This window comes from Cebidichthys violaceus, unplaced genomic scaffold, assembly GCF_023349555.1.
Source record: "Cebidichthys violaceus isolate CVI_PGR_0920_01 unplaced genomic scaffold, fCebVio1.0.p SCAF_6, whole genome shotgun sequence".
Taxonomy (NCBI): Eukaryota; Metazoa; Chordata; class Actinopteri; order Perciformes; family Stichaeidae; genus Cebidichthys; species Cebidichthys violaceus.
In genome coordinates, this window is record NW_027176816.1 from 7,930,763 (window position 1) to 8,074,941 (window position 144,179).

Genomic DNA, 144,179 nt, shown 5'->3' on the forward strand with positions numbered 1-144,179 from the left:
CGACACATAAAAACACTTAATGCTTGAAGCATGCTCCAGCCCCGCCTTTCCCCTGAGTAGAACCTGTGGCAAAAGCATGCAGAACATTTCCTTATGTCCTTGTATGCTGCAGCGTCTTCACATTGAGAAGCAAATATAGCCGGGCATCCGTGTGAAAGTGAGAGCAGTGGAGCTCTCAAACAATCCTAGGGGCAGCAGGGTAGCGTATTTCCTAGATTCATGATCAGAGCAGAGGACAACTGTTCGCCGCAAAAGGACTCTTTGTGCTGGAGAGATATTGAGAATAATCATAAATGAAGCATGTAGCATCTCCTGACAAAAGTTATCTGCAAAATGGGGAGTTTTTAAAGTTTTCCACCATTGAGAAGGAATTAACACGGGAAATCACATGATTATATCTTTGGTTGCAATGGCACATGGTTGCCTACCACAGGTTTAAGGGTTACCAATGTAGGTTTTCTTAAGGACAGCTGTCTCATAAGGCTAATCCAGGAAACGCATCTCTATTGTCAATAACGTTTCTATTTTTTATGAACTGAGTAAAATACTTGTAGATTCAATACTTTTCTAAAAAAGTATTACAATAATTGCCATAGATCTGTCAGGCAAAATTAGAAAGAAAGACAATAATCCTTAATGGGACAAAACAAAACTTTGCTAAACTTTCCTTTTTTAATTCAGTTAAAATCGACAAAAGTCAGCCAATATATATATATATACATATATATATATATATATATATATATATATGTATGTATCTGTTGACATTTATTAATTTGATGAGCCTAGTTGATGTCCTGCCTGGTGCTTAATTAGATTAAAGAGGTGAGAGACATGTGCCTCCCCTTATGTGCGTGCTACAGTCCTGCATGAAAGATGGAACACTCACTGTATCTGGCTGTGCTAGAAGCTGCCTATACAAAAAGCATTAAGTGCTGCATAAACAAGGCCTGATGCAACAATAGCAATTGGGAATTTGGAGGGAGAACTGATGTTAAAAGTTTGGCGGCAACGTTGTGCGCGCGTTCCTCCATTCAGTCGCTAATGAGAATGATAATTTGTGGCTCCTCCGACGACCCCTACCCCCTTCAATAGCAACTTCTCCCAAGGGACCTGATGGCGCAGATCCCCGAGGGACATTCAGTCCTCTATAGGAATCCTTTTCATCGGCGAAGACGGATTCCCGCCTGTTTCTTTTTACAATACGAATTTCCTGACTATTTTTCTAAAGTCCTATATATTGTTGGCCCGGCACCGAAGTGGAGCAGCCAAAAACGCATGATTGAGGATCCAACCAGCCCACATTTGGATAAAGGCCTAAATAACACTACTAGCAGCTGACGTCTGCATAATGTTATAACACTTCAGCCTAAATACATTTTCTGCTATGTCATTATGTGTCATTATTTGTATTATTTTTTCCATTATTATTTCCAATGCTTTGTGTTGTTACATGTATCTTAGAATGACTCTCTCTATCTCTCTTCCTACACCTGTTTCTTTTTAACTTTTGTTAAATGTCTTATAGTCTTATACTGTTGTTGCTTGTTTACCAAATTCTGCGCAAACAGAATGAATATGTGATTTATTCATCTTCCTTTGTATTTCCCAACAACAGAGCAGAAGCCGAGGCTTTAACTTGGCTTGCTAACAGCATGCAACACGTTGCCATATAAAAATAGGATGGACTCAAGTCAACTTCCAACGATCCCTCGTGTTTACACCGGACCAGGCTCGCTTCTTGGCGGCCACGCGTGTGTTCGCCTCCTCACCTCCGCAGAGCGGCTGCACGACCCGGCCTGCCAGCGGGGATTTACTGACTGGCGCTGTGCCCGGCCGCAGGCAGACTAGTTCGCTCGGTTCTCACGACCTCAGCTCCACAAAGGCATCTCTGAACTATTAACTCAGACACGAAGGCAGTAGAAGCGACCGCAGAACCCACACACGCTGCCAACTGGTGTTTCAGTATGCCTCCTTGCAGGAGAAAGCTGCTTGAGCATCACTGGCGGTGGGTTTCAGTGTGACATTTACCGACGGTGTCATCTGCAGGGCACTGGCACTCAGTGGGGAAATGAGAACGCAAACTAATAACAAGACAGTTCAACTGTTAGAGGACGATGAATATCAGGAGGTGTGCAAGTTATCGGTGCCAAAACAACAATCACATGTCGCGTAGGCCAAGTTACAGGAAATATAGTGTATTTGTTTTTATTTTGTCAACAACTTCTTACTTTTTTGTAAGAGAGTGCCAACACCTTGCCATGTGTTCATGTATCCGTTATGTGCGTATTTCCAAAATAAACTTGTTCCCAACTCTTCCTTTAACCATATACTCGTTATACAAATGCATGTTGTCTGGCGGGACATATTGAAAGTAGTTTCTGCATAACTTAAAATGTGCACCCACTTATTTTGAAGGAATTATAATTGAAGGAAACACTGAGAATGTTTATCTTGTGTTTGCTGGCGGTCAGGGCTAAGAAACACTTTTAAACCGACTTAATTTTGGCTTGTGCCCGCAATGCGCACCCACGGCGCGCCGGTGGAGTATTAAATGTTGAGGGGTTTTGAGCGGCGGTCAACAGGCTGTAACCTAATCCCAAGTCAAGGGGCCCGCTGACTGCATGTGGCTGACACACGGATAGCGCCACGCCGCCCGGCCCAGAGACACGGCACTCAGTTCCGGACCCCACTCACCAGAGAAAGATAAGTTTACACCCGGGGATAAACAGAGAGGGGGCGTTGAAAGGGAGAACTTTAATACACTGGAAAAAGTGCTTGAAGCTGAGAGGAAAAAGCACCTGGCCACTGTGGCCACGGACTGTATATAAATAAAAGGTCAATTCAAATATCAATCAATCGGTCAATTCGAGAGAGAATGCGAGTGTTTTTGAGAGGAAGTCCTAATGCAGCTTAAAATATTCTTCAACCTGCAATAAGTTTCTTTATCTTCCCCGACCTCTTCAAGTTTCCCCGCCATCAAAACAAAGTCTAACCAAGTTCCTTCGTTTCTTTATTGAGGTGTAGGCCCACTGGGAGTGGAATTGAACAATTGATACACAAAAGGAAGCGAGGATCCTTCCATATTCTCCTCTCACTCAGGCAATCTGTTAGTGACATTAACCCCTGAGCACATTTCCCAGGCTCATGAATAGGGTTTAAGACTTCTTAAAGCTCCCGCTGCATACAGGATGAGACCCCTTTCAAACTTTTAATTACCTTTATAGCAATAGAAAAATACACCCCCATTGTCCGCTGGACTATTCTCCAGCGGGCCAGATGTAAGGAGCTCCCGCCAAACTGGTGACAAGGTGACCACTTATACCTTGGTAGATTAATTGATAGTAGTTCATATTGGGAACATAATCGATAGATTTCAGCTTCAATTTGGCCTTAGCTATAACCGCTGTGAGTATGTTTAAATGTTATATTCCCTAATTTCACCTGTGCCTTTTACGCATGAAATGTGCCTTTTACGCATGGCTTCACAAACTACTGAATGACCCACAATACTCTTAAATAGTATCATGAATATGGGGATGATAGAAACAGGCTGTAGACAATACATTAATTTCTGAAAAGTAATTTATTTAAACAATGGGCCATCACCCAACTTCAGTTTTTTCTTTTCAACACAAAACAGCAAAGAATATAAAACACAGCTTTGGTATAACAATCAATAACAAATCTGTACAAAACTAAAACCTTTTCATAAAAAGTACTTCATAATAAAAAAAATCCTATAAATCTTCCACAAGTACAGCATATGTATCACCGACACCCAAATGTTGGAATCAGATAACAAATTATATATATATATATATATATATATATATATATATATATATATATATATATATATATATATATATAAAATACTTGTGCCAAGTAAGGCAACCGTTGTTCCATAAAACGAAACAATGAGAACTACTGGAGGGCATTAAGTGGTTAGAGTTACCGTCCCGTAGCGAAAAAGTCACAGGTTCAACCCCCGCAACAGTTGTCTGTGCAGTCAGTTAAATGTCTAAACTGGAAAAGTAATGCAAACTGGTTTGACATGAGTCTCTTGTCCCTTGCGCTACCAAGGCCTCCACACAGGCTCGTTGCCCTCCGAGCCGGTGCTGACTCCGACCGGACTGACCGCCTGAGACCCCACGGAGAAGGACGTCATGCCGTGGACCGGAGAAGCTGCAGTTGATGCCGAGCCTCCGTGCACCGGACTGGCGTTGATCGTAACAGGCACTCCTGCGTTTGCGTAAAGGGGGATGACGGGGGCCGTGGTGGAGGCGAAGGCCGGGTTAGGGATCAAAAACGCAAACTGTCCATCGGTTGCGGGCACAAGCTGAAACCCACCAAAGACCTTGGGGGAGATGGCCTCGGCAGGACTGAGTTTGGAGCCCATAGCGTTGAGGGGCAGAGTCGATGGGAGCTGCACGTGGAGCGGTTGAGCCAGGTGCGCCTGTTGGGACGCGGCCTGCTGCGTGTAGTTCAGGGACATCATCTGGCCCATGCAGCTGGACAGGTGGTTGAGGAGCCTCGACCTCACCTCCGTGTTCACCCCCTCGGAGGTGGACAGGAAGCGGGTGACCTCGTTCATGCACTCGTTGAATCCGGCTCTGTATTTGCTCAGGACGGTGGCATCTGCTGAGAGTGCTGCTGGGGGAGAGAGAGAGAGAGAGAGAGAGAGAGAGAGAGAGAGAGAGCAGGATATTAGAGACGCATTTGTGACTCTTTCAACAGCTTCCTAAAGCTTTCATATGTTTTTTTTAATCCACTTATTTGATTGAACTTACCGCTCATCTGTACACGCTGCAGGTTCCTCAAGTGCTTCACTGTCATTTCCAGGATATCTGCTTTCTCCAACTTGGAGTGCCTGGAGCTCTGCATAGGACAAAACAGGAAAAGTTGAGTCTGTATTCAATTGAAAACGAAATTATCTTTGGAAACAGAATGGAAGTTAAACGCATCAAGATGATCTCAACTTACATCTTTTTTAAGTGCGTCCAGGATGAGAGTCTTGAGCTGCCCAAGGCTTTCGTTTATTCTCGCTCTCCGTCGTTTTTCCATGATGGGTTTGGATGACTGCAAAGAATAAACAATTCTACATTAATTTCTTGCTCTCCATTTACACACATCAACTTGCACACTGCACGTCATGTTATAACACACGTGTTAACTGAAATACTAAGAATACATATTGTAAAGTTGTCACTTGAGAATAAAACAAAAACTTACTTTTCTATGCTCGCTGGCATTTTTCGGTTTGTCCGGTGTGTGTGTTCCGTTTGCAGGGGCACCGGCAATAGGGGATGCCGTCTGCTTTTCCATAGTGTCAGCTGGCATTGTTGACCAAACCAAGGTAAAAGCGTAAAAGAAGTAAATCCTCTTTGGAAGCTCCGGGGAAAATAAAAACGTTGGACGTATAGGTTAAGTAGCTGCAGGACATATACGGGATGCCTGGCAGTCCCACCGGTTAGTTTGCGTCACGTCGCTTGTTATCACTGAGCTGTCATCTGAGTTCGGGAGCGTGCGTTGCACCGTACGTGGTGAGTCTCCGCTTCTGCAGCCGACACACGCCGCGGCAGTACTTATAGACGGCTCGCGTGCTCCCAGTTCGTGTGAAACCCTCTCTGCATTCTTTCCCACACTCGCCTCAGCCAATAGCAGAGAGGACTCACCCATTGGGCGCGGGGCAGACTGCTGATTGGACAACACCCCCGCGGGCCGTCAGTCACGCGCTGCTCAATCAGCCCTGCAGGGACAAACAACAAAGCGGAGCGAGCAGCAGCGGCCGGGCTGTGAAGTGATAAGGGAGGGGAATGCGCTGGATGTTTGCTTCCAACTTTGCTCCGTGCACGTCAAAAATGTTATAGGCTACAGCCTGGTGTGTGCGTGTTTATAGAAGAATGTAGAGTCTGTATTGACTAAGTCACAGTGAAGCCAGTAGCCTACTTGTGTTTGTAAAGCTTAATTATTTCACTGTTTTATGGCTGCAAATAGATTCATGATTCTGACAAAATAATCAGTTAAGTGAATAGATAGGTGCGAATCGTGTAATGTGTGTATGTGTTGCAGGTGCCAATACCCAGAGTAAATCCAACACATTCATTTTTTTCTCCTATAAACTTGTATGTTCTCTTTTCTAAGTTTGAAATGTCTGCTGCGACTAATAGCAACAACGTTTATTTATTTCAAGCATAAACATTTTCTTGGCCTTGCATTGAAACAACTACGCATTATCTATTTTTAAGACTCCTCGTGCGCCTCCAAGGAGAAGACCTCGGTAATGGCACGCGAGGCGGTTTGCAGTAGCACACCGCACCAAGCCAATGGCATGCGGCATCTCTATGCAAATAAAGCAGACCGCACTCCGATTGGCTGTGTGAACAGCTCTATGTCAATCATCCCGGCGCAGAAGCCGCTCAAAGGGGAAGAGGAGGAGGAGGAAGAGAAGGGGGCACATCTGTCCGCGTGCCATTCGCGCAAAGTCTTCTGCGCGGAGCACGTGCCGAAACTTGCAGATTACAGCCTGGAGACCTGGGAGCATGATGTCGAACCTGAGAATCTGGAAACATTATATTTAAGTAGAATACAGTGATGGTAACAGCAGACTTGAATACAGTAGAATATGCTCATGTGATTCACGACCCTGGATGACATTTGGGTTGTATTAGAAATATTTTTTGGGTCGCAGGATCTCGGTTTTCTATGAAGAGGCAGTTGTTCCGTAACCCTATTGAATAATAACATTTATGGAAAGGAAAATCATTGATAAATGTCTGTATATATATATATATATATATATATATATATATATATATATATATATATATATATATATATATATATATATATAAGTAAGATACAACTAAATAATAAAAACCCAACAGTGTCAATATCAAATGTAAGGCTTTTGTTACAGTGCGTTTCACATGATGCATATTTAAGAAAATATAGTAGTTGATGCATGTGTAATTATCAAAACATAAAGATATTTCCCCAAACATTTAAGTTAATTTTCATTAGAGTTATGTGCGAGTGTTTGAAACATGGCGTGAGTGACAATGTTTGAAGGAGAAGAGCACCATCTAGCGACTGTTTTGTAAAAAGTGATCAATTTAACGTGATGGATCTCATTTAACAAAGTACATCAATACAGACATTCAAGGTCTAAGCTTTAATTAAGTAGTTTTAGATGAAGTAGCCTAATGGAATAGATGTTTAAGAATGTTTTACATGGGATGTAATGATGATCTTGTCTGTGCTTTGCAAATCATTTCCCTATTCACAGCAGTTAAAGTCCTTACAATTTTTAAAACATTTTGTAATTTCTGTTTTTTGGGGTGTTTGCTGTGGCATATAAACAAGGAAAAACGTTTTTGGGAGGAGCAAAAATCTCGTATGAGCATTGTATTGAGATGACCACAAGGTGGCACATCTGTGTCCAAATAAATGTAGAAAATTAGTAATAAACAAAAAAAATTAGCAAAATGCAAAAGCAATTTTATATAGTAATAGTACATATTGCACCTAATGTTATCATAATCTGGTGAATTGATATTTCTTCTTATATCTGACTAATGGTTATTAAGTCAGACACAAATCGAAGATCGGTCAAATGTGTTAGTTTATCCAACAGTTAAAGTTAATATATGAGAAAAGAAAAGGTCATAAAAATGAAAAAGAAACCACAGAAGGAAACTTTCGTATACACAGTATATTATTTATATTACATAATGAATATGTGCTGTCAAATCAAAGGTTTTGCAAACAACAAATGCTGCAAATATACTTGTTTTATTTATATCTATCATGCATTTACTGCATATGTGTGCAAACATTCATACATACACATACATCCTGTACTCAAACAGCAGGGTCTGCATTTGCCTTCATGTGAAATTTATGTGAATGTACAAATACACATGCTTATAAAACTACATCATCAACTATTTTACAGACATACACGCCAATACTTGCATGCCCTTTCTATTCAAGTTATATATTAAATAAAGTTTATAATGTATGTACTATATAAGTATCATTTGTAATGCAGCAAACATCGATTCTGTTACGACCATAAAAGCAGACATGATGTTTATTGTTAAGTATTAACTAACTTAAGCCAGTTTTAGAGGGTTTTTTTTGTTGCATTTTGTAAAACAGAAACAAAAACAACAACAACTTTGAAGAAATCTAATATGAAGTCTGTGTTTTTCCCAGTAATATAAAAACACTTATATGGTTATTAAGTAAAAAGAAGATAAAGTAACACATGGAGTTGCTGATTTGCTTCTGAAAACACAATGGGCCAGTTTCCGGTGACCTTTCATAAATTTGCAACCATAACACAGATGAAGCCTGAAGCCTTTATGTGAGAGAGCAGCAGATTTCCATGTTAAATCAGTGGGTGTACTGCAACAATAGGAGCATTACAAAGTCTAAGGAGGCGTAGATGTCATAGTAATCTTAAAACTGATGACAAAGTCTGTGATCCTCTTTTGGTCAGCAGTCTATTGAAACAGGTCCAAATGTAATAAAATTTTGCTAAGCCCTGCTTCAGTCCAGTCTCTAGTAGAGTATCAGTCATTGTTCACCCCCCCCCCCCCCCCCCCCCCCCCCCCCCCCCCCCCCCATGGGTGAGCTGTGCTGAGGCATGCTGGACCCTTGTTTACCCAGGATCCTGAGTCTCAAGAGCCAGCTGTGTGTGCTTGGGCTCACATCGCTTTTATTTACTTTTGGATCGGCCCAAATGATGCAGATCTAATTCTACAGAGTTCTGCACAGATTACACAACTGCTCCCCGCAGCAGTGGAGTTAATGTGATTTTGATTTTGGTGAAGCGGCACCTGCTGAACCTGATCTGAAGTGAGAACAAGTCTGACAACTCTCGGTATTATTCATCAATAATTCCCCTCTCTTCATTCCTAAGTTTCAAAGATCTCGGGCTCAGACAACAAAGAGAGCAGGAATTCCCCTTCAACTGAAAGAAACTTTTTGAGTGACTCCATCATTAGAGCACCATTAAAGCTGATGCCGACATCGCTGGGAATGTAAAATCACCACTGTGGTATAAGAGACAATCAACATTCACCACAAGAGCCAAAAGTACTTGCTTTTTGACTTAGCTTTATGAGGTGGCGGTCTGCAGGAGGAGATGAAAGGGCCAATAAGGAGGGAGAAGCTGTGTTTGCAGAGTTCAGTAGTCTGTTGTCCAGATCCGGTGAATGCTGAGCAGCTCCTTTTGAATGCTGCCTTCTTAATTTGTTGTTGTACAATGAGCCTGTGCACTTCTCCAAATCCATGTGCAGAATGCAGAAGGAGAGTCAATTATATCTGTATTAGCTGGTGTCGGCTGGACAATCCCTTTATACACACTCCGCAATCAAGTGCTAGTAGATGTGTTTACCACGATGAATCCCAGACACCAAGCAGCCACAATGCCTGTTTGGGAGGCTTTTGCCTTGTTTCAGATACTGTGGCTATTTCAAAGAAGCGAAGCAGAAAAGTGACCAATCTGGATTCATGCTAAACCTGAGAAAACTGCACTTTGGTGCATACATCTTATTAAAAAAGCTGTCAAATGTGGGTGACACACAGTGGTGGAATGCATGTACATTTACTCAAGTACTGTACTTTACTTGCGTATTTTCATAGTTACTGGTTACTTTATACTTTACTTGACTATTTTCATAGTTACTGGTTACTTTGTGGATACAAAATAGTTCAATTACCTCCACCTCTAACTACAACTGTACAATACAACTTACATATTGACGCATCATTAATAGTATTCCAATACTATAATATATTGTATTTCTTTTTAGTTCAAATAACTTTTCTTACTCAACAGTAAGGTCTAAATGCCATTTCAAAGCTCAAAATCCAGGTGGAGCAATGCTTGATTATTTATTTATTTACTCACTGATCTAAAACTAGTCAACTTTAAATATGCTAATACCTATTTTGCCTAAGTTTCTAATTCTAATGGTATCTCGGAAAATATAGGACATAACCTCAGTGTCCTCACTGGTAGCTAATAACACATATGTACTTTTACTTAAGAAACTTTTCCATTGCAGAACTTGAACTCATAATGGAGTATAGAGTGATATTACAACTCTTTCTTCAGTAAAGAATTTGAATACTTTCTCCACCACTGATGACACAAAGTAAAATCCAGATGCATGATGGCGATCAGGACACATCCATGTGATGTTCTGTTTCCACATCAGACATGACAACAGGACTTCAAAGGTCCAGTTAGTACCAGTTAGTGCTGCGAGGTTTCTGAAACAAGTAAGGCCAGAAAGCCAACACCAGCAGATCTAAGCTTCTGAGTGAAAGGCCACCTGTGGCTGCTGTATTCACCTCTCACTTTAAGTAGAGGGATTTGCAGAATACCACAAATGCAGAGTTGATGGTTCATTATGGAAACTAATTAAACTAAATATTAACAAATATTTGGGTAAAGATGTGTACTCTTTTCCTAACAGACATTGGCAAACGATCTGAAGAGATTTCGCCCTGCCAGGACGAGATATTTCACGTGCATTGTTGCTAGGGATTTCTTAAATTTTGGGAGTGGCCAGATGTATTAAAAGTTTTTTTTTACACGCATCAATTGTGCTGGTATTAAAACAGCTATTTTCCTGTTCAACTATTCTGTGTTTGATGTATTACCAGGACTGCAGGGTGCTTTAAAAGAGGTCAGAATTTAAATAAATTAATATGAATTTGGAAATATTTCTCATGGCATTACAGGGGCGGGTGTGTTCAGTCAAAGGACTTCAAAGCTGCATGTTTGCACCACAAACGTGAGGGAGAGTGGTATTTTTCATGCACTTTCACTTTATTCTTCCTTAATCTCATTACTCCCTCGGCTGTTTTCATACCTGCAAAAAAAAACCCTGAGATCAATTATATTTGCCTCACTTTTCAAGCGGCTTGTTGTCATTTTGCCATCTGCAGACCAGCATGTCCAGTACAATGTGATGTATTCACGGAGCCTCTTTGGCTTTCTGAACAGAGAGGGACCCTTTTCTCTTGCTTCTCGCCCCAATTCAGGGCTTTCTTCTCCCTTTTAAGTGGGCTGTTGATGAGGTTAGTCTAATCAGATTAAGTCAACTCACATTGGTCTCTGCAGTTTGTTTTCCTTCTAAAGGCGTCCTGACATCTCCTATACTTTTTCTTTATCCTCCTCTTTGCACTTTTCATCCAGGCTTCCACCCAAAAAAACCCTTTCAGCAGAGGTCCCAATGGACTCCTTTATAAACCACAGTTCCCCAATGATATAGGTTATTTAGAATGGGTCACTAGACTGCTATGCATGGGAAAAGGCCTTTAAAGTTGTGCAGTGACGCATTTGGACATTTCCACTGGTGTCTGTGTGAATGCAAGAGATTAGGTAAACACAAAGCACTAAATCAATTTTTGGAAATTGCTGGAACCTTTAATTTGATTCCTAAATAAATGTTTTAGGGAGGTTTTGTAAACTACAACACTAATGCAATCTACACTTTTATCTAGAAACTTGGATGAGAGTAGAGTTTTCATGGCCAACATGTTAAATAGTTTTTAAGTGGAATAAATACACTTTTATTGTTTAGATTTAACAAGATGTAAGTGTTACACACAGTGGCTAAAAAACTGTAATTACCCGGTTAAATAATCAGATCCATTTAGTTGTTTTTCTTGAAAAAATCCTTAAAAAAAATCTCTACTGTCAACTGAAAAGATTACATGTTGTTGTGACCATATTTTCCATAGTGTTGGAGAGAATATTCCGAAACAGTGGCATTAAAATATGAAAATATATGTTATGTATTATGTGGGGAGAGACTAATGTGTGTAAAATTTTACAAGATGTGAATACATTTTTTTCTTTGAGTTCATTTTGTTGTTTTGAAAGATTCATGTCCTGAACTATTCCCACACGCTGAAAAAAGTCAGATCATTCAGATGATCAAAAACAACGTAGTGACACGGATTCAACTACATTTAATTATAACTGCGTACTTCTTCAAAAATAACTTGAAATAATTAACTTTTAAACAGATTTAATAATTGGAGGAAGTCATTAAAGGAGGAAAAGTTTGGAGAGTTCTTGACCGCGTGGTGAAATCAATTAGTTTTCTTTAAATTTGATTTGATTAATACGTACAGATGCCCAGTTAAGAATAAACCCCCCACCTGTAACTGTAAAATCTCTGAAGTTCTCATCAGTGGTGTGCCGTAACTTGATTCCCCAACTAATAACAGGCTTACAAAGACAATGAGCACAATGAGTACAGAGGAGGTCTTTTCAGATGACTTCAGAGCCCCCCTTGAGAAAAGACATGGCAGCCCACTGACTGAATGGGAGCTGTAGAACCATTTCAAGCTAATGGATCTGAGAGACTGTCCACATAATTACATTACAGCATTTCAGCAGCCCTTTGAGCTCCACACTTGCAGCCTGGGCACACCACAGCACTTCATTCATATCATAGCTCCACAGTGGAATGTGCTATGACAGATATGGCCCTCTTGGGCACTTTGGAACAAGGTTGCGCTCCATGGGACTGGCAACCCCCTCATCCCTGTGCATACAAGTTCTTGGGTTTAAAACAGAGGGTGGGCACTGCGAAGACAAAGGATCAAACGTGGAGGGCAATGAAAATCTAAAAATCGACTTAGTGTCAAAGAAGTGATGTTTGAGTGCAACAATATGCATATGTTCCTGTTAACCTTAATTTGTCCTGTTCATTTTAATTCCAGGCTCAATTTACACATGACATTCAACAGATTTTACAGTTTGTTTTATAAGGTGAACATGTTTATGTTTTGTAAATGATATCATGGAGCCATAGTTTTAATAAAGACAAATGCAAGCTAACTGATATCAGGGTACATACTGTGAGTGTTTTTCATGACTTTGAAAACTACATGTATAAATATTTTTTCTTCTTCTTATGCTTTTTGAAGTTTTTCACTTCATACCAATTGTCACTGTGGTGGAAAATAATCAATATACACACAGAAAATCAGGCAGAAAATCAGCTTTTTTTCTCCTTTGGTTTAAACTGAATTTGTGTCTAATCCATTCCAGCCAAACCAAACACATGTAAAAGGAGAACAAGACTTTTCACGGCTGTGGTGAATGCTGCTGAATAAGTCAAACAGATGAACACAGAGCAGAAAAAGGCACATTTGTCGCCACATTAACATACCAACTCCTCAATCAGTTTTGATTTATAAAGAATCTCTCCAAGCCTTCACAGGCCTAAGACGGATGTTTTCTCAATTTGTTGCCAAAAGCGTAAATTCAACACAAAAGTCACAGTCTATGCCTGTGGACCAAGTGGAAAATCTCTCAAGCTAATATAACACAAAGCACCAATTTTGAGAATTCCCTCCTTGATAGCCATATTAAAAGATACCATTGATCTTTTTGTTCAATATGTTGGTTGAAGAAATGCTTTGCTCTCTAGTTTTTCTGGACAAAAAATTACTCCTTTTGTGGAGGAGCAAAATCAATGCAAATTAATCCTTTATTCGTTTCCCTGTGAATAATTCAAGTCTTTGCACTTTTGTTTGGAGCCCATAAGCTAAACAAAATCATAAGAAAAGTGGAGAATGTGAACGTTTATTGGCCAGTGGAAGAGAGAGATGACCCCACTCATCGGTGACAAAGACTCCTTTATGGCGTTGGTGTGAACCCATGACGCAAGGCTATTCCACTCTGACTGACCAGCACCACAGGAGCTCCAACATGTGCAAAAATGGTGCCCCAATAAAACAAACTCTTTTTACACCCATAATGGAGTTTAGAGATCCGAAAAAATGCTGAGGAACGAGGTGACAGGCTGCAGGCTGTGTGGCAGTCTGTCAGTCACACACAGATTTATTATCAACTTTTTTATTATCAGCTGAGGGAATGTTTCAAAAAGTGGTTAAATTCTTCCATTTAACATTAAGCCATTATATCTTTGTACATCAATTATTATTATGTATGGCTAAATTGTCTTAATTAAGGGAACTCCTCTGATTGTACACATACAAATCTGTTTGCTGAACCTCGGGAGTTGTACTGAATATTGAAAAAGTTGTATGAAGCCATTTGTGGCTCCAACTCAAAGATACATTATTACTAGCATAACACCCCTGAATCTCCAACTGAACTGTAGGCGGTTGACTTGCTTTGTAGCTTATGTAGGCACCAGGTTTTGACCGTGCAGAACTACTGAAAACTTTTTTTAATAACTTTCTTAGATATTACTTTTTAAACCTTTTGCGCTGTTGAGAGAGTGTGGAGCCAAATCATTTCATTGTCAGCAGTGATTAAAGATGTCGATGTTGACGTCTGTCCTCAGAGGCCTGTTATAGTTCCAGACTTTAACTTAACTCCTGATCTCTGGCACAGCCCTCCACTTAGCATCAGGTTGATTTAAATCTAGTCTTATAACCCAGTTTCACCAAACAGTTAAACGCCTAATACAGTTTTCTTTAATGACATAAGAACAGATTTTACCATGAAAAAGGCAGCGCTCTGCAAGACGCTGGCGGAGTGGCGATCCCTGACTCTATCCTTTATGTCACGGTTTTCTTGCTGAGGCTGAGCTCAGCACATTCCAGGGGTAAAACAAACGGCACAGACTGGCAGGACAAGTTGCTGGGATTTCATCCAGAGTAAAATGGCAGAGAAAACTATTAAGTCCGTTGGTCATTATAGATTAACCTGAATGTAGCAATGACCATCATATACAATGGTTGAACCAAGGGCCAAGGGTTTCCGGGGTTTCCATGTTTATGGTCACCTCGAACATCATCCCATCATCAAAGTCCTCTCTGAACTCAAAACAACGCCGCCCTTCCTTTCCCCTCTGATGTGGAGATTCACACACTTCACAGCGCGTACCCTCCCTTTAACTGTTATTTAGGGCCAAACATTGCAGAGGAGACGATTTGTGTCTCTGAAAACATCATGTATCAATCACATCAAAAGCCCGGGAAACAAAAGCGGAGGCTGGCAGCATCAGACAAACACTCCCATTAGTCATTGCAGTCTCTTTCACGTGTATCACATCGCGGATGAAGGAGGGGTTGTTTACTAGAGTATCTCACACTGTAAAGGCAAAGAGAACCTACCGCCTGGCCCATTCAACAAGCACAGAAACAAGAGGACTACTGTGTAGTCAATTACAATAAACACAGATCAAAGAGCACAAAATGTACTTCTGTTCCATAATGCACCATGTGGCACAACCTTTTTCTGTACAAGGCCCTCACACTCAATCTTCCCACACTCATATACAAACTCACCATTAATACGGTCTGAAACGTGTGATTTTCAGCTCTCCCTCTTGTGTTTCTCTTCCTTGTCCCATCCCCAGCCCCCTGCCTGGTGCTGACCCAGCCAGCAGACCCCCTCTGCCCCCTCCGTGGCCCCTCCAACCCTGGGAAGAAGAGGCCCATTCTGGAGCTACGACTGGGGCTCATTAGCAGAGCCCACCTGGAGGCTGGCTGGGGGCTAACAGGGGACCACGGGGGCCGAGTCCTTGATCTGTTGGCTGTGAGCAGCAGTGTGACACACAGTGGGGACAGGGCTGCTGCAGCATAGTGCGCAGCGTAGTGCACCATCAGATATACAGTATATGCTCCAACAGTCCTGAGTTGATCAAGCTTAATTTGTTTAATTGTTCCCTTAGCAAAGGCACACCTCTCTCTGTTAACCCACCAGGAGAACCCTTTCACAGATCCCTTCTCGTAAAAGTCAGACAGAAAGTTGCGTATGTGTTTGTGTTGATGGTATCACCACAGTAGAAACAGTCTGTAAAACAATTATGGTAACGAGTATCTTTGGTTGTACGCTTTCTTTGAAGTCTAGCCATCTAATGCAAATTCAATACCACATCTTTATTTTGACTAACAAATCACACCCTTGTTAGGAGGCAGTTTGCTGTGAATCGGTATTTATTCATGGGGATGATGCTGAGGCATGCTGGTGTGTCTGCGTGCAATACTCTGATGGTCTGGAGCCCCTGAGGTCAGATGTCCTGGGTTTGCGGAGACACAAAGGGATTCCCATGAAGGAATAGTGAGTCTCCTGAGTCATGTGGCTCCAGTCAAGTCGACTGCATCCAGGGAATCACGTCGCTGTTTGACATCACAGTATCCAGAACGACACCCTCTCCATTGGAATTTAGCTTTGCACTAACATAGTGAATTTTTCAAATACTTTCACATCATGTTGTTGGGAAATTAAATTCTGCTGTCTGACTGAGGATCACCTGACCTGATTTGCTGAATACATGTGCTCCTTTTAAACAATATACATAGTTGACGTTACCAGTTAAATGAAAAGAAAACAATTGCACAAATGTGAGTAGTAAAACCCACCCAACCAAAGCATGTGACAGGCTTTCTACAATGATAATAGTGTTATTTATCAAATATATTAATATTTTAATGATGTTTACACAATATCCATAAGGAATGATCTTTCAGTCTTCATTCTGATCTATTATCAGGGCCACAGAGTTATATTTGTGAAGGTTATTGATTGGTAAATGATCAGTTCTGAGCTTTTGTCCAGTTTGTCTGGACTTACAAGACATTGAACAACCACCAACATAGACACAAAATAGTTCATGATTCCACAAATTGATTTCAGGGGATTCAATTTAAACGAGAGAAATGTCATATCATCAAGGATATTGATGATTGATGATAGTCTTTAATTCTTTCCAAAAAGAAACTTCCACAAAAAGTCCCTTCAACAACACTTTTGGACAATCAAAACACACTTGGACTCAAATAGCAGACACGGGAGAATTTGTCCTCAACGATGCTTAAGATCACAGAAAACACATTAACACAAATTTTTTGAGAATACCTTCAGAATATCTCTCTCAATTAATAGGAACAATAACCTAGTCATTCTAATTATACTGTATAATATATGATTCTGCAAATATGCCTGAGAGCAAGGTGATTTTGTCCATTCATTTACCATCCATTTGCTTTGCAAAATTATTTCCATTGAGGATCGCATGCACTGACATTTACGTTGAATGAAACAGTAGGGAGGACATCATGGTTTTATTCAGCTAGTAAAAACAGCAGCTGTGGCCCTTAGGCTCGCTCCTACTTCAGATCTTTGGTCCTGAGCATGCACCGTTACAGGTGAAAGAAACCCCAGAGGGTCATCACTGGGACCTAAAGCCTGCATTAAAATGAATACGTTATATCCCATACTAGAATAAATATATGCAGATTCAGGTCATCCTGGTTGCAGAGTTAGAATATGCTTTTAGATCTGTTTGTTTAATCTTCTCTGTAAGAAGTTTTCTGTTGAATGCAAACCTTCTGAAGTAGTGCCGGGTTATAATGAGCATTTGGTTTATCAGATCAAAGAGGAAGAGTGGAATATGGACAATGGATTTGTCATGATGACTGGTAAATCTCTGTCACAGGCCACCACATCAAGGACAATTAGCATTAGCTTGACTCTCCAGGCTCATCCCTTAAGCAGGATGAAAAAAGTGACCTGCTGACTAAGGACATTCCACCTGCAGCCTGCAGTTCAAAGGGCTCCCATGATGGTCACCCTCTGCACCTCACCGCTCCACCGCCATCCAGCCACCACCTGCCCTGAGGCGAAGCTCACCCTCCTCCACACCGTGGGTGCCCCGGTGCTCCATCATCAACATATCAGCCCATTCACAACACCAACACATGGAACTGCTCTGACTGCTAGCTGAGGTGCTACCTGCCAGCTAACAGCCTCAGGTGATATTTGAATTGGCTTCGCTTGAGAATTAGCCACGCCTCTCCCCCCTCAGAGAGAAGGCACAAGGGAGGCAACATATGGCTGGCTCGGATGAATTCCCCTACTGTTTCAAAAGACTCTCAGAGGCCTTCAGGGTGATCGGAACTTCACGCTCCTCTTTACTAGATTAAGTCCAATAATCTCCCAGTAACGAGACTTTAAATCCAGAGTGGTATAACTCTGGGCCTCAGGGTTCGCTTACACACAGTGAATGCTGTTTTCCCTTTAAAACTTTATTTTATGACTACAAGTAAGAGTTAATGCTCTTCATCAACTTTCCCCTCAAGTATGAGCAAAGAGGAAGATTTGTTGAAAGAGATTCCCCAAATGTGGTGACTTGAATCTGTGTGGCATGTTAGAGGACCAAACCACTGAAGACAGAAAAAATAGTCTACATTTATGAGTTTGTGAGATTGAAGTTCCATTCCAGTTTATTCCAACTCAAGTCTGACTTTAGTAGTTTCAGCTATCATTTCTAATGGTAGTGACGACATTGTGCTCACCAAAGTAATCACTGAGATCTGATAACCAAACAAACCAAAACAATCTTTGGTTGTAAACAGCCAACAGTAAACCACTGTCGTTGGGGATAAAACTGACTGAGGTAGTAATCCCTTGTTGCAAAGGAAAGCTATATGCAGGCACAACTATCACTAAAACAGACCGGATCAATCTAAAAGTAAAGAAAAACTGTTATTTCTCAGTAGGGTCCTTTCCATAATGTGACTAAATAAAAACACTTTTAGTGGACATAAATTGTCGGTAAAGAGTTGCCCTGAGCGATTGTATTGCAGCCTGCTTGTTCAATACTGGTCCAATTTAAAAAGTTGTTGTCCCCATTAGTCACTTTGATATAAAAACTTGTGAAATAGGGTCCAGGTTGAAAAAGACAAAAGTTAAGCTTAGGCAGAATATTAGCATGCTGATGTTATCACTTAGCCCAAAACACCGCTGTGCCTCAGTGCAGCCTCACAGACCCGCTAGCAAGGCTGTAGACTTTAAGTTTTGTTTGAACAATATGAAGAATGGCCAGAACTACAAATATAACACCCAATTGTAGTTAGTTAGTCAGATTTTTTTTAAATTAGCCTGCAAAAATGGTTGTTTTACTTTACACGGATGTCTTTGCGATGTTGATGACTGCAAGTAAGAAAGGAATGTTCCTCATCAACTTTGACAGAGAAGTTTGATTGAACAGCTTGCAAGCATTTGTCACCAAACACAGATAGTATCACATGCTCTCACTGTAACAGACTGCAGAGCTCCCCTTCTACAACAGCTGCTAGTGTTTGAATCAGTCACTAATATTTCAATACTGTTTTCTTTTATCACCGTCCCTGCCTGAGCAAGCAAGCAACTTGTTCCATGATCAAGATAGAGAAGAAATAACAAAATGCAATATCATTCATAGGCAGTAAGCTGAAAACAATAAGCTCCAGAAGAAGCTTTTATGTAAGTTGTGTGTTTTTCATAACTTTTGTATGACAAACGGTGACAAAAGCAACATCTTCTCTCTTTGAGTACCTCCCATTAAAAACCGCAAGGCAAAATGGCCCCATTGTGAAAGTTATCAATCCCCAACTCATACTGACACAAGGTTAAGAAAGCCCCTGGTTACCTCTCTTGGGAATTACTGTTGAGTTCATGATGAAGCAAGGACTCCCACTGGAGTGTTGATTAGGCAGATGCCTTCAATGGGCTACAGGACTGAATGTCAGGCCCGTCTCCTGCCCTCCAGGGACTCAATTCATTCATTGACTGCAATTCATGGCCAACCTCAACACTGCCTGCGATGCTGCATCCTTTCCCCTCTAGAGTCAAAAGCCTCTTGTGATCATCAAGGTCTTGCTGGAGCTGCTTCATCGGTAGTTTACTCGTATTTTGACTTAGAGCACTGGCCTCCAACCATTTAGTCCTCTTTAGACAAAGCAAGCTCCATGTATAAGCGACGTTTAATATGAGTCCTGAGGAATAGGAATTCAAAATTTAAAACATGTGCCTACCAGCACCTCTGAACTGTCAAGACATAACTCCTGAGTTTTAGAGGTGTTGGTAAACATATGTTTGAACTTTGGACCACTTTGTCATCTAGTCCAAATCTCACTTTGATAACTTATGTAATTATGCAATACGATATGGGAAATTAGCAAGGGTGCAGTTTTGCAATTTGCACAAACTGGTCCCCCAGAAATCCGGCATGACCGGTTAACAGTGCGTTACGTGGTGGTGCCACATAATTGTGTTAAAATGACACGTCTGCACCATGGAAACAATTTAACGTTGTTTAATTCAACACAACAAAACAAACGTGACATTCAGGCAACAAAACCACTTGGTAAGGTTTAGAAAGAGCATCACAAATGTAACGTCACAATAACTAAACAACGCTTTAGGACACATACACCGGGCTTGTGTTTTAATTAAAGTCCCGTGTTTGTTTTACGTGCCAACACCACGTAATGCGCTGTTTACAGGAAGTGGTCATTTCATATATTCTGTGAGACCTGATTGGATTTGCAAAGTCATTTTCATATTAAATTATTTCAATTTGAACACACCAAAAAATGCAAGCCTTATATTTTTGTGACTATTTAAGTAACCTATCACCCCCTTAATGTGATCCAAACAGCAGGCATCTGTGGGTACACTTAAGGCAATTTTAAAAATGGCAATAAAAAGTGCCACAAATAAGCAGGAGGTTATGCCAGACTTGTCTTTGTGGTTATATTGATAGTTGTTGTACTGAAGTACCTCAGAAGCTGGATGTGTCATTGGTTCTGTCTCTGCATCAGGTCAAAATGAGTATGCTTTGGTTCTGCACTGAAACCCTACTGAGGACAATGACATTCCACTCTGGAGACAACCAAAACCTCCTCACCAGGAAAAGGGACCAAAACAAGGTTTCTCTGCTTGACGGTGTCTCTTCCGACCTTATGCCAGACAGCCGACTGGAAATGCCAGGAATGCTAGACTGCTGCTCGATAGGAGACCATGTTCCACTTATTGGCTACTGGTGGGCAGAGCCACGGGGACAATGTCCAAGATGAGTTCCCACACAATAGGAACACAACATTTATGACTCTTCGGCAACAGGAAAAATTAAAGGTTCACACTCACGGCTCTCGTACTCCCACTGACACACTGGGAGAGATGCTCCTCTGTGCAGACACCCCTCACATTTTTGGGCTGTGTCTGAAAGGCGGAAGAAAAGGTCTCCCCTGAATCCAACCAGGCTGTCCCATTTGGGGTGATTTAAATGGCCTGTTATTACCTTTTTCAGCCATTGTCTCTCTACTGGTATGATGCATTTAATTATTAGTTTCACCAGCACTCATTAGACAGGAGCTAGCAGAATCCAGGCTTGGTATTTCACTGGCACGTTAAAATAACTAGTGATAACCCAGGCAACCAAAGTGAGAAATTCACTTACTTAAATCTCCTAAGTTGAAAGGAAAGATATAATAAGAGGGATCATCTGTGTTTTAGCCCTGCTATGCAGTAATTATAGTTTACCAAAAAAAATATTTCAATAATTGACAGCTAGAGATCAGAGTGAAACTCAGATATATGATAGCAAATAATTTGACTTAACTGAACAATAGTGGTAAAGGTGCACTCAAGTTACTTACCCAAACATATAGTCACGTGAAAAGTTATTTGCATTTGTTATTTGTTATTTGCATTTGTTTGTTAGGATGTAAATGTACATCAAGACTAAACAGTCATTAATAGTCTATTGTATGTAGTAATATGTATGCATCATTTCTGTAAGTTATCTAGTGTTTACCCACTTACTGAATGTTTCTTATGCAACATCTTATTTTGCAAAAACTGTAGTAACAGTAACAGTTGTTGACCCCCTTACAGTCCATTTGGGTTTTACTTTATCTTTAATTCCTCGCATGTTTTGAGGGTTCAAAACATTCATCTTTGTCTTGGGACTGATTAACATCACTCAGTTTACAGTTAAATGCAAATGAGTTGTAATGTAAATATACTGAGAATCATGCATCAACTATGCAAAAGTCTGGCACCTGAAATAAACAATATTTACAACACAAGCTAGAGACAATTTTAAACATCATATACAATATATTGTATGTAAATGCTATTGGATACGGTTTCATTATTTGATTATAGTTTATGTGGCATCATTCAACCTGCAGCTCTGTGTCGAGACTGTGGTTGAGACTAACGCACTCATGTGACCTTATAGCCTTCAGACCTGGAGTGCCACCTACTGGTTCCTCATCAGAAAAGCATGCAGGGAAAACTGAGTTGTTCAGATGCAGAGTTTAAAATACATTTTAAGCTATCAGGTATAAGAAACCAGGTTTCTTTTGTGTTTCGTTTTATCCTTTAGTTTCTGGTAAAGATATGCAATTTTACAATATGCATTTGTTTGTAATGTTGATTAAATATATTTGTATGCACACTATATCATTCTTTTAATTGAGAATTTCAGTTCTGAATGCTCCTTTTTTTGTTCAATAAGAAGGTGTGTAATTAGTTGCACCTATTAGTAGAAGCCTCTTTTGATGCTCATTACACATTCATACTGCCAATTAGGAGCATGGACATACCAAAACCTTTTCACGAGTCTCCCATTTCCTCCCTGATATCCATTGTACTCTTTAGCTGGTCCACTGCTATTTGAACCCTCATATCCAGACCTTTCCCAATTAGACCCACCTTCCTCTCTGAGGTTTACTTTCTCCAAGACGAGGAAGAAAACAGAGTCCTTTAACAAGTGGGCCCCACTCTCTTGTTCACATGGGGAAGTTTACCCACATCTGTCTCAGCACCTAACCTCTGGAAGAGAGGGGGTCAGTACCAAGGCCAGAGGTCAGCACTTGTCCCATTGTGAGCAAGAACCAACATGAACCCCAATCGAACACTGCGGTCAGCGGGAAACAGTGCCCGGTTGGTTTTTAGGGCCACGGATGTGTGAACTGAACAGGAGCTGCGCTTTGAGGCAGCTTGCCGCACGGAAGCGTTTGAAAGGGACTCTTACGGTTACTTAATTAAGTACAGAACAAATAGTTGTCCTGCTTTGTTGCTTCTTTTCTGCATCATCAATGGCATGGACATAAATAGAAAACAAAGCTGTGGTTTAAGAATTTGCAGGTGTGCATGGATGCGTGTGAAACTATTGGAGGGAGTACTTCCATGCAACAAAAAAAAAATGAAGTTTATGTGGCACTCAAGGGGGAGGTCTGTGTGAGAACAGATCTAGTTAGGAGCGTCACAACAGATCTGACAAAACAGGCGACCAGGTCAGGCCAGACTTGCTGCTGTGACCGCGCAGTATTCAACCAAACAATAAAAAAACAGCAGTCTTGCTCCCTCTCCCTGTTTCTCCCTCATTCTCTTGCTCCATTTCTTTCTCTCTTATCAGCAAGCTACCATCCATAATTGACCTGATTCCCAGATTTCTGTTCCTCTGACCACCCTTGCGGGAGCATAAAAGTGGGCAGCATAGGTGGCAGAGGACCGCCTGGCTGAAGAAAAAAGGATGTAAAAGAAAGTATTCATCTAACGTCTTGAAAGAAAAAGGAAAATCAGCATAAAGGCCGTGCTCCCCTACCACACATTCACTCTCTCACGCACACATACACACACACTCCATCTCCGTGCGGGCCCTTCTCCCACTCCCGTCTGCATCCAAATCTTGATTAACCTCCTCTCCCACTCCCCCTTTCCCACCCACTCACATTCACACATACACATGGACACAAAGTGCCTCGGAGGCCCCCTGACAGATGGGGAGAGGGGTTTCGGGGGGTTCCTCTGAACAAATGGCACCCTGGTTTAGTGTGGTGTTGTCAGGGTTTGAATTGATCCCCGGGACTACAGAGGTTTCTCTCTGCCAGTGTGTCACAATGGCAACAAGTGTGTAGAGCTGGGAGCAAGCTTGTACAGGCATGGGACCCATACCTCATGAATGATAGCTTAGCAAATGGCCCTCCTTTCACTGGCTTTCATTGTAGGGCCATCTCTCGTTTTCTTTCATACCCTACTCAAAAAACTTGCCCAGCTTTGTTAGTTTTATTGGGTTTGATTGGTTTGAGATTCTGAAACGTGTTGGTTTTTGTGTGATTTTGTATGTGTGCACTTTGGAGGTGGCCAAGGGAGTGTGTGTTTGTGTGTGAGTGTGTGTGTGGTGGTGTTTGGGGGGGGGGGACTATTTTTGTACATTTTTGCTTGTTAAATTGATGGGAGCTGTGGTCTCACGGTATGGTCTGTGGAATGATGTAAAGCTATCTGTCATTGGCCAAAGCCAGTGAATGTGATTCAGTTTGATATGAATAGCACTTCCTGGGAGGTCGTGAGATAAACACCATGTGGGCAATTTTCACAGCTTTCCATAAATTCATCTTGATACACAGCAATGAATCGTTCACGCAGTTATAACGGCTATATATCCTCTCTTGTCAACTCAGATGCTCTAAGTCTTCCTAAAACTGCGTCACTGCTGCAAGTGACATCCTGTTTGTTCAGAAAAGGCATAAAATCCCCTGCCTTTCCTCTTGGGCCCTGAGTTTGAAAGTCATATACTTGTCTAATATGGTCATGTATATCAGCATAATGAGCCTGTCTCATCCAGAAGATAAAGCCGGCTGAAAGTCCACTGCGACCCCTCAGCTGACCCCGGGCAGCACTTTACAGGCTTAGGAACAATCATCCTATTGGTAGATAACAACAGCATCGTCCCTCCAGGCTCATTTCATCCTTGTCCCTCCTCCTCCGTCTGGTTAATGTTTCACTAGTCCTCTGTTTTTTGCTCCTCGGCCTGCAAGAGAGGGGGAGAAGGAAAAGGAGGCTTGGTTAATCACAAAAGGAAAACAGAAGGAGATCGATTGATTGGTAAACAAACAGGCTGGATAGGCAGAGCAGAAGGGACCCATGAGCCGAGCTTCCTTATCTTCCAAATGTGACATCTCCATCCATCATACCTCATTATCACAGCCGTATCAAGAGGTGTTGACGGGGCTGATTACCTGCCTGCCATCAAATCTCGAGATGTTAAAAAAGTTTTTGGTTCAGGGACTCACAAGAGACAGATTACAAAAAAACAGAGAAGAAGCCAATATATCTTGACCCTTAGTCTCTAATATGGATCAGGCTCCAAAACACTGGATCTTATAATGCAACTAGATAACATATTTAATGGTCACTACTTTCAAACTGCAGACCTCTTGTTTAAATGCAGGCTTTCTGTTGAAAGTGTAAGTCTTGGGCCCAAGATAACCCTGATGACATCTTCAGTGTTGTTTTGTTAAACTCTGGAAAGCTAAATAGTAGTCATGGTCAGCTTTATGCATACAATTGGTGTGTTGCTTTAATGTCTTGCTCAAGGATCCAGTAACTTATTTTTAGACTTTAGTTACATGATAGCAGGTGTTTTATGTGTTCTAGGTAAACCACGACAATGTGAAGCCCTGTTCAACATGTTAGACTGAGTCTAAAAATGACATCTGTTTTTTTGCTGCTAGATGCCAGTCATATGTATTCATAAATACTGCATGATAAAAGTGTCTATAATTAGCATTTGTCAATTGCCAAATCAGTAAAAGTAGTTTTTGATTGATAAATCAACAGCTGCCTGTCACATCCTGTCTTGAAGAAAATGAATTGTCAATGTCTTCACTTCATCAAACTCTTGGATGGATTACAAACTTGATCCTGAATGTGCAAAAAGCAACATTCAGTAGAGTATGAACAAATAGCTCTGAAACTGGTAGAGTTTGCATGCATTTTGACTGGGGAAAATAATTCATGAGATCTTTGCTATCTCTTTTCAGGTGAGCGGAAAGAAAATCCCCGCCTTGTAACTGTTTAAGAAGTTGGCCACACCCCAGGCTATGGTCTGGTTCAAAGAGCAAAGGTACACATCTCATACATACCTTGGTGTCAGGACGATGTGCTCCCTGGCTTTTGTGTCGTCCACTCTGCATAGCAATGGAAAGCACATTGCAATATGTTTGAATTGTTGAGATGGTGGGGCAAGCGTGTATTGTTGAAGAGGCAAGGTCTGCATATTAAGAAAACACGGAGGTAGAACAGGCAACTGAAAAGGTCTTTGAATGAGAATCAATTAATTTTCATTTACTTCTATTAGCACTGGGCACAGATTTGCATCTGTGAACCCATTGCCAAACTGGCAGTGGCCTTTTTAGTTGAGGGAGAGGGCCACATTAAGCTAATGATGGGGGGCAGAGGGAGAGACAAAGGGCTGTATGTGTGGTAGGGGAGGCCTGGCCGTCCTCTTCTCTCATTAGCACCACAGTGCCTTGCACTGCTGTCACACAGCGAGCCCTCACAGGCTGATCATTAACCACTAGCTGGGATGTGAAAAATACTCTCACAATTAAAAAAAAATCGTATTCTCAGCTATCGCGCTTACTTACTTTGATCAGACCGTGGTATGAAATGCCGTATATAGAAGCTTAAATACAGATGACAGAAGCTCTGTTATGTTGGAATAGCTTCATCTTAAACATGACCAAGTGTGGATTATAAAAAGGAATATTACATCAACTTTACCCATTATCTCCAGCCATTCTCATTGCCAGGGCGGCAAAGCTGTCAAGCTGATACCGATGCACCAAGGCACCCTTTAGCATCCATATGAGACACATTACTTTCGAGTTCTTTAGAAGGGATGTTTGTGACATGTTTGTGACACTTTGTTTATATAGTTATTTTAAGCCCAACCATGTTTTTCCTTAATCTTACTAATTGGTTTTGTTTGAATTCACAACTTCACTGTGTGTTCACTGTGACTGTGAGCTATGCTACCCTGTGCCTTAGAAAGTGATGCCAAGTCAGAATGAAAATGTATTGTCATCACTGCCAGATGCCCCTGAGCAAAGCACTAAGCCCCCAGAGATACACAAAAAGGCTAATTTCCACTGCAATGACAGTAAACATCGCTTTCTACATGTCGCTCCTTAATCTCCCCTTGGTGTACAATTAATTTGAGATATCGTGTCCACAAAGGCCATAGCGTATGATTCACATCATTTTCATACCCAACCAAACCATGTAACCCCTCATGCCCTGTATGGAAGGATCTGCATTTAAATTATATAACTTCTCAGTTTCTCCTGTCCTTTTATTAGTGCTGCTTTGAAGACATAAGACAAAATTGCAGACCTGTTAGTCAAAGGACAACGTTTTACAGAAAGTGTTTTCTGTGGCTTCTTCAGTTTCGCCACTAGTTCAGTGATACATTCCAAGATGACAAATCTACTGATTAAACCTACCTAACGCTGTGACTGCCTAATTTACAGCTTTGAGAGTGTGTAACTGAAGCTGCAGGATGAAAACATGGTAAGAGAATATCACCCAGACTGCACATGTGCAGTCGCATACCTAATGTCTGAAATGTGGGTTTACATGCCCTGTTTTTCATTGTGGGAAATGGCTGTATAGTCTGTGGAGGAGGATCAAATTAAAATGGAATTTGACATGAGGGTCTTGTTGTCTTATTGCAGTCCTAGGATGTAGAGCCTTGTCTCCACATGTAGGGAGGAACCCAGACAGTATGAAATGGAGCGGAAGGTATGAGCAGAGAAGAGGATGAAAGAGAAAACAGGAGAAGGGAGCAGACAGGGTCACAGATGTGACATTACACTAACAATAGAAGTGGTGGGGGTAAAAGTGTGCAGACATCCCATCTTGGGCAAAGCTGTCTCCCAGCTGTTTGGTTCACCTGTCTATTAAAAGGGAACATATTTCTTGTTGGCTACAGAAGGAGAGACGGGTTTATTGTGCCTACAAGGGGCGGACCTTTAAAGTGGATTGATTATGAGACAAGGGCTGATAAATCACTTGACCTGTTGTTTTGGGAGGACTGACTCTCCACAAGCATGTTGATAGGGCAGAACAGATATGAATACGATTTGTAAGCTCATCATTAGAGCAGGTCATTCATGAGCAAATTGTCATATCAAGAAGAAATTAATGGGTTATGTCTCATATTTTCGATAGAGCTCTTTCGGGGAAGTTTTGTGTAATTGAGGACCACATGGAGGCTTTACATTAAAGCCCAGACTGATATTGATGTGACCCCCAGCCCTTTCCTGTACTCAGGCAGCCCCATTCTAAAACAAAGCGCACATGACAAGAGGAGAGGGGAGAAATCAGATGGCTTAATTGTTCCTTGACAATTAGACCATCACTCAAGCGAACATTGAGCAACCCAGCAAAAGTAGCAAAGGGAAGAGGCAGCTGAAGAAAGGGATGAAAGAGGAGGGCACTAAAACACCCACTGAGTGAGAGGGAGTGAGAGGGAAAGAGGGAGAGGGCCCTGCTATTGAGGGTCCGACAGGGCAAAAGGAGCAGAGAGCAGCTTACAATACTGTACAGCGCTGTTCTGCACCATTAAGCGGCATGGAGGGCAGGGCTGGGACAATAGGCTTCTGTCCCAGAGGAGAAGGCCAGCAGCTCCAGAGGAGTCCTCCTTTTCAGCCCATATGGTTGTGGCCGCCTCACAGGATGCTCCTCTCGCTGCGGCCGCATGCTCAGCATCTGGACACACGGGGTCCACCGTCTCTCCACCGTGAACACTGCAGCATTAGGGAGGGCAACAGGGTCTCCCTGGTAACACTGCAGTGATATGCAAGGATTCCGGGCAGCACTCAAGAGATTAAGGAAAGGAAGTACTTCTGGACAGAGTGAAATCCCAATTTTGTTGGATTTAGAGTCCCACCAGGAATGAAAAAACTGGGACCAGAATTAACCCCATGTGCATAACGAGCTTAGGTTATTCAAAGAAGCTCACCAATGCATTGATTAAAACCTTTGTAGAAAATCTTTTTCTATTGTGCTGAAAAAAATAACACAGTGATATTTAACCATCCTGTTATGTTCGTTTATGTTTAATCATCCAAAAGTGGTCAGAAACCAAAAAATCCTAATAAATATAGTTTGTACCTCATCACCAACTCCATTACTAACAATTCAATCAGTATTTAGTGAAATGGAGTTATTCACCCCTCCATAGATCATAGTTCAATTAGGATAACTCACTCGTTTTCATGAAAAATACATGTTCAAACTATTTTGTAGGTACTTTGGAAAAACCTAGATATAAATTGCATTAGTCTACCATAACATGTATTTATTTATAAATGTTTTGTACATTTTGGAGTTTATAAAAGGTTCTGGTCAAAGTAGTATCTGCATTTCTCGCACAGGTGGGGTAGTGAGAAAGAGTGTGTGTGTGTGTGTGTGTGTGTGTGTGTGTGTGTGTGTGTGTGTGTGTGTGTGTGTGTGTGTGTGTGTGTGTGTGTGTGTGTGTGTGTGTGTGAGAAATGGGGTGAAACATGGTGGGAGGGAGTAAGAAATACTTTATCTCACGTTTTCAAAGAAAGAAATGGTCTAAACTTGACACTTCTGACCCCTTATAGCCTCCATTTTCACTGCCGGGTCAAATTGACCCGAACATCATCTCTGTTATAGAAACCTGCAGGGGGTGGTTGCAAATGCATGATATATATATATATATATATATATTTTAAATGTTGATTACACTAATTAAGGCAAGCAGAATAAGTTTCATACAGAAAAAGTACTTCAAAATATTTTTTCTAGATTTTCAAACTTTGAAACAGGTCAATTTGACCCGGAACATAACAGGAGGGTTAAGCAATAACGTTCCTAACTAACCAACCAGTATTAGCCTGTACACCATTCAAGATTTGAGTTTTTATCCAATTGTATATTTGCACATTGTTACACAGCATTGCACAGTCTACCATAAACACAAAAATGATCAATGTCAGCATTATAGAAAAGAATTAGAAATATCATATATATATAGAGCCTCAAAGAGGTTAGTGATTTAACTTTTGGTGATTTTACAAGAGCTTTTGTCCAAGCTTTTTTTTTAAACAAATGTCCAAATTCTTCTAAACACAAGCAGATGCATGTCTAAACCATTTACATTACTTTAGCTAGTGTATTTTCCTCCAAGCTCAGAGCAACTGTGACAGTCTCCTTTGGACCAGTGACAAAGAGCTGTCAGAGTGATGGATTATGAAGCTGCTGCCTGAATTTCAAACAAGGGACTTGCCTTAACTCTCGTCCATCCTTAAACAGACCCACAAACCCCCCAAAAGAGAAAAAAATATAAGCCGTGCAACCAAGAGAGAAAAGAAGTTGGGGGTGAGCCTCGAGAAGAAGAATCTTAACAAGTGTTTACCCTCTTTCTGTTGCCAAGCTGTGGAGCAATAACCTACCGTAGCGAAAGGCAGTGCCTGATCCAGGAAGAAAGGCCTCAGCCAGCGGGGTCAGGGGTCACTAACTCTGCCATTGTCTCTGACAGGGCAAGCACACTCCAGCTTTTCTCCGGCTTTCAAAGGCCTGTGATGGGGGTGGAAAGATAGGCCTGAAAACACTGGGTCAGGACCAGGGGCTTTATAATAGTCGGGGAAGAAAGATTTGGACCCCAAAGGTTAAATGAAGAGCGAAAGGGCCCTTCTGTCCAATTACCGAGGGACAAATGCTCTCTGTGACCCACCGGGGTCAGAGTTCAGTCGAGCCATTGGTAGCGGCACACTCTGGCTTTTTGTGGCTCAGATGAGATGAACCTCCGCTGTGTTTATCTAAGTGACACCCTGACCAATAGTAAAAGTATAAATAATGTGAGGACTTTCGTGCTGCCACTTAGCAGAATTAATTTATAGACCAGGGCTGTGGCAGGTCAAGCTTTTGACTTGGAGCAATTAATGAAAAGAGTATTCATATTGTTGTTCAGAGGCTAAATGAGTAAAATCAGCAAAGGATATATAGTAAAATAATAAATAAAAAGTGTTGTTTTGGTGAGTTCTAATATATTCTAGTCATGGAAAATAGAAGTTGTGCAAAGTTATGCGTTGATGAATGAAAGACACCGCCAACTCCCCCTTCCCAGAGCTTTCAGCAAAGTCGGTCAGTAGTTCTACTAATCATGTGCCCATCTCAGTCTCAGGCGGCACTTGTGGTGTTAATACCTGCTGATACAAAGGCCCAGTGGAGCGGCATGGTGAGGGTGTCCCATATCCGGAGATGGCTGGATTAGACTGTTCCTGAACCACTTCCTCCTGAGCCCATGGGCCGCCAGGGATTATGTCAGAGAATTTAATCATCTGCACTTGTTAGGTTAACAAGCAAAGTACAATCATATTACAAGTTTCAGCCAAAGTCCTTTCTTTTTTCAGGCACTTGCACAGCAGCAAATTCAGACCTTAATTCACAGTATTACACTTTTTGTATCCCGCCTGTTTATAAATTGTTCACCTGAAAACAATATTTTTAACCCAGTATTTTTAAGGGTGGCTTGCAAGAGACACAAATTTCAGCTGAACATCTCAATCATAATTAAGTGTATCTTTACTACTATCTAAAAAGCTACTTTGCATTAATTCTGCCATTATTTTGATAAAAAACTATTAGTTACTTAAGAACTTCCCCTTCGCCTTACTCCTCCTGCAAGACGGTGCCTGGAGAAAAGAAAGCAGCCTTAAATAGTCCAAACATTCCAGCAAACTCCACCACTACAAGTGTGGCTGGACCCTTTAAAGATTACATACAGGACATTCACTTAAAACAAAATTGAATCCTGTGTTCATACAAATCCCAGTAAACCCAGGCAGCATTGAATCACAGCCAGGTCCCCACTACAAAATCTCTCAGAAAATCCAGAAATGAACCTGAGAACAATCCATCAAAGCCTTGAGATGCGGCCGCCTGGAACACACTGAGCGCTATGAAAGCTTTAAATCTCTTCCTCTGCCGAATCCATTTAGCATGGTTCTGCCACACTCCACCGGGGGGGGTGCCTTGGGCTGGATACCAGGCGTGGTACCACTGGGATAAATTATGCATGTTTGTGTGTGTGTGTATATCTTTGCTTGTGTTTTGTGTGTGTCTGAACGTAAGTCTGTTCTGTGGATGTAGAGGATTTTCCTCTCTCTTGGACTCCTCTCTGCAGGTCCTCTCCGTCCTTCATGAGCTAGCATAAGCCTGTTGGACACACATCGAAGGGGTGAAGGGGAGTCACTGGGAGCGAGCCAGGCTCCCAGGGTTTTACAGGCCTTTAGAAGGAGCAGGATGACCTTTAATCAGGGATCAGGAGTCCAGGCTGCAGCTGCAGGCCCACAGGAACCCTGATTATGCCGGAGCCCCCAGGTCACACTCCCAGCTGGCCGCTACCTTGAGCCAGGACACTGAGGCGGCCTTAGGCAGGATGAAGCACTCAGTGCAGGCATGAGGTGTACATTTATGATGGAGTTTTAACATTAATCTGCAAGATCTTCATCCACACAGTCCACGGACACAAGTTCTGATCTGCCAGAGATCTGAGTCTCAAAAATCAGATCAAGAGCGATAAATCAAATGTTCTGGCTATGATTTCATGAATAACTTTTGGGTGAACTTACTTTCATTGTTATCATGACTGAAGGTGGTGCCAAGACGGTTGGATGTGTTGGACCGATGAGACGTCACAATGAAGGAATGTGGTGCTCAAAGCTCCACAATTTCAGGGTCAAGATATTTTCCAGACAAATCAGCCAGCACTGAATTCAGAAACACTTGGGGTGAGCACTCACACATTTAGTTTTTGCACTTTTCTTTGATCAAATTATTTATCAATAGGTACACCAGAGATTATTACACTTCCATAGCGTTAAGGGACTCACAGATGACAGATTTTTTAAAGGAATGGTCAAAATCGAAGCAGCAAAGGACCTTATTTCCTTTTAGTCCCCAGCATGGGTGAAGCTCCAAAAAATGCATCCTCCCTAAAATGGCTCAATAGCATCTCTCACTAATCCTACAGTTCATCTGAAATGCCCACCTCTTATATGGTGAATTTTATAAACTCCCTCCAGAGTCACAGAGGGCATTATTAAACTTTCACCGGATAAATATATACTGCTCCTCTTAACCACAGACTCTACGTATATAAGGAAGTGGACGTAGTCATTTTGAACGGTTCTGAATCCACGAGTTTGCATTTGGGCCCTCGCCATCTTGGTTTTCACCTCGTCGTGATTTTGGTTTTTTTGCAACCAGAAGGGACATGGGAGGGTGGAGCTTAAGTTCAACCTAATTATTAATTAATTAAAATTAAAATAATTATCTTCCATGAGCAGAAAACACACTGTGAAAGGGTTTAAAATGACAACAGATTGGTAAACATTGTGGTAGCAACCTGTCAATCACAAGTTAGCCACGCCCTAAAGCATACCCTGCTTTGCCATCTATTTTTACAAATGGGACCATAATTTACAAATTGAACATCATGCTGTAATGTGGAATACTTTAAGCTAGTGATTAAGACTATGAACTCATGTTTACTGAGGTAAAATCAAGTGAGAAAAAGGGTCAGGAGCCGGAAGTTGCTGTGTCCTGTTTGGGGTTGCAGAACCCTGTCTAAGAGGGTGTTTGCTGTTAAGTTAGTAACAGACCATGCAAGATGAAAATGTGTGTTCATATGTGTGTTCACCATTGATCTTTGTTCCTGACTGGTTGGCCCCTGAAACATTGTTCATTTGGAGAAGATTGTGAGTTGTGAGTCAGCCCTGACATTCTTTTCTCTTACAAATTTTTGCAATTCTTTTCTTTTTTATCTAATAGAGATAAAAAAGATTTTAAAAGTTGACACCAACTTGCTCTTTCTGTGCCAAGCAGCTTTAACCAGACCCTGCCCACCACACACACACACACACACACACACACACACACACACACACACACACTTCTGCTATCTAGGGGAATGACACCCCCTCCTCTCGCCCTCTTCTCATCACCCTCCCCAAGAATTAGCCCCCTACCCCCACCTCTCTACGCACTACCATCCCCTCTTGGCCTATTATCATATTTGATCCACAACTACCCCTCCTTTACTTATTTCACCCTCCCACATGCACCACCAGCAAGGCATGCCCCCTTTTCTTTGGCCACTCTCAGGGAGAAGAAGAGGAGGATGAAGAGGCAGGGGCTTTCATGGGGAACAATCTGCCAGGGAGATGAAGAATGAGCGGGCACTCAATTAAGGGCTGCCCATTGAGCCTGCGGAGTGAGCCTGAATGTGGGCCCCTCCAAAGGAATGGAGTCCCATGAATAGATTGTGGGCCTTCATGAAATATTAAAGAGCGGACGGATTTCCCACAATATTTGTACACCTCCCTTTGTGGGGATTTCTCCCTCCATTGAGCCTGAAACTGTTAACACATCCGCTCTGAAGCACGGCCCGCAGACTGTGCTAAAGAGCCCCACGGTCCAAGCATCAAACGCACCCCACCCTCACCTCTCCCTCTCCCTGTTGCTCTGTCTGTCTCTTTCTCTTTGTCTTTCTCTCCCTATCTCTCCCTCCTTCCCTTGCTCTCTCTGTCTTCTTGCCCGTGAGGGGATTACAGCAGTTTTAATGACCACCTGTCCTTGCTCCGGCACTGTATTGTACCATGCCAGGCCAAGCAGCAAGCATCCGCGTGGTATTAAAGGGTCATATTGCTAACTGGTGACCCTTGTCTCCACCAACACAAGCCTGACAGTCAAAGCCACCCAGACAGGTAACGAACACAATCACCACAACCCTTTGTGTGATGAAAACAAAGATGCAGAACAATGAACAAACGTGGCTTCTGCTTGCCTAATAAACAGCATATATATATCATTATTCTGAATAGCAACTAAAGTAAAAGTTAACAAGTGCTTCCTCCCACAAAACCATCTTGTTACTCTTCCCTTTTAATCTCTGCTCTCTCTCTCTCTCTCTCTCTCTCTCTCTCTCTCTCTCTCTCTCTCTCTCTCTCTCTCTCAAGGTACCCATTACCTTGTCTGCTAATTATTTCTTCAAAAATTCATATTGAAAATCAAGTGTACGAACACATTTCTTATTTTCTATCATTTGGATAGACTCATCGTAACTTATAGATTTCAGTCTTAAAGGATTCAAAAATGGGTGACAAGAACTTGACTTTATGGATGTGAAATTTTCCCAGTAAAATTAATAAATTGACATTGGAATTTTGTTTTGTTTTGTTATCATAGTATATTATTGCATATATTAGATTTGTTATCGAGAAACACAAATCTTGAGACATAAATATTGGGGCGATGAATATTATGTACAATTTTATAATTGAATTATTTCAATTTGTTGGGGATAACACATTTTTCTAATACCTGTAACAATTGCCTCTCAAAGTGGCATTTCATTGGCTCTCTCCCTCTATCTTTTTCATACACACACACACACACACACACACACACACACACACACACACACACACACACACACACACACACACACACACACACATACACACTGGGATCAGGTTGAGTGGAGTTGTATAGGGTGTGAGGGCTATGTGGTTAAGTAGGTGGTTAAAGCTCCCATTAGCATCAGAATGGCCACATATTCCAGCCATGAGTCAACATTAGTTCATGTCAGAATTGAGGGGTCGAGGACGGGCCAAAAATGAAAGTTGTTGCCGCAACCAGCAAGTGTACTTAGTTCACAGTTTGATTCACAGGGTTTAGATGATTTGTAAATGAGTGATGTGTAAATAAAAGAGCTCAGTTTACGGGTTGGTCCTGTGGCCTCTCAGGGGTTGTATCAGTGATGGTTACATAATTTCCATTTAAGTGAATATGAACCTGTATGTATAATTTCTTATTTAGCACAAATATTACTGATATTTGAATTAAAGTTTCACTGACAATGATTCAGCGGGCAATTTTTCCCAAATCACATACTGTGCTGTATTCTTCTGCATCTGCTTGCACCTATTTAAGACCATAATAAAGTTATATTGAGCAAGATATTGAAATGAAAGCTATTATTTTTCTATTTCTATTTCTATATGAAATCATGAGGCCCATATATGGATACAGCTTTGAGCAGAAAAATGCTCAAATGCTGTGTCATTTAAAGTTCAGCAGAGACCTGAAAACTTTGTTGTTCACTTGACTGAAGCGCTCTTTTCTCCAGAAATCTTTACACTGTCATGTACTGGAACCACCTGTTCCACAACCCTGTGCATACGGTATATAGTTGCCCAGCTTACATTGTGTACAATAGCTACATATTTAAGATTTCTTATATACGTTTAGCTTGTAGTCTTTCTTTTGCTGTATGGCTGTGTCTGTACTGCCCTATAAATGTTACCTCTGCACCGTGTTTAAGTTACCATGTTTAAGTTAAGCTACTGGGGTCACCTTCCTTGTACGTGTCCAATTTAGCTGGTATTAATTCTGAATTGGCTCATAAAGACTTGCACCTGGATCTAAAAACAGCTCTGATAGGCTACATTTCCCTGTAGTGGAGCATTACATAATTCGTAAATATTTGGAAACATTTGGATTTTAATTTAAATAACCTTTTATAGATTTGACCACTTCTTGTTCATACAAATTGTATGTGTTGGGTCAGTGGGGTTGAAGACACTCAAACAATACTGTGCTGTCAACAATATACCTCCGTGCTACTGAACAATAATCATGGTTTACTCTATAATGGTGATACACAAACATATATTTTCCATGTAAACCGTTGGCAGTGTCCTGGACAGTAACAGGAAATTATATTTCTTTAATGTTTTGAGCACCATAAACAAAATTCCCCTCAACTTCTATAGGTCTTGCTCCCAGAAGTTTGACAGGTCACATTAGGAAAAGCGCAGGTGTAAAAAATAAAGTTAATATTGGTTGAATTTCATTCAGCTGCTTCCTTGTTGGCTAATTGTCATGGCCTACTGAGACAATAGAACAGAGCCATTGTTATTGTTATTAGCAAAAACCTGTGCTTTTCCTAAGATGACAAGTAAAAATGCTGTGAAAAGGGCCTGTAATAAGTAATATTAAGGTAACCAAAAGCAATGAGCTACCAGGAGTGTAATCTATCCAGTGATATTCTGATAAGTTGAATCGTCTACTTATAAAAAAAGACATTTTCTATTTGGGAGGTGGTAGAAATCTCAAAAACCAACAGTAACTTCATGACCTGATCTCACAAGAAGTAAGGCTTTTTTCGGCTTGTCTTCACCAATCAGGAAGTTTAACATTGTGAGTGAAGACAGCATGTGGTTGCATGAAGCTCTACTGCCTACTCCAGCAGAGCCCCAGCTGTGGAGCACATTGGAGAGCAGGCCTCTTGGTCTGGCCTCCATATGCTGGGGTCTGTGGTCCAGGCTGTCAGCGTTGCTCCAGCACATGGAGGGCAGTCGGGGGGCACATGGGGTGGGGGTTCTGGGGTGGTAATGGGGGCAGCCCCTCCACCAGCATTGTACCAGGAGGACAAGAGCCGAGCAGCACCCAGCAGGAGAGTAGGGGGCCTTTTCTAAAGAGCGATCAACTGGAGCTCCTTTTCTCACACCCCGCTCACTTTACCCTGCTCCGTATCTCCTCCTCTCCCTCCCTCTTTCCTCTACGCTCCCCCTCCTTTACATGGCAGACTGATACACTGACTGAAATGTGATTTTCTTGTGTCTCTCTTATAATATTGCATTCTCCCCCTCATTTCCCCGTCCCACCCACTCATCCCACTAACCTATTCTCCACTGGAATTAAGTCGAGCCACGCCGCTTTGTTTTTCAATCATCTTGTTCACATCAAAGTCACTCATGAGAGGACGGTAAAAAGGAGGAAGGGGCCATGGACGAGACAAATCTCTTTGGCTTTTCCCTCGCACAATGCTTCTCATTTGAATTTCCCCATATATTGCTGATCACCATTCTGAATGGTCCCCCTGATGAAGTGTTGTTTTTGTGGTTCCTCACATGAATTCCAAAGACCCTGGGGATACATTTTCCTCTTTTTGTCTTTGACTTCAAAGTTATCTGGAACGGGACGTGTCGGAATGACAAAACTGAGGGGTCACCAGGTCCAGCGCTGGATGTTGTTTACCAACCTTCTCACCAAGTCAGGCAACATTTAAACTATGGAGTCACCATGGCGCTTAACAAAACATTTTTCATGCATTTACATTTTTTTAGGGCTGCGATCATGTAATAGGCAAAACATTCTTCCTGCTTTTGCCTGAGTTAAAAGAAGGCCCTTTTGTTTTGATGGTCTTTAAATTCATGGGTTACACCCCACAATGTATCAACATGTAAATGATTATCCAGCCTACTTAGTCCTTGTTTTGATGTCTGTGGTCATGATATGGGGTTGAGAAGGCATAAACCTGTGGATTTAGATTGAAAAAACAGTAACATCTGCCTTATGTATAGTATATCTGTTGTGCACTATTCACTGGTAGGTTACCACAGGATGAACCAAAATTACAATAATAGTAATAACAAAATGCATTATGATGATCATTGTTTTTAAGGTTTATGAATGTTTTAATTTGTTGTTTATGATTTTTTGGGGGGGAGATATTGTGCAATGTGATTGAGAACAAGCTTCATGCATTACAATGCAACAGACATTTTACACTATATTTCAACCATATAAAACACATGGTAGTGTCAAATCATCCTCACATTCAACATCAACAGGTTTTTACAAAATAGAGAAGATTCACACGTTCCTTATGCAGCGTTGAAGAGTGTCAGTCTGCTGCCCTCTGCTGCCAGAATTTAGAAATACAACAGAAGCAGAATGTCAACACTTAACTATTCAAATGATTCTCTTTTTTTATTCCATAGAGTTAATATATCTTTGCATGTGGTATTGCAGTGACACATGACAGTATTTTTAACGTCAACATGTATAATAGATGTAATATAATATGTCTCATCTATCCCCATCATGCTACACTAGTACGCATTATGGTATCTAGTATACTACACGTTGCTGCTATTAGCACACAATGCCACTCTGATTAGAGACAGTACTACACTAACAGTTTAAGGTGCAACACTGGTTGTGAGTACTGACTTTGTACATGCCTTATAATATTGACTTGTTTCGAAGTTATATGGTTATTAGGTTTAAGGTTTAGCTATTATATTATGTTATCATACTTTTTATTTATTTATTTTATACTTTTTTGCTATTAATCCGTACATACTTCTCTGTCTTTGTGCTGCTGCAACACCCACATTTCTTCTCTGGGGTTCATTAAAGGCTTATCTTGACTTTATCCTTATCCTATTGGTAAACTTGAAATGTCTTTTTTATGATGATTTATTGTATTTTATGATCGTTATTTCATGTATCACTCATCAAACGTAGTATAACAGTGATGGGGATTGAGGGGTGTTAGAATTCTAGCTTTCCTCAACTGAATGATAATTGTGTTTTCCATTCACCTCCACAAGATGGCAGAGGAGAAAATCAAGGCAATTACTGAGTGCATATAGTACTTGAGTTTTCTAAAGCACAGAAGGTGAATGGTGTGCATATCAATCCGCAGCTGGGTACAGAAAGTATCGGACACATTTCTCCTTTTGAGAAAAATGTAAATTGCAAAAGATATCTATTATATAAATGGTGTATCATGTCCTGCATGGGTCACAGATATTTTTTAGTAACATTTTGGGGAGATTGCAGGTGTTGCTTTGTATCATGTGATCTTGTAGATGAAGCTAATTTTTTTGTCTGAGTTTTTTACTGTTTAACTTGTTTGTGCTCACACGAGTATTTGCCTGACAAAGGCTTTGTAGGTGGAAACATTGTTTCAATTAAAATCTTGGCAATTTGAAAATGTCAGTGTGCAGGCAACCTCTCATTTTCCTTTAAATACTAGAAGTTTTACCTACCGGGGAATTAAACCAAGTAGGAAAAATCATATCCTAAGTATCCTAACAAAAGGTGTGTCTGTTTTTAATACTGCAATAACAGTAACAAAGCATGAGGGAGCTGAAAAAATGTAAAATAAAGAAATACGCTCATGTGGTTATTCAGGCAAGGTTGGTATTTGGCAGTGTCTTTATCAAATAAATGTGATCTGAACTCAGCCCCATAACTCAGCATGCTAACTGGGAGAAGCTGTGGTGACTTACCCGTATAGAAATAATTTGTCAGTGAGATGTCACAAGCCTCACTGTTATCTGACATCACTACCAGTTGTTCTGTGGAAAGAGGCAGGAGCGTACTTTAGAAACTTTGCATATTACGTGTGTGGAAACAGGTCGATCTGGAGGAAACAAGTGAAACGGGGATTATCAGTTTGATTCGGTCCAGTAATAATTCTCTTTTCAGAATAAGTCTATTTCGATGAGAACATCAGCAAAGAAAAAACACATACATTTCGGGACTATTAAATGACGCACTGAGGTTTTTAGCATTCAAGTAATAAAGACGCTGTCATGCAAGTTGTCACTGAGGAATCCTTGTTGACTTTATCTTGGCAGAGCTCATGTTTTGGCAATTGACAGATTCAGAGAGTAACAATGTTATGTTTTACCTTCAACCTGAGACTGAGACACTCTGTCTCCACCATGAAAGCAAGTATCAGTCCAATCTGTTAGTCATTTATAAAAAAATTATTACATTTGAGGATATATGACAAACAACAAAGTGGCCCACGCTAATATGTATCATCCTGTAAGCATTTGAACTCTCTTTTTGTGTGATAAACTAAGTTTATGGAGCCTATGCAAACCATAGAGAGGAAGAGGTTGGAGTTAGGAGTGTTTTACTGAAGATGTGGGCTACAGGGCCGGATTGGCACGGCGCTGGCTGACAGGCAGTCATGTAGAACCCTGCAAAGGGATGCATTGTGTGAGGAGGCATGTGTCAATGGTATCATGAACTGAACAGGCAACTCGAGCATCTCATCACCTGAGAGAGAGCCACACCTAGCATGGGAATCCAGCCAACGAGCAGTCAGAGGAGTGAAAGAAACAATCACATTTATTGCATGTGAAATGTCCATGCATGCACCCATTTTCTAAGATGAGCGTCGTGCTCAGGATGGTGCAGGATGGTGAAATGTGGTAAACAACATTTATGCCTAAAAACTAAAACTCAGCTCTTCTCGTTTTGACTCTGATGTTGAATTTTATTTTGTATCTGTCTGATGCCCGTCACATTAGATCAAGTGTGTTGTTTGTTCTGTCATTAACAGAGGGAAGTCCAGTCTCCTGTAATCCATGGATTAGGGAGGTTTGGGAGTGGTGCCTAAAATGACTACTGTAAGTCAAGGAGTCGACTGAGGTCTGCCACATGCACTTGTGTTTAGACAGGAGCCACAACACATACTGGCATTTCCTTTTATCACTGATCGCAGCTTTACAGGTGCACTGGTGTGTCCGATTTCATACCTACGCCCCACAGCAGTCAAACTACACCTTTTTCTGCTCGTTAATTTTGTTCAGTGATCAGTTCCAGATTTTCTAAGCCACTGGAACAAAAATAAATAAATAAAATGTTTAAAGTTGGTCAGGCTGTAAAATATATAATAAAGTAGAGTACATTATTGAAACTGATTGTTTAGTTCTGTGGCATGTTACAGCAATGCCATAGTAACATTTCGCTATTTAAATTTATTTTTTAATATTACAGTTATTAATGAAATTTACATCATAACCCTGTTTGATTTCCTCACAATCAACTATAGCATCTTCACAATGAAATTCCTAAGCATTGATTACCTGCCAACTTTGCAGAGTATCAGTTACACTATTTAATTTGTGTTCTTTGTCTTTCTTGAGAGGATGATAGGTAATAAGCCAGCGGACATTTTGACACTTCACAGTAGGAAAAGCACAGGTGTATATAAAAAGGCCTCAGTGTTGTGCTTGCTGGCTCACTGTCTGACTGTCATGGCTCACTGGGACACCTGAATGCAAGGGAGCCACCGTCAATGTTATCTGTAACACCTATGCATTTCCTGCTATGACAAGTCAAAATGTCGGCTGTGAAAAAGGATTATGTGAAATAATTAGCCAAAACCAAACTATCTCTCTCAAGAGATGGCATCACTTTGATGTAATGACCCAAAATTGATTTGTAATAGAGTGGCATGATTAATCAACAGGATAAGGAATGTAATCTGTGTGATTCTTAAGAGGCCAGAGGAGCAAACATTTTAAAGCCCGGAGCTGAGAAAATGTCTGCAGCTGGACATCACTCTGCACCTACAAACAGCAAGGTATCCTGTTGCCTCAACAGCACACACAACCTTCAACTTGTCTTCCCTTGACAGCATGCAGGAAGAAAAAGAAGAGAAGCAGAGGTGTTGTTGAGCAACTTGATCTGTTAAGAGGAGTTCTGGACTAGTGCAGCTGTGCATAAAAGGTATTCGTGGTATGACTGCAGGGAACTTCCTGATTGTCCAGAGTCAATGTTTTTTTCTCTTTTAAGTGCTCATCCTGACTGCTGGTATCTGAAGCAATACTTGATTGTAAAAATACATCATTACAAGCAAAAGCACGCAGAATATACTTGCTTTTTTTGCATGTACAAACAACAAATGTACCTCTAAAGTAAATTAAAAGTGCACATCAGAAAGAACGCTGCATTGAGGTATGAGTGTCATTACAATGTTGGCTCAGGTGGTCTCGTTAGCTACTTTAAATACACAACATTTCTAAACGTACAGTGTACTGTCAGACAGTAATAGAGAGAGAAATAGAATATTCTAATATTCAACGAACCGTATTTAAACGCACTTAAGTAAATGTACTTTGTTACTTTCTCTGCCAGGAAACAGAGGAAAATTTGCTTTTTTTCTAATTCTGAACAAAAAAGAAGCTTATCCCACACAAATATATTATCATAAATAAATGTGTTACTGTCTACAATTAAATTTATAATTGTATTATTCCAGTAATAACAATCTGCATTTCATTGTGTAATGATCAGAATAAATTTCATATTTATTTGATAGAGGTTACTTAATTTTTTAGTAACATTATTTCTGTTCAAATAATGATTTCAATGTTATTTGGTTTCAGGACACTAACGAGATCTCCTTGAAATCTACTCAGTGTACACTGATCTCAAACATGATCTTTAAACATATTCAGTTAATAATAAAAAACACGAAATAGTTTACAATGTCGTAGTCAAAGTTACATAATATCTCCAAATACCTCTCAACGCTTCTGTCAATGTAATAATAACAGAATAATCATTATGAGATAATGTTATATCATTGACGTGTAACTTTATGCTAATTTGATTGTGTAGCGATTGAAGTATTACTCCGTTAACTGTACTTTACATTAATGGCTTATTGAAAAGGTATTGGAATTGACTTAGAGTACGGCATTATTTTTTTACAGGTGATTTTATCAATGCCATTCTATTAATACACAATATCTAGAGATATTTACCAATAAACAGCATTTAAAACAGCCCTCAGTGAGCTGCACATATCAGCTTTGTCAAGTTCTCATTTTTCATATTTTTTATCAATCTGACCAGTTACTAACATTTGGATATTTTCAAATTATTGTTTTGTTTAATAGTCAGACATAAGTGCACCATCAAATAATATTTTACTCATATTTTGGGTTTCCATCCTTCCAAGCAATAGCAACAATGTGGCATGTTTGACAGCTCTCCATTAAAGAGAAATAGAGACAAACTTGTCCTTAAAAATCTATTAATCTGTTGATTTTAGAGATGTTCTTGAGGGCCTTAATTGATGTAGGAATACAGCGAGAATGATGCATATTCATAAAACTGTTGCACAGTATTGAAAATAAATAAGAAATATCTTTAAATTCTTGATGCTTTAAATGGAAGTATGTTCTGAACAGATCACATCAAATATATTTTATCATAAACTTCAGTTTATCACTCTAAATGGGAATGCTGTGTATAACTAGAAAACATGCCTATAGTTGTTTTACTGTTCTGGGTCAGGCTTTAGGGCTGTTTGAGGATGTTTGTGGACTGCAACTCCTTATTTCTTCTATTGTCTAAACCCGGCAGTCATGATCTTTGTTTTTGGCAGTTTTACTGCATTCTTTTTTAGTCTCAGATAGCTTAAACTACACAGATTGTGTTTAGCCTGGCGCCTCGCTTCGCTCATATGACATCAGGAGGTAAATTTAGCTTTCTCTGTGAGAAATAGGACAGAAGGCTGTGCAGTTTCCGTTTATCATTTTCATTAGTAAAAAACAGAGCAGGGGAGCAGATGAGACATATGAGTCTATCGGAACTCATTCCTGAACCAGTGTGTCAGCAAAATTTGCTACAGCGTCAGGGAAAGTAAGTCTCTCTGGCCATGAAGTCTATATTTAATAAATGAAAGATCCTGAACATAAGAACATCCTGTGATTGACTGTACCATTTTCATAATTTCTACCTTGACTACATGCATGAGACAAGCTTTTCATTAACAGTACAGGGTGGCCTGAAACTTCCCTTGCATAGCATTCTTATATTGACTAATAGTGATTATTTAATTGACATTTTGTATGACTGCACCATTATTAAAGATAACTAAACACTCCAGATGTATTGTGTATAATTGAATACATTTCTTTATCATGTCAGCATGATATTTTTGATGTCATTGGAAAACATGGGATGATAGAGTATTCTTTTCTTAGGGTCTGAGTGAAGATTTTCCATAAAAATGTAGTTACAAATGATGCACTATTGAAGGCCGGGTTTGACAAAGTCATGGTCCCCTTAATTCTGTATTGTATTAAACTTTATTCAAAAAACGATCAAGACATTATCTTTGATTGTGATTGATTGCCAAAACTTGTATTGTTTAAGAAAGGTATTCAGCGTAGCTCCAATTAATACCCTTACAGTGATAGCAATGGCCAACCCAAAATTCCCTCTGATCCTTGCCAAAGACGTAGCTGCCTTTCCACTTGTTGCTGACTCTTTGAGATCTGTGTTTCCCAATCAGTTCAGGCAGACAGACTGTCTGGTGAGAGCAGGTGATCATTATCTACCATCCTCATCGGACAGACAGGCCTGCTCTTCATGCCTCACTGTATGTGGGTGGTATGCTGCACTATTACCTGGAAGTCTCAATACTTCTCTGTAACATATTAATCTGAAAATACCAAACTATCACATGCCTCTGAGTTGATCCAATGTGTGAAGCTGTTAACAAAAAGAAGAAAAATAAAAGCTCCTGTGTGCAGTGGTCAAAAGTAACTAAGTACATTTACTCGAGTGCTGTACAAATTTGAGGCGCTTGTACTTTGCTTTAGTATTTTCATTTTCTGCTACTGTGCTACAATTAAGAGCCAAATAATGCACGTTTTACTCCACTAGTATTTGATCATTTTAGTTACTTTGTGGATTGGAGTTTATAACAAAAATTGCAATCAAAAAAATAATTATGTTTTATTATTATAGGCTAGGATAAGATAAGGCGTTATAAACTAACAAGCTGCAGTGGTATACAAACTAATTACAATTAGTGTCAGTCTCTAAATATCATGGTTAACCAGTTTTGAATTTGTCTTCTGTCAAAATCTGTCTAAATGTGACTTTGTACACTCAAGTTCTTTTAGTGTTTTCTATCTTATCCTCCCATGGTTATTATTGTCTTTTGTATATTTTTCCTATTGTGAATGTCATTTATATATTTTATTCATATAGTTTTTTTTTCTTTTCTTTTAACTGTAAACAGGAATATGTTACTGTGTACTAAAAACCGAATAAATACATTTGGGAGGGAAAGAAAAAAAAGTTTTTCAAAATTTTATGTTTAAAAATATTATTTTGTTCCCCTAAAAAATATATTATTTGTGATTATCCTTGTTTTGTCGGTAGCAAATCAAATTTGTGAAGTGAAATAATATCTTAAGTGCATTAACCTGCACTGTAAACTGAATTTAATACGTTAATTAATAAATGTGTACATTTGTTTTACTTTGTTCAAAAGACTGCAGTGCGTGTGCGTCCATCTCCATCTGTTGAGAATGACTTTTACCACACTGAACACCAAACTCAATGTAACTTAACTTAGTCTTTGATCGCCTCACTCCAAAGTGTAAATGTCGATTCTTGTTAAAACACAGTCCCGTGACCCCTGTTTCAACCTAAACAGACTGCACACATAGTCGCATACAGTGGCATAAACAGCGTGAGAAACCCGGCGAGATGAAAGATAGCGATAACTGCTGCCCTCTCTACCTGTGGGAGGAGTGTGTGCACCTGCGGACACAATCGTATAGCGCTGCCTGGCTTTGCTCTGCAGATTGCAGCATTTTTTGCCCTCGCAGGACGCACAAACGACCTGAGCCCATGGATGCAGAGCAGGAATCCCCCGCCGAGCAGGGAGTGCAGCTCCTGGACATCAGCTCCAACTCGCCCCTGTCTGAACCCAAAGGTGAGGAGGAGGCCGGCCAGCAGGGGAAGCCGCCCTATTCTTACGTGGCTCTCATCGCCATGGCCATCAAGGACAGCCACGACAAGAGGCAAACGCTCAGCGGAATATATGAATACATCATCTCCAAGTTCCCCTACTACGAGAAGAACAAAAAAGGGTGGCAAAATAGCATAAGACACAATTTGTCTCTCAATGAGTGCTTTGTCAAGATACCCCGGGACTACGGAAGGGACAGGAAGGGCAACTATTGGATGCTGGACCCCGCATTTGAGGATATGTTCGACAGGGGGAACTACCGGCGGCGGAGGAGGGTGAGGAGACCCTACAGACCCCCGAGCGTGCCTTGTCTGACCGGGACCTCCGTGGACTATCCCGAGCCGCTCTACCTGCAGCCTTACGTGAGCAGCTCCTGGAGCCTGCCCCAGCCGTCCGCATACCCGACACCTCAGGTCATCCCCGGGCACGCCCACAGCATGTCCCCGAGCGGCCCGGTGAGCTCGTACTGCTCGCCACCCCACTTCCATCACTCTCCCTACGGCGCCTATCACCGCCACCCGCCTGTGCTGGTGCCGCATAACGGGTGTCCCTACGGTGCAGTGACCCAGCCGGTGAGCCCCGGAGGAGGCACCGTTTCGGTGGCATGTAACTACCAGCAGCTCACCACCTATGCAAGACAAGCGGAGGCGCCGCGAGCTTACTCGTATGATCAGTAGAGTTTTGAGTTATTGACCGTTGACAGCCGGTTAGTTCACTGACTCAAGGTTCATCTGTTTCACGTGGGCTGTCAATCGTTTGGCAGACAACATGGATTGTTTGGTAGTTTGTTAAGGTACAGAAATGTGTGAATTAACTGTTCAATAAATTGTTGGATTAAGTTTATCGATAGGCCATAGTTCCAAATGCCAAGGACTTTCTGTCAGTGACGTCAACGTTACTTATCGCGTTTTGTTTTAGAAATATCACCCGTCAAGTGTAAGTTTCAGGAAGACACTTGATTTGAGTCTGAGGCTTAGTTTATGGCTCTTTTGTTGAAGAATTATTTGGAACCAAATAAACGTTTTTGTTTTATTTCGTTTTTTCTTATTGCTATTGTTTGTTTTTTTTTTTTTTTTACATTTTTTAAATGTTATTATGTTATTTATTTTATTTCTCTGGTTTTGTGCAATTCTCCGTGCTGCTATGCAACTGTTGGGGACATCAAAGCACTGATAATGAGTTATAGTCACTTGATGTAAAATACATCATGTTTGTTAAAATAAAATGTTATTTTTGCATCAACTACTCGTATTGATTGACTTACTCCTTTACTGTATGTGGCTATACAGCTATTCATTCATTGTAGCGCTAGTATAATATATATAGCGCTAGGATAATATACAAAAGTCATTAGAGTGTTCAGCTTTCAAAGTTTTAGCGGTTAACTAATGCAAAGGACTGTCACGTGTATCTCTCAAGATATAAGATTTGTTGAAATTAGTTAAATAACTGTCCTCAGTATCTAGCCATGATCAGTGGTGGAAGAAGTAGCCTATAGAGCTTCTAATAGAAATACACTGTTAAAAGTCATACATTCAAAAAATAATAATTTGCACTTAAAAGTACAAATGTATTGCAGCAAATTACTCATCATCCATTATGGCCCAATTGTAAATAATGTATATTATATTATTGAACTATAATTATGATACATTACATCAAGTTGATATAGTTAATTACTTTAAAAAAATCTTTATGTATCTTATCATCATTCATTTGTTTGGAGATTATATGTATTATTCTAATATGAATATGAATCGATAAAGAAACTAGCAACTAACGTTATGAAACAAATGTAGTTGAGTAAAATGTACAATATTTGATTCTGAATAGTAGTGGAGTAGAAGTATGTACTTAGTTGCTTTCAACCTCTGGTCATGACATTTGACATTTGGCACGGTAACGTTAGGTAACAGGGTACACGTTTCAGAAGGAAAATATTCTTTGACAGCATACTGTACTGACTGATGAGTCGCCAATTTAATTTAGTTGTATATTTTTATAATGACAATAAACATCCTTATCCTTATCCTTACAAGTTGATTTCTTTAAGAATCGTAATGCACAGTAGTATTTTTAGGTTTAAACAATGATGAGAGGGAACATGAGAGAGAAAATTGTCCTCTCTCACGTTCCAACACAATCACACTCCTCGTTCACTACACTACGCTTTGCTTAGAATCAAACAAAAGTGTGACTGATTTAAAAAAAAATTAAATGCTTCCACCCAAGACACTCACAATATGGTGAAACCATTTAGGTTTGTGTAATAGTTTCATCATGGGTGGTTTAAAATAACATTACAGTCAACAAGAAGGAATGAATTACACATATTTGAATGCGTCCAGGCAGTTACGCAGCTTCCGTTTCCGTTTCATGGGCGTCAACAAAAGCGATCGCTTGCCGCGTGCGCTCTCGCGCCGTGTTTTGTGATACCGAACCTTAGCTTTATATTTCTCGTGTTTTGTTAGCATTCCTTGCTAATTGCAGCAGAAATGGAGGCGTTAAACCAGCTTCTGGTGGAGTATCCTGAGTTAATGTACAGTGGAGTCGGAGCTACGGCGTCTGTCGCCGTTGGAGCGCTGATATACAAAATTGCCACCAGGTAACTTCAAGGTTCTGCATGTGTTTTAGCTAGATTCACTCAAACGTTAGTGCAAGTTAGCAAACAATTGTCAACATTTGCATTGGTGTTTCAAAATTGTGACATTCAAGAAATAATCTTGCAAACAAAAATGCCCTGATATTTCCCAAGAGTCGTTTATTTTCTACCGTTACGCTGGACCGAGTGCTAACTTTGCTAGCTGTGTTGCTAACTAACTTAAGATAGTTTTGCGACGCTAACGTTAAGATGAATATTGTTTTTCACTTTTTGAATGCACATTTGTTCTAGTTTTTTGCGTTTGAAAGCTAGTGTCTGCATACCTTAATTAAATGCCGATTCAGTTATTTTCAATTAACTTATGTCAATTATCAAGTAAGTCACTCTGCTCGGCTCTCATTTCTGTCTCGTTTTAAGAAAATAATCGAGATTAATCTGGCACATTGGAATAATGTACCCGCTGAAATAAGATCCATTTAATAATTTGGTATTTTTAATCGCGTCTGTCATTTTCTTAGTGTGAGATGGACTTCTCTTGTCACCATTGAAGCTGTCGCTGTTTAAACATTATGTTAATATCTGATTATATTTGGTGATTCATGAACACCGCCACCGTGGTGTTTTCATCCATCAATTAATGTATGTAGGATTTTTGGCTTGCTGTACTTTTCCGTATTGATTTATATTTTGTATTTAATCTATTACACCACTATTGTTATGCAGTCATTGTGATGTATGTTGGGACCTCCTTTGAAAATGAAATGGTACGCCAGGGCATCCCAAACTTTTGCACATCAAGGACCTGCTAACAGATTGACATAATATTCAACCATGTAATTACTCAGTATATAATACAAGTAGTGCGTCATTAATATATTAGTGATACTTTTACCTCAAAAATACATTAGCAGGTTTGATTGACAGTATCATGTTGCATCGTGTAAGAAGTCTGTCTTATTTACAGAAAAAAGCCATCCCACGCAGACGTGAACTGCTGGTTTTGTAATCAGAATTCTGTGGTGCCCTTTGGGAACAGGAACTGCTGGGACTGTCCCAGTTGTGATCAATACAATGGCTTCCAGGAGGTTAGTTTCAAAAGTACATGACACCTTTGAATTATGTTTTAGCATGTCAATAAATTGCAAGTAAATAGTTTTTTATTTATTTTTGCCTGTGCTGCAAGATGTGTTTTTATACTATTCTTTTTGTTGACCTGTCTTGTTTTCAGAATGGGGATTACAACAAACCCATCCCAGCTCAGTACATGGAGCATCTTAACCACGGAGTATCTGGTAGCCTTCCCTCGACAGCCAAGCCACAGCAAGCGGTTAACAGTCAGATGCTCTTGTGCAGAAAGTGCACTAAGAACCAGACTGTCGTAGTAAAGCAGTTGGCCTCATTTGTTCCTCGGGATGATGTATGTACTCTGTTCTTTTCTATTTTCTACAACACTGCCTTTACTGTTACCATTACTGACTGTAAACACTAGATTTATAATTCTTTGTATTCTTTGTAGGAGAACTACGATGAGGAAATCGAGGCATACAAGCACCACCTGGAGCAGACCTATAAGTTATGCAGGCCCTGTCAGACAGTAGTAGAATACTACATCAAATATCAAAACCGTCAACTTCGAACCGTGCTCCTAAACCAACCGCTTCGACGCAGCGCAGAATCAGACAAGGGCTTCATAAAGGTCAGTGCAAGGCAAAGGCCAAAACTGCAGACATCTAGGAAGCAAAGTATGTGAATGAATGCATTTTTGTCAGATAATTAATTGAAATACTACATCACTGTTGCTCAGTGGAACATGTGAACACAAAATCTTTATATACTCACCGAGAATTCCTTAAGAAATGATATCCTCACAGTTTAATGTTGTAGCTACTAGTAAATTATACACGTTTCCAGCAGAGACTTGGTCATTTATTTATTTTCTTTAAGCTGTGCATTTGCAAAGTTACGAGCTTGAGCTTGGCATACAGAAACTGTCTATATTCAAACTTTTTTATGATCTGTTATTGCTTATACATATTCAAAATAAGAGTACAAATCAATTCTTGACTGTCATCATTTATCTAAACTACTTAACATGTTGCTGCATGTCAAAGAAGAGTCAAAGTTAATTATATCCTAATAATTTAAATAAATGGTCATAATAATATTTCCGCTATTCTATTGTCCTCACTCTAGTTCAGTATTTATACCGTATGGTTTTTATCTGACTTTATCTTACTGTATGCCACCTCAATGAGCATGTGCTTGGTTTGTTATTATATATATTCCCATCTTTTTTTAATACGCACATGCCCAAAGCTGAACTGATAAACCCGGAGTTGTCAACCTGCTTTGTAATTCCAATACAGCACAATCACATATGAGTGCATAGGGTTGCGGTTTACTTCCGCCATACCAGTAATAATTACACTCCTATGTACTTACTGTTTTTTGGCAATTTAAGCCCCCAGTACTGTATCTGACTTTGGGTGCAAAAAGAGTTGGTTTCATTTAATTTCCTTTCACACTCCTGGTGTAGTCTTTGTTCAAAGTGAAAATATGAATTAGATTGTGTATTGTTGCCTGTTCCTATTATTTTATGTCAACATTAGTCTATGCATAGCTTATTGATTTCTGTATGTTGTGAAAATGTCAGGATTCCTATCAAAAACATCTTCTTTCTCCCACAGAGCTTCCATTCTGTGTCTTCTCCCACTGGGGTCATACTGTTACGGACCCTTACCTTCCTGATTTGTACTTTCCTAGTTGCTACATCTTTGTGTGACTTACAATACCACCCTACATCGCTTAGTGGCCCACAGACATTAAGTGGTGGAGTCATTCCTCCAAAGCCCACACCTCACAATGAGTCCAGCCCCAACAACGAAACTAGTGGAGACGTGCCTGTATGGCAGGGTCTGCGGGAGCTGCTCCCAGACGAGGTCATCGATATCGCGAAGCTGGTTTGGCAGCATGGAAAGGACAACCAGTTGGCTGTAGTCTCCGTTGGCCTGCTGACTTGTCTTACTGCTATCTTCTTAGCAGGATCTGTGAGGTAAGCAGTCACTGCCTCCTTTATTTGCCATTTGGAAAGGTCATCCCGGACGAGTTGCATTCAAACAAAACAAACTCTGTAAGCTCATGCGTTGCTCTATTTTCAGGTTGAGGAGAATTGATGCTGTAGCCTCTGTCCTGTGGTTCCTCGTCTTGTGCCTCCACCTGGCTGAGTGCTACTCGACTGATGCCTCGGGCTGGACGGACGTCGCCAAGCTCGGTACCGTCTCCCTCTGTTGCTTTGTCAGCTTTGCTGCTGCTGTGGCAACTCGCAAACCACTGGGTCCAAGAAGAGCCAGATATCGAAGGTCAGAATCTGAGCAGTAATGTTCAAATTGTGTTTAAAATATGGGATTTTGGAAGAACTCTCTCCATGAGAGCTTTGTGTTAATTAGAACCAGTTTAAAACACAATTTATTACCTATATGTATTCCATAACAGAACAAGCTGTTTTTATTCACTGTCCATTTTTTACTCATAACCTTTTTACTGCTGTGTGCGACTGTCTGTGAGGTTATGATGTGAATGGCAAACTTGAAGCAAAGGATTGTGTGTGTGGCCCATGATAGGAACAAAACACTAGAACTACTTGCTAAATCACATCAAAGCCTCACCTTCAAGCTCATCTGCACAGTCTACAGATGTTTGTTGTGTGTGAAATGTCAGAGGCTAATATTGATTGAAGTAGTAAATGGTATTAAAACAAATGATAATAAATAAAATGGTAGAGTGCAAATGGCTAACAATTCTTAATCCCTCTGGTTTGATTCAATGATAGATTCCTATTTTGGGACCGTTTCAATGAAAGAAACTGACTAGAGAGTCTTTCAGGAATCAAAAATGAATTAAGAATTAAGAAAGCAACACTAATACACTTATTGTGAAATTGTGCCACATTTTCTCTCGATTCAGAAATATGAATCTATGACTGATTACAGTGACAATTCCTTATTTACTATAGCGAATGTGTGATGGACTGACCAATCAAGCCAATATAGTGGGATTTTAACTTTAGTACTACACTAAACAATGTATTTTAAAGCATTTTGAATGTACTCATGTATGTATTAACACTGGCTTAGCTGTGGGTTGAACATAATTTACTTACTACAGCTCTTTGCATGAAGTACTAATTTGTGGAGACACTGCAGGCCATACCGAAGATGTTTCTTGATAATCACATCCCTCCTGTATTACACCACGTCGTATACAACTTCTGAACAAAGAATGCCGTTGAATATTTCCAAAAAGTGTTCCATCGTGAGTCGTTTGAAGCCACTGTTTATTTGTAGCTGATATCCGTAAGGAATCTCTTGGGAATAAAACATCTGTGATGAAACAACACATCAGCTCTCCAGGCAGACCTAGAAGGTTTTTCCATGCGTGATATCTTTGTAGTGCTGCAGCTACTATTGCATTTTCATTTGGACAGTACAAATTATGTGACTCTTGATCAATAATTGTAACCGTTGCCCGTCTTTTTTTTTTTTTTTTTAAACAATGGGAATGTTAGCACAAGGCAGTGTGAGATTAATATGCATATTGCCATTTGAAAATCTAAACACATTGCTACCTGGGAAAAGCAGTCCGTTGTTCATTAATGTTTTTCCCAAACATGTGTCATTGGTTGGAAGGCCCTGCTGTGTGCTGCTCTTCTCCTCATCCCATTTGTTGTCGTCTTGTGCTGTGATTCCTGTTTTTATTATACTTCAGTTTTTCCCTCTGCCTGGAACTTAAGCATGGACCTAACTGTCAACCAATAATACCTGAACAATTTTATTTTAATTATGTTTTTGTCACGCTCTGCTGTGCCAAAAACCGATGCTTAAGAATACCTGTCAGGTTCTTGGCTCGTCTTGACATTTGCTCGAGGTGATCACGTCTAAGTAAGAGTTTCTGATGACACTGTTGTATCAATGCCTGAACATGCTGACATCATGGAGCACTCAACTGTGCAACCGAATATGGCCATTGGATGGAAATGATTTAATCTAGTGTAAAACTGCGAGCAAGTGTATGAGACTTGATATAGTTTGATGTGTGAATTAACTTTATAAGATTTTAATAGTTTCAAGTCTCAAGTGAGATGTTGGACTGTCAGCTTCTTCATGTTTGCTGGAAATATCAGATTTCTTCAGCACTTACCGTTTTGCTTCTCTTGATCACTTCCAGTAATACTGAACTTTGCTTTGGCAACATTCTAGCATGTTGATGGATGAAAGGCACTGATGGACGTACTAGTTGCATGCGCTAATATTTCACCTCTGGTCAAATTATTTCCATTAACCCGTTTAGTTTTTCTTCATTGGAATGTGTTGAGTGAAGAGGGATATTTATTTGACGGTAATGTGAAAAGGTTTTACAAACTCATAGCTGTAGAATGTGTTTAAAGGTTGTATTTGGTGGAAAGAGTACTGTAACTGAAGTTTAAATTGCATGTTGTTGGAGTTGTTCTCAAACTAGCACCTTTTGGTGTAGTTGTCCAAAAAAGCTTTAAATTGTTGTTAAAAAATGTTTTTGCAACCAAAGTGCTGCCCAATGTAAGACACTACAGTTACTTTCCTAAAACTTATGTAGTAATTTGCAGAAGCTGTGATTTTACCTTTTTGGATATATTGCTATAGTTCTTTAGCATGGTGCTAAATGTGTTGACTATCGGTTCATCATGCCATAGCGTCTATCAGTAATTACGGTTTGTTTTTTTTACCTTTCATAAATGCATCGTGTAACAAACTGCCTGGTAAACTCTTGACAAAATTAATAATCATAAAAATGAAAACGCATTACTCGACTCTTCTCCAGTACATGATGCTTTATTGCATCTGTCCTTCATCCACCCTGATGCAGTCTAGATATCTGAAAACGTTTTGAATACAATATGATGAAATGTTGATGCACTTCCATTGGAGCTCACACTGGTCTGCACCTCCATTTTAAGTAAGAAAAGCATAATATTTCAGTAATTTTAACTTTTGTTTATCTTTGTCTTAGTTGTACATGCTGTGCTAGAAGGTTTGAGTTTGCTATATACTGTTTGTTTTGCTGTGATATAAAAGCATAATATCCAGCCTGAGTATTTGTATGTGTATATATGTGTATATATACATATGTATATATATATGTATATGTATATATGTATGTGTGTGTGTGTGTGTGTGTGTGTGTGTGTGTGTGTGTGTGTGTGTGTGTGTGTGTTTTTTTTTTTTTTTAAGAGAACTGTATCTACCTGATAAATTGTATGACTGTTGACTTTTCCATGTGTCTAACTCTAGCATCACTATATTCAAACTTTTACGTTGATAATAACTGGAAATGCAACTGTAGCATTATACCATTTCCAAAAACATATTTTTAGTGGTGTTTTAACAGTGATGGCTGTAGAAATGCCTTTTTTTTACTAATGGAGTTGTGAATGTCGGTTTTTACTGCACTGTGTCACTATGCATATGTAGTTAACAAGGTTGTGTCATACCTGAATGTTTTAGGTGTGTGTGTGTGTGTGTGTGTGTGTGTGTGTGTGTGTGTGTGTGTGTGTGTGTGTGTGTGTGTGTGTGTGTGTGTGTGTGTGTGTTTGCAGAAACACTAAAAGAACTGATACATAAAAGATGAAAGGTTATAAAACCAAATCTTGATACGTAATAAACAATTAAAGCAATAATTTGTATAACCTGAATAAGCTAATGAACTAGATCTCAATTTGATTACTATGTGTGTTATATGTTGTGTGTTAGCCTCAGAGATGGAGCTCCGTCCATTCTGAAAGGTTTCCTGCAACATGTACGTACCCAATGAAACTTACTATGTTTTGGGTGCTCTTGTGCTGAAACTAGGTGTCTTTCTTTTAATGTAAGACTCCAATTTGAAGACTTTGTATGAATGCTTGCTTTACATGGAATGTAATAAACGGCTGTTAAAAGGAAATGCCTTTGTTTGTTTTCAACGCAAACACTATATTTATTTCTGTATGTTTGTCTCCAGTATTTAAGAAAAGGCCTTATTACACAGCATTGGAGTCGAGGGAAAATATCAAGTTAATATTGGCCAAGACTTGCGTGAATTTGAATTTTTTTAGAAAGACAAACTTTATTAACAGTCTCCATTGCTGAATACAAACTACAGTGACACATAACATGTATGGGCCACTGACTGACTGTCTGTTGTGGAGATGTGAGAGCGTTGAGCTGTATTGCTGGGCAGCATTTAGAGCTTTTGTTCTTTATGAGCTTTCAGCTGCTGCATGTTGTCCGACAGCTGCAGCAGCATTTCAGTGACAGCTGCCATTAATAAACGGCTCACATTAAATGGCAGAGCTGTGTGGTACGTTTGTTCAACAATTTTGATTTTAGACATGCACTTATTATGTAATTTTTTAGAGTTTATAACTGAATGTCAACAATAGTATATTGACGTTGGTGTGGAACAGATAAATCACATTTGAAAGCTACTTTCTTTACACAAGAAATAAAAAAATTCTGTGTCCTTTTAACCACTACTTGTACAGCACATGATGGAGTCATCTATGGAAACGGTACGATTTTTGTGTGCTTTATCTGTAGCATTAAAACCTTTTGACAGTTCTGTTAACATCTTGATTTCAGTTAGTAGACAGTTACGTTGCTCTTGTGTTGCAGATACCTTGCCGGCAGCGCTGCTGGCCCCCCCTTCAGTAGCCAGCCTCCTTTGCTCTCTCTGGACTTGGCAGACTCCTTCGTCCTGACGCCGCCACCTAACCTCTTCAAGCTCATGCACTGCCAACAGAGTCCTCACGAGCGCAAGGCCTCCCCCTCCTCTCTGCCGGGGCGCCTCAGCAGAGCCCTCTGCCTCGGCACCATCCCCTCCCTCACCAGGACAGGTAACATTAAAATGATTTCAATTGCTTTGAGTTGACAGGCAAAATAGCAATTGATGATCTGATACTGGCAATTTTTCCTGTTTCGGTCTGAGGCAAATTTGTGATTTTGGGTTATACAAAATAAATTGTATTGAATTGAACAGGGTGGGCGGGAATATTCAGCCCACTTCTGCCTACAGTTCTGTAGCATAGCTGTTCAGACAAGTTTGATCTTGAGTTGCTCCAGCAATGTCCATACAGACACGATTTATAATTGATAAGATTCAGTAGAGTTGGGTTCAATTTCTGCTGTTCGGCATCCTGTTGGGTTATGTCACTCTTTCCAAACACGGGAAACACTCACTGTTTTCTATAAAAGATATGTGTGAAGGAGTGGCGTTTTACTGTCAGAGATGCACTATATGGTTTATGCCAAGGGGCACTTTTTAAATTATATTATTAAAAAAAAAAAAAAAAGCACAACATTTTATAGTTAAAATACATCTTGTCAATTCCCTCTGGAGGACAAACTATGTAATGGAGACATTTTTTTAATGGACCCCCCCCCCCCCCCACTGCAATTTCTTTACTTATTGACCAACATGCATACAGATTTATCTGCAATAAGATAATATTGGCTGATCATTTTTTCGTTTTAGCTCCGTTTATATATTGTAGAAATTAAATTGCATACGAATAGGCATTCAACATTTATAATGGAAGTACTATGATGCTAAATACAGCTTTAAATTCTATAATTTAATGGTGCATTTAGAGCTAAAATGTTTTTTCGATTAATCAATTTGTTGATCCACAGAAAGGTAATCAGCAACTATTTTGATAGTTGTCCATTTTCAAGCAAAAAACAGTCCTTAGTTCTAGCTACCAGCAGGATTTGCTGCATTTCTTTCTTGTGTGATAGTTAACTGAATATTCTTGGCATTAAGTTATTATCTTTAGATATTCAGTCAGTCGGACAAAACAAGCAATTGGAGATGTCACGGTTGGTTTTAAGAAATATTAATTGACGTTTTTCACTTTTCTATAAATAAGTGACTTATTGAGAATATCATTGCCAGATTAATCAGTAATGAAAATAGATAGTTGCAGCTCGAGCTGCGTTTATAGTTTTTTTTCCACTAGGGAGCTGAATCTGATCAAAATAACCTGACAGACAGCACCACATCCCACTAACTTTTAAAATTGCTGTGACCTAATTTGATTGCATTAATTTGCCTAGGTTTATCAGACACAACAACATTGTTTTTTATTTTGAGTTATGTTTCTGCTTCATGGTTCATGGTTGTGGTGAATGGTGCGATTGTTTATTTCTTTATTTTCAGGTTCTGGTTACCTGTTTAGCGGAAGCAGACCAGCCTCACAATACAAAGACTCTCCGCCCTCAGGTATTAAAACTGGTGATTTTTGTGATCTCCACTTTATTGTCTTCTTTATTTTATACAATTTGGTTGACATTTTTTGCCGCACTTTGGCACAGATTACTTTTCACTGATGTCTGGGAGCCGCCCATCGTCCCCTGGCCCCTCTCCACCTCCTTCAGTAGCCGGTTCAGTGACATCCAGTTCAGGTTCTGCCAGACAACGGCGCCCCCTCATCAGCCCTGCTCGCCTCAACATCAGTGGTCGGAAACTGCGGCTTTTCTCGACTGAGCCAGAACCCGCGCTCATGTCCCCATCAGTGTCTTCATCACATTTCCATGCAAAGTCGGCCTCTTCCATTTACAGTGGCTGCTTTTCACCTGACATATCACCCTTCCAAAGCCAGAATGGTGAGTTAAACTGATAAAAGTGAACTCTTCATAGTTTAGGGGGTTTAGCAACATGCATTGCTGTCTACCTCAGTGTCATTCATGATATTTCCACCAGATGGCATTCTGAAACCTTATATATAGTGGTTTTACAGAGAGAAAAGACTTCATGTTCATTAACAACTTAAATGTTAAGATCATTTTATTTATGGCTTTATGATTTGGCTTTGCAGATTTGAGTTCTTTTTTGAGGGACGGTAGTGTGATTGAAGAGGAAGAGAGGCGAGGCAGCTCTTCGGAGTCTTCCGCATGCCTAGTCGGCACTACTACACAGGGACCTGAGAACACCCCTCCTCCTAAAGGTAAGCAGTCTGTAAGATTTAAACATGGCAGGGAGATGGATGTTGTGTCAATGATCTGTCAGATATCTTTTCATTTTGGTGTTATGCCTGTTCTTAATGGATGAAATGACAGTATCAAGACCTTAGGCCTTGTCAAACAAAATGGTAATCCTAGTCTGATTTGAGTTTAAAGGATAGGTTCACATTTTGAACATTTAAAGAATTATTGATCACTGTAATTGTTCCTTCTGTCTATACCGGCCGCAAAGAGATCGTTTCTTAAAGCAATTTCATTGTATGTAAAAACAAAATACATATATAAAAAATACGGGGAAGGGTCACGGTGGTCATATTTTTTTTGTCGGAACATTTTTTGTATAACCCTTGATTCACAAGAACAAATTAGTGTGTTGGTCCAGTTAAGGGAAACACTGCAGATACTACAGAGAAGAGTGCTGATGAGGCATTCAACGGGTCTATAAAAAAGGTCTGACAGCCAACGATGCATATCAGAGCAAAAAGGTTAGTTTGATGGAACTGAGCGGGCTTTGATAAGACCATTGTCAGGAAAAGTGACATGAAGTGTGGTATTAGATAAACACGTATTGAAATTAGATGCGACTTGAAACAAGGGCATCATTGGGATGCTATTGTGAAAGAAGAATTTTGAAATACAAATTGACTCCAAACTAAATAATTAAAAGAGGAATCATTAAATTACATTTCGTCATATAATTTCACAACGCATTTGTAAACAACATCATTTATAAACAACATTTTATACAATGTACTCATAATTTCATAATGTATTTTTGTTTATTTAATACCTAACACTTTCATGCAGCATGGGGTGAATTATTAGTGGTAGAGTGAAACTGAAATGTGTATTTGATGAGTTTGCGTGGTACTGATCCACTTTAGTTAGTTTTTAAGCAATCTGACTGTGTGTTGGACTACCGTGGCACCACAGTGGTTGTCTTTGCTGCAGCTAAGTTTCTCTCTAGAACACACCATAGTATCGTTCAGAAACTAGAAGCTTTCGTTTTTGACCCCTTAATGAAAGACATTGGGGGGCAGGACTCAAAGATGCTTGGACAGCCACATTCCATTCTGAACACTTCCTAAATGGACGTTGCCTACAATCACCCAGCCCGAGTCAAGCTTCTGGGCGTTGGGTGTATCATGAGGGCCATTCAATTGTTTGCAAACTTTATGGACTCTTATGTAATCTTCCCTGAATGTCCCTGAAGGTGGTGATGAGTCATCTTCTCCGATATGGTCCCTTTGACACTTTCTGAGAATGCCACACTCAATTTGCAGGTTTTGGCCATGTGTGATGTAGACTAGCAACATTACAACACACGTACCATTCTCTTTCAGGAGTACCTTGCGTCCCTCAAATGGTTTCTCACAGAAGCCGTGGCATTTTGCTAGTGGATGAGACCTTTTGTGTATAGGGCACTGCTTCTTTGGGTTCTTCAATCTTCTTAGAATGCCCATCTGAGTCAGGTCGGCCTGAGAGATTTCTCTGTGTCTTTCATGGAGTCTCGGCTGTTTTGGAAGAAGCATCAGCTTGGCCAGAGTGGTTGAAACTTGGATCTTTTAAACAAAATGACCAAAGACAGTGAAAGGAGGATATTGCTGATTGTAGATGGAATCAAAAGAAAGACTCTTCTCCTGCAGGCCATATGGTAACTTCTGGACTATCTAATTAACACCTCATGCAGTACCATGGTAATTCTAAGACCCTAATTGAATTTGGAAAGGTTTGACGTCAGGCTCTGTAACTCTCTGCTTGGACGTTGAATTCCAGCAGACCCGTTGTGACGAGCTCCTGGCAAAAATCAGTCATAGTTGAGTTGTCAACCTTCCCTCTGCCCGCCATTTCGGGGAGGAAGTTGATGCGCGGGACCCAGTTTTTAGTGTAGATGCCTTCTCTTTCCTCCATAGTGCTTAGGAATGCAGGTTGTCCTGTAAGGGAAGTAGACTGCTTCTTGTGTCAGTCATTTCACTGTACTGTCCTCCATGCATGAGCGATGTACTTGTTAAACACCCTTCTTCCAACAAGACTCTCTAGAGGGGGTTTTAAGTTTGTTCACAGTTGTATTTGTTAGGAAAGTGTGCTGTCTCCTGATTATTGAACATAAATCTAGCTACTGCTAGTCTCAGTGCCGGCCCCATTACTCCCTCTGAGGCAGAACATCAACTTTCCTGACCAAAGTGACGTGATATGAGCACATAAGCCAAGTACCAGAAATGGCCGCCAGGAGGCGCTGAAACAATTGTCAAAACAAACAACTGTAACAGAACAACTGGTCTCAGATTACATTGTCATGGTTTTTACACATGCACTTAGATTTAAACCAGCTGAGACTTGTATCAATCTAAAAGAAAATGAATTAATAGTAAAACTGTAAAACATTTATACATGAAAGGGGAAAACATTCTTTCCACATTAATGTGTAATGATGACGATTCTCATAAAATTAATTTGCTTTTGCTGTGACTTCTCCAGGTTTAATAAAACGTCTTATCTGGCCGGGCCTTTTGTTGGTCAGCCTGACATCCAACCTGTTTTTCGCCGGCCTCTACATGTACCACAACTGGAGATGAACTGTGGATGGGTCTGCTGCTGCTCTCATGTGACCTGCACAGAGTGAGTTGACAACCGTGACGCGTCTGTGGACCTGGAGGTCATTAAGCAATGTCAGAAAAACATCAAATTTCTGCCCGCTACTTGTTGTTTGCCGGTGCTTAGGGAAATACAGACGTCAGCTGTTTTCAACAGCGCATTTCCCATTAGCTTGGAGTTACTAGTTATGAGAAAGCTGTGGTGAAAATCAAATATTACATCTTTTGATTTAATGTGATTAAAGACTGCTTTTTTTTTTATTTAATTTTTTGGGATCTTGTCTTTTGGTTTGTCACTGCTCCTCTTACATGAATGCAGGCACATGTGTAATTGATTTAAAAGACTCAATTCTTGCACTGATGCTAAAAAAATGTGCAATAAACGTACTGTTCAGTTGATGCTGCTTGGACGCAGAGGTTCATGTCTTACCTACTGATACTGATTGTGATGAGTACATTACTTCTCCAAACCAAATGACATTTCTGGTTCTCTTTAATAGCCAAAACTCAACGTTAAACAGCATGTTGTGTTTGTGGCCCATAGTTAGTTTTGCATTTTGGAAATTTGTACAAATTTCATAGCACTGATGTTTGCCACGGTCAAAAACTGGTGTGTCAAATTATCCTATTGTGTTGTTTTGTAACAGTTTACACTCAACATTTATTCAATTATTTTATGTTTTTTTTCATAGTCATACCATGGTGACACATGTCACAATCATTCACTACAGAAATGGTTCTCTTTCACCAAACCATTTCTTCTCATAGATATCCTGTTTCCAGGTTGTAAGGGGCAACACTCTGAAAGTCAAGTGCAATATGTATTTAAAGAAATCACCTTCACAGTTACACAATGTTTGCATAAAAATGGCACCGAGGTTTAGATTAAAGTTTTAATCCTAACTGAGCTGTGGACTAATTTATAGAGACATTTTCTTATAACTTGTAGCCAAACACATTCAATTTGAATGGGTTTGCACTAGTTGTTTCTGAATTGTATGTCCACTTTTTGTGGTTGGTTGTGTTCTATTTTGAATGTGATTTAAAATTGCTTTTTTAAAGTTGAAGTGCACAGATGTGTGATTATTGTCTGTGTGTATGTTGAACATGAGTTACAAAAAGTTGTACATTTTAGACATGTAAGATGTTTGTAAACATGTTAGTTAGCTTGTGTTGCTGCTTGTGTAAAAGTGTCAGGCATTTGGGTCTTTATTTTACATGTAAAGTATTGTTGAATGACCATACACTTGATTTTAGAGAGGAATCATTTTGACCACTTTGCGGAATTACTAGGTCATGTGGTTTTTCTCAGACAATGTCTCATTTGAATTGTGTTAATTTAAAATGTGTATTTGAAGTTCTTATCTTGAGTCAAAGTAATAATTAAACTATATTCAAATGTTTTTGGGGTTTTTTCAAACATTACCACAATATACAGAATGCCAACATCTGCATCCACCCACCCAAACCCTCTGGGAGTCTGGCCAACACACCAAAAAATACTGATATTAATAACAGTTACAAATACAAAGAAAATAAATTGACATACTCTTAAGAAATGGAAAGAATATAAATAAATGAAGAAAAAAACCTCATGGTAAAATTAATTAATTGGATGAAATAAAAGTTATTGGTTATGGTTAAAAGTTAAAGGCATCAAGTTGTGTTTTGAAGTGAAGACTGTTATTTTGGGGCAGGAATGGTTGCTATGTTCTTTGGATTTTACTAACCAAGCCTTCAGTGGTATAACCTGAGTTATTACAACTTCAGAGGAATCATTACCTCTTCAGCCCAGCAGCTATGTACTGTATAGGGAGAGAGCTAGATTATATAGAATGAGACGTCTTACTTAAAGCTACAAGGAAGTGACAGCCTGGACGCTAGAGAGATTCAGATATATGAGCAATGCCAACAACAGACTTGGGTCTGTGGCCTTGACGGGCATGTTGGAGAGCGTTTCACAGTCCTTAGCCCAAAATGGACGAATACGGGTCACTGAGTCTTGGTTGCAACATAGACAGGTTGGGAAAGCCCACTTCTTGACAGATGCATGCAGCGAAATATTTTAAATTGGATCAAACTATGTGTGACATACATGGAGGTTTTGTGGATCATTACAATAAACGATATCCAAATTTCATCCGAGATATTCTCCCCAAGGTCTTCCTCCCATTTTAATTTGAGATGCTCCAAGGAGGGTGAGGCCCCCCGACAGTAAAACATCGTAAATCTGACTTTATGAATACAGTCCTCCGAACAGTTAGTAGGGGTTTGACATGGGAATGTAATTTAGGGAAGTGTGTTGTATTTTTTTTGCTTTTGTTTTTTAACAGTCTATAAAAAGAGCTAGCTTTTGCACACCAGTAGGTTGACAGGTGTGTAGGAGGTATGGCAGTTTTGCTTCATTATGTATATTTGGATTTTGATCTATTTTTAAGACACTCTTTATATATGAAATTATGTGTTTTCATGCTTATAGTGTAGGCCTTTGGTGCCGTGATGTGATAATTAGGATTCCTTATTGAGTGAGTGATGTCATTTTGTAGTGTGACCCGATTGGTCTACCAACATATTTAAGAAATGCTCTCCTATTGTTTTGTAAAATAACCTGATGAAGCTCTATGTACCAAACGTTGTCACTAGATATCTCTGAATGTAAGTGAAGCAGACAGTGTGCAGGAGTTTTTTGGGCTAAAAGGCTAAAATAGTAACAAAAACAATAACTGTGGATATTGCTCCATTGTAGAATGTCAAGTCATGATTATCTAAATGACTTGGAGTTGTCTAAGTTAAGAATGGTCTCTAGACAGCCTTTTTAAAGGTATTCGAAATTCTGTATACAGACTTGTGCATTTGTACTTGATGTGTAACCTGGAGTATGTTTCCTCTCTGAAGAAGGTTCATTAATTGAAAGATCACGTGTATGTTGAAATGTAAATGGTCTTTAAACTATACTGAGTTTCCTGAATGAGTCAAAAAAAAAATTTCAGTTAAAGTTAAAATTAATTTATTTTTGAATTTGTATGTGAAGTGCAATGAAAGTATATTGTGATTATTTTTTTTTCGGTCTTCACATCACTTTAAATCAAAGGATGTCCATTTCAGACTCTCTTACAAGAAGTAGGTTCTCTCACTGTTCGTTATTCCACTGTGTTCAGCAATGCAAATGTTTGTCTGCTACAGCTGTTTTGTCTGTGTGTGAATGTAAGGAACAGCATTGGCTTGTTTCATCTGGACCCATACGTTTTTAATAAAATGTTTACTATTTATCCAGGTTCATAGATCTGTTGTTACTAGATGATGTGTGAAAACTAGATTTGATGTCCTCGCTTCTCTGCAGTCACCAGCATCTTTTCTTTTACATTTTTCCTTAGTGTGACGATGAGTGTCCTTGTTGAACATTTAAGTCGGATGCTTGGTTTGGTTATCTAAAAGTTTGCATCATTGAGCTTACATTGAAGCCTTTAGGGAAGACAGAATTTCCAAACTCAACTCTGTTTGTTTTGTAACTTTGCACTGGGAAATTTGAAAAAATGATTTAGCTGCTATGAAATGAGTGCATTTTTGAATATAAAAGTAGTTGGGAAACTGAATTACTAAGACCTTCTTGTTAATTCCTCTGACATATCTTGATCTGATGGAATTACATTTTTTTGTGAGAGTCATATGTTCAGCCTTTTTAAATTGCTTTTTCACGAGTTTATCAATCAACCCAAATCATTCAAACTTTTGTTAATCGCATCTGGTCATTGACAAAAGGCATGGAATAGCTATACTCTAAACTTAAAATTAAGTTTTCGTGTCGAACATTTTAAAATGGATATCATCTTATCTCGTCACAGGTCAGCTGTGATTACTACCTCATTTCTTTTCCTTAATCTAAGCGGAGCACTTCTGGTTTTCATGCATTCGCTTTGTGAGCACTTCCATTCTGAGTTACTTGTCCGTTAGTTCGCTATGTGCGCTTTTGCCTGTTCGATTAGAGCCTCCCCATGTCCGTTACCTTCAGAGGATCTTTTTTAAGGCAGACATTTTGACATTGTTAATGTTATCAATTTCGCCTGTATTTTTTCTACTATGACAAGTCAAAATGTCTGCTGTGAAAAAGGTATATTCCTCCAGCTTGACCTTGTTGCATTGCTTGTTAGCATGCTAACAATTGCTAATTAGCACCAAACACGAAGTACACCTGAGGCGAGTGGGAATGTCATCAGTTTTCAAGTATTTGGTAATTTTGTTTGGAGTAATTGAAATATTGACCTGATGATGGTGCTAGATGAAAAGTCAAAGTATCACAAAAGTTTCATTTTCTGTGGAACACAAATGTCTGTACAAAACATCACGACAAATCTTCCTTTAGTTGTTATAACTAAAGATATTCCCAAAGCGATGGACCAACAGACTGATATTCCTGGAGCCACAGTGGTAGCATGGCTTTGATACATTTCAGCATGTATTTAGGGAATGTCAATCAGCGCTTATATTATCTGTCAGGTCCAGTTTCCTCCAATCGAGGATCAATTTCAAGCCCTTTCTTTTAAATCCTGATCAGAAAAAAAGATTTTGAAACTGAAAAAAGTACTTTTTTACTTATCATTTCACAATTATTTCTGTGTGGCTGTTGGGGCCAGACCACTGCTCATCCAGGAATCCCCCCCACAGCAGTGCGGGTAAGCCCAAAGACAATAAATAGGTCGCACATCTGAATATCACATGACCAACCTATTAATGTGCTCACTTATTGTCAGGGTAAACATATATCGTCTTAACTATTTGGTGACCTTACAATTTAGTTACCTGTAGTGTCATTTAAATCCCAGCACAAATGATCTGAACTCTGTGACCCATATAAATGTAGTATTGTGGTTCCAGAGTTCCTATCAAAGCAGGTAGTGTTGACAGACACAACTTGTTTACTGGTTTTATTGTTGATAACAGTTCACTGACTGAAGGGTGGGAAACAGGTTCATACTTTCAGTCTGCAGCTCTAGCCAAAAGTTTCTCTTCTGTACACTCACTTCCTGTTTTTACCAGAGCTACTAGACCACCAAGAGTCTATTGTTCACATGAAGGATTAACACCTGCAAACCAAACTGACAAATACTATGCATGTTTTTATGTACTGGGATGGGTCTTGTTCTGGCGTAGATTTCAAGTCAATGATTGATGTACTCATGTGCATCAAATAGCTGAGAGTAAATAGTTGTCATGCTGTTGATGTTGGTCCCTGCATTTCCCCTTTCTACGGTAGTACTACTGTGGTTTATGTTCCACTTCCATGAGAGTGGTGTCATTGCTCACTATTTGCTGCAAAACTAAAATTGTCGCTGGTCTTATAGTTACTACATGGAAATATGAAAAAGGAAGGCAGGTTTCTCATCAAAGAGTTTTAGCTTGATTACAGACATCCACGCCTTGAAAACTCCAGGTAAACAAAGGCTGGCATAAAAGTAAAGTTCACTGAGGTTAACTTTGAACGTTAGGATGTTTTGTTATTGTAAAGTTGAATCTTTCACAAAATAGCGTATTCATATATTTAGCAAATGTTACCTGCATGTAACATTTGAAAGACACAATAATAAATCAAATATACTTTTTTTTTTCTAAAATCTTCTCTCGCTCTTATGATTGGTTTCACATCCTTAAATGCACAAGAGGTTACACAATTCAACCTCCTTTTATTGATATAAAAACAGTTATTTTACAGAGGACTGGATTTTCTTAAGTGACACTAGTTGCCAGAATGTTGAAAACTAGGAGACTCTTCTGGTCTATTTTGGGTCACATTGGTAAGTTAGACTTGTGAAACTCATAGTGGTTCAAAGTGATCTTTTTCCAATCTGATGAGAATGAGCATGGTGTCCTTGAACAGAGAACAAAGGGACAACATAAGATTAGTGCTGTCACAAACAAATAATTTAATTATTGATTATTAAGCTGATTTTATTCTTAATTAATCTATTAATAATTTTGTTTGTATATTAAGTGACAAGGCCGATTCTAATTTCCCACTGTCCAAAGTGACGTCTTTAAAATGCTTCTTTTATCCAAACAACAGCCCAAATACAGTGGAGGAATCTAAGAAAGTACATAACTCAACTACTGTTCTTAAAATTTGAGGTACTTGTACTCTACTTGAGTATTTCTATTTGATGCCACTTTATACTTGTGTTCCACTACATTTCAGAGGGAAATATTTTTACTTTACTCTTCTACATATATATTTTCAGCTATAAAGATTGTACATACAGAACATATGATGATCTTATAGAATATGAATCATTGTGTTAGATGTTTGTGAATAGATTAAAAACCCACCTCGACAATATAGCAGTATATTGAAATGAATGTATCAATAATTCAAAGAGGTATTATATAATAAAATAACACATCACAGGGGGTTCCTGAGTCATTTTACTTAACCTGTTCAAAACATAACTTTTAATTGTTACAGAGAGAGTATGTTTTTTTTTACTCACAGGATCTGAACAATTCCTCCACTACTGTCCGAAACCCAAACATATTCAGTTAACTTTCATATAAAGAGCAACGAGTTGTTTGCTTGCTGTGTTGAACGTTGTAAGGAAAATGAAAAATGAAAAAAAAATAGATTAATAGAATACAATGTTAAAGCAGCTCATCATCACGTTTGAGAAACTGGACCCGGCAGAACAAATAGTGACGGAGGGCGGGAGTTAGAGAGAAAAAAAAAAATTTGCTTTCACTTCGCGCGAACTAAAGTTTTGGCGGACGGTCCCTTGGCCCGCTGGGAGCTGGAGAAGCAGAGCGCAGCCGCTCAGTGCGGGTCAGTGCAGCACCGTCACTGCATGAATGACGGCGCACTTGACCGACGCAGGGGAAACACTTCACCGCTTCACATGAGCTGTGTAACGAGCGCTTCGTCCTCAGCAGACGGATTTTTTTTTCAACACCTCACCTCGCTTCAACTTCGCGGATACATCCGCAGCCTTACAGCCGCCTGAGCGAGACATGTCACGGTGATGTTACTGCCTCCATCTTCGCTGGAATTCAAACCATGAAGAGATAACCGGCTTGTAGAGCTCACAGGCAAGTGTTTGCGCTAACAGGTTGGCAAGGCGTCTGATATTTTGTACAAGACAAGTTTTACCCAAACAGCAAAATATCACGTTTTATAGGTTATCGGATTTGTTGTGTGTGCACCTGTTGTTTTCTTTCCCATCGCTGATTTTATTTGTTTTCTTATGTTTAAAAAAAAGAAAAAGAAAAAAAAAAGAAGAATTTTGTATATATCTATATATATATATCTATATCTATATATATATATATATATATATATATATAGCTATATATATATATATATATATATATATATATATATATATATATATATATATATATATATATACACACACACACACACACACACACACTCATACATATACACATTCAAATATATTTTTAAGTAAAGGCGTATATCAGCCTACATCTGGTTGTAAGATACAGCCAATTCAGCTAACAAGTTTCCTCTTACAAAAATCAATAGTGTAGAATTACTTTATGGCAAACTATTGGAAATTTCACTCAAAATACAATGTGTTCTGTCTGCACAGTGAGTTGAATATATTTACAGGAAGCAGGACATATAATCCAAATAATCAATTTTTTTGTAGTGTATGATTCAGTGGGTTGAATTTTCTTTGTAGTGTTTTCACCTCATTTTACCTCTGAGCACTTTTTTTTATGACAGAACATTCAGTCTCTTAGGGAGATGTATGAATTAAGTACTAATGGTATTAGACTGCAGATCATATATGATAGTACTCCAAAAGCACACACACACAAAACAATCTCGATACCATCGCCTCAGTTTACCATTTTATATCTTTTATTGAAATTCTGACATTAAACATGGAGGAGGTGGAGGAAGGGATCTGGTGGAAACAAGTCATTCATTCATGTCATACACACTCTACATGCGCTTTCTGATCCCCATAAACAACCTTGTAAAGATAGGTCATTCAGGGTTTTAGGAACAAACAACAAACATGCTGCCTAGTAATGTTAATAGTAAACATATTAACCCCGGCTGTGTTTCCTCTGTGTGGACGGCTGGCTTGTGTTCCGGTGAGCAGCAGAGGAGCTGACGGTAAATGAGAGGCCGTCACTATGCCCCCGGGGAAGTATGGGATGCAGGAGGAATGGGAGAGGGAGGGGGACCATGAGATAGTGATGGACTTCCTGCTGCCTACTGGGATCTTCCTCAAATTCCCTGTATCTCCAAGCGACACCATCAGGAGCATCAAAAAAGTAAGTCCCCTCACATCCCCATTTAAGTAATTACCAGCAGCTGCTTTGAGAGATCATAAAAACCTTCATAGAATATTTTTCGCCACTGACACATAATGTGTAATGTACTCATACTTTGCATTTACCCGTGTTTCTGATAGAATGCATTTGATTGACTGCAGTACAGCGCTGCGGTTCTGGTCACCACCGTTGCAAAAAAAATGCTGTTATTTACAATATTTACTTAATATGCTTTAAAGCAAATTGGTCGACTTAAGACATTAAGCTAATTAAAACATGACACAATCCGAACAATCCTCGCTTGTTCCTTTGATGTATCTTGAAGTTTCGATGCAACTAGTAGAGAAGGAGCTACAGCTTTCCTCCTTAGTATACATGGCCAGCTCTCTGCTGGAGCAGATCTGCTGTTAAATGTGAATGTGCCAGTTTCTATGCCAACAGCTTTTGCACTTCAGGCAGTTTGATTTAGCGGTGTTAAGTAATGACACTCTTGGAAGCATTTTAAATGATTAAGAGATTAAATGTGTTTCCAAATTTTATTTTCAAAAACTGCCAGGGTCATTGTTTGCCCACTTGAATATCATTCTTGAAAACGAGAGAAATCAGAGTGGTGGCGAATATGTTATTCTTACAAAGCAACTTCTGAAAATAGTAATGACACTGGTTTCGATAGAGCTTGTTTTACACGACTCTTCAAGCATACATTTTACAGTCCCAGAGAACACGCTGCACACTGTTTAGGACATAAACGCTGCGCTCTCCAGCTCATATTTTGCTGGTGTTACTTGTTTCAGATGGTTTGGAAGAATGCCAGTAGCGAGGCTCTGTTCAGTGCACTGGGTGATCCCGACGCATACGTCTTCACCTGCATCAACCAGACGGCCGAAAGGGAGGAACTAGAAGAAGAATCGAGGCGCATAAACGATGTGCGGCCCTTCATGTGCGTTTTGAGGCTGGTGGCGAGGGAGGGCGACCGAGTGGAGAAACTCACCAACACCCAAATCAGCCTGTTGATTGGCAAAGGTGAGCAGCATCCTTCTCTGATCGAGCTCACCAGGTGCTATACGGAGGTTTTGTGTGGTTTGTGGTATTGTTGTATGGCTGCTAAGTATTAGATCAGAAGCAGTCCTCTGTCATCATCAAAAAGAAGAGTAGAGTTTATCTAGCCATGTTCCAGTCCTCTGACCCACTGTCAGTGATGCAAACAGATTATATTAATGTAATGAATCATTTATGGAATTATAATATTACAATATAAAATTGCAGTTTTACTTCATCATTCAGTCTGACATTGTGTTCATGTTAGCAGTTTTCTGTTTGACATTAAACAATAAGTGCTGACATATCCATCATCAGAGACAGATCAGAGGCATCCCACTGAGAGTCGGTTTCCTGTATTTGTGTCTCGAGGGTTTCGCCACTGCCCTGCCCCTTTAGGAGACTAGTGACAGGTCCTGAGTCTATTAACTCCAATAGGAGAAGTGAACACAAACACAAATTATGACTGATTCTTTGGCTCCATAATCACCAAATTAAATATTGGACCCATTTTGCACAAGCCACATACCTTCCGAACATTCTGACACTGAAATTGCATTTTTCAGGCAGACAAATCAGGATATCTGGCAACTAACGTTCGCGAACACCCTAGCTAACACATTTATGTTGTGAGAATATCTAATGTTAGCAAAATAAAATATAAATACACAATGCAAAGTAACCCAATCTGCTTTTATCCATGCACACACCATTCATAACACTTCCAAACGAGGTGTTGGGATGTCGCCCACTTAGGAGATTGGAAGTGTAAACCATTTCACCATCTTTGTTATAGACTAGGTTAAAGCTGCTCTGGAGGCAGACATCCTCCCATTGATTAAGTAAAAACCTTATTGGGAAGAATCAAATTACAGTTATTTTCCTGAGCAGTTAGCAAGCTAACAGGAACAAAAAAAGCTTTCTTTCTTTTTTTACTGTTTTGCTGTTTAATATCTTGGAATGTCGACAACTTGGAAATGGAGCACAGCTAGGCTAACTAATGCTACTTCTATTTCCCAGTAAAATTTTTGACTTCATAATAGATGACTGCCTGCACTGAAGCCTACTTATTCACTAGGTCTCAGTGCAGGCAGTCAGTACAGCTGTAGCTTGATGCTGCTTTGAGTTTCAATTCATGAAAACACGTCGGCAGGTAGAGCAGTAAAGCAAAGCCTTCCTCTCACTTTACAAGACTTGTATTTGTTTACGCTTTCATCATGATCTTTCAGGTCTGCATGAGTTCGAGGCCCAGAAGAACCACGAGGTGAATGAGTTTCGGACAAAAATGCGCGCGTTTTGTGAAGAGAAGGCTCAGGAGAGGCAGATGCTGCCATGGCAGCAGTGGATGGAATACAGCTTTCCATGTGACCTGGAGCCATGCTGCTCTCCGCCGGAGTGTGGTAGTGTGAAGTCAAAAAACACCAAGAAGATTTTCATCAATGTCAAGTTTGAGGCTTGTGATGTGAGTTGATCTGCTGGTGTAGTTTGTATGAGTCATATTTGTAAAGGTTTACACAAATCAAAGGGTGATTTTAAGTAAATGTGAGCACCTTTGGAAATCCCGCTCCCACACCACAAACACCACCCTCAAAACATCTCTCAGGAACAACATCCACTCACATGAAAGCTACATCTTTGTGTGATTTTCTGTGAAGCTGGTGCCTTTATTGATATTAATGTGTCTCTCACAGGAAAGCTTCATGCTGCAGCAGGACCTTCAAGACCTCCCAGTGGCTCTGATGAGGAGCGCCCTGAAGAAGAAGGCCACCGTCTTTCGCTCATTGCGACAGGAGCCCGAAGACTACACTTTGCAGGTCAACGGGAGGTGGGAGTTCATCTATGGGAAACATCCCATGTGCCAGTTTAAAGTGAGTGGCCGCAGCAATGGTGTCTTTGAGCTGTACAGCTGCCTTTTCATATTTGATTGTTTTGTTCATATTTGATTCTTTCCCCAGTTCTCATTCAGGCTGATGCATGTTTTCCTACATGATAGTTTTGTATTTTGCTGCATTCTTTTCATCCTCTACCCTCACAGACCTTCAGGATGTTGATTAGTATAATTAGTATGATGAGCAAAAAGCTAAATTCTACTCTTATCAGACCAAAAAAAAAATCTTCCTCCATTTTTGCACACAATTTCTTTCTTTTTGCTGTAAAGCTGGGACTTGCGAAGCAATTGGTCAACTTTGGAATATTCAGTGTGTTGGAAATTTTCTTTCTTCCCCATGTTTTTAAAAAAAATATATCCATACTGTTGGTTTGTTTAAAATCTCCCTTTGTCTTCATTACGTTGTTGTTGCTTTTTTTTAGGTGTGTCGTAGTAAGCGGGTGAATAATTACGCAATCTAGCTTGTGTTTGATTCGGATACATTTGTGTTGAACGACGAAGAACATTTTTTTATACGAACTAGAGCTGTTATTTTCTTCGTGGATGAGGGTGATTTTCTTTTCTATGGTGTTTGTCTACATTCTGCCTGTGAGTGCTGCCCTGTGCGGGTGGTCCATAATAACTAAAATGATTGTCAGATCGATAGTGGGGTGAGTCAAGGTTTTGGTGGCAGGAGACTCCACTGTTGACTTTGAAGCTCCAGCTACCTGCAGCGGTGACTCATATCTGTCTAGCAGCCCTGCAGAAAGGAACTGCATCCATCCACACATAATGAGATTTCGGTTGCATTAACCTACAGCAAATGAACAGCCTCCAGGAGTTAACCAGTGATATCAGACCACTGGGAAATATCTGTGGGTGAGCTGACTGATGGCTGTACAAAAACAAAACACTCTGTCCCCTCCTGTTGTCTATCTCTGTCCTCTTTTACAGTACATATTCTCCTGTTTGAGAAATGGCCAAAACCCGTACCTAACCATGGTGCACCACTCCACCATCCACAATTATCAGGAGGAGCAGGGCAGAATGTGCCAGGTATACAAGAGTCGCTCCTTGTCCAGACCTCCTCCACTGCCCCTGAAGAAGGTAAGAGTTCAGCAGACGCCTGTCGTCTCCCATTAACAGAGCAGCAACTCTTGCTTTCTCTCTGCTCATCGCAGTTGTTCCTCAACCAGACTGCAGACTTTGGAACCGTTGAAGCATGCTGTGCAACACAATGTTGATAATTTACACCTCACACCTTTGCTTGCATTTACTGTAGTTTAATATAGAGCACAATTTACCTATTTTGAAACTGCACTGGCAAAATTAATCTATGAAATCTGGAAATATGAGCAGTAAAGAATAACATTTTCAAAGTTAATCAAAGTACCTTGAGGACTGTTTGTCAGTTTGTTCCCCTTTTTCACGTTTTAAGTGTTCATTGTTGTATGTCTTTCTTTTGACATGCTGACAAACAGGAAATTGTAGCAACAGTTTCATGACTTTAGACTTCGGGGAATGTTATAAATGCAAATTTTTAATGGAAAGAAAGGGAGGTAAAAAAGAATAAATGCTCTCTCTTCTGACTCCTTGCAGCAGAATACCTCTTCTCTGTGGTCCATCAATGAGCCTTTCTACATTCACCTGCTGCAGGGCAGCCGAGTCAATGCAGGCGAAGGAATGAAGGTTGGTGTGGTTTTGCGTGGGTTTGATGCTCAATGAAATGTGGCATTCACTCGTTTACCAATATCTCAATTTCAGTTGTAGGAACAGCAGGGTTGACATGAAAATGACAGGGGGTCACATGGTCCAGACCACACGTTTCCCATAATTCATCAAGGCGGTTGGTTGAAACTTCAAAACAGGAAGTGGGGAGGGCCTATCTGCTTTTGACATCTCATTCTGAGGCCTAGATTCTAAGAAAACTGACAAACTGCATGCTGTCTCTCCCTTCCTCACTTTCAGTGCACCTCTTTTTTGTAAGGCGATGCATTTTGTTACTATCGCAGATGTTTGTTAATATGTTTGTTAAGGGACGTTTCCCTGTAAATGAAAAGCATGTAGAAATATCCAGTAAAACTCCATATTTACTTTTTCTTTTCCTCAACCAATTTGGCAGTTTCAAGTAGGATAGTCTGTAAATGTGTGTCTGTGTTTGTGACTCAGTATCATAACTAACTATGTTACTGTTTAGATGGGTTATTAAGTGTAAGTGCACTTCCGGCGGCTGCCTTAGAGCACATCATGACTCATGGCAAATTTGTCCTGTGACATAATTATCAGTCTTGTTGCAGCTGGCAGGCAGAGGTTTGAAAACACCCTGGGGGAGAATAGCCACTCATATATTTTGTGAATATAGATTCAGACTATCTTGATTTGGCAAAAGGCAGGAGCTTAACAGCCGTACGATATTGAATTTTGGCTCCGGTGGTTCTTTATTATTTTGGACAGACTTTCATTGAAAGGTGTCGCGACCTGCTTATGTTATGAATGTGTAGACCCTTTGACTCATAGCCTGAGTGACACAGGAAACTCTGAATCATCTCTTGAAGTCTGTAAACCTTCCACAAACAATTTACCTCACAAACTCTTCTAATCACTGTGTATGTGTGTTTCCCCCTCCAGCTCGTGGTGCAGGCTGGTCTGTTCCATGGTAGCGAACTCCTCTGTAAGGTGGTGACAACCTCGGAGGTGGCAGTGTGCTCTGAGCCACTATGGGATCAAAAGCTGGAGTTCGACATAAACGTAGCTGACCTGCCTCGCATGAGCCGCCTGTGCTTCGCGCTCTATGCAGTCATTGAGAAAGCCAAGAAACCCCGCGGCACTAAAAAAAAGAATAAGAAAGCGGTGAGTTTGTCAGAAACTCATGCCGTTTTAGGGTGAGAACTTGTTAGCAAGCACAAACAGATCTGTTTCCTCTCTATTGTGTAGTGTGTGTAGTCAGTGTGTGCTGTGTGGGTGTGTTTTGCTGCTGCGTCTGGTTGTGCAACTGTGTTCAGCGGCAATGCTGTGGTTAACATTTCATCCGCTTCAACGCTTTTATCTGTACATCACTCCAAGAAGGGAAGGGACATTTTCAAGGAATTCTAAATTCATGTTCACAGTAACCATTCGTGTTACAACTGTTCCACCCATTGAGCGTTTTACCTTTAAATGTGCCTCTCATCTTTAAGGCCTGTAGTGGGGACAGGTTAGCGTAGACGCCTGAAAACTGTGTAACTATTTTAATCATGAATTAATCGTCATTTTTCGAGCAAAAATGCCAAACATTTGCTGCTTGTTTCGGTTTTATATGTTGGGCTCTGGGGAAAATATCACAACTTTTTGACATTTCATAAAAAATAATTGGCACATTTATCATTAATAAAAGTTTACTATTAGTTGCAGCCCTAATTACATTCATAAATTTAAATATGCTACATCGTGCCACTATTAGTAACTTTAATGTTATGCCAATAGAGGCACACTGAGTTTAAGGTTTTACCATCCTCTTGCTGTTTACTTGTTTTCTTTAAATCCTGTTTTATGCACAAAACTACAACAGCAGTAGTACAACACTGAGAGAACGACACACAGTACAGTGAACAACAATAAAGTTTAATCTGCGGCTGGGCTCTCAGCCTCTCTTGTGTTAAAGCGTTGCAGCGACTGCGAGGAACGTGTTTTTGAGGTTCGCTTAAACATGGTGCCCAGGTGTGTTTATGAGCATCAAAGCCACTTCTGCTTTCTGAGCCACTTCTCCCTTCTTTTGCCTGAAAGAGAAGTTCTGCAGACAGACAGAAGTTGAGCTATTTTAGCCACTCTTGTACATTGTACATTTTGTGCATCGTCTCTATTTTCAGCCGGCTGCTTTCAGCCTAAATGTGTTTGTTTTTAACACATTGAATGGTCAAGTTGTTTTCTGCCTGGATCTTATTTCCATTTTTGTTGCTTTATATTCCAACTTTAGACCCCAAATGTAACATCATCGTCATGTACATTTTGTATCCTTCGCTTCGCTTTATTATTTAACATGATAAATTAAAAAAATTGAAGTTGCCACAAACAACATTTTAACTTTTTTATGTCATTTAAATATTGAGATTTTCTTTAAGCTATTTGATCTAAATTCAAATGAACGTCTAAAATAAAGCAGATGTTAGAAAACAAAGGTTTGATAATTCAATACCTTTTAGATTTATTGATAATCCTTTATCTTTAAAGAATCTTAAATATGTATTTTTGATTTTTGATTGAACATTAGAGTACTCTCTGTCGCTCTTCTGCTGCCTCTTCTATTTTACTGCCTGCAGATGGTCTTCAAGATGGCCAATCAACAAATCTAATCTTCCCTGTCCCTCTCCTCAGGACTGTCCGATAGCCTGGGTGAACACCATGGTGTTCGACTACAAGGACCAGCTGAAGACTGGCGAGTTCCAGTTGTCCACATGGCCATCTGTTCCTGGTACTTTCAGGCCTTCTCTATTCTTACATTTCCTCGTCGTCAAAAAGACCTCACATGTTAACAGCCTCCTCCACAGCGCCTGGCAGCACCACAGTGTAAATGACACGTGGCGCCATCAAAACCCCACATATTTACACATTATGCGTTTTCTGATGCAAGATAGCCTTTTTAATATTTGGAAACCACAGCTGTCTGTTGTTGTCAAAACATGTTAGTTATGGCTACATTTTTATTCACTAAATTGATTTTATCTTTCTCTGCAGTTTGGAAGAGCGGTACATATAACACGCACTGTCGCTTTTAGAGATATGGAAGTTATTTGAATATGAAAATACTCTTACTGAGTAGATTAAAGCATCTAACAAATTGCACATTTGATGTATGGTTTGTTTTATCACAGACAAAAGCGACCTGTTGAACCCAATGGGAACAGTCGAGAAGAACCCCAATGTGGACAGTGCTGCTGGGCTTCTCATTCGCTTCCCTAATATCCGGCCACATCCTCTCTATTACCCACCACTGGACAAGGTAGCTATTCTCAAAAGGCTATATTTGAGTACATAGTGAAATTTTCATTTGTATTACAGTCAGTGAAAATATCTTCATCTGTTATCAGGTGAGTGGTGACATGGAGAAGAATGGTGATGCAGTTATTGCCACAAAAGAAGAGGTAAGACTCTACATTTCCCATTTTCCCATTCTCACACGGTTAAAGGTACAATAAAAACAGTAGCTGTTACTTGCTGACCACATATTTTTATGAATGTGTTTTGGGTCTTTTGCTCTCTGCAGTACATGAAACTAAAAGAAATCATGGACAACAAAAACTACACTGAGTTTTTCGAGGACGAGAAAGAGCTCCTGTGGAAGCTCCAAACAGAAGTCCGTGACCATCATCATGAAAGTCTGTCCAAGCTGCTCCTCATCACCAAGTGGAATCGGCGCGAGGACGTACTTCAGGTATAAGTGGAGAGTTTTGGAAGATAATTTACTTTTTAATAATCTTTTAATTTTTTTTCCTCATTTTTAAAAGAATTTAGAGTTTCACTTAAAACTCCTGGGAAAAGTCCAAAATTGATTTTAATCCTCACTATATACAAATCTATTATCTATTATCTTATTATTTTACAAATTTAACATATTATATTTGCTGTGTTGGTTTGAATAGCTTTCTTTTTACCGAATAACCACTATATTGCTAGGGCTATAGCGAATGCTATTCTTTTATTGTAGCAATTCATTTGACTGGATTGATTTAGTGTGTAAAATGTTACAACAAGACTGAGTGTGTCCTGCCATGCTAGTGCTTTTAGCTAAATACTAACTTCAGCATGCTACCATGTTCCCAATGACAATGCTAACGTGCTGCTTAGTTTAGCGTGTTTGTGCGCTAACATTTGTTGGATTAGTACTGAACACAAGTACAGATGAGGCTGATGGGAATGTCGTTACTTTTGCACGTATTTTGTCATAAAGTTAAAGTCAGGGAATCACCAGCGTCTGTAGTGCTCATTTTGTCCAACCATCAGCCCAAAACGCAGAGATATTTGTCATCAAACACCTGAAAGTTTCAATTTTTCTCATCATGGTAGAAAATAGTAATTTGATTCTCCTCAGATGGTTAATTTGCTGAGGAACTGGCGAGACCTCCCAGCCATCCATGCCTTGGAGCTCTTAGACTACAGTTTTCCCGACCCAGCAGTCCGTTCTTTCACAATCAGATGCCTCAGGAAGCTCAGGTACACACATGTTCAGGTTTTTACTTGCATCCATGTAACATCGCACATTTATCAGCGTAATCATTTATACAACATTTTCTCTGCACACAGTGACGATGAACTGCTACAGTACTTAATCCAGCTGGTCCAGGTCCTGAAGTACGAGTCCTACCTAGACTGTGACCTCACCACATTCCTGCTAGAAAGGGCTTTGTCCAACTGGAGGATAGGACACTTTCTATTTTGGCATCTCAGGTGAGACGCAGTCCAGCAAAGAAAAACAAGATTGGGACATGTGCATCTGCAGCCTGTTTTTCTTGACAGGAGCATTTGTGTTTATTGTAGGTCAGAGATTCACGTGGCTTCTGTGAGTTTGCGTTTTGGCCTGATTCTGGAGGCCTACTGCAGAGGAAACATCCACCACATCAGGCTTTTAACCAAACAGGTAATCTCATCACACTGATACACACTGACATCAAGATCTGAAATTATGTGTTTTGGTTTCGTACTAAATCTCGGCCTTACCTCTCCCACACAGAACGAGGCTCTGGGCAAAATGAAGGCCCTGAGTGACTTTGTCAAGTCAGGCTCCCAGAAAACGACAGCAGATGACCTGAAGCTGTGTATCAGACAGGAGTCCTACCTGGAGGCCCTGTCAGACCTGCTGTCACCACTCAACCCCAGCATCATCCTCTCTGAGATCTGGTTAGTGCCAGACACACACACACACACACACACACAACAAATTACATTTTTTGACTTCTTAATTGGATTTTCAGGGCCAGTTTTGGTCCCTCTCTAGGTTTACTGAATTACAAAATAATACTTTTACGTAGCATATTGACAAATTATCCTTTTGTCCTTACAGTACCAGTAGGCTCTATTATTTTGAACTATACTTTATGCCATCTTATACTTTTTTATAACCACTAAAAGCCTTACAGATAACGATGGTGCTTTTTTTTTTTTTTTACTTTTTCCCTGAATTGTTCATTTTCATCCCCTTGGGCATTGTTTTTGCCTTGGACAGAATTTTCCCATTGCTGACAGCAGCCAATAAGGGACATAAACATTTAACAACTCAATAAGTAAAATGTCAACAGGGTAAAAACCTAAACATGCATTTTCCTCAGTCCTCAGTCTATGAACCTTGTGTGGTTATAATGATTAAGTGTTTATACTGACTGTGTTTGCTGTTGCAGTGCAGACAAGTGCAGATTTATGGACTCCAAGATGAAGCCGCTCTGGCTGATGTATAACCACAGGGCTCAAGGAGACATGGTGGGCATCATCTTCAAGAACGGAGATGGTGAGATACAAGACAATAGGAAGACATGGCAGCACACATTCAGTACACATCATACAGTAGCCCACAGTGCCAAGACTGTAGTTCACTTTAGTTTAGCACAAAGGGAATACACTGAAGTGTTAAAATGCAGGGAGGGACTTACATTTAAATGCACTGTAAAGATAAACATACCCAGCAGGTTTGAAAAGGGATGTCCTCTAAATAAAGAGGAAGTTTAGAAGTCAAACAGTGTCAGGGAAAAAGCTAGCATGAAATTTAAATGTGATCCCTGTGATATCTTTTGTGACAATGAAATTAACTTTTTTCAATCGTTAAGATCTTCGACAAGACATGTTGACCCTCCAGATGATCCAGCTCATGGAGAATTTATGGAAGAGAGAGGGCCTCGATCTCAGGTACAGTGGGAGCAGCTGTTTGCAGCAGCTGTTGATGCTTTTTGACAATGAGCACCGCTAGACCAACCTAATACTGTTACACACTCACAGGATGATCCCTTATGGCTGCTTGTCCACTGGGAACAAGATGGGGCTCATTGAAGTCGTGAAGAACTCCGACACTATTGCCAACATCCAGCGTAACAGCAGTAACAGTGCCGCCACCGCTGCCTTCAACAAGGATGCCCTGCTCAACTGGCTCAAATCTAAGAATCCTGAGTGAGTATGACGAACAACTTTTGACATAATGGTTACAAGCCTTGTCATCTTCTATAATCTAGATACTGTATTGATCTCTCTAGAAGTGATGACCCTCTTTAATCCCATGAAAACAACACTGAACGCTGTTTTGAGCCACAGAGCTTTAACCCTCCACCCAGTTTCATATTGTTTGTAAAGTTTTTTTATTGGCATCGACACTATGAAGTCGCATTTTCGTTGACGTTTCTCAATGCACAACTTGTATTATTTCTTGCTATTTGAACATGGTAAAGTATTTTGATTTCTTGTCAACAACTACATTGCGTGTCCGAGTGCACCGCAATATGTGCGAAAAAATAGTATAGGGAATTGAAACACAATAAAGTGTGAAATGTGTCACATCCGCTGGCTCTGTTTTGTACAGACATTTTTAGTTGTGTCAGTCACACTTCACTTAAACCCCCCCTTTTTTATTATTTATAAACACTATAAAAGCAATTAATAAATGGTTTATAACACACTATAATGCTGGTGTAAACAGATGCAAGGACATTTTAATTGTTGATTGATGTATCTGTCATCAAGTATAACTAGTATACTGTATGTCTTCATAGAAGAGGTTAAAATTATTGAGGTTATAATTAACTGACAAATACTGTACATTAGTTCACATTTAAAACGTTCTTATAACTGCTTAAAACAACATTATAGAGTGTTTTAAGCAATTCATTACATTGTTATTAAAAATACTAAAGGTGAATGATATGGACATTAAAAACTTCATGAGACTAATTTAAAATTATAATCAAGATCCCATGGTATTTTTACGGTTTGGGGATTTTTTTGTGTGTTATTCAATGCAGAAACATTTTAATATTTCACTTAATATAAACATTGTATTATTAACTAAAATATTTTAAAACAATCTATGTATGAAGGTGTTTTTTCTTGACAGTATAGAGAAACATCCTTTTTTTTTCATTTATGTTTTATGTTTTCAGAAATTCCCTCTGAATGTGTGGTTTGAAGAGTTAACTTCAAAGTATTTATTGTGTGCAACATTTTAAAAACGTGACAGACCAACACAAAGTCCATAGATTTTTTATTTAATGGAAGACAGTCTGAAGGTCTGGTCTATTCTAAAAGCTCCTCGAAAAGAGAGAACCATTCAATGTAATGAATAAGCCTTTGTATGTCACGTTGACAAGACAGGCCCAGCTGACTGCACGACAGACCAGAAAGGTAATTAGCTTGAAATGCTGCAGCGCCCGCAATGGAGCGGAGAAAATTATTAAAAGCTTAACACAGTGAACCTCAGTGCACATCTAGACTTTGAAAGGACCTGAAAGTCAATCATTAAACAGGAACCTCTGCTGTCAACATTTCATACAGCAGTGAGGAAAGCCTGCCTCATTACTATGTATATGTGTATAATAGTTAGGCAGGTTATATGATGAAGAAGTGTAAATGTACTGTAAGAACAAAACCCACTCATGCTTTTCTTCCTTATTTCTCTGATCTTTTTTGTCACCAGGGACAAACTTGATCCAGCAATAGAAGAGTTCACGCTGTCCTGTGCTGGCTACTGTGTAGCTACTTACGTTCTGGGCATTGGAGATCGTCACAACGACAATATCATGATCAGGGAAACTGGACAGGTGGAGTTTACCGCTGTGATATTTTTAGTCACATGACAACACTGAACTCTACCACAAGGGGGCGATTAGACATAAAGTGGGAAATAAGTGTGATATGCTCCATAATATAATAGCAGAACACTGCCAAACACACATTATTCTTCCAAGACAGGGTGACTTTTCATTGAACTTTCAAATTTAAGAGTGTCAGATTTGGTCACTTTGGAGTGAAATCCTTCAGGTCACTCATTACCAGTTAGTGAGTCTTTAACAAATTTGACTGTGGTCAGTGATTCAGAACCCAGAAGTAACTTTCACCTTTGCTCCTCAGCTGTTCCACATCGACTTTGGGCATTTCTTGGGCAACTTCAAGCGGAAACTGGGGATCAACAGGGAGCGTGTGCCTTTTATCTTGACTTACGACTTCGTCCATGTGATCCAACAAGGAAGAACGAACAACAGTGAGAAGTTTGAGAGGTACAATGTTTTTGTGTCAGCCTGTTTATGAATCTAGGATTCTGTTTGCATAATTTATAACCTATAGACTGATTATTGCATCATGTCGTCAGGTTCAGGGAGTACTGCGAGCGGGCCTATAAGATTCTGTGTCGCAACGGGACGCTGTTCGTAAACCTCTTTGCTATGATGAAGGCTGCAGGACTGCCAGAGCTCACCTCCTTCAAAGACATCCAGTATCTAAAGGTATGCAACCATGATGATGATGCTGCTGATCCTGATGAGGATGATAATAATATTAACAATGATTTTTTTGTTTTTGTCAAAAGGACTCTTTGGCTTTGGGCAAATCAGAGGAAGAGGCACTGAAGAACTTTAAGGTGAAGTTCAACGAAGCTCTGCGGGAAAGCTGGAAGACGAAAGTTAACTGGATGATGCACTCCCTGGCCAAAGATAATAGACCGTGAAGAACACTGCACCAAGGAAGCCTGACACCAGACCAAAAAAATATGGATTTTAATGTATGGAGATAAAAGGGGAGAAAACTCAATCAAATATTTTACTTTATTGATGGCATTCAAAAACGCTCAGCATGTTTCCATCGAACTGGCCTGTCTGTGGTAAATAACGACTAAGTGGAGGCATCCAAAGATGATACAACGATGGTGCATAATCTCAGCACATATATTTTCACAATGAAGGAAATCCATCACACTCATCTTTCTCCCATCAGACATGGCAATGCCTTTACAAACATGCTTTATAGATGTTTGAGAGTCGCTACTTAAAAACCACCTGCACGTGCAAAAGTGTCATGAATCACGGATACAGCAGCAGAGACTGAGAGTTCATCTCCGCCGCTTAGCAGGGAGCAAACTGCAAATAAGCTTTGTGATGACCTTAGACGACACCGTTCAGTCACGGAGTTCAATAACAGGGCGGCAGTTTCACCTCAAGTCTTTTCCACGGTTGCGACTCATGATGGTTGTATCATTTCCACTCATTTCAACTGCCTCTTTGCAATTGTGTTTTTTTTATTTTTTATTTTATTGTATTTTATTTAATTTGGTTGCTCTGAAGTACTTGTACAAAGTCATGAAGGATATTTTAAAAAGATGTTGTGTTTTTCTGCTGTTTTGATGTGTAATATTGCCTCGAAGTGCAGTATGTTGCCTCTGGAGTGCCAGTAGACACAAAGCATTGTAACATTTACAATTCATCGTAAGATGAGAAAGCAACTTTAAATGGGACCTTTATTTTGATAACATACCGGTGAACCAGGCTTTGTCACCCAGCAGACCCTTACCAAACAGCTACTACACATTAAAGGAAGAGTTTGACAAATGTGCTTTCTTGTATAGAGTTAGATAAGAAGGTCTACACCGCTCTCGTTCGTTAATTGTGAAGCTGGAGCCAGTAGCCTTTAGCTTATCTTAAAAACAGGAAACAGATGGTCTTTATGCTAAACTAAGCTTACTGTCTCTTAGTTTCAGCTTCATATTTAACAAGACAAATATTAGAGATAATATTATTGCTTTTCTCATCTAACTCTCAGCAGGAAAGTGAATAGGTAAATTTACCAAAATGTTGAATTATTTCTACAATTACCATGAGTATCTGGGGGGGAAGGGGGGAAGGGGGGTAATGATCTTAGGTGCTAGGTGCTTTGGTCAAGGCTCAGAAGAATAATATTGAAACATGAGGCATTACGACCCAAATAAGAATCTCGTTTTAGCCATAGACTTGTGGTTGCGTTTCTCAGAATGTTCCCTTTTGAAAGTGTAACTCTAGACTATGTGATCTCTCGCAGATGATGCAGTGTGTATGTGCGTGTGTGTGCCTGTGTTATTTTCTGCTATTTAAGTTATGCACTGTGATTTCCATTGCATTTTTTAACTGATGTGCCAGGTGCTTTGAAAGAGATTTCATGCTTGTACTGTCAAACACCTCTATACTGGTGTGCTGTATGATCTCATTTTATGGTGCTTTCAGTATACTTTACATGCTGTAAATCTTGCTGTCAGTCATACAAATAAGATGATGTGCTTTTCATCGCCTTTTTATTTTACATAACAGTTCAAATGATCTACAAAGATGAATTTTATAGAAGAGCAAGTGTAGCTGTAGATTACATAGCAAGCTGTTTTAACTCCCTTAAGCTACTGAATTAGTCACTGTGGAATGGGTTTTAAATATGGGTCATCAATGTCCCTCAGTATGGGCTCAACCAAACACTGCTGCTTTAAGCCAGAAGGAGTCTATTGAGTGTATGAGCTACTTTTGCAAATTGTAAAAATATTCTGCTGTTCCCTTTTGAATTGGTTGCAATTCATGAATTCTGTCAAATGGTTCAATTATTTTAACATTCAGGTATTGTTTACATGTGTGCAGCTAAAGCTGATAAATCCTCCTGTCAACATATGTCCGATGGAGACCTGTCCTTTATCCTGTCGGGAGGGAAACATGCACCAATAAACAGTGTGCAACAGCAGAGCTCACTGGGGCTTTCTAGGATCCAAGCCATATGTAAGCTTAATTTAATGCAGCTTAAAAAAAGGCTGATCGTGGATGAAGGCCAGAGCCACCGAATTCATCCAATCATTTCCATTTTTTATGTTTACATGTTTATTAATTAAGGTGAACGCAGGGTGGTTTTGGCAAATATTTGATGTACTGTATAATGCTGTCATCGTTTTTGGTGGGGTTTTCTTTCTCTTTATTGAACACAAAACCACATCATCCTTATATAAGACACAGTGAATACAAGTCAACATAGCGGTGAGAGATACTGATGATTTCAAGTGGGCTAAGACCATATATATTTATACTTAAAAGTTGTGATCGCTTTCCTAATATGCACATGAGAAATGTACATTTATATAGGATCAATGTTGGCTACACATTTTTATAGCTTAAAAAAAGGTAAACATGGTTTGATATTGGAACATATCAATCTTTGTGGGTAATACATTTCTTGCAGGGTAGATTGCCTAAAAAATAAAGAACAAAAAAACATCAAATTGGAGTAATTGACAAGGAAGGGAGAAGGTTTCTATAAGTAACATTTCCCCCAGACAGCAGAGTACCAATCAAATGAGTTGGTTCATAGTATCAGCAAAGTTTTTGTTTTTCAGACTTGTGTTTAGCAGTGGTGGAGTACTGTAAGGCACTTGTATTTTACTTGAGTAATTCCATTTTAATCTACTTTATACTACTATTTCACTGTATTTTAGAAGCAATATTGCACTTTTTACTTCACTACATGTATTTGATATCTAGTTACTTTGCAGATTCAGATTATTAATACAATACCCAAATCTACTAATAAATCATGATGTATTATTATGGATAAAGCAGACAAAGAAAGTAGTTTGAATTAGCTGCTATCCTTTACTTGCTGCTACATTAGGGATACTTACACATTAATGGATTACTAATTAAAATCCAGTGATGTGACATATATTATTCTGAAAAGCGCCATTCTGCGTAGTGAGTACTTTTACTTTTGGTAGTACTTTTCCCTATGTAAGATCCCTATGAACGATGTATTGTTACTTTGTAAACTTTCAGTAATAGATCCTACATGTAGTGTTGTCTGTGCCGGGGGGCGCCCCCTGTGCCCGGTAGCGGTACTGAACATCCAGCAGGACTCTCGCTGCGTTGAGTCAGTAGTTCTCCGAAGCTTCTGCCGACTGGAGGGATGTGACCCCGGAACAGGACGCCCTCCTACAACAACACACCATTCAAACAGAGCATAGAAGAAAGAAAAGCTGGACCAGGAGGGGTAAGCTCATATGTGCCGTTGTCTTGACGAGGTCCACATTGTCAGGGGTTTTTGAATCGATACGTGCGTTTGATTCCTGGCGTCTACACTTCTGGCAGAGAGCAGCGGTACCTGGATGGTGTTTGCACCCATAGGAACTTCATTCAGGCTTTTGTCTCGGGCATGCTAGCGAGCTAGCTCGGCTGGTTAGCATCGGCTGATTTTGGTCAAATGTATCCCTGGGGTTTGGCGGAGACGAAATTAAATTATCGTCAGGGCAAAATGAACGTGACTTTTAGAGTCATTGAGTGTACCGTCCATATATTTTTACCACGACGGATATTGATGAAGATTCATGTCGAAAATGCGTTGAAGGCTCGCTGCTTGCTAGCATGAGCGCTGCTACAGTTTGAACAGTGTGCGTCCCGCAACATGATAACAAGCTCCTTCATGATGTGTGTGTCCATCTCTGAGAAAACCAACGGGTTCTTCTTTTAATTCGGCGTCCACACATGTTTGTTTGTTATTTTTCAGTCAGAGGTTAAAGAAGAAGACTTTGAAGAAAACTAACATGATCAAAAACTCGAAAAATCTCAGCTAACGTGTGCAACGTTTTGCAGACAAACGTTGCCGTTAGGTTGTATTAGTTTGGTCCACTTGCAACGTTACCAACGTTATGATGTTAACGCATCTTAAATGAGGATATCACAACAGGGATTCAGCAGACTTTGTGTACATGATGCACGCCTACATTAAGTGTTAAAGACACATTGCTGACCCATTTGTCCCACTCAAACACCTACCACTCAGCCAAGGTAATGATTAGGCATAGAGAACATTCAATGCTGCCCAGACACAGAAGCTGCTTTCTTTAAATTGAGTTTTTTCATGTTCAAGTTTTCTTTTCACACAACTCCTTCATTGGGTTTTCTATTTTTGGATCACCCATGGATGCATTGTGGCACGCTGCTGCCTTTTACAGTGTCTGCTTTCCCCCACATGTCAGAGAGCTGACAACCCTTTGAGTGGTGAAGCTGGCGCCCTGCCGGCAGCGGGGGCATTGATGAGTGCTGCATTCAGTGGGTTTCAGGGTTTGGCCACGGGCGAGCGTTCTGAATCCTCCTGGCAACTAGCAGAGTTGGTCACGGACCACAGTATGCCATGCCCGCCTTAGTTTGCACATTCCCTTCACTGGATGGACATTTGGAGTGAGATTAGGACCCCGTGGCCTTGCGTCCCTCGCCTCCTCACGGTCGGAGCAGGTGCTCTTCAGCGGCTGCTTGAGTCCCCGAGGGGGACCTCATCAGCTGCCCGTGAGCGGAGTTTGGGAGGGAGGGCTGGTTCATCTCACAACCTCTTGCTCTGTGCTTGGCACCCACACTTGTCAGGCTGTCAGCATTTACTCGGCCCCCAAAGTGGCCTGTTGTGGCCTGACACGGCGATACCGGAGCTGCTTGGATTCATTCGTGGCTTACACACCCAGTCCAGATGACAGAGGCCTCCGGATGACCACCAAACGATTTTTTTAAAGAAACAAACTGGAGTGCATAGCCATCTTTTCTGCTCACAGTTCTTTGTCTTTTGTGCATCCTGCACATTTGCAAGGAATTGTAATGTTCCATCACATACATCCTATAACTTTTACGAATTTCATTCCCTGCCTGGGTGCTTTTGAAATCTTGCAGCTGCACCCCCGAAGGACCAGCTTAAGGCAGCAGCTTCTGTTTCAATTCCTTTGAGGGACCCTGAGGAGTGAGCTATGATGTTATGAGATCATAGACGAGATTTAATTATGGTATATCGGATCCATGGCTGGTGAAAAACTCAGTTGTATCAAAATTGGTATTGTGGAAACATTTGCAAGATCAGGTTGCCAGGTTTTGCTTAAAAATTGTCATACGTGTTCTTAATTTAACTTAAACATTACAAATATACACTATCATTTTCTAGCCTAGTAGAAGCTAAATAATTGGGAACAATATTTTTAATTTTTTTTACTGTGTAGGAAAAGTTTTCTAGTGGTTTGCGGTATAAATTTGTCAAATGTCCTGTCTGCTGTAATAGGGCCTAGTATCTACATAATGTGGCACAGAAATAGTCAAAGGACAGTTAAGCACACCCAGAAACCCAGCTATGAACTAAGCCTGTACAGTTGAGCAGGATTGTTTGAGTTCATGCCTCACGTGGTGACAACAAGACATGACCTACTTATCAATCATGTTTTCACAATCCAGTTCATCACCATTGTCCCCAAATACTGTAGCCATTGTTGTGGGCACTGTACATGTGAGGAGATGGCTTCACACAAAAGACAGCAAGTCCAAGCCAGAGCTTTTCTAGTCTGCAGGGTCCACCCGTCTGGCTCCTGCTGTTTCCAGACCCCAAGCTGCCCCGACCCAGAGGGAGACACTCTGCTGGGTGTCCAGCTGCTCAAATGGTTTTGTTGTGTCTCCTGCAGGTTTGGATGGGTAGAGACTGGGTGATAGGACTTACATCACTATCAAAATTGCCGTAGGATTTCTTTTTTTATTGTGCTGAAACATTTAGTCGATTGACAGAAATAAATTGTCAACACCTTTTGATCGTCTAACGATCTTCAGAAATCAGTAATCAGGCAAAATAGTCATTTAGTGGCTCCAACATCTAAAAAGTGAGTATTTACTGCCATTTCCTGTTTTACTTCATCCTAAATTCCTAATTTTTTCTATACGGTCGTACGGCGTTGTGACAAGATTTCTTAAAGTCACAAGATAAACAAGCTAATTGTTTTATTTTGCTGAATTACGGACTTGAATAAAAATATTGTTCTGTCCTAATTTCAGTAGACCACTCGTTGTTTTAATTGGTTTCGTGACATGGTAAGCCAGCATTAGAAGAGTGTCTGTGCATTCGTGTGTGTGTGTGTGTGTGTGTGTGTGTGTGTGTGTGTGTGTGTGTGTGTGTGTGTGTGTGTGTGTGTGTGTGTGTGTGTGTGTGTGTGTGTGTGTGTGTGTGTGTGTGTGTGTGTACCTGCAGGGACACAGCTGCTCTGCAGAACCAGGCCAGGTTGTTGGCGGCTCAGCTGGCAGCCACACCAGACTTCTAGCTTACTGAAGTTTCTCACACATTTGTTTGGGATGTTGGCGCAGCTCATGATTGAATTCTTAGTTATTTTTCGGTTTCAGCTGGAGGCTATTGACCTCTTGGGGTCTTACAGAGTTCAGGCTTTTAGCGGCATTTGTGTAAAGCTAAACTTGGTTTGTCAGTCAACTTAGAAGTTTGTTTCTTTGTTTTTCTGTTCGCTGGGGGAATTTGATTTCTTAAGCAATCAGACGTGCGTTATGTGCACAGCTGATTCTAGAGCCAACAACAAACCTGACAAGTGGACTGGGCCATGTGTGACTGGACCATGTGTGACTGGGCCGGTGCACTTTGGCAGCCCCTGCCCTTCATGACCCTCAGCAAATGTGCGGGCCTATCACATTGCATACTGTAATCTCTGGCAGCAGATCCCCACTCCACTGTGTGGCCACAGTGTTGAAGCGGTGCTCTCCATGTTTTTGTTTCTCGGAGACACTAATGTACACTGATACACAAGTGTACATAAGAAATCTGGAATGCAGAGGCCATGCAGTGGATAGACTTCGCTCTATTTTTTTAAACGGCATTACTAAGTGTGTAATTTGCAGTCATGTGCAGTAGCTGTTTGAAATTTTCCCGTACGCTGAAGTTAACAGTGATTTCTAAATCAGATTTTAACCTTGGCTCTTTTTAATAGTTATATTTTATATATGTTTTTTTCAAGACCTAAATATACTGATACTGTTTTTATAGACAACTGTATATTTATCAAAGTACATATTTTGGTACACATTGTAAAGTTTTTTTAAACACTACAATGCAACTTATATACTTGGATGCCATCATTTAAATGTTAAAACTCCATACACTGACACAAGGCTGGCCTGCTAGAAATAATTAACTGTTAACATGGTTATAAAGATTAAGCTGCGACTCAGCATCACACAATATATTGATTTTCATACCAATATAACTAACTTGATTTGATGGCCCTCATGTTGCTTTTTTCTTTGAGATTTCCCGGTTCAGTATCAGTGATGCTTTGGTAGCTGGGCTGCCTAGAGGGGCTCGATGTCTCCACCCTACATGGCAACACTGACAAGAGCCCGATGCGGGCGGAGAGGGGGGAGGCCTAGATCAGCATTAAAGAAAGCCTTTGATTACGTCTGGAATATTAGCCGCATACGTCTGAGGCTAGCTGAGCAATCCCTCGAGGGATTAGTGTTGAGCCAGCCCACCTCGAGAACCGAACATCAGGCACACACAAAGGACTCTGTCAGGATCCCTATTGTGGTCCTTCAAATGATTTCAGACATGTTACACAGAAGAGAGTGTTGCATCAGAATAATGCTAGAATGACCCAAGTAGGCTAAACATAGGAAGGTTTCTTTCCTGAACACTATTTAGAGGTTTTTAGCGGAGTTGAGTCACTTGTCATTTTCCTCTTTGTCACGGCATCCTGATCAAATCCATTTGTATGATTTATTTATTTTTTTCCCATATTTCTAAGCAGCCTTGTTAGAAATTATTCAGTGGATGTGTCAGATCAAACAATGTTCATACAAAAAGCAGCTGAGGTCTAGCCGCCTGTCAAGGAGTGGTCTAGATGTACCCGGTTGTTTGACAACTTCAGACATTGTCCTCTGTAAGAGTTTGTCTTCCCAGAAATCTTCAGAACACAGCTTGAAAAAAACATTACAGAAAAATTCTGCCAGTCTCTTACAATCTTATTGGTCAGACTGGATTTTCTGTAATAAAAAGTTGGATTTTTCTACCAAAAAAAGCAAGCAATTTGAACCTCACCGTAGGCTCTAGTCATTCTTCACTATTGTTTACTTATAGAACAATGAAGCTAATAATAATAATAAATAAATAAATAAATCAACATTAACTCTGCTAACAAAAATAGTTGCAGAATCGTCATCATCAAATAGCCTATTTGACAAGTGTATTATGAGTGGCCTGTATCTTGATACAGGCCACTCATAATACACTTGTCACCCATTATGTGATTTTTGGCTTTAAAATCATGTTTGAGCTGGACTTTATCTTGACCCGGTGTGTTTTTAAAATGCTGTAATCCAGCAGTGATACCCAGGAAGCCATTATGTAGAGGCTAAGTCTGTGGCACTGAGGCATTGTTTGCCAGGCAGCCGAGTACCATCTGGCGCATTGTTGGAATTATAAACATGGTTGGAAAGCTAGTTTGCTCAGCAGGATTGCACGGATGAAACTACCCATTACGTAATTATGCACAATGTTAATCACTGTTGTATACATGTTGTCGTCCAGTTCACTGAGGACCAGAACTGTCATGATTCACAGTTCTGTAGCTACTCTGCTGCCAAAAATAGTCTTCTACAAATGAGTGTTTCTGCCCTTCTAGCCTGTGAAAGAAAAGGTGAAATCCAAAAAAAGAATGACTCCTTTCCCTTTCCTCTTTTTTGTGTGACAATGGAAGATCACTGATCAACCTCATTTCCATTTCCATGATTTGTCTACCTGGGATGGGATTTTGCACCCTTTTGTTCTTCTTATAGCAGATATATTGCCATGGAAGTGGGATAAGATACATTTAGTTTTTTCAGGCTGGTGAAAATACAAATTGCACCCCTCAAAACAGCAGCCTGGGCAGAGATGGTACTAAATATGGCCAGTTTTCATACTTCAAACGCAAACATCAGAGGATCAGAAATGCCTCAGTCATGAAAGCAGTGGGCCTATTTACAGATGATGAATGTGGAATATATATCCGTCTTTTGTGCGGCGGCGGACATGAAAATGGTTAAATTGTCAAGTCTCAAAATATGACTGAATATCAATGGATGTTTGGTACATCATTGATGTCTTTTTTTTTCTTTTTTTTCTTTTTTTTTTTTTTAAATCTCAAGACAAGATGGCACCCTTTTGACAGTTGGAGTAGTACTGTTCTCTTCAGTCACACTCTGCTCTCTATCCAGTCTCACGCAGTGACCGTTTTATTCCCAGTGAGCTTCTGATGCACGCCGACTGGTGCTCCTGAGTTTGTATCAAGCTTCGTTCTGTGTGTCGTCTCTCTGCCTCAAGTCTTAGCTCTTCCATTTGTCTGGCGAAAGGAGCTTTGAAACTTGATCAAACGTGTCACTGCTGCTGATATGAAAACACTGCCACCCCTTTCACCCTCGCCGCCAATATATCCTCCCTAAAGGTGTACTGAGCAACTGACACCAGCGAGATCTTTTCATGTTGCTTCGAGACTTCAGCGGCTCTCCGATTTTAAACGATGCCCGACGCTCAGGGGGAAGTGAACACCTGATATACTCATCTTCCCCTCATTCAGTGTCCTGTGGCTGAAAACAGACAAGAAGACACGGTCAAGTGTTATTTGCTTGCTCTAAACAGCCACCAAAGATTGCTATAATTCTAAGGCCCATAGCCAGGAACTTGGGCTCCAGCTGCTCTGATCTGGATGAATCCACACGCTCACAGTGGCACCCAAACGCCAGCCAATGGCCAACGGTGCCCCATTCATCCTTCTCCCCCCTCCGGGCTCTGGGAAGTGGGGACGACGAGCTAGCTCCTCAATTAAATATAACCCCACATCAAACGGCCTGTCAACATGCATTAGTGGTCCTTTGTATAGATAAGAGGCCAAAATAAATTGCCAGAACTATCATAGTCAGTGCGGCTCCCTCTGGCTTTTTATGAAAGATTCTTAGGAGAGAACGAATCCTGACTTGCATACTGATATTTTCTCCATGAAATTTTGGTATTTTTTAAGACCAGATTCATCCTTTTCAATGTATTTTTCTTTTCTTTTATTTCAATTAGTACATTTAGGCAGCACGTCAAGCCGCGCTGCATGCTTCATCTTGTTGGTGTGTCGTAACGGAGATGTAATGCGACAACAGCTGACCTTGATGTGTGTGTGTGCTATCACAGTGGAACCTATCCCTTTTCTGTCATCCGCATTAGCTTTGGCAGCTCCTTTTATCGCCTTCGTTTCCCTCCCCCCCTTTTTTCTTCCCCCTTGCCTATATTTTGCATCTCTGCAGACTGACAGAGAAAATAGGTCATTAGTTAGACGGAGAATATGAGATGGAAGGAGCAGGCAGGGGCGAGATCTGTGTGAAAACTGCCATGCAATATTAATGACAGCCATTCACGGTGTGAAGTGCCGAGCCTGCACTGTGACTGCACTGAGACGAGGCCTCTGACTTATCGTATCACCACTGTTGTTGGACTCTGTGAGCACTTAATTTATATAATATAACAACAGTCTGGATCATTTACCCTCAAAGTGAGACCTCTAGTTCTAGCCTAGTGCTGTACGTCTGAAAAGTCAGGCCAGAAAAACATATGATAGTTGAAATGCAGACAGAATCATAAACCGTATAAGAAGTGGACGTGATCACAGTGACATCACCCATTGGTTTTTGGGCGGCCGTTATGAAGCCTTGAGTTCTGCATTTTGGCCGTCGCCATCTTGGCTTTTTGCAACCACAAGTGACAGAAGAGGGTGGAGCTAAGTACAACCGAACACTGAACAAGACGTTTTTCAGCCACTAACGATGTCTGTCGGTTTATGGTCAGATAGTGTGGCTCAAACAACCTCAGTCTTCAAGTATTTTTAACTTCTAATGACACTGTGAGTGTTTGTGTTGCTTAGATATTTTTTGTTGTTGCAGTTATTGTGTAACATGGATTTGTTTGTGTGTCCAGAGCCACAGGAGCAGGGGGGATGAACCGCGAGGAGGCCCCGGGGAAGTCTCCTGAAGACATGTACGTCCAACAGAAAGTGCGGGTCCTGCTCATGCTAAAGAAAATGGGATCAAATGTGAGTGCAGTGTCTCGATTCAAACTATGGACATGTGACACTTAATATTTCAGTATTCACATTTTACAGATTTAAATAGCAGCAAAAAATAAATGTTAGCGTTGCTTGTCCAGCTCATGCACACCTCAAAGACCAAAAAACATTGTTATCATCATATCATTATGTTTCTGTCATTGGTCAGACGAAAGTAGAAGACCCTTTTAGACTTGCTTTGAAAATAAACACACAAAGATTGGCTTTTAGAGCAAGCAATTTCATATGAAAGACCTCAAAACAGATTCACAATATATAAAGACCTCCATTTGAGTCGTCCATGCTTTAGAGTGGCACAAGTCTATTCTGGTGCAGAGGTGAGTACAATGGGCAGACTGAGGCCTATGCTAAAAGTGAAATCACAATTGACTGTATTCTTAATTTTACTGGTGGCCATCTCAATCAAAGTCTCCTGTTGGTCTCTGTATAGCAGCATGGAAACCACAGGTATGTCATTATGGAGGGAATACAAACACAGAGCAAATAGCAGCTTATATGTTCAGCTCAGGTAGTGACAATATACTGTATCTGGTACTGAATGACATGGTGGAGGAATTGAGCAGAGATTAACTAATTTTGAGCCTCTGAAGATCAAAGAAGCAGAAAAATCTAAAGCTTACAGAAGCAAGTATGTTATGTAAACCTGTCAGCCTTTAAACCTTTCTTTTTAAAAGATAAGAAGATTTAAAATGATAAAACCTGTGTGGAAAAGAAACCAAAAAGTCAGAGACGACTCCCCTCCCGTCCTCTCACATCACTCTGTTGGTCTTTTTCAACGGCGGAAAGACTCTTCAAATATGAATCCATTTCTTACAGGAGTGTTTTCATAGGTTTGTTGCTATAAGGACATTTTATACAAGTAGGTGTTGGTTTCCAGGCAACAAACAAGTGTTTCGCAAAGCTAAAACCACAGAGTTGAGACGCTTGTTACCAGGAGACAACATAATAAGATGCTCTACTTTTGGTGACTGAAAGCAGCAAAAACAACATTTTCTCCGATCAATCTTAAAAACATCTTTTACTTTCTAAATGAGCAGAACGGTCAAATATTCCTAATTATTTCTAATACCTAATTCTAACTCAAAACTATTTTGGATCCAAAAATATCACGCGCCTATGGGAGAATCATGTTGATTGATATTATTATGAGAAGAGCATTTGTGTGTTCTCTCTCAAGATAAGACTTTTTTATAATAAGAACAGTTTGTTCTTGTTTGAAAACTTGATTTTGTCACTTTGTTCACTCCCCTTCAGCTTACGCCCAGCGAAGAGGCTTTTCTCCGGAATTACGCAGGTGTGGTCCACAGTCAGATGAGCCAGCTACCACAGCACAACATAGACCAGGGTAAGGCTGTGACACACACACATTTAAAGTGCTGTTGAAGGTATACGGGTAGAATGCGTTTTGCATCGACTCACAAATGCCACTTTCACATGTCACAGAAGTGCTACTTTGCTCAGACCACAAAAAAGAGGGCAAATCCCTCGGCGCACACACATCGCTCCTCTTGAGTCCTGTAACCCCAGCAGGCCTAACGGGTTTCCCTTACTGTGCACTGGCGCTGACTCAGCGGCCCACCAGCACTGCGAGATTACTCACACAGCAAACAAGTACGGCTGACTGGAACCGAGTGACTCACCCTCTGCATGAGTGCATCGCTGCTTTCACCGCTGCCTCTCACGAATGGCCCAGACCGAGTTCAGATATCGACGTGTTTATGCGATAAAGCAAATCACTGTTCATTATGGTTGTTGTATGACTGACCTTACATGTGATGCTTTTTCAGGGCATCAGGGGGTGCTGTTGAGCTTTCTTAATTTCTTAATCTCCACAGTTTTTACATTTTTCAAACCACAAGAGGGTGCTGGATGAAATAAAACGTGTGTGTGTGTGTGTGTGTGTGTGTGTGTGTGTGTGTGTGTGTGTGTGTGTGTGTGTGTGTGTGTGTGTGTGTGTGTGTGTGTGTGTGTGTGTGTGTGTGTGTGTGTGTGTGTGTGTGTGTGTGTGTGTGTGTGTGTGTGTGTGTGTGACACTGCAGTTACATGGAAAAGCAGCAGCAAATTGTTAAAAAAAATAATTATTTAGATATTTTCTGTAAGTAGACTTATCAGCTGCTTTCCAGGCTGTCAGATAGGAGCCCCGCTGTCCTCCTGTGGTAAACCTGCGGGGGCCCAGGCCTTGCTTTGTCCCTTCTGATATTAGTCCCTCCGGTGAGCTTTAAGTCACAAAAATTGCTTGCGACACTTTACCTACAATGAAGAGTTATGTCTCCTTGTCCGTGTCCTTTAGATGTGATTTTGTGTGGAGAAGGATTTGATTTTACAGGGTATTAAGGAGGCGAGTAAAAGGCGCAGTGACCATGTCTTTTTGTCCTCCTCTGTTGTTTTTTTATTATATTTATTTTAACCGACAGGGTAGTGAAATTGTGGAGTCACATTTTGTTGAATTTAGGCTCATTCTGGAGAAATGTGCTGCACCTTTAGAATTTAAATGTGTATAATTGCGTCATGGGCATGCAGTGTGGATTGCATTATTACAGCGTGTTTCTTCATTGAGCAGAACATGAAGCGTTGCATCAGATGGGAAGGATTGTATCGGGTCTTGAAAAGTGCAACACCAAAAGTGAGATCAGCACATATTTTAAGTTATTAATTTTTGACTTCAAACAAGATGTCTGTTTGTGCTAAGTACCCTCCGCCTCTGTCTTCCTGCCCTTTAGTAGATAAAGGACTCCATGTCTCTGTGCTATCAATACAGCTAAGAAGAGCCTCATTAATTATGGACGAATAGGACTGGTGAAAGGTGCTCCCAGTATGCATTATACATCACAAAAATAGACACATTTAGTGTAATTTGGCAGCCTGCCACATCCTCAGCGTGCCAATAAATTATTTGTGGTGTGCATCTTATCCAAAGTACAGTGATTAGGTGTGTAGATAGCTGAGCGTTAATCACTTTTAAATATTCAGCGCTGAAGGACAGCAGTTTGTAGGTATCAGCACATTCAGGATCCTTTGAGGTAGCGTGAAGAGGAAAGTCCACTATTTGATCTCATTTAGACTTGGTAATGGGGGGGAAATAGATGAAAGGAGGCATTTCATTGCCTAGCAACATTGTGCCTCTTAACATTTTATTTTACAGAAGCACAGCTTTCAAATAAAAAATAATACCAGTGTGAATTATTACAAAGTGAGGTTTTATTTGATTCCTGTTCAAAATATAGGTAATTGTGTGAATTATATTCATACATTTTGGGGAAAGACACTCGCGTTGATTGAATTTCTATGTGTTAATTATACTGGACATGAGTGTGGAGGTAAATCAGGTTGTACTCTCTGTTCTCACTTTATTCTAATGACGGTAGACCTTCTCCTCACCTTTCTGTATGCAGCAGTAGTGCAGCAGACACCGTCTGTTACCAGCCAGCACATTTCCAGGCAAAGGTTGTTTGTCTTTGTCTGATCTTGCATCATTGATATATCTGCTCACAGACCGCGTACGTGTCTGGTAAAGTAGCAGTTCATTTTATTATTTCTGAACAGGTTAGCGTGGGCAATATTTTCCAATTTAAGAAGACAATTTCAAAGAATAACGACTGAGTTAAAATGTCTTTTGAGAAATATCTAGTTTGAGCTGTAGACATAAACTCCACACTGCTTTTTGATGCCATTTGACAAAGCTGTTTTCAGAAGCTAATTGCCTCTCCTGCTCAGGCTTTTGATGGAAATAGCGTAATATTGGTTTAGTAATAAAAAAAGCACACAGTTTACTGTCATTGCTGCTCAGCTTGGTGTTTTGAAGAGTAGTAATTACAAGTGGATGACTCACCTCCTTTCGCTTGTCAAATAATACCGTTTAATCAGCTACTTTAAAGGTTTATAGAATATTCCACAGGCTACTCCTTATACAATATTAGTTCTTGAATTGGAAAAGTAAGAAGATATTATTATTATTATTGGAGCCATCTGACCATTAAAGGTCACAGATAGCTCCAACCAGAGAGATTTTTCATCCACTATATCCAGCGACGGTTTGGGCATGCTGGTGCAGGATGCTCCGATACCGGCGTCCTCGAGGGGTCTCAGCACAGAGCCATGGTGTCACGTGTCAGACACGGCCTCATTGATCGGGTGGCGGCATACTTAGAGGGCGCTGAGGGCACTATCCTGTTGTGGAGACGCACTCAGGTATTGATTACTCTCAGTCAAGGCCGGGCTGTGCTCAGGAAATGTTAGATAGAAATGCAGGTGTGAGAGCAGAACAAAAAGCTAATGCGACAAATGGATAACATTATTGCTGTTGTCAGCTTTGGCATATTCTGATAAGAAAACAGATTTGTAGGTGTTGCCGTCTATTCTGTCCCAGACTAATTGAAATGTTGCTCAATCCCCGGATCAGTCCCTCAAACTCTGAGCAGCTGTCAAATGTAGTTCTTGGTCCTCCTTTTTAAGAAACAAGAGAAAATCAACTCTGGACCTGCCGTTCATATTTCTTTTATGTCTTTGGGTCACAGAATTAGCATTTTAACATGTTTTAATTGGCTGATTACCATACATGCAAAAACATAAGTTTGTTTTTCAATTTTAATCAGGCCAAATAGGAATTCTCTGCACAAAAGGCTCTGGAGCTTCTTTCTCATTCAGCTGGAATACCTTGATGTAGCTAAGGAACGGAGGGCTACGTTTGAACGCTGTTATTGTGATTGAAAATGAAGTGTGAACTTGTTAAGTGAGGCCTGTTTTATTGGGGCTCTTTTTTAGTGTACATTGAATACCTTCTGTGGTGCAGAGTTCTTAGAGCGCGTTATGAGGAGGACAGAAGTTTTTGTCTTTACAATCAGGCTGCCGTTGTTCCCCCTTCAACTTCTATTCAAAGCTATTTGTGACTGACGACATGTCACTTTAAACAATAGACTTTGTCAGAGCCACACATACAGCCAGCAATCTCACGACTTGTTATCTTGTCTGATTTGACAAGGAAAGTTCACTCCTCCCCAGAAGGATGTCTGAGGGAGGATAGACGAGGATGGGGTTGTCATAGCAGCCTCGGTCGTCCCAGGAAAGCTCCGGCTTCCTGTGGGCTTCGGTGTTGCTGTAACATGCTGCATCGGTAGCTTGGAGCAGGTGTCATTAGGGGGCCTGGAGGCAAGCTGGAGTGCTAATTACACAGCCATGGTGTGATATTATAATCTCTCACAGTTGATCTCGTCCCTTCTCTTGTTTTAACTTTCACTGCGGCCGTGGCCTATCGATGCACAATCCTATTTGTTTTTTCTTCTGTGTTACAATCCTGCGTAGTGTAATCTTTAAAACCCACCTTTTCAAGCGAAAGCCATGTGTCAGTAACTCAAGCCGGGGCGGAGTGGTATCGATTCTTACTTTATCTTGTTTGTCACTGCAGCATGAATCAGAGCCAACGACTCAGATTTATGAAGTGGCTCAAATCACTGAAACACAGAGACTGGTTTTCCTTAAATACGCTCTCACCTCTGTGCCTTCAACCTAATTTCAAAGCTTGTTAAATCTCTGAAATATCACATATGTGTGAAGGTAAGAAAAAAAAACTGTTGACTGACATTCAATGGAAACAATCATTTGCATATGTTATGTGTTAATGAGATCTTATTAGGTTTACCCTTTCTGTTAAAACAACAGAACTGAATTGAAGACATTGCCATCTTTTTTGGACACTTCAATACATTTTATTTTATTAAGATAGTAAATGCATACAACACTTGGCAGAGCCTTATCTTTCTCATGGTACCATACCTGCTTTTTGTTAAAAGGAGGCAGGAGTTTTGTTCAAAATCACTGTTTACTGTAACTTTTCTTAATCAGTCTGCCTCCAACACCATGGCAACCAGTTGCACGCACGCACGCACGCACGCACGCTCTCTCTCTCTCTCTCTCTCTCTCTCTCTCTCTCTCTCTCTCTCTCTCTCTCTCTCTCTCTCTCTCTCTCTCTCTCTCTCTCTAAACACACACAACTTGGAGATTCAGTCAAAGGCATTGTTAGACCTCCTGTCTGTCTGTCTGTCTGTCTCTCTCTCTCTCTCTCTCTGTGTCTGTCTCTGTGTCTGTCTGTCCATCTGTCTGTCTGTCTCTCTCTCTCTCTGTCTCTCTCTCTCTCTGTCTCTCTCTCTCTCTGTCTGTCTCTGTGTCTGTCTCTGTGTCTGTCTCTCTGTCTGTCTATCTGTCTGTCTGTCTCTCTCTCTGTCTGTCGGTCTGTCTGTCTCTCACTCACTCACTCTCTCACTCTCTCTCTCACACACACACACACACACACACACACACACACAAGAGCCTGTCATTTAATAACCTCTGTGTATGTGTGTTAAACATTATGATTCTGTCTCCTCTCCCCCTCTCTCACCCACCCAGTCCCACCCTTTCAAAATAAAAGCCCCACAAATACAAGATTCAATCCAAGAGTATGAATCTAAAATGCAGACACGAGAGAAGCGATATCTCAATCGAACCTCAATGATACTACTGGTAATATTGGCGTGTGTATATATTGCGACGTCTTCGGGCAGTAGCAGCCACACTGTCAAAATTTCCTGCGGAATTTTCTAGTTATAATTTAACCTCTATGTTCTTTGCCTGGAAAGTCCATTTGAGGGTGCTTTTCTAGTATTTATTTATAGTGTGTATTGAGGACAAATCGGATGATATGCCTGTTGTTGCTGTTATTTCTGTAATCCACCGTCCGGAGCCGCTTTATTCACCCCCCCACCAGGCTGGATGAGTACAGGATCAGTGCACAGCGGAGGGAGGGGCCGGAGAACGGACTGACACAGAGCCGCATCCTAACAAACGAGCTGTTTGCTCATAGGCAGCAGCAGCCTGCCGTCCTCTGATGCAGGCTGATTTTTATCTGTCGCTAGGCAACAGCTTTGAGGGACCTGACTTCTCCATCGAGTTGGCTAAAGCTTGTGTGTGTGTGTGTGTGTGTGTGTGTGTGTGTGTGTGTGTGTGTGTGTGTGTGTGTGTGTGTGTGTGTGTGTGTGTGTGTGTGTGAGAGAGTGTGAGAGAGTGTGAGAGAGTGTGAGTGTGAGAGAGACACAAGGCGGGGTCTGCACATGACTCTCCGTCAAAGTAAAACCGATATAGCCCGGCCGTCCACTTGGCTCTGTGGATGTATTTTGAGAGCATTTCTGCTGCTCATTGGGCTCAAGTTGCACAGTGTCCGACATGTCCTTCCTCTGAACTGCCTGTTACACAACGGTGAACTTATTCACACAAAATGATTTAGACTGCCATTTATTGTGATAGATGAGTGTCCTTGCGACAAAAAACATCATCTTGAACAGAAGTGCTATTCAGCAGCAGTGTAGCTCCGGTCAAGTTTCCTATTGTGTAGCATTACATAATTGTCTGTTGTTCAAGCATCATCATCCCTACGTGCTGTCTCAAAGCAGATGAGATTTATGTTATTAACTGAAGACGAACAGCATATCTGTGCCAATGTTTCTAGTTTCTTCTTTGGTTGGCCAATGAGCTTTCAAGAGGAACTTGAGAGTTCATATAAACAGCGCCCCCCCCCCCCCAAAAGGAAAAAAAAAAGATACATGGCAATCATCTTCCCAGTAGAGAAACACAATACATGTGGGAGCTCACAGCCCCTTGCCTACTTTCATATCTCCACAATAATTAAATCTAACAAGTAATTGATGGCTGTAGTGTGAATTTTTTTTTATAGCAGACATGCATGAGGTGCTGTTTGAAATCCTCATCTGTCTGCAAAGGTGTGGAACTCGGTTTTAATAATATTTACGTGATCATAACTTACTGTAGGCTGTGGCACCACATTGTCATTTACTCCTCTCAAATGAGGGGCAAATGACGTGTAAGAGACGTGTTTTTAATTAAAGGTTTGAGGAGACTGGAGATGTTGCTGTATGTACTTTGTGGTCTCAATCAATTTCCTTCCATTACCAAGAAGCAAATTAATTTCACCAGGCTGCCGAGCATAACAGTGCAAGACGGACTTCCTACTTCATCTGGCAGAAGCGTTTTTCAGCTCTCTCTCTTTTTTCAGACAGTCTACAGACTGCTTTGCTCAAATTGAAACTTTTCAAGTCCTTTCCAAAAAAAGTAGGCCTATGGAAGAGCAGTTGGATATATGAGGTCAATGAGAATTGTGTAATTTTCTTTTTATCTTATGCAAACAGAATTGTAAAATGTACATTCATTTATCAGATAAAACCTGTCTCAGCAGGTGTGGGAATGACTTGATGAATCGCAGTTGGCAACAGACTAATGAGTGATTCCTTGTTAAACAAAAGCCAGCTGACTGACGGTAATTATCAGTTTGTCTTCGTTAACTTGGTGAAAGTGAAAGAGGCACAAAAGGAGAAAGAAGAAGCACAACCCTGTGTGCTGTAGATCACTTCAGTCTCTTTTCTGTGTGCTCGTTGATTCTTTTTTTTCCAGAGCTTAGTGAGGTTAATATCCTCAGCTGCAATCTAGTATTGGTTACTCACAGACAATCTTGCCTGAGCTGCAGCAACATAGGAGATTGAATAGCATAGAAGCCTCAGATCTAAGTGTTATCAGGGCAGAGCAGGATGCCGCTGTCAGCAGTATCCCTGGTCAGGGCTCTGTGATGGCCGGCGGTGGCTTTCCACAGCAGGTGAACTTGGCAATGGATGAAATTTACCCGCTTTCACCCAAAAGGACTTTGGACGCTGTTGTATTCTCTCTCTCTGGTTTATAGTCACAACTGACAGGATTTACAGGATAGCGTCAGGATCCAATGACCCGTAGAATACTCGCTCACTTCACACTTTGCACTAAAATCCGTTCCGATCACAAGTTGATGGTTCATAACGTGTTGAACACTTACTGGGGTTCAAACAACATTGGGACAGAAAGGCTGTGTGGTGTGAATACAAATGCATCCGTGATTGCATGTTTCTCAATAACCTGGTCTATACCGAAGGTGATGTCCTCTTCTCAAACCATACACCGTTGTGTTTTTATGTGAAACAAATATGAGCAGAAGAGCAAAATCTGATCCCAGTTGATTACTTGCAACACATTTGTAGCCCCTTGTGGATACATCTGAATGCACATATCCTGTGTCTTTCTGTCAATCTAAGTAGAAACTGCCCATTACAGGTCACGCCTAGTGTCGATGTAAAGCATCGAGATGGGACATTTCCTGTTAGACATGGAAGTAAATATAATTTTTCTGTCCGAGACATTAACACCGTAATTGTCAAAATCTCAAACTAATACACTCCCCAGACAAAATTAGTGAATCGACTGGCATAAAAGTAACAATATGTCTTGATTTTATCCTCTTTGAATCATTGAAATTGAAGAAAAAAAAAATAAAGTCTCTCACATTCAGCATTTCAGGATGTTTGGTTTATATTATGAATCAGATTTTGGCCTCTATAATAAATACACAATAACACTTGATTCTCTTTAAAGCCCTAATTCCCAACATCAGTTCCAGTAAATTAGATTGTCATTTGTTTCCATGAATCTGCCCATTTAGGATGTTGGGTTCATATCGTTAATGTTGTTTGGAGGACTTACCTGACAATCTGCTTTTGGTTTTCAGGTGCAGAGGACGTGGTGATGGCGTTCTCACGGTCAGAGGCGGAGGACCGACGACAGTGACCCTGGGCCCCCCCCCCCCTTCCCCTTTCCACCCCCCTGCATCTCCCCCTTCCCCTCCCCCACCCTCTTCCCGCACGTGATCCACAGCAACTCCACAAACACGACACTGATGAGCTCAGGAGAGGAGGGGAAGAGACACCAGGAGGTGGCTGCCTCGCTCTCCCCCCCCAGCCTCTTCCATCCCCGACTCCTCATACAAGCTGGCGAAAATTACCCGAGCTGCACTCAAGTGCTTCGCTGTGGGTCGAAGCCTCAGCAACAAGGCAGTCAGTGAAAACACTCACAGATTGTGTGGATGAATATCAAATGTAGTTTCTTTTTTCTTTTTTTGTGGGTGGTTTGGCTTTGTTTTGTATTAATTTGTCTGTGTTGAGACTTTAGGCAGTGTTACATGTTATATCTGCTGTGGTCACTGGAGGAAGTGACCAGTCAGCAGCTAATTGAAGTAAAGAGAAATATAGATCTGGTCAAGCAGCGAGTGTGAGGATTGATCGTGTTAGGGGAGAGATTTTTGTATTATTATTTCTGCTTACCCCTGATGGGGCTGAAATTTTTTTGATTTAGCTGTTGTGTTATAAAGGCTTTTTGTATTCTGTCACACAGGGGGCCTCATTCATAAACATTTTGTGTGTATACGTAGAGGCGCGATAGACGGGTTCGTCATCTCCCACGCAGATGTTGGGATGTTTCTGAAGAGCGTCGACACGCTTACTTCAACCTGCATGCCGAAGGCCAAGTAGTCAAATAATATCTAATGTATTCATAACTCTTCTCAGACAATTGATTTCACTTTAAATCAAATTCCTGCCTGTTTACTTTTCACCTTCTTGTGGCAGAAAGTCAGTCGTAGAACCTAGACACACTCAGCGAGTGCCTGAACAACATGTCTTTTAGGTATCAAACTTGATTCTCTCATTTAGAATGATTTGACGGCGCTCACTGCTGCTGTGACGCGCTTATTGTCTCTTAATGGTCAAACCCGAAACAACAACGAACACAAAACAGTAAAGTCGAACCGGCTAAAGACCAAATTTTTCTTTGTGTATTTGTAGTCTGACCTTTTGTTCACATACAAATACTAGAATGATACCCTGAGTGATGTGTGTGCCTTAACACTCGCAGCAGGTCCGTCATTAATCATTAATGTTTGATTATGGGGCTCAACAGAGCAGGATGACGAGGCTATAGTGACATGATGGAAATGGAAAACTGCGTTAAGCGAAGAGTATTTTTGAGTGCACGCCGTTTTTCCCTCTCGACGAATCTTCCCACAGTTTTCTAAATGAGGCCCCTCTTGTTCTTCTGCTGCTTTATTTTGAACCCTAGGCTGTTGAGAGTGCAGCAATGCTTTTCTCTGGAGGAAGGTGCAAGAATTAAAGACACTAGCAGACATAATCACATGAAACACAGGTGTACACATTCTCCCCAAACAAACACTGGTTTTGGGTTATTGTGACATGTCAAACCTTTTTTTTATTGTACAGATAGTTGGAAAAATTGATTGTGCCAATTGTATTTTTTTTGTCTTTGTTTTTTTTATCTGTAAGATAACATTAACATAATGATTTAAGAAAATTGATACGAGACGAGACGCTGTAGTTGTAATTTATTGTTTACTGAATTGACTTCCTCGAACACATCATTAAAGATGGAGAACCAGTAGATAGTTTAATGTCATCCGCAGCTCTGTTCACACTAAAATCACACAAACTCTACATTTTGAACTGCCTGTAACTCAACATGGAAGCTGTGTGCTATTTCTGACTGTACTGTATCTCTTGCACTATTATCAATGGGATATTTGCTAAAAATACATTTTGATATTTAGGGCAGAGATTTTATGTTTGGATTCAATGGATAAAAGAAAACTTTGTAACCATGTTTTTATTCCTTCGCCGATTTAAAAAAAGTATCTTCTCTGTGTTAATTGACTCAACTGGAAAAGCTCAAATGAATATTTGTTAACAACCAACATGTTTTTCTAGTGACATGATCAATATTTAATGTATTTTAAGTACAGTTTGTCAGCTTGTATAACTTAAAAATAATTGTAACGTAATGTTTTGAAGCCAAGCATGTCTGCCTCGTGGTTTATAATGTTCATTCAAGTGGCACGTCCTCGGCACGTTCACCATTGTTTGTACATTCTTGACGTTTGTGGAAGCTACTAGCTCTTTTAAAATGTTTCAGAAGAAAAAAAAAATCATTTCTTGTATGGATAAAGTGTAATCCATTTATTTGTTGTTGGCAATAACTTCTATTTGAATGTCCTCAGTAATCATTGCGATGTAATCAGCCAACAGATCTATCACGCTGTCCGCCTATGACAGACATTTGTCTTTTTATGTTTACTCTTGTTTTAAAACATTCTTTATTTGTCTATGCATTGTATTTTGTCTCTCTCTAAAAGGCATCTTACTGTACATTTAACTATCAAGGTTGTGCTACAGCCATTATTCAAGGTGTGTGTGTGTGTGTGTGTGTGTGTGTGTGTGTGTGTGTGTGTGTGTGTGTGTGTGTGTGTGTGTGTGTGTGTGTGTGTGTGTGTGTGTGTGTGTGTGTGTGTGTGTGTGTGTGTGTGTGTGTGTGTGTGTGAGTGAGAGAGATCATCATTGAACTTGCAACCGGTTTTGATTTTCAGCATGCTGTTGAGTTTGACTAGGATCGATGTATCTTTTTACTGTGATGACCTGACGTTGCCTAATTGTTCTTTTTTGCGTTGCTTTTGTATTTTATTTTCCTCTCAGTCGACGTTGGTTTTGTTTTGTATGGCTGCTGACCATGTCTTGACTTAATGCTTCCAAATCCTATACCAACTGAACCATTAAAGATATTTTAAACAGTGAAAGGTTACTTTTCCTTCTTTTCTTCATAATTAATTTGAACTTTGTCAAATATGCAAGAAATGAGAAACTGATTCTTACAGCCCAGAATAGCTGCTTGTCTTCAGATGATGCTGGGAAAAAGTGTTCTTCGTAGTCATAATAAGGGTAAAATCATGTCTTCTTTGTTCTTGTTACTGTCTGTATGTGCAGAAGAAAATATCCTTTAGTTCAGTCTGAAGTGAAGAATGCAGTTTGTATGCAAAGACAAGTCTGCATATTTGATCAAATCTGAAATCTTAAGACATTGGAAGCCGCAGATGACAAAACAATCTCTTTTCAAGGTCCGCTTACTTGCTCAAACATATCTTTCTTTTCTCAATCATTGAAGTATAAAAGTTCAAACTTTCCCTTCTCCAATTCAAGGTCCACTTACGTGTTTTTTCTGAGCTTACAAATATATCAGTAGTTATGAATTCTGAGAATTTCTGTTGAAGACCCCAAAAAGTTTATAGATTTATAGAAAGTGTGAACCTTTACAGTTCAATGTCAAACTTCATTTTCTGAGATGAAGACAGTGTGATCTGGTCAAAAGCTCCAGATCAAGCGAGAAAGAGGCCCTTGAGGGGGCGTTAGGTCAGCGTTTTGAATTTTTAAAACAAAAGAGGTTTATAATTTTTGCATAATGTAATCATTTACATGTTAGTTCTCATGCACATCACTTCATTCAAAGACAAACATTCTTTGCCTTTCAGCGACACAGAAACCTCCCAGTAACAGCAGTGTATGTTGAAGGACTCTCCAGTAAATCTACTCACATGAAAACACCGTTTACCTTGTTAACTGACAGTAACTACCCACAGCCTCGTACATGTTCCTGTCAGGTGTTCAGACAGATGTTTAAATTGCTGACTGGTCATCAAGTTGGGACATGGGGCTCCATGTTTCTCCTGCGCTAATGATGAACATCTGTTCCCCGTTCACATGCCTTTTTTCACAGATGCATAAAAAAAAACTGCGATTCAGAGGGAGCGAGCTCTGGGAATAACACGCCAGCTGTTGGCACATTTTTCAATATTCATGCACCGCTTTACACTGTAGCTGTCATTTACTGACATGAAAACTTTCTCACTAGAACAAGTTGCTGCTTAGTGTTCGTACGCAAATGCTTCGTGTTGTATTGGGGTGTGATTACATGCACGCCTCTCCTTCCATCCACATAAGCTCCCTCTCTCACTGTACACATGAGCTCTGACGTTGTGTTTATCCGCTGTCAGACAGATCAGACCCAGAGCTCAGCAGACAGCACGAGCCAGCTGATAACTGCCACCGCCACAATCACATCACCTTATGCAACAGAGTGCGTGTGTGCGTGTGTGTGTGTGTGTGTGTGTGTGTGTCTGGACAGCATACTGTAGTTGCTCTGTGCCGAGTGCCCACACTGACTGACGACAGCAGTTTTAGCAGAACAGGGAGACGCATGATCACTTTTAGCTAGTGTTTCAGAAGTCAGGTGAATGGAACTTAAAGTGTCTCTCCATTCAAAAGCCTTTTACATTAGTATCAAACACTGTATGCTAGAGAAGTCGCAGTGTAAAGTGTGCTCCTTTACAGAGAACAGCTGAGCTAAATGAGCTGCTAAAATTCATGTCAGTAACAATTGAAATGTCCCAAAAAAAAGTATCAAAGCTTGCCTGCAGCATAATCTACTTCTCTGTCCATTCACCTGCTCAGTATTCATCAAACAGTTATCATTTTAGCAAAATAATTACATTTACCCGCTATCTACACATTTGGGTATAAATAGGACGCCACATATAGATGAATTGCATATAAGTGATTATTCAGATTGTTCTGAATGGGAGAATATTGTGATATTTCCTTGTAAGAGTTAAGCATACATCTTCCGGTAACATAAAAAGAAAAGAAAAGAAAACATATGTATGGCATGTACTTCTTTAATTTAAAATAGAATATTTGTGAGGCAAGTTTTGAATAAATTGTACATGAAATATCAAGAGAAAGAAAAGAAAAGCCTAAAGTTTATCCTGTTGAAGCGCTATTTGTTTCTCATCTCCCAGGCTCAAATATAAATGTTTTTATGTGAACAGCCAACTCCATCCTGCTTCATCCATATTTACAAAATACTGTTTTGTTCCTCCACTCATATATTCAGATTTTTCCCTTCTGTTTGTGAAAATGTAGACAGGAACCAGGTAGCTTGTGTCTGTGGGACATTTGCGTGCTTAACATGTATGAAAAGAAATGATCCAATTATTGGAGTGTTACTATCAAAACCTTACCAGACATTTTGGACAGCATAAAAAACACCCACTGATCACAATATTTGCCAATTCAGACGAGAATTGTTCTATAAAATGTGAAATACAGTTTGTGTAAATTTATAATATCTCTACCTCTATTTCTCAGCCTAAATTAACTGTTTAAAACCTGCTGGATTATGTGAAAAATGCATTGACAAAAAGCAAAAAATAGTCTGCCTTGGCTCATAAAAAGCTGTTGTCTTGGAGATACATGTTTTTCACAAGACCGGAACCCTGTTGTTTACAAATAAATTTAAATGTAAGATTATTAAAATAATAAAACATGTTGAGACTTTATTTTTTGGTATCTACTCACATTCTTCTGGGATAATTGGGGCTTGGACTGCTGAGCTCAGATTTAGTAAAATCTCGACAATTTAAAATCAACATAATTGGAAGGGAGGCCTTTATTTTGAGAAGAAAGTTCAGAGCAACATGACTCTCCTGACCCGGTGCTAAAATAACTCCTCCCCATGAATTTGAGAGGAAGGATATAACTTTACAGCCCAAATTAATGTGATCAGCTCCACCTTTCATCTTCAAAACAACAACAAAAAAAAAGAAACGAGCGTGCGGCAACTCCAAGAGCGAGGGAGGTGACTCTCCCTCCCACCTTATGACTCAACATTGTAACATTATTAAGCAAAAGCCAGGAGCAATCCAGGGAAGAGGAGGGAGAGGCACTCAGGCAGAAAGGACACATGCTGTGGAGTAATGCAGCAACACACAATCACTCACAGCCCCACACAAAGCTCTACAGAGTCACTCTGGTCCACCCTAAACCTTTAGCTTCTCCGTTCCTTCAACTCGCAGCATAAAAGACAGTACAGGAAAATACAGGAGCCTATTGACAAATGATTGATACTGGCCTCAATTCTGCATAGTTGGACCCTAATTAAAGACAAAAGCTTGGCAGTTGGCCTCAGTTACACCATGATGGTGTGTCTCCGATACAAATACACAGTATAATAAACGATTTTTCAAGATCTGGAGGAAATTGTGAGCACAAGTTATTTGTTTTGTCTCTATGCCACCTTCCTGGCTTTTAAAATATTTTAGATGTCATTTTGAACACATTTCCTCAAATCTGATGTTTGGTGTCCTTGGAATTGTTGAGATCTCCGCTAGAATTTTAATTAAATTTGTGTGAGTGTGAACAATGTTTGGCTGCACAGGGGGAGTTTGTCATGGTTGACCCTGCCAGGTCAGTGGAGTTTAAGACGTCAACAAGAAGAAATGGCATTCTTACTGTATTTTTAGGGGGGTTGGATGCAGGTGAACATTCAGCAACTGTGACAATAAAGGGAGGAATTCTCACCACTAACATTTCGATCTGCCTCAAACACTTTCCATATTTTGGCAATCCTGTGTGCTATGAAACTCCCTTTGAAACATATCTCTGAAAGCATTTTATTTATTTATTATTCACCACTAAAGTTTGGTCCTTGCTGCATTGACGTGAAACCTTCTTATTATGAGAAGCACTTTTTCAATTCTGCACCTGGCCGCTCCGAATCTGGGCCACATGTTGGTTTAGCTGCTGAGGGGCCGTGAGTTAGCTCCTGTGGACTTCCTGTGTTACATCTCATCTTGTGATTAAAAAAACCACATCCCATTTAAAACCCATCAACTGCTGGCCGTATGAGACTTGTTGCAGCAAAGATGTTTTGCAGCTTGCAGTCTGTTTCCTTCTTAAGTGTTATGGAACGCTGCTCCCCTGAAGGCGTACTGACTGCAGCCATCTGCTCAAGCTCTTTCTAGCTATGATATTTCTTTGACAGAAGCTTATTTCCACAATATACTCTCAGGATCAACATACCTGTCCTCCTCCAGGATTCCCACTCCAATGCCTTCACTGAGTGAGATATCTTTCCTGTTAATGATACAGTGTGTAGGCAAAATGTATGGAGATGTCATCTCTGGTTTTTGCATATGACACATGTGAAGAGCGGAGCATAAAAGTCAAAAGTGGTCTCTTGGTGTTGAAGACATACCGGTGTCCAACTTTTGACTCCTATTACCATAACTACAGTAAATCTAAAACTTACAGGGAGATTTGAAAAGATCTGATTCATATCAATACAGAAAATGAATGTAAAAATTGTAATGTTATGTTTTCCATCTTAAAGCTGCTATGCGTAAACATTCTGATGGCATCATTTGAAAGGAGCTGAAAAGGCATATCTGGGTGCTCTGGACGTCACAAATTTACTCTGTGTGCAAAGCACACCAAATGTTATAAATGTAATAACTATCTATGAATAAATGCACAAGGTTTAGCTCAGGCCTAAAAATAACAAGACATGCCTTCAACTGGCTGTCATAACAAACAGATTCTGGCTGTGCCATCAGGCCTGAAGTATGCATCACGTTGACTGAAATAAGCATGAGTGACTGCTGTTGCTGCAGGAGCCGCATATACTTAAACAGTGTTCAGAGAAGATCCAGCTACAACAATAACACAACTGCTGAAGCCAACTGCAATTGTGACTAAAACATTAAAGCTCCGTAGGAATCCACAATACAAATTCAGTATCTTTGTCTAATAATGAGTGTCTTTCCTGCTTTATTTTCCTCTGAGAGAGTGAGGTGAGATTAAAGCCACCTGATAACATTCTCCAAACTTTCTTTCTCATTTTAATTCACCCAAAGCGGGTGGAATGTGCTGAAATTCCTCCCTGAGGAGGTTTGGGAGGGAAGAGAAAGATGCACAGCCAGCAGCTGCCCTGGCATTGATTTATGAAACAGACTCCAAGCTCTTAATTTCAAAGCTGTATTTATGTCTCTGTTTTCTATTCAGCAGATGAGATGAGATGAGATGAGATGAGTCTGTAAACCATAACATAAACTCTTCAATACATTTTTATAGGCAGATTAATCTCAGTGTATTTGTATGACTATATTTATAACATGTTTGGATGCTCTGTCGATTTAAGAACCTCACACACTATGAACCTCCAAACAGACCATTAAAATGCAGGGTAAAGGACTCAGTGGCGGCTGAGTGTTTGTGGTCTTTGACCCCGGATAAATAATTGGAGCAGTGAAGCCGGTACAGCGTCCTGCTGAATGCTGGGAATGCGTAGAATGACTCAGCGTTCTCGGGAGGAGTTGGCAGAGTGGACATCCATCACGCCACTACGGTCCGGTGGTAGCCTATAGGAACGCTCTGACTATTGGCTCACTGTGCAGGCAGAGCTGACTACTGGGAAAATATCGCTAACCTTGTTCAGTCCAGGGGCCAAACCCATCTGAAGGTAGGAAGGAGTTATTAGTGGAATTAGCAAAGATTTAAACCATGATAATGTCTCAAATGACACAAACACAGCACAACTTGATGGTGCCTGCACCACCGACAAACCTATTAGTACCTTAAGATGCCAAGATGCCACATCACATTGAGATGTTTTTGTACTTTCGCAGTATGACAGGATTTTTGGATCTCATAGGACCACAAACAAGCTCTCCTTTCCAGATGGCAAGTAATTAACCAGGGAGAAATCCGTTAACGAAGAGAAAGAAAAAACTCTCCGCTCTGAGTGACGTCAACTGAAAAATAAAGGGGGGAAGGGGGATGCATCTTGTTGTTGCCATCACCATCACTGCTGTTGTCTGTAGCTATGGCTACCGCATCCTCCCTGTTCTACCACACATGCATGGGATGGACAAAATACCAGGAAAACGTTTTCAAATTAATGCAATCCAATCGTGACAATACCACAAACTAATTTCCATTGTGTTGACCTCTCTGTCAAAGCATCAATAACATTTTACAGGTGTTGTGTTAACCTCCCGTAGGTGTGTTACATGATATCGCCAATTTTAAAAAAAGCCGCCTTACAGTTTCTTGTTTAATGACGTATAACACATGGTTGCTGACGCACGGACACAGAGACTGGCACACCAGCCTCTGGAGCTGCTCACTGTGACGCCCTGGATGACCTACACGTAACAATTTGCAAATGCATATGTCAATACTAATCCCTGAAAGCTTTATTGGCATGAATGGATGGGACCCAACACTGCCAAAGCATTTCAGTACATCAATAGGCTGATGGTGATGCACAATAATGAACCAACTGGATCTTATGCAACAGTGTAATTGATAACTGACACAGCAGCCACTGTAACCTGCAGCACCTGTTCTCATAGATGATGCAGATAGTAGTGACTGATCTGATCTGATGTCTATGTTACCAGATGATTATCTGCAGGATTTGGCATATCCATAAACAACCACACACACACACATACAACACACACAAACAAAAAGTGTTCTTTTATTGACATACTGTACAAAATATGTACTTGCTCATTTTCTCACCTCACCCTCACACAAACACACACACTTCAATCACACTTTCACGACACAGTGGAGGTGGTTCTGAGGTGCAGGTGCCGTTGCCATGGCAACAATGGGCAAAATTCTTGCAGTGAATCATGAGTTCACTGTCAGTTCACTCTCTGCCCTGAGATCAGGTCCTGACCTCATCAGGGGAACCTTGAGAATAGTGTGTGAGAGAAGCCAGTGTAAGTGAGATTCTGCACATGCAACATGTTGCTTTTTTTACCTCACTTTAACATCCTCTGGTTCTCAGCTCTCTCCATGACACCCGTGTCCTCGGGTCCTACACTTTAAATTAGTGAGCACCTGTCCCCAGATTATTTTATGCTGAGACAGATTCCTGGAATACCCTGGACAGAATTATCCTGAGGGCGATGCAGAAAGGAGGAATGGAGCTGGGAGCCATTTTTTTTGGGGGGGGGGGGGGGTGTACATTAATGTCTATTTTGAACTGTGTCAGTATCCTGGCAGTGGCTTGGCTTGTTAGTTATATATGCATCTGCCAAAAGTGAGGGCATTGTATTTGACCTCTTCTCTTAACGCATCAGTTTTAGGGTTAAGGTTACAATAAAGGTAAGGCTTGAATCAGGGATTACAGGTTGACACATGGATGTTGTGTGGTTATGTATTTCCTTTTGTGCGTTGATATGTCTCCATGTTGTCACTCAAATAGCAAAAACCTTTTAACTCCAATTTTGGTGTTTTTTATTAACAGTTGCAAACTCCTCTGAGAGTTGAAAACCAATTATAGGTTTTGAGTTTATATAAACATTTTCATTTAATTTCCATTTTAAGAATAATAAAAAAATGTAGCCAGAGAACCAAAATCTGTTTTATTTGAATAGTTTATTTTTCTTAGACCCTGAAGAGGTTTTTGAGAGAGTCACTTGTCACTGAGAGTGCAACTGTGTTTTTCTACGCGTGTGCTGCTAGGTTTCCTAATAGAGCCCCAATGAGAGCCGTGACAGCCTATTTACAGTAGCATCCCATGGGCCTGGGCTGGTGCTCTATGGAAAATATACCCAAACCTCTTGTGGGTGAGCAGGCATCGCATCTCATCAAGAGGACGGTTGCATTATCCCCAGAGTGAAATGTGCAGCCTTGACCAAATAAGATTATTCATTCACACCTATGAATGCGGGGGGGTGTGCTTGAAGGGAAACGCACTTTGAGTCTCCCATTCATCTCAATCTGGGATCCAACTGTACAAATATGGAAGCACGAGAAGCGTGCAGTGTTTAATGAGACTGTGCGAGGCTGTCGTTAGTGCAGGGAGAGGCGCTGGATTATTGATGCCTCTGAGCTACTCTGCATGGGCTCATTTCTGGTCGCCTCCTCAGGGACGAGGTGTGCTCACTCACCTCTAGTCTGGGTGACAGCCGGGTATGAATTACCCCCCCCCCCCCCCCCCCCCCCCCCCCCCCCCCGCTGACACTGCAGCAAATGGCCAGCAGCTATGCATTTTAATATGGAGACAAGTCAGGGAGAATCAGAGGAAGGATAAACGAGTGGTAGAAAAAAGACCAGAAGAACTGCATGTGTGTGTGTGTGTGTGTGTGTGTGTGTGTGTGTGTGTGTGTGTGTGTGTGTGTGTGTGTGTGTGTCTGTATGCATGCGGCTGTTGTGAGTGCTTTTCTGTTGGATGAAAAAGAGCCAGAAAGATAAAACAGACGAGGAGTGGCAGTGAGATAGGGGGAAGAAGAGAGATGAGAGGAGAGAGCGAGTTGGAAATCAATAATTAAAAGGTCACGTGGCGAGAGAGAGAGAGAGAGAGAGAGAGAGAGAGAGAGAGAGAGAGAGAGAGAGAGTCTTTTAACTAAATAATACCTTAATCCCCCATTAGCATGCAGCAGCCAAAATTTCCTGCTTCTTCATCACATGAGGTCACAGGGGATGCCGGCAGTGATGCACCATGGGATTTATTCATGCAATATTTCTATCGTGCTATATGAGTCCGCACACACTATATACACTGAAATAGTTCTGAGTTGACATGTGCCTGTGATGTACTGTAAATTACTGAATAATGCATACTGTAGTGTGCTTCTATCAGTTGACACACACATTATAAAATAAACGCACACTTGTGTGTACTTTTCAGTAGGATGAATTTATTGTTGGGTTTTGTATTTACAGGGGGTTTGTTGACAATGAGAAGAATATAAAACAACACCAGACTCATTCTTTATGGCCACTCATTTTAATTCCTAATTTAAATTCCTAATTAATGTTATTTTTTATGATATTAAGTTCTTTCTCTTCCTTGAAAACAGCAGTTTGACACAGTCTTCATCAGCAAAAATATTACGCTTTACTTTAAGCCAACATGGATGAGAAGTCCTAAAAGTGGTAAGCTTGTAAGTGCACATTGAGTTAGGATGGTTTTTGTTAAATGTTATCCTGTTTTGTTTTTCGAGTTTGGTATGTAAAAACACATTTATTTATTTGGTTAAAGACAAAAAGTCTAGTTGATCACATCAGACTGAATCTTTAAATTGGCCTTGAAAAGATGGTTTCCAGTAATATTGCTGAGTAATATTAGTATTAATAATGAGTTATATCATGAAGGGAGCTTAAACATGAAAGCCTAGCCACTCTGCCTCTGAACATATATCTCCCTATATCTCCTTCCTTATGTGGTCTTACTTATTGTGTTGTTTGTTGTGCAGAGTGGATGCATTATTCAATTATCAAATAAATTCAATTAGTCAATCAAATACCCCATTTAGAAACCCAGCGTAATCAGTAAGTGCATCTCTTACTGTCTAACTTGGACAAGAGTCAGACTTTTGTAAGGAAAAGGCAGAGCTTAACAAAATCTATAATGAATTACCACAATTAATCTAATGGATGCATTAGGAGCAGCTTTCCCCCGTCCTGAGCACCACACAGCCCTGATGAGTAAATTCTGAAAAGCTTAACCAGAGTCTTTCTTAAAAGGGCTAGAATACCTCTTAAAATGGTCACACATGACAAGCCTGAGGATCATGTGCTATGTTATATCAAAGCTCAAAGTCATTTCCGGTTGCTGTAGCGTTTGTCGTGGGGGGGGGGGGTCATGAACTGAGTTTGAACAGGGGGATTTCAATTGCTCCACGTCTGCAGTGCTGACCTGTTCAGCTAATAATCACTGATCTCGGTTACTGGCAGGCTAACAACATAATTATGAACAGCGAGGGAGCAGGATAGAATCTCTTTTACTCGGACTTGAGCCACAATATAACCAAGCCGACTGTGAAGACCCTGATATGTCTGTGTGATTTACTCCTTTAATGTCTCAACAACAGATTTAAGTGTGTTTATGAGTGCACCTACAGGCAAGAGGTCAGCTTGCACTAACCTCCAGCTTAATATCACAAGAGGGGATAAGACTCTGGTTTAAGGAGAAAGAGAACAAATGTTCATTATCAGACCCAACTGAACTCACAAAGACGGGAATACTTCTGCTTTTTAAGTCTTACATTTTGGGATAGCAGTATTTAAGTCTTACATAAATACTTGAAAGAAAATTAGGAGAGCTTGAGTTAATAATTCATGTGATTACCCTCTTTTTTTAACTGTTTTTTCTGTATTAGATGTTGCTTAGTTATGATTTGTCATTGTATAATTCATCAGATTTTTGTTGTCAGGATATGTTTCAGGTCAGCACGGTCCCAACTATGCTGCACACTTGGTCAAAGATGATGAAATACACACTGGCTCCAAGCCAATTTTAACCTCCTCCACTTTAATATCACCCACTCGCCATATGAGCCTCTTTTAAGGGTAATGAGGGAGAGACTGCTCACTTCCGCTGTCTGGACAGCAGGTTTTCCCATACACAAACAGAGGGACGTAGATTATAATCACAGACTTGTCTCAACTTGGGGGTTGTTAAAATGGGTGGGCAATGCGTCTGGCTTCGTCTGTGCTAATATCTTTATCCGGTGTGTGGGTGTACACATGCAAGCTTTTTTGAGCATGTGAAGAGTTTGTTCCCAATCATTTTGGTCTGACTGTACCACTGCTCTGTCTAATTAACTAAAGTACTCCTTTATCGATGCCACCCATCATGTACCATGTGTTCATATGGATTTTAAACTTTTAAATTGGATGGTGTACACTAGTGATTATATAACAGTGGACATTACACAATTGTGTCTTTCAAACAGTTGAACTGCCAATGTTTAGATCGGTTTGGTCAGGTCTACTTCTTGGAGTTGCAGAGACTAGACATAATTTCCAACATCCATAACTTTTGCTATATTTTTGCTAACACTGACATTTGTAATACTATTTCAACCATGTATCCACTGCTTTTAGCTATTTCACCATTTTCCCAATACTTTTAGCTACTTTTTAAAGTGTATCCATTATTTGGATTTAACTATCATCTTTTTTAGCTAACTAACCAGTTATACAATACTTTAAGCTAACTCTTTATCAGTTACTTTTAGATTACAATGAACCATTTGTCCATTCATTTTAGTAGTTTAAACTTCTCTGCTTGCCTGCTATAGCTAGTTTTCACACACTGTCACAACATCTATACATGCTCAGGTGTTACAGCTCAGTATTTTTGAGTCAAATCCTAACTTTTTGTTTTGTCAAATTGGTTGAGCTACTCTCCATCTTTGTATCCCCCAAGAGTACAATTACCCCTTGTTGGAACTCACTGGTTTACAGTATTGTAGGAATACACACTTTTTTTGTTACTACTAAATTTACATTTGAACACGACAACTTTACAATGTCCACCGTGTCTATATTCATCAGCTGCCATTCTTTAAGGCTTTAATTTTCAGTGTTCAAAATGGGAGTCTCTGGGGAGCCAAAGGACCCTGCCTATCACAGATGAATGATTGGACTCGCTGTGACAGCCATGTCAGTGCCCCCTCCCTAAACTCTCCGAGGCAATAAAGCCAAGGAGGTGAGAGTTTGACACCAGCATGACCCACAGTATGAACCCTCTCCATGACATGTCAGAGGTGACCTTCTGTGGGGGTCAGGGGTCATTGTCTTAAAACACAAACATCAAAACCATGGCATCCACCGTCCTCTGAGCAACCTGATGCCCATCCGGAGGAATCTGCCATACATGGGTCGCAAATAGACTTCTCCATTGATGAGTTAAGATTTATTTTTTCTGTTTTCTGCATCAGATGTCTATAATGAATGCAAATGCAATCAAACATGTTTGACATCTGGTATCAGTGATACATCCTAAACATGGCTCTCGTGAATATGGATGTGGCTGAAGGTGCTGACTGAAAGCTTAAGGCTCCTTGTGCCCTATGGAGATGTCTGAAGTATTCTGTGAGGTTATCAAGCCTCCATCTGTCAGATTCCCACTCACTCCTCCCATGTGTTTTGAGTGTCCTGGCCTTATATCAGTAACAATGGGGCCTGAGTGACAGCTGAAACTGCTGGCTTCTGACAACTAAGAAGGCCATAGAACATCCAGAGGCTGTTTCAAAAGCCAAACATTGCCATACCATATAGTGGTATCAATAAAATGGCTTAATAAGGAAGTGCATGAAGTTATGGAATATAGATCACAGGCATCAGACTACATCAGAGAACATTTCTCCCAACAGCTTCTTTGTTCACAAACCAAAATAGACTAGCAGGAGTTTGCAATGCATCAATGTGGAAATGAAAGAACAAACAGGGAAATAAATAGATTTGTTTGTCTCATGAGGTGAACTGCAAATACTTGCCTGTAGTATTGGCAGGAACCGCAACGTGGCTTCTGATGAATGAGGGGAGGATTAGTTTTTTTATTTTTAAACAGACAGGCAACTGACAGGGCGTTTTCAGAACATTCAAAGTGTGTGCACATTGAGGAAGAGTGGTGGTTAATAAATGACTGTGAGCTCCAGCCTAGGCTGTAAGATAAATGAGAGCAACTTGAGTGGAAGGGAATCAATCACAGAGGGTACATTTTAAATGTCCCCTGTGGAGAATGTATGAATTAGAGAGCAGACGCAGCTTAAAGGTGCATGGCTTCAGTTCCCTGGGTGATTTGTTGCCAGACTCCTACACATAAAGACCCATTGGCTTCAAAAAAATCCTGTGAAGGAACTTGATAACATCCAGAACTTCTAAAGTGAGATTTAATTTCCCCCAGCCAAGGATTTAGAAAATGTATTCATGAGCAAAGTCGAGCAGACATCCATGCTGAAGCAGAAAAAAGATTGAAGTCTCGCTGTATATGAAATTAATCTTTCAGCAAAACTGAAAATTGAGGCTTATACATTCATGATGATCGCGACACACATTCAGGTTTTCAAAGGATATATCTTTGATTATCAGATAAAGAAAGTGAGAGTGAATACAAAATTAGGCCAAATTGTCTGCAGAGCTGGAATCTTCTAAAATAACTTTCCTGAGCTCTTCCCTTGGGCCTATTAAATACTGGGGCACTTTCTCAAAAGTATGCAGCTCCTTTTGTGAAAAAAGACACCAATAAAAATATAATTGGCTCTATAAACATCAACATGAATTCACATGTTGGAAAGTCATTATGAAAAGTGGTGGCCTCTCCAAAAAATTGCCCTCTGAGCAATTATTAGCAGTAAAGATCTGTGCTTGATATCAGTAAATGGAACAGATAGCGGAATTCCTGCATGCTCTTCTTGTAACTGGGAGGGAAAAGGAAACTACTCTACTCTGCAGTAGTTAAAGACACAAGCTGCAGTCTAGACACGAGACAGGAAAGAGAATACAGAGAAACTGTGGTCACTTTGAGTACCATGATAGCAAAGTCTTTTTCATGCTCCGTCTGCTGCCAATCACCCACCATGATTGCAGTGATGTCTCCGATAACGTGATTCCTACGGCCAGTGACTGACTATGTCCAAACCCCCAGTGTATCCACCCTCTGTCCACACTGGCAGAGTGTACAACTGAGGCAGAAGGATGGAAACTGACATTAAAGGCTCTTGAACAATGTGAGCAGCCGTGAGGCCATCGTGACCTTCGACCACCTTAATAATGTGGTGTGTCCAATCCCAAATCCTTTCTCGGGGGCTCGAGAAGTGAGCTCAGTCACTGAGACGGATGACAAATCAGGTTCTCTTTTATGGTGAGCAGCCGTGCAGAAGAGGAAAACAGCGCTGCGTAACGATGCTGTTATGGGTAAACCACAACATAACTCATATCTATCTAAAATGGATAAAATAAAACTGAACTAATAAATCTGAAAATAATAGAGAGATTATGAAGAGATTCATTAGTTGCAGCCCTGTGTGGGATTAAGCAACATATGCATACATCTGTATGAGGCCTATTTTAATTAACAATCTGTGACACAACAAATAGACATACTTGGCTCCTAAAGCCTGTTCTGCTGCATTTCACATTGATCTTGACCAGTTTAATGTTGATTATTTATTAGAAGGAGTTAAGAGTTTCCCCTTGAATAATCTGGTTTTATGTGACTGAAGCACTGAAGTCTACAGGTTGTAACTCTGCGTTTTATGAATCAATCATTGTTTAAAAATCTACTTCCCATTCTTTTGTCATCTTGTCTTCTTTTGCCTGACATTTAACCCAAAATAAGACTCACCTGTGAGTTATATTTAAATATTTGGATATGGGCAATAACAAACAGAGATTTTTTTCTTACGCATTACATCTTTTAAAAAAGTGCGATCATTTGTTTGTGAATATATATTAGTATGTATTGTTTCAAGGTTCATTTCACACAAATTATTAAAAAAGACATATTTATGTATAGATTTTTCTCTCTTACTGCATTCCATTTCACAGTTTTCACATGGATTATTTGGTAGAATGTAGTTCCTATGAAAATGGTTAACAGGAAGGTCTGTATACTATCCAGAGTAACAGGAAATGTTGACGTTCACTGCTGTAAGTGCAGGATGGGGGCAAAAATCTTACAGACAGATATCAAAAACTGAAAGTACCTCCCTGGATAAATACTGCTGGGGTTAGGTGGAAACATATTATACTCTTTGTAATTTGGAGTGAACAAACCCTTTAATATGTGTCATTCAATGTGTAGTCGTAAAGTGTTGAGGATAGCTTCATAGAACGGTGAGAAAACAATCATTAACTTACAATACAACAATACAATACAAATACAACCTCAGTACAATTTAAGAAGTTCTGAAGAACAAAGTAATTGCCAATAAGCCTGCATCCACTACAAACTATTTCCATCTCCACAGTAGCAGGTGAGACGGTCTGGAGGAAGTAACACCTTTGTGATTATTCATTGATGTCTCACACCTATCCACCAAGCCCTCCTATTGCCTGCCATTGTCCCCCAGACGAATGATAATGGCCCCTCTATCTCTTCCCTCTTCCACAGAGAGCTGGATATCTGTGAGGGAGGGCGGGGGGTTGCTTCCACTTTCTCTTGGCGACTTCATGTGTTGCCAAAGTGGAAACAAACAAGCATTGTGCTTCAGCTTTGCTGCTGCCCTGGTGTCCATAGACTGTCCCTGTTTATAGACCCATCACTTAATTGTGGCCTCACACAACTATGTCCATTCTCTTCTGTCTCTCCATGATAATTGTTACTATTGAGGTTGCTCTGAGGTCTAATGGTTGGCCTTTATTCTTGCAACATTTGTATATGTGTTGTACATGTATAAGAAAGTGAATTTGAGAATATCCAACATTGAAGAGGCACTAAAAAATAAGGATTGTTCAACATAACCAAGAGAACTTCCTATCAACAAACTCACCACAAGACTTGTCATCTTGGCCTGGTGACCTTTTCACAAGAGCTGATTTGTACAAAAACATACAAAGTCACACGTGTCTGGATTTGCATGAGTAGCAGACATATCAAGGTTCCTCAATATTATGCAAAAAATAAAATAAAAGATGTAAATGTGCTAATTCTCTGATTGCATCGCATCCTCCTCTCCTCAGGGGTGCTGTCCACATCTGAAGGTGTTGATTAGATAGCAGCCCCCACCCACAATTGCAATCTTTGCTATTCTCACATTGCCATGCACTTGTTGTTGTGTGGTTGTACTGCAAGGTGAGGATGGTGTTAACACATGTTCATTATGATGCTCATTTTTATTATTAAGTCTCTTTTACTGTGGCCGATTCTTCTAAAATTCGCTCTGTGGAATAAACTGAGGGCAAAATTAAAGCATGGATGTACTTCAGATTTTCCATTTCCATTTTGCTTGTCAGGACCAAAATTAAATTACTTTTTGGGCTTCAGAGGCACATAAGCATTTTCACTCATTTTAGTTTGTCATATTCTACAAGTGTGATGTTGTTGAAATCCATTTGACCATGCCTGGATTATCTAGTCAGGGCCTCAAGGCTGCATGGGCCTTATGTGTCTGCGCTCCGCTCTGCAGTACCCACCAACCACATCTGCCCAACCCTTTAGGATAACTGAGGGAACTGATACCTAAAACGTCTCATTTCAGGACTACAACTATTTAAGACTATAGTAGGATAAATTCATAATGACATTTGTCTTCAGGCAAACAGAAACCTTAACAGGCCCTTGTTGGCCCCTGAGCTTCATCTGTAAGTGTTGCTTTTAATTTGGTCATGCACTTCACATTGTGATGATCACTGGGTGCCTCTCTCCTCACAGACCCCTTTGTAGCACCAGAAGGCATTTAGCCCCCACCTTCGGTTTTAGTTTAGCCGGCTGTGCTAAACTAGCTGCATGCGCTCCCACAATAACAGTATTGACGTCACTGGCCATCGTTGGACACGTGCTGCTTTCAGGTTCTCCTCCTAAGCTTCGGTTTCTGAGCACTTGCGTTGTAGATCTTGTGCTGGAAAGGAACAGGCCTAACAAAAGTAGATGTTTTTAGGTTAGTAGTTGTTTTAGAGATCAATAGGGACAGACCTTTTATTGGCAGAATGAAGAGGGGAAGCTTAAGAAAACAAAAATGACTCCAACACTTATTCAACATCATTGTGTATTTCAGGCACTTGAGAAATATAGGCTGGTTTGGTTTAATGACAACATCCTCATATATTTAAATGATACCTATCAGACTTTGTCAGGGAAGTAAGGATGACATCCTGGACTTATTTGTGTTTTCACTGTCCACCAATAGTACAAAGGATTTATGTATAAGAAGTATTTTGCCAAATGTCAATGCTTTTGCAATGTATGCACAAACAAACACCCCTTGTTGTGTAATATGTGTCAGTGTTCCTAAGTATAAATTGCAAATATGTATTACCAAGTTGTGTATTACAGAATATTATAGGGTGTTAAGGACCAAGAATGCTGATACTGGTGAGCATGTGTCATTGCTGCAAACATATGTTCATTTTCTCAGCTCTTTCAGCACACAACTGCAGAAAGAACATATCAAAGATGCCATCTAACCAAGACACATTTAGACTGGGGAGGGAAGTGCAACGTGAATTTTGATGATTGATTTGATTTGATTGTTCGTAAGCACAGGGAAGATTTAATTGTACAGGTTAAGCAACTACCATTATTTTTATCAGTTTATTAATTAGGGGTTTAAAATCATACAATCTCGAAACAGTAATAGTTTTACAATATTCTTGGCAGCTTAATTTTATATCATACAGGGAACTAGAGTTTGAGAAAACAGGATAAACCTGCTAGGAAACAAAAAATGACCCCGAATAACCCACCATTCCTCCTTGTCTTTGAGCAAAAGGTACTATAGTTTCACTGTGATAGAGTAGAACTTAGCTTTGCTGTGTGGTAATTTGGAGATATGATGCATTTTAAAAACAAAACTTAAACATAGAAGGTCTTTAAACCTGTATTTTGACATAATCGGTAACAAAGCAACGTTATGTCAGTTGATTTTGTGCTTTAGTTGTGCATCCCTCAAATATTCTAACAGATTGGTCCCACTGGTCTATGATTGGCACAAAGTTGCCACAGTGGTTGGCACACAATAAACTCGGAGCTTTCAGGGCCCCCAGAATTATTGGTTTTTACGACAGTTGCCTGCTTTTTCACCTGGAAATTCAGCTTTGCTACCATGCAGGAACTCTAACTTAAAATCTTTAGGTTTTTTTATTTTTTATTTTTTTAGTTCTGACACAAAAACAAAGAGGGGGTAAATCTCTTCCATGAGGGTTTAGCAGGGCAAATCCTCATCTGATACATTATGTCTACTAGCTAAGGAAACACACTGTGTACTTTGTGTTTATTTGTGTATATCCTGTATGTACTTGTCTAACATAACGTATGGAATCAGTGGTTAGATATCACATACATAACTGTCATGGGGGACGCAAGAATGCATAACAAGAAAGGAATGTGTGTGATCAGTGTCATATAAATCTCCGACAGTCCATGAACGCAGCAAACTGCAAAACTGCAAGAGGAACGGTGATTGAAGCGGAGAGCACAGAAGAGCGGCGGCGGCGTCGACGGCCATCTTAGAGCTACCGTGGTAACAGACACTCATCTTCTGGATTTTATTCTATTGTTGGAGAAACATTCCGCCTGACTGACGGGGGGAAGAAGAAGGTTGTTTTTTTTTTTTACTTCGCCGGTCGGTTGAACTCCAAGTCGGGATGCGGTTCCGAGGGAATACACAATTTGCATCCGCTGTCGGAGTGGTCCTCGGACTATTATGTGCGGTGGAGGCAGCTAAAGGTAACTAAGATGGGATTTATACCCCGTTGTGTTGTGTCTCGCCTGTGCGTGTCAGACAGGTTTCTTTGTGCTTTGGACACGTTGGTGTTGGAGCGCCCCGGTTGTTCCCAGACGCACAGGGTTAAAACCAACGTTGTGCGTCCTGAGGGATGTTCAGTAACCTGTTCAGGGATGGTCCGCTCTGGAGCCGGATGGATGTGGTGGAGCAAGTGCATCCCGAGATACTGCATCCATTTAAATACTCCAAATCATGCACAATATTCTAACGACAGTGGTTTTCAGTGCGTAATCTTTCATCATTACGCGTTAAAAACGAAGCAGGCTACTTTGGAGACAATATCAAGGCCACGAAACGACCCCCTTCTGTCATCTGCATTCAGTCTATTTTTGGGCACTGGTTCCTTCTACTCGCTTCCAAGCAGATTTTTTTGTATCATTTAATTTAGCGTATGTCTCACGTTTTGCAGAGAGATTTGTTTTACTCGCTCGTGTCCAATGCTCTCTGTGCTCATCTCGTTTTTAAAATATATTTGAGTGCATCTGAATTCGGGCGAGTGATGATCTTTACCCCCCCCCCTTTTTTTTATTTATTTTTTATAGATTCCGTGTTAATAAACCGCACATGTTTTCTTTTCTTCAATTAGTAATCCTAATGCTTGGTTTGGCAACGTTGTGGACGGAGCTGGGTTGGCTACGCATTGCAGATCCTCCTCACGAGCCCCTGTTATGTCGTTGGATTTAATAATTTATGTGCTGTGATCACAGGCTTAAGTAGACAGCCCTCAGTAGGCCCGGGCCTACTTATGATCAGAGACTGTAGAAAGACCCGAACGTGCAACTCTTCCTTTGGAATGTCACTGATGGACACCATTGCACACCGAGGAGAGAGAGACCCGCTTCTATTTGCTGCAGGGCGGTCCACGTCCTCACAGCAGCTCAGACATGAACACCCTCACTGCGTGGATTTATAGACTGTGTTTGAACGTAAAACACAATCCACTGACTCCCCGGTGTGAGCTTCCTGTTTCAGGGTGTGTAGAGGTGCATATATTAGTCACTAGCCGTATCAGCATGCCTGGGCGGTCATTATGGCTGGAGGCCAGTGTGTGTGTGTGTGTGTGTGTGTGTGTGTGTGTGTGTGTCTGTGTGTGTTGTCTTCTTTTAATGTTACACCCCGTTTCATTCTCTACGAACAGGGATTATAGATACCCATAAATAAAGTCTGCACAGAGGGTTTCAAATCCAGCCATATTTGTTTCTTGTAGTGCACAGTTCTGGGAGGCTACCATTTGTAAAGCAGTAACTTCATCTTTCATCAAACAAAAGGAAAAAAGGCCTTCAGCACTTTGTTCTGTTGGTGTGTGCACCTGCTTACTTCCCTGTTCTTATCAGCACACGAGACCTGTGAAATCAGCATCTTGGTGAGGGCTTATCTTTTATTAACCAAAGGTCGCTCGCTTAATTTGTGCACCACTTCTTGTCACCTGCAGTCCAGCTTTGTGTTTTCATGGCTTGTTTTTTTTTTTTTTTAATTTATTACTCGTTGTAGCTGACATATACTCCTCTGGTTTTGGTTCTAGTTCTTGAATATTCTACTTTAGATGTCTAAATTGTTTGATTTTATCACTAGAGAACAGACTGAGCTTTGGCACATTCAGGTGAGTTTTTCGTTATGTAAGGGATGTTGATGTCGTGGTGACGACAAACCTTGAAGGATCTGTTAAAAAAAAAAAAAAGAAGAAGTTTTTGATACACATCAAAATTCTTACCTCGACTATATGATTCATTACACCGCCAGCAAGGAAATGTCAGTGTGTGTAAAACTGGTGCAAACACGTATCTTCTGTGGCAGGCCTGTTGAAGCCTCGCAGCATTTTAGGCTTTTTAACTCTTTAGTGTTGTCCACCGCTCTTAATGTTTCTTCTTCTGGAGTTTGACACTTGTTTTCCAGGTCTCGCGCATGTAATTCTTTCTTTTTCTTTAATGAGCAGCTGCTGGGTGTCTTCATGCTCTGGAGTCAAACATGAGGTCTGCTGAAATGCACGAGCTTCCGCTGTGCACACTCAGCCAGACAAAGGAAAAGCTGACTGTTGGGAAGTTTCTTGGCCCATTCATCATCGAATTAAGTAATTCTAGTTGAACAAATTGGACACCCTGCTTTGTGTGGCACTGAGTTAACATATGCGTTATTCTCACATTGCAGTAAAGAAGTACATATTACAGGTCAGGTGCTCTCTCCCGGTCTTCCTCGTCTTGCATTCACTGGAGAAGCCTACTGTTTTTTGTTTTTTTTATCTGAAAAATGCTGTAAATGATTATGATCATTTCATCAACTTATTTATAAATGTACTAATAAATTCAGCTGTTGTCTAAATGCTTATTCACAGGCTTTTCCAGTCGTACAGGTTGCCATCAGCTGCAGCAGCTTCACACACACACAAATTAGATAATAATAAAGAGGGTTCCAGAAAGCAAAATGTAAGATGACTGCCATCAGTGACGTAGTTGACACTGGGGGAAATAAATATGCTCACATTTTCTATTTTGTTGACACCAAACTTTTCTAGCTCCCAACAATCTGTGTGACGTAAGCCATCGTGCTATGTTATGGGAATCAGAAACTATGTGGATGCACACGGCTGACAATGACTACATTGTTCGACTCTCCCATGCAGCTCTTGTAACACTGTTGTAGGCCATCATTCAGCACCAGTTCACAGACTTGTTTCTCCTCAGAACTAACATCGTTAGACACCAACAGGATGATGGCTAATGACAGAAAATGTGTTCAGTTTCAGATGTTTAACTTTGAACATGTCAGGGCTTTTGTCAGCTGGTGAAACAAAAAGGAAAATGTCAGCTGTCATCACCGATGTGCCCCTCCAGGTGGTTTTGATTGATGGGATCAATTTCACTTGATGTTTAGTGAACTGCTCCACGTATTTCTCAGTGTCTTTGTCACTTCAAGATTCATGGCTTAATCATCATCAGTCATTGGACACAGATTCAACTAAAAAGGACATTAAAAAAATGTGCTGTTTTAATTCTGATTGGCTAATGGCGGCTATGATTTTTGATGAATACCTCAAGTCTGTCCAGGAATATTAGGGCTTTGTTTAAAGGGTGAATTTGGCAAAATCTCCAGTGAGCAGAATCATTGTCACTGAGTTATGGTCTGCTGCTGTACTAACTTACACACAAATGCCATCAAAATGTGCAGGAATTCAGAGTATTTGTTTGATTGGAATTTCACAATGTATTCAAGAGTATGGCAGTCGGTGAGATATATATATATATATATATATATATATAATCGGTCAATATGCCACGCCCACAAGATATTGGCAGCCAATTATTGGAAAACAAATTGAAACCTGAAACATTTTCTGAATAAACGTTGTAAGACTCAAATCAGAGGAAGATTGGATTAAATATAATAGGATGATTAAAATGATATCCGAGAACGTTGTAAAATGGTGGAATTAGTTTAATCGAACATGTGAGAGACCATCTCTCTGAGATTTGTCACAATGCAGACAATCTTAGGGAACAATAAGCCTCTACACCTCTACACCAATAGAGCCTTGTAACAGCCCCATGGATGCACTACCTTCAGTCAAACCTTATTACTCGCTCGTTGGGCCGTGGCCTACCTTTACACCTAGTTTAATTGAAATCTGTTTTTCTAGAGATATCCTGCTGAAAATCAAGAGAGGTAATGAAGGAGCTTTGCATATTGTTATTAAAGTGGGATTTCAAATTGATTACTGCTTCTGTGAAGTAGTTTAAAAACTATTGCCAAACATTTCACCCGATGTTGCCCTGAATAACAGTTTACTTGCCCTACACATAGGCCCTGTTCCTACAAGTTAACTCTTCCATTTTTAATTATTTATTCAGAGATTTCTCAGAGGAACAAAGGGCTCTTAGGCCCAGACTTTCGGGGTCGGGATCTTGACTAAGCGCGTCACAATGTGGTCACTGTTCGAAGGATCGCGACTACAGCCCCTCAAGAATGTGTATGTGAGATAATCCCCCGAAAGCGCTAACTTGTTGAAGCATTTAGATTTGGTAATGTGCCACTTAGTGCTGGAAAGATAGGCCATGAGAATACTGGACTCAATGTGGGTCGGTTGTGACTTTCCTGTCATCGGTGCCTCCACTGGCTGAATGGAGTCAGTGAACTGTCAAGAATGGGTCATTCAGTTGTGAATATTAAGTTGTGCCAGATGACTGCTAAGAACGAGTTTACATTCATGTGAGCCCTCGGTCCTGATGTTATGCATTGTAACTTCAAGTGCAAAGCAAAAAGTAATATTTAGAAATAAAAACACATTTTAAGTGTCAGAATATCAAGGATTTTAATGAATTTATTGTGTAATATCATTTAGTTAAACAGTCTGCTAACATTTATTTTACAGAAGCAGCATCTTGTGTAGATGATATTCCAATAAACCATCCAAATCAACACAAATTTTAATAGCAAAAATATCCTTTTCTTCCTTGAAATATCAAATTGGAAATTGAATACTCTGAAGTAATAGCCATGTCATTGTGTTATTAGTATTGGTGTGAGCGTAACAAAAAACCAGAGCAAACAGGTTTGGATTTGTTTATCTGGTTGTGTTACCTCCTCCCTTTAGTCCCATTGCTTCCAGGAGGAAAAACTGGCACTGCAGAGCTATTCACATTTGGGCGTGTCCACATTCAGATTTAGGCTCCATGGGAAACGACTAACCAAAAGAGCACATTACCTGCCGCAGGTCAGCTGCACCCGTCTGCCTGTGCAGAGTTGCAGCCGCCTCACTCTCACTTCTCCACTCTCACTGGCTCTTTTGTGCCGCTCTCACACACACAGAGAGGCGATTGAGTTCCCCCCCCCCCTCCACCTCTCTTCTAGCACTACGGTCATCCAGAGTGTGTTGCTTCTGTCGGGTGGTTGAGACGGCGTGGGGGACAAACAAATGTTGTTGCCTGGCAGGCAAACTGAGAGGCTCTCCTGTGTGAGCAGGGTGTTTGGGGAGTGAGGGCCCCTGAGGTCTGGGTTTCCTCTTTAGGGTCCCTGGAACAGTCCCCTGTCTGTGATGGAGGTGGCTTGCATCAACAAGCTGAGAAGCTTTTTAAGGCAAGACAAACAGAGAAGTGTGCCCACTGTTTCAAAACCGTGAGCAGATTGTCCATTGATTATTCCACGGCATTAAGAGAGCCACTCACCAGCACAATTGAAGACATCGCTTGGAATCACATTTGCATGCACCTCATGCCTTCAACTCGCAATTTCTGTTTGATATTTCTGTCTGACATCAATAAGTCCTGAAGGGGCCCTGTGGTTGTTGTCGAAAGCTCCTTCTGGCAAGCACAGAGTAGTTAGAAATCAGTCCACAGCTGGAATTGCCTACTGCTCACATACTCTAAAGGCAGTAGATGTAAGTGGTGCATTTTGCGTATTCGTTTGTATTTTTTTTATTTTTTTGCCGTCTCCCTGGAAACACCTCAAGGTCTAACTATCACCTGAGCACAGACTCGGCCTTCTCTTTTACTCGGTGTGCTGCCGCAACTAATGGGACAAATATGAAAAACATCCTGGCTACAGTGAGCCTTTGATTTCGTCTCAAAGAATACAAAAAGACAGCCTGCACACTCTGCTCGTAGACTGTGCTGACAGCCACTTATGTGGTCTGTGATTGGCAGGTTTTGCTATTCTTCCTAAATTTGGGTAGTCAAACATTTGCACAATGAGCATCGACTGGTTATTCAGTATTTTTAAATCAAAGGTAAATACATGCTGCACCAGCTGCTCCGTATGTGATTTATGTAAACATGTTCACACTGTTTGCTGTCGGTATGATAGTTTAGTAGTCTGAACTCTCTAAGGACATGTGAGTCACAAGATGATAAAATGGTTTCAAATAGATACTTGAACCATTATTGCTCTTAAGAGTTAAGTGTTGCTCAGTAACGGAGGTTGGTGCGGTAGAGCTTCACATTTGCATGTAATCAAAGAAGATGAAGATCTGCGGGCCGTCGGACATCAATGAAGCAGAGCTCCACAACACGTCACACGCCTGACACTTGGCTGCACCATCGTCATTACACAACGTGCCCTCAGAGGCTCCCGGGCATCATCAGGCTCCAACTACAGACTGATCATCTGCTGCAGCGATGCTGCTGCAATCTGGAGAGCCGTGGTTCTGTTCCTCTGACTCTCCCTGGGTGAGCACTAGCTAGCGGCAGTAGTGAGGGTTACACAGATGCTGGACACGTGCAAAGCTTTTTGCTCCATTAAGAGACATTACAGCAGTGTCATGAACGGAAAGATAGTGTGTACAGCCATCCTGTTGAATCTCAGGATTAGCAGGATCTATTGTGACCCGAACATTCCCGCAGGAAGTGTTTCATCACGGTTAATAGGTCAGACTGTAAAGGTTAGGCTTCAATAACACAGCGAGGCAACCGTAAAGGGGCTTTGTCTTTGTGTTCATGTGAATAGTCGGTGTTACCCCGTTCTTTGTGGGTTCATGAAATAAGTCAGAGATGGCATCACACTGTTCAATATGTGCCTCCACAGAAAACTTTTCAACCTTGAAAGTGTTCGTTGGAGATTTATATTTTTGATTGTTGGTGTTGTTGACAGATGGCAACTGACTATCTTGTCTCCCTATTAGCATTGCAATGTTATTTCTGCAGTAATGATTCTGTATTTTTTTCACACTTTATTAAAACCATATCCATTAAAGATACAATATACAAACTCACTCCAAACTAAACGCAGCTAAAAATAATGTTGATTGATTAACAGCAACACCTTTCTGTATAATGCAATACATTTCAACAGCGCCACAAACTACATTCCCCAAAACCATGCAGGTGAATAACAGTTTCAACAAAAACTGAACATCATGACCTCCATGAACGTAGGATGTATTGCAGGACTGTTGTAACGTTGTGTAGACTGTTAGTTTTAACAAGGTGTACCTAATAAACTGCGTACATTAATCATATTAGTTCATACTGAATATTTTATTCTTTTCTTCAGAGATTTGAACAATGTGCCAATACAGCAAAAACAAGAGGAGGCAGTCTGTTACATGACAAAGCATTAGTGGTGTAACAGACCAGGTTAATAACCATCACAGTGTGAAATAAAGTTTCACTGACATTGTAAACAAGCAGCCTGTGTTTAAATTGTCAGGAGAAGAGCTAGTAAGGTTAGCAGCATCGCTAATGGCCAGCGAACAAAGGTTCTGTTCGCTTACATCATGATGCGTTCAGGCTCTGTTCACTGAAGATGAGTATTGGGCGAAGGTAAATTAGAACCGTTACATACTCCCATAAAAATGTAGTGTTTGTGAGGAACTTGAATAAATCCAGTTGTTTGAAGGAAATGTCTTCACAACAACATAAATAGATATTAGAGATGAATTATGAGCTGTTAACACTAGCTCTAAGAAGATTATAATAAATCATTAAAATGGCTGACAAGATTTGTTTTAATCCATAAAAATACAATCTTTTATTTCCTAATCATTTAAATTGTAGTTTTATGAAAAAGAAAAATACTATAGATGACTAACAAAGTAAAACGATACAATTTAGAATTCTTGATGGTTTACGCTATCTGCAAATATGGATCTCTTAAAATTTAATTTGCTTCATTTTTTTTCTTTCGTGCTGATGCTAATCTGTGACTCTCAACTGTGTTACGAGCCGAACCGTGAGTTTTATGATCTGTTGCACCGCTACAAGTAAGCATAATTTTAACGAGCAATTTATTTGAAAGCATTAATGGTCTGTTAAAATTTGCACTTTGGTGCAAAAGAGTGCACAGCTGAGGTGACAGAGACATAGAGCTGATCAGTAGATGGCTTGGCACGGCAAAGCTTGGCATCCACAGTCACACGTAGCACTTTATCCTTGTCCACCTGTGTCAGGTGTCAGCCATGTTTCAACCCTCTCCAAAAAGGTCTTGTTCCCTGAGTCCTGCCTCTGTTTATCATTTCAACATCTTAAAAGTCGATTCCCTGGTGTTGGCAGGACACCTTTGCTCATATCATTGTATCATGCTCTCATTAGACGTGCATAATAAAAATTTGGCAGCCTCCGTTGCTTGACCTTGTCTGTGAATGAGGTAGATGCATCCCATTATAGGATTAAGTGTCATTGGCTATATTTGCTGCGTAACAGGATTGCACACTAGGTACTGTGTTGTCGAATGTCGGGCTGTAAGTGGGTCCGGTAGCCGGCCATCTGTGCTCGTACTAACAGCTTGACATGCGTTTGTCCGCAACTTCTGACGACTCATTCATTTCTCAAAGGCTTCTTAAATTGTTTTATTTTGCCTGTATCTGCTCATATAGGGTTGAGTCTGTTTGGTACTGGATACAGTATGAAGTAGAGGTCATTTTTTGTTGGATTGTTTAGATAAACATTGTTTTTTTTTAGACGTGGTTCATTCAATCGTCAGCGTGTGGGATGACACTACTGGGTTCATATTTATTATTTAGCAAGAGGACAACATCAGCCCATTATATCTGTGTATTTATATCCTAACTCATCTAATATTTATACTTAAGCCAATGGCTTCTCTGTGCTATAAATATGATGGCGGGTCACTGTAGTCCAGTCCTGAAACCCACAATGTATGCTTGTGGGTGATTGATCTAAAATCTATGAGGCCAGCCCCCTTTTTCTTTATTTCTTACTTTTTTGGCCTTTACTGTTCTCCAATCAGTCTGCAGGCTTTAAATGGAACTAATGAAGTACCATCATTACTGTGTGTTCCTGAAGGCATCTTGTAAAGCATTTTCTTCTTTTCAGCTGTTATATTCAATATACAGACATTATATCTTTAGTGGCAGATTCTCACTGAATCACTCTGCTCTTCTTGTCTTTAGTTTTGAGGCATGCTTTAGTCTAACATTGACCCACAGTCAATGTTCTACATTATTAGAACTGAAACACTTAATCCATTAGTTGATCAAAAGAAAATAAATCTGCAATTATTTTGATAATTCATTATTTATTCAAGTCATTTATCTTTTATTTAAAACACCAATTTTCCAAGAGTTTCCAGAGTCTTGAATTTTAGGATTTGCTTCGGGCTTTTGCACAAACAATAGCAAGTAGTACTCTGAGTTGTGGCATTTTATAAATTAAGCAAATAAATGGACAGAATATGTGACACACATCTGTATCAGATAATTATTTATTAAGATGACATTTTCATCAATTTACAGCGGATAAGACACACAAACGTTCCTCAAGAATCAACGTTCCTCAAGCATCTTCTGCAGCATGTCGGGGATCTTGATCAGTTTGTTGACTATTTATTAGAAGTCGAGAGATTCCTCTTGAATCATCTGCTTTTATGTGAGTGAAGGGCTGAGTCTGCAGGTTGTAATTGGGCTAGTAGTGAGTATACATTGCATTAGATGAATTGCTTTTCTAATTAAGTTAAATGAAGAAAGTGTCAGTCTTCCTCGATAAACATGCTGCAGCAGCGGCCTCCTCCTCAGACTGCCTCAAACATCTGAAAGCCTCTTTCCTAATCTCATTCCATTTTAACTCATAAAGCCTCCCCTCTTGATAAAAAACACTAGTCCCTCCCTAACAATACAGAGTCTCACTTATATAATCATAGAAATCTTATCTTCTTGCTAGTATGTAATACATCACCCAGTTTCCAAGAATAAGGCTGTCTGTATTTGTGTAAGTAATATCTTTGTGGCTCTGTGTCAGATCTTCACAGCAGAACAAATGTTCTTCCCATTCACTGCAGGTTTGCAGGGGGATGATGAAGCTGTCTTGTCAAACAGGCCTTGTTGGCAATTTCACGCAATGTATGTGAGAATTTCACGCTTTAAATAAAATTGTGCTTTAGATTTTGTGTGTGTGTGTGTGTGTGTGTGTGTGTGTGTGTGTGTGTGTGTAACGGTTTGCTTTTGAATTTGTGTATCTGTGACACGTTTTCTGCTCCACTTTTTGCCATCTGTGAGCATATCTGCATCATTTCTTTTTCTTTTTCAATTGATTTGTGCTGCCGATCTCAGACCACCGTTGGGATACAGTGTCTTCTGTCAGACTTTGCTTGACTTCACAGCACATAGCAGGCTTTTGCTTGTTTACAGTGGATAAAATGCACTTTCTAGAGTAAAACTATATTTCAAGGTCCTTGCTCATCAGTCAAGTTGGAGATAAATGTTCTACAAAAGGACATGGTGCTTTTCGAATTATGGGGAAATTACATTTAACTAGTCCAGATGGGAAGGGCACAGGCAGACAGCCATCTTGGTTAGTTAATTTGTGGTTACTGGTCAGGATTAAGCTGAAATGAACCTGCTGAAGCTTTGAGAATGCAGCTTGATGTTGTACCATTCAGTGCCGGGCCTGGTTCAGTGCACCTCAGTGCTCGAGGCTGAGAGCTACTCAAATGTGTCAAATATGAGACCCACATGTAACCTGGCTCACAGTTACTGTGACTTTGTGGAAGCTAAAGCAGATTATTGTAGTAGTCTGGCCCGGCAGGTCACAAGACGTTCTGCAGTGATGATTTATTGGGCTTAATTCAAAACAACTCGTTCTTACTAACCAAAGACACTTAAGTTCTCACTACATTCAGTACATTTCTCTATTTCTCAGCCATGTATTTTTTTTTTTAGATAACTAGGAATTGAAACATTATTCAATTATTTAAGGCTGCAGCACATTTAATGTTTATTAAGCCATACGAACACATATACTTTTTGCATTTTGACAAACTTCGAAGGCTTCTCTTCTTCAGACAAACCTTTCTCACTGGAAAAAATGGGTTTGGTGGGTGACTAATTCCTTTTGGTGCACACATTCCACTAGCCCTGTGCAAGTAGCTTGTAATTCATTTTTCGTTGATTGCGTTTGCTAATCACGGACTGAGAATTACACTAAATTATGTAAAGACACACAACGCAAGTCATTTGCTTCGCTGAAATTGGATTTGGTAGATTGACATTTACAGTCGCCTGAAAACATCCTCATCATTTATTTATGCTTTTGTAGGTTTTTATTTGTATCTGGTTTCAGTCTGAAGCTCATAATATAATTGTAGCACACATTGTGTTATTGAATATAAGGCGTCTTCCTATTTATTAGTCAGATGATGAATGTTTGATGTCGAGGCTTTCTGCAGCATGGCACACTGCTGCAGAATTAGACTATGCAAAACATATTTCAATTAGGATTTAACTCTTAAGATGTCTGCCATTAATTCTGGATGTACTTTCAGTATTTTCAGGAGCTTTTTGGGTTAGTTAGAAACAACCTATAAAAGTTTGTTAAATGAGGAGTATATCACTTTTATTATCAGACATTAAAATATACTATATTACATTCCATCACTTCAGTCAGAATTGGACAAAAGTGACTTTCGAATATTTGTTCTAAAAAACACATATTTTTGAATTAAAAATATCATTTTACTACAGGCCGTAGGTACAGTTCTGGAAGCATTATAAGCGCACAGGTGCCTACAACATTTTTGTTTGGCAGCATCAGCAAATGCTTGGATGGCACAGTAATGAATCCACTGTCTATTTAAGTAATGCTGCTTGTTGAGATGAATGTTGTACTCAGAGTGTATCATTGTGTGCAAGTAATTGGATCAATATGGACTGGAGGGTGTGCTTCAGTTTGTAATGAGGCTGGTAACATTGAGCATTGCTATTCACATATCCTTCGACCAGTTTTTGGAGGTGTCGGCAAAAGCAAAAAATGTAAAAATATGAATTTCATGATTTTGCCACATGTAATACGTACGCGGTAGTGGTGCAACGGATCGTAAAACTCACGGTACAGACCAGAGTCACGGATCAGATCACAGATCGGATCAGCACAAAAGAAAAAAAGGAGCACGTTTTTTTCATTCATTGATTATCCATATTGGCAGATACAGATCCTTTTTTTGTTTGGTTATAGCAGCTGTTTTCTTTGTCAACGTCCCAAAAATCATTTCAACCGCTCTGAAATCAGTAAACCATAAAATATTCTCAATGTTATACTTTTACTTTGTTATAGTAATTTATAGTGTGTTTTTTTCTTCATAAAAACACACAAAGGAAATAAAAGATTGTATTTTTATTGATTTAATGATATATTATATTCTGCTTAGAGATAGTGTTAGGAAGGTAAACAGCTCATAATTCATCAAGATCGGTGAATAGAAAAGCATGAATGGAGATGTCCTGATCATATATTTTTACTGAATATTGGAGGATATAGATCATCAGTAAAACTTTATTTCACACTGTGATGGTTGACCTTAAACTATGTAATTAATCTGCGGTCCACATGCGTGCCGAACCGTGAGAGAGGATCCGTACGGATCGACAGTGGTCAGTTACACCACTAGTACACGGTGGTAATTAAAACTGCTACTAACTAATTTTTTATCAATTAATCTGTTAACTATTTTACCAATCAGTCGATTTATCTAAACGATACATTTTCTTCCAATAAATCTAATTGACCATTTTTATTTAAGTTAATTTTATTTTGACTGTAGGCCATTGTATAACGCAGCACAAAACAAAATATGCTACCACAGGCATCTTAAATAGGGATATTGTAATGGAGTATCAAATTATGCTTCCCATATTCATACAGTACACTTACACCTTAATTAAAATCAAAAGACTCGGCAAGGCAGCATGAAACACCGTAACACACTAGCTATGTGTCACTGCAGCATGAACAGTAGCCTATGTACACGTAGATTAACCCAGTCTCCCTGCATGCGGCAACTATACATACACTCACTGTGTTTACATGCATGCACACAAATACATAGTAATCAGATAAGGACAATAGTTTCATTTAGCTACACTGAGGTACTCCCATAAACAGAATTCTTATCAATTCTGATTTTCTGAGATAATTGAGTTAGTATGTACTTCTTATTATTAATTACAAGAAGATGTAATTGTGTATCAGACAATATTTTGATGTATGATTTCATCACTGTATGATACCATTGAAAGGCAATAAATTATCATATTGAAATAAGTTGTAAATGTGTTTTTCTCATGAGTGCTTTTGGTTGAATAATAACAAAATGGGCCTTATGATGGCAAACTTAGCTGTTTGAGGAATTTTAATTTTAGAAGCTCAGCAGTGCAACCTTGTCCTGCAGTAGAATAATTAAGAGGAGAAAATGCTCACCAGGCGTGTAATTCATGTTTAACGTATATGCTAAAAGTCATATATTTGTCTCAGTCTTATTCACACAGAACATTAATCAGGACATTAGCCATCGGTTGCTGTTGCAGCTTTATTGCAGCTTTTTGAGCATATTAAACGTTCTAGAAAAGGCCCACTTGTAGTGCTTTAATATTTCACTCCCAGAGATCTCATCATGTGTGCTTTCATACTTCTGACAACTTAAATACATTTGTACCCAATGTGCTCTGTGGTGATGATTTCATCAAAAAGGAGAGCTACTTGTAAATAGATCATGCATAAAGGAATAATGTAATTGTTGCAGTCTGCATCCCTGATTAGCATATGCTCAATATGATATTGTGCCTGGTCCAGCGTTCCTATCACCCACAGTGAGCTGTCAGCCAGAGTTAGCCTCACCTTTGCAGATCAGTAGCAGAGGAAGGCCGTCCTCTCCCTCCTGCTCTAGAGTGAGGACATATTGGTTGTAAGAGAGCTGCATCTCCCCTGCGTCCACGCTGTTTACTAAACCAGCCCAAATATGTCACTCACGGCAGCTTTTTCTGCAGCCGCCAGCTACAACAGAGTCCTGTGTGCAGCTTGGATGCTTCCCAGGCCAACTAGCACACAAAGGCAGGCTGTACACAGCCCCACTGCTGCTCCACAAACTGGCCTGAAAGTCACAGCCAGAGCCTTTATCATTCATGTGACGCTCCTGTCAAAAGTCATTACCTGATATGGATTATGGTATTGCCTGTGTCTTGGACTTTAGGTACAGTTTTGATGAATCCAAAGGTATAACATTAGCGCATTGGATGGAGAACAATGTGCAATGGAGGGTCAAGAGCAGCAGATGTTCACTCCACCAAATGTTGCACAGCTTGGCTCATGGCTGCATGTTCCTGTTGAGGGTTGATCCCTTCACTGTGTGTGATGCTTCTAAAAATAATATGAAAAGCATCCAAAACGTCATTAAACGTGTACTCAAGCTGCATTGGGAAGAAAGATAAAAGTCAAAGTAGCAACTTGAGAAAACGCAGATGAAATCTGATTATTAAAAGAACAGGAAAAGAAAGTAAATTGCTTCCTAGTTCTGGTGAGAGAAAAACAATTAGCCAACCAGGACATCGCAACTCGGCCATATTATTTGTACAGACTTTTTTTTTTTTTCTAGACACTGACTTTTGCTCTCTCTGTTTCTCAGTCAATAAGCACAAACCATGGATCGAGACGACATACCACGGGATCGTAACGGAAAACGATGACAAAGTACTTCTGGACCCTCCTCTAATTGCACTGGACAAGGATGCTCCTCTACGCTACGCAGGTGAGAGAGGAGGTTTAATGATGCGGCTGCTATTCCTTCACTCCCCCAGCTTCGCTTCACCTGGAATAACTCATTATACAATTAATAAAAAAGAAAAACATACTGATTGCTCTGTGCCATTAAAGCTTTGAGATTATGTTATGTATATAAAAAGCTTCACTTTACATTTTTTTATTGTTATATTTTACCAGCATAGTTTCATATCATAGAAGTGCAACCCTGAATCTAGCCTCAGCGTAATGCTTTCATTTCATTATATCTGTGATATAGTTTATATTTGAGATTAAATGTTTGTACAAATCGGTAGTGAATGAGAAAATAAATGTACTTATTGTTAAATAATCATTAAATGCACACCTGGGAGTGGACTGTGGCATTTTCATGACATGCCTGCCATACTGACACACAGCTGGCACCCATATCCTCCAGATTGGCCCTTTTTGATATTCAGATCAAAATGCACTCGTATACTTTCATGTATTTCAGCACAGTTTAGTGTGCTTTATGTACCAAGGCAGCGTTCGCTCTGGGGTTTTTAATCACACCAGGATTGACTCTGGCAAACATTCAAAGCACGCAGCACTGGAAATGATTTTCCACATCACATGAGCTGTGTGTGATCTTTAGTCCGCGAGTCTCTTCACACTCTTGCGCTCTTACTCCACTTGATAAGGACAATTTAAAAAAATGTCAGATTACTTCTCCGATTTGGCAAGTCAGTCTTTAACGTCCACTTGCCTACCGGAGGGGATGCCACATGTAATATTCTTCACACAGTTATGTGAAATCTGATTGTTCTCAAGAGCTGACCGACCCGGCAGTTTTTAAGGTGGACAGTTTCAGCATTTTCTGAAGGGTTAGGGAGTTGGAATAGTATGCCCATTCTCTGCATGATGCTTGTTTCCTTTCACAGTAAATTAGCGGTGAATACAGAGCTTGGTGCTCCCACTTCTTTCAGCTGGGGCTCCGTTTTTTCTTTGCAAACGGGCCGCGTGTCCCTGTGAACTGGCTCTCTTGAGACAGAGCAAGCAATCTGGCTTCACGTGTCAGTAAGGGTGACCAGCTTTGTCGTGCCGGCCTCCTTCTAGTAGGTTCCATCTGTGCCAACAAACAAGGTTCACTGTAAAGCTGACCCGCAGGCCAAAGAAGCCCAATCACAAGCTCTCCTGTCAGATTACTGTGAATGTGAGAATATTTAGCATGAATGAGGATCTACGACAAGGTAACGTGAGAATGAGCTTTGTGTTCATGGATGACGAGCCGGGAACACAAAGTAGGGAGCATATTCCTGCCAGATCTGGGTTATTTCATTAATGTAGGCAACACATTGGCCAGTTAACGTTATCCTATTATAATTCACTCTATGTATTTAGTGCCAGCGGTTAAATGACCACTAAATTCAGTGCGTAACAATCGCTGTGATGGCCGACCCTGAGCTGAGCCGAGAGGCCTGTGTGACCGGTGAGAAGCGGAGGAATTCCTGAAGCCCTGGTGTGAGCTGGTCATTAGAGCTATGCTGAACACGGAGGCCCTCAACTCCCACTGCATGACTGGCCCTGAACAGCAGTCCCTAATGTGAAATCCATTTCTAATTGTTGACGAGGTGAAAACTAAATGACCAGGACCAACCCACTGGAGGCCCTGACAGGGCTTTAAAACAAACAGCTAAGCAGAAAAGGACTTCATTCACTTCATCATTTGGAAGATTGTACTATGAAGTTGCTTCTTATCTTATAGAATTAATTTTATAATTATTATCAGAGTGACTTAAGCAATCCATCCACCAGAAAATATATGAGCAGTGTTTTGAGAAGTGAAACAAACTTGTTGAAGGACAGACTCTCCAGAATCCCTGAAAATCCCTAAAACCGGAGATTTCTGTTGCTTGTAATTGGATGTTCTGTCACTTTTCACTAGTTGTTTCTTCTAAAAAGAATCGCTGAGCCGTTAATAAAACTGCAAACACTTTGACACAACCGGCTTTTCATAAATGTTTTAATCCTTTCTTTCTTTCAACTGGCTGAAGAAGCTTTACTTGTGAGAAACTTACTATATATTCTGCTGGTGATTTTGTAAGCTTATTGCGTAGACTGTGCTTCTTTCCTGTCCTCTGTGTTTTCTCTGAAATTCTAACTCTTCTTTTAACTGACCTGGGTTTATCTTCTCTCCCTTCCTTGTAGAGAGTTTTGAGGTGACCCTCACCGAAGAAGGTGATCTTGGGCTCTTTCTTCTGCCTTGTGCTTAGTTGTTACTATTAACCCACTAACGCAAAAACAGCATCCACACTTTTACACAGAAACTCCCGCCATGCTCTGTAATCTCCCCATTTGGTTTTTTTTCGCGATTTTATGTTTTACTCACCCTCAATTTTTTGGACTTCCAACAGCTGGATGAAAAGTGTGATGTGGGGCTGACTTTACTTAGAAATATCTGTGCATGAGACATCCATTGCAGTTTGCAGACCCTAACAGTTTTTCAGCTGTCACCAGGAAACAGAAAGCTGCTTTAAAACAGGAGTTTTCAGTCACTTTGCTGCCATTTTGTCCAGTCCAATTCTTTCAATTAAAAAAAATATGGATGGAAAAGCCAATTTTTGACACATTTAGTAATAAATTAAAATCTGAAAGGACACAAGATGATCTCACAACTTCTTAACACACATTGAAGCAGAAATTGACACCGTAATTGGTATTTAAAGAGGATAATAGCTCTGAAAATGTCTTTAAAAGGCATCATCCATTGTTGTGGTGTCTCTCTGTGACCTATCAGATCTATGCGGGTACAGTGACTCCTGTGGACTTTTCTGACATTAAAGTCTTCAACTGAAAGCTGCTGAGATTGTTAACTAATGCAAACTCTCTCTGCTACAAAGTTTCTGTTGTTGCATCTTTGCCTCAGTGGATCTCTTGAGTTAATTCTCCACCACTAATCTACCATTAGCATGGCTGCAGTTGTCATTTGATGTGGATGTCAAGCAAGTTGATATTTCTAACCCCAGTTCTCATCCAGTACGTTTTGTTTGAATACTGTTATAATAGCCGTTAGGTTCTTCTATGATTTCATTTTATTTGATTCATTTTGCAGTAGTTTTGGGTGAGAGGCGAAATTACACAGGAAGACTTTCTTTGGTTAAGAAAAAATATTTTCGGTGGTGTTGGCTGAGAGTTTTTTTTTTTTTCTTTCACAGACCTTTTCGGGTTTTGATGACTGAATTGGTGCTTATTACAGTGCTATTTCACAAATCTTAATTTTTTTTAATTATGTAAATTATTGTTTCTATCATACAATAGGCTGTAATTTGTATTCATTACAGAGATAAATGATCTTCGCTTCAAATACTGTTTTCTATGTACCTACATTTTGGGCTTGGTTTTATGAATTTGATTTCTAATATCCTAAGTACCCCTGTGAAATGCCTGTCCATATCTTTTCGGTTTCTGCCTGCATGACTGGATGCAATGTTTTCAAGTGGCTTGGAAAAGACACTCCGTCTTCTATGATACTAAATGTCCCACACCCTCTCCCGACTCCCCCCTGAGTACTCACCCATATGACAGTGCTTTTGGGCTTCCTCCACAGACACCACCCATCCCAATCTACAACTCCCTGGCACCCAAAATCTGTGGCTGATCTTTTTTTTTTTTTGCGTGAATTTATGGTTTTCATTGTTAACACAATTTTTCATTTAAACAATAATATTCTACACCTGACGTCAGTTATTGTGAGCAAAATCTATTTTTGGCTCTTGACGTGTTCAGGTGAGATTTGCGGGTTCAGGATCCACGGGCAGAATGTCCCCTTCGAGGCAGTGGTCCTAGACAAGTCCACTGGCGAGGGGGTCATCCGAGCCAAGGACAAGCTGGACTGCGAGCTGCAGAAGGAGCACACCTTCACCATCCAAGCCTATGACTGTGGAGAGGGTCCTGATGGCGCCAACATGAAGAAATCCCACAAGTGAGTCAACCTTTAAACCTCGAGTTGTCCTCTCTGTCTTTGACTAGATTCTTCTTAGTTTGACTGTACAATCAGAGTGCAGTCAGTTCTGTTTTGCTTTTGTATATTCATGACACAGAAAATTACTACAAAATACATACAGATTGAAGCATAAAATTAGAACCTGCTCTCTCATATTTTTGGGGATTCATTAAGGGTGCTTTCACACCTAACCCATTAGGTGTGGTTCATATGCAACAGTAGGATAGTAAAGATGTGATTTCACCATGAATTCAAAAGCTAAACTCTAATATTCTGCTGATTGTGGGAATATTTAAGGGGGTGATGTCCAAAGCGATCCATATAACTATCCAAGATCATTTGGTAAATATGCCAACATGAATGCTCATCAGGACATGAGTGGAGAAATGTACCCTGATGAGCGTGTGTTCTACTTAATGTGTTTTGACAGTTTCCCATCAAAAAGTGAATCAATAGTGAGTTAGTTGCTGCTCTAATCAGATCTATTTTTAGTCTGGACTAAGAAAGCGTAAGAAAGCTTATAGTCAATTATTTCTTTGTGAGAAATGTATGATCACCAGAGAAGAAAAATAAACATGCTGCAAAGCAACGTTTGACTTGATTTGACACCAAAATTAGATTTTTCCCGGTGTGT

General features: G+C 40.2%; 6 protein-coding genes across 10 annotated transcripts in view; 5 read left to right on the forward strand and 1 right to left on the reverse strand.

Annotated features, from left to right (window-relative positions):
- Window positions 1-3,567: 3,567 nt before the first annotated feature.
- On the reverse strand, window positions 3,568-5,570 carry her9 (hairy-related 9). Of its 2 annotated transcripts, none has more exons than XM_068732989.1 (4): window positions 5,236-5,570; window positions 4,987-5,082; window positions 4,794-4,881; window positions 3,568-4,653 (listed from the first exon to the last, which is right to left on the reverse strand). In XM_068732989.1, exons 1-4 carry the CDS (start codon window positions 5,341-5,343, stop codon window positions 4,079-4,081), a joined length of 867 nt encoding a protein of 288 aa, XP_068589090.1. In that variant the 5' UTR covers window positions 5,344-5,570; the 3' UTR covers window positions 3,568-4,078. The 2 variants fall into 2 exon arrangements, with proteins under 2 accessions (XP_068589090.1, XP_068589089.1); XM_068732988.1 differs by having other exon boundaries at window positions 3,568-4,656.
- Window positions 5,571-45,897: 40,327 nt separating this feature from the next.
- foxl2l (forkhead box L2-like) lies at window positions 45,898-47,173 on the forward strand. Its single transcript, XM_068733275.1, has one exon. It carries the CDS (start codon window positions 45,929-45,931, stop codon window positions 46,724-46,726), a length of 798 nt encoding a protein of 265 aa, XP_068589376.1. The 5' UTR covers window positions 45,898-45,928; the 3' UTR covers window positions 46,727-47,173.
- A 1,284-nt stretch (window positions 47,174-48,457) lies between these two features.
- On the forward strand, window positions 48,458-64,542 carry tmem201 (transmembrane protein 201). The gene is made up of 11 exons (XM_068733259.1): window positions 48,458-48,654; window positions 49,616-49,736; window positions 49,880-50,068; window positions 50,168-50,347; window positions 51,339-51,703; window positions 51,810-52,010; window positions 56,334-56,554; window positions 57,877-57,939; window positions 58,032-58,322; window positions 58,535-58,663; window positions 61,158-64,542. The coding sequence occupies exons 1-11, from the start codon at window positions 48,545-48,547 to the stop codon at window positions 61,253-61,255; spliced, it is 1,968 nt and encodes a 655-aa protein (XP_068589360.1). The 5' UTR covers window positions 48,458-48,544; the 3' UTR covers window positions 61,256-64,542.
- A 3,489-nt stretch (window positions 64,543-68,031) lies between these two features.
- Window positions 68,032-85,090, forward strand: pik3cd (phosphatidylinositol-4,5-bisphosphate 3-kinase, catalytic subunit delta). Its single transcript, XM_068732881.1, has 23 exons — window positions 68,032-68,341; window positions 69,388-69,562; window positions 70,357-70,585; window positions 71,830-72,062; window positions 72,292-72,468; window positions 73,422-73,574; window positions 74,067-74,156; window positions 75,096-75,317; window positions 76,818-76,914; window positions 77,315-77,442; window positions 77,531-77,584; window positions 77,707-77,874; window positions 78,532-78,653; window positions 78,744-78,887; window positions 78,978-79,077; window positions 79,171-79,337; window positions 79,835-79,941; window positions 80,258-80,336; window positions 80,427-80,594; window positions 82,111-82,234; window positions 82,545-82,690; window positions 82,783-82,915; window positions 82,999-85,090. Exons 2-23 carry the CDS (start codon window positions 69,422-69,424, stop codon window positions 83,134-83,136), a joined length of 3,120 nt encoding a protein of 1,039 aa, XP_068588982.1. The 5' UTR covers window positions 68,032-68,341; window positions 69,388-69,421; the 3' UTR covers window positions 83,137-85,090.
- A 1,237-nt stretch (window positions 85,091-86,327) lies between these two features.
- Window positions 86,328-106,822, forward strand: ctnnbip1 (catenin, beta interacting protein 1). Its single transcript, XM_068733399.1, has 4 exons — window positions 86,328-86,453; window positions 94,194-94,308; window positions 95,596-95,686; window positions 103,916-106,822. The coding sequence occupies exons 2-4, from the start codon at window positions 94,213-94,215 to the stop codon at window positions 103,972-103,974; spliced, it is 246 nt and encodes an 81-aa protein (XP_068589500.1). The 5' UTR covers window positions 86,328-86,453; window positions 94,194-94,212; the 3' UTR covers window positions 103,975-106,822.
- A 17,957-nt stretch (window positions 106,823-124,779) lies between these two features.
- clstn1 (calsyntenin 1) overlaps window positions 124,780-144,179 on the forward strand; it is a 39,464-nt gene continuing 20,064 nt past the window's right edge. For 2 of the 4 annotated variants that reach the window (XM_068733946.1, XM_068733948.1), the window contains exons 1-4: window positions 124,780-125,055; window positions 139,448-139,570; window positions 141,751-141,780; window positions 143,329-143,524. In XM_068733946.1, coding sequence (XP_068590047.1) covers window positions 124,974-125,055; window positions 139,448-139,570; window positions 141,751-141,780; window positions 143,329-143,524 — 431 coding nt within the window. In that variant the 5' untranslated portion in view covers window positions 124,780-124,973. The remainder of the gene's footprint in view (window positions 125,056-139,447; window positions 139,571-141,750; window positions 141,781-143,328; window positions 143,525-144,179) is intronic. The other 2 variants (XM_068733947.1, XM_068733949.1) reach the window with 1 other exon arrangement.

What these genes read in the sequence shown, in the direction of transcription:
- her9 (XM_068732988.1), bottom strand. Translation starts at nt 5,343, where the DNA reads ATGCCAGCTGACACTATGGAAAAGCAGACGGCATCCCCTATTGCCGGT. An exon ending in ATGCCAGCGAGCATAGAAAA is followed by an intron (nt 5,083 to 5,235) that starts GTAAGTTTTTGT and finishes TATTCTTTGCAG; the next exon opens with TCATCCAAACCCATCATGGA. An exon ending in TGGACGCACTTAAAAAAGAT is followed by an intron (nt 4,882 to 4,986) that starts GTAAGTTGAGAT and finishes TGTCCTATGCAG; the next exon opens with AGCTCCAGGCACTCCAAGTT.
- foxl2l (XM_068733275.1), top strand. Translation starts at nt 45,929, where the DNA reads ATGGATGCAGAGCAGGAATCCCCCGCCGAGCAGGGAGTGCAGCTCCTG.
- tmem201 (XM_068733259.1), top strand. Translation starts at nt 48,545, where the DNA reads ATGGAGGCGTTAAACCAGCTTCTGGTGGAGTATCCTGAGTTAATGTAC. An exon ending in AATACAATGGCTTCCAGGAG is followed by an intron (nt 49,737 to 49,879) that starts GTTAGTTTCAAA and finishes TCTTGTTTTCAG; the next exon opens with AATGGGGATTACAACAAACC. An exon ending in TTCTTAGCAGGATCTGTGAG is followed by an intron (nt 51,704 to 51,809) that starts GTAAGCAGTCAC and finishes CTCTATTTTCAG; the next exon opens with GTTGAGGAGAATTGATGCTG.
- pik3cd (XM_068732881.1), top strand. Translation starts at nt 69,422, where the DNA reads ATGCCCCCGGGGAAGTATGGGATGCAGGAGGAATGGGAGAGGGAGGGG. An exon ending in ATCATCCTCTCTGAGATCTG is followed by an intron (nt 79,338 to 79,834) that starts GTTAGTGCCAGA and finishes TTGCTGTTGCAG; the next exon opens with TGCAGACAAGTGCAGATTTA. An exon ending in CATCTTCAAGAACGGAGATG is followed by an intron (nt 79,942 to 80,257) that starts GTGAGATACAAG and finishes TCAATCGTTAAG; the next exon opens with ATCTTCGACAAGACATGTTG.
- ctnnbip1 (XM_068733399.1), top strand. Translation starts at nt 94,213, where the DNA reads ATGAACCGCGAGGAGGCCCCGGGGAAGTCTCCTGAAGACATGTACGTC. An exon ending in TAAAGAAAATGGGATCAAAT is followed by an intron (nt 94,309 to 95,595) that starts GTGAGTGCAGTG and finishes ACTCCCCTTCAG; the next exon opens with CTTACGCCCAGCGAAGAGGC. An exon ending in ACAGCACAACATAGACCAGG is followed by an intron (nt 95,687 to 103,915) that starts GTAAGGCTGTGA and finishes TTTGGTTTTCAG; the next exon opens with GTGCAGAGGACGTGGTGATG.